Source organism: Miniopterus natalensis, chromosome 6 (assembly GCF_054644295.1).
Source record: "Miniopterus natalensis isolate mMinNat1 chromosome 6, mMinNat1.hap1, whole genome shotgun sequence".
Lineage (NCBI taxonomy): Eukaryota > Metazoa > Chordata > Mammalia > Chiroptera > Miniopteridae > Miniopterus > Miniopterus natalensis.
The window spans coordinates 2,549,970-2,691,185 of NC_142086.1; the positions used below are offsets into that span (position 1 = coordinate 2,549,970).

Below are 141,216 nucleotides of genomic sequence, written 5' to 3' on the forward strand. Positions count from 1 at the left end.
TACAGATCTTGTAACACAGAAGCCCACACCTGAAACCTATATGCTCATATTAACCATTGTTACCCCAATAAGTTTAATAAAGTGTTAAAAAAAAAAAGTGGTTGGAAGAGATTCTCTTCTGAAGGTAGATTTGCTGGTGTTGAATGTTTTATTATTGTATTTCCTAACTTATTAAAATCAGTGTCAGCCTCTCCCATTTCACAGATGGGAACACTGAGGCTCAGAGCGGGCAAGAGGCTGTTCTGGGGGGACCCGCAACAGACGACCACCAGAGTTTGTGTTTGATTTTGGAGCCTTTGTTAGCTGGCCAGTGGCTACAGTTGCGGCGTCTCACCCATGTGAGAGCCGAACTGCAGCCCCGACCCTCAGTTCTTCTCTCACTTTATGCTCAGTAACCACAAAGGCACTGCAATAAAGGGGTTTCCAATAATTTGTCAGGCTGTCAGCATTTGTTACAGGAAACAAGGGGGGACCTTTAGCAACACAAAAGGGACGATTTAAACACAATGTCTTACAATGAGTAATGGGGTTATGCTTGGCCAGTGTGTGACTGGTTTGTTCTTTCTATGGGAACTCAGGGGGGGCGGTAGTTATCGGGCTGGCTTGTCGGGCCTTGCCCTGTACAGTAGTGATCTTGTTCTACTTTTACTGTTAGTTCCATAGGTGTATTCTTCTGGCTGTGGTGGCCAGAACAAGGCTTGCCGGGACCAGGCCTCCTCTCTCTGGGCTGCCTTTGCTGTCCTGGGGCCTCTTTCAGCTCCTCAGGCCTTCACTGTGTAGCCACACGCTAATCACTTCCCTCTCTGGGCTGCTCCAGTAGGGAATGGGCTCTGAGGCCCTTCAGCTTAGTTTTCCAGCCCACTAGTGAGGTCAGCACCCCTGGCCCACTAGCTCTCTCCCCTGCCAGGAGAGCTGGACTGAACAGCAAGGCTGGGCCAAGTCTTGTCCAGGGTGACCAGAACTCCTCTGAAGTGCCAGAAATTTCATCACACCGGGTGAGGGATGGGCTGGGGGTGAGTCATGAATGTGTTGGGCCATAGGAGGTAGGAGCTAATCATTTCCAGATGGAAGGCATCAGGCCGGGCAGCTCTCCCGAAATAAGCAGACAGCTTGGGAAAGTGTAGAGAAAATCCAGTATGAAAAGAAACGGTAATGGTTTCCCTCTACCCCCTCTCTCCACACACCCCATTCCATGTACTTTAGCCTCTCCAACCATCTGCCAAGGGATCACCCTGTCCCTGTTCACAAACCCTGGGGGTGGGGAACCCGCTGCCTCCTACAGTGTGCTCCATTCCTTCCTCTGCAAGGGCAGGGAAAAGCATGCAGACTCTATAGTCACACTGCTCTGGACGGGGGCCCTCTATGCCATTAAACTTTAGTTTCTTTGTCTGTAAAATGGGGTAATAATATCTAGCACCCCTAGGACTGTTTTGAGAATTAAATGGGTTAATCAATATGGGGCGCCTATTAAAACGCTTGGCACACAGCGTATCGTTAACAAACAGGAGTTTATTCTCCACCCCAATCATTGTCCACTTATTTAAGGCAAAGCATTCTTGGGGAGAGTCTGAGTATCGTAAAATACTGGCCCCTTACAGCTGACCCCAGTGTCCAAAGAGGGCCTGGGGAGTGAGGTTCCAGACTTGGTGGAATGTTGCATCAATGAAACACATTAGCAAAGATTTTTGGGTATGAGTAGTAAAACTCCAGCTTGCATTGGCTGAAGGCCCAAAGGGACTTTATTGACCTTTGTAACTGAAAAATCCAGGAGTGGGGTTCCAGGCAAGCTATAACCAGGTGCTTAAACGTTATGTCATCCAAAAGCTCTCTCTCCATCTCTCCCCTCCTCTCCTCCTCTCCACCCTGCCTTCCTTTGAGCGGGCTTCATCCTCAGCAGGTTTCCCTAAGAAGTAGCCTACATGCCACAGGCTCATGCCCACCGTGGGCCTTCAATAAAGAGGTCCCTTCCCTGGAGCCAGGAGCCCTTCCCTGGGTGGGCTACTCTAGCAGCCCACACCTGGGCCATGTACCCGTCCAGGAGGAGGGATATGCTCCACTGAAGGGATAATGTGGATCCAGAACAGAGAAGAGGGTTCTGCAGAGGAGATTTGGGGCTGGTAGCTGCAGTGGGGGACAGGGATGGGTAGAAGCCACAGGTATAGATGGCACCAGTCTTCTCAAGGGCTCCGAACCATGAGCTCCTGTGCAGATGGGTGCACACCGTGTGCTTCGCTTCTTAGTAGAACATTTGGGATAGTTAGCTGAAGTGGGATGGTGGCTAGTAGTTAGGTATAGTTTAAGCAAGCTGCTGTAACAAAGACACCCTAAAAGGCGGTGGCTTAGCATATTTGAAAGCACATTTCTCTTTCATGTGAAGGTCTAGGCCAGGTATGATGGCTCCATGTCCATGATGCTCAGGGACTCCTTTCACCCAAGCATGGACAATGGTGGCTCCTCAAGCTCCGTGTCCACCACCAGCTCCTCGCTTTAGCCAGTGGGAAGGGGAAAGGGAAGGGAAGACTACATTACTTCTGCTCCCATTCAATGCCCTTAAACTTCCACGGTCCCACCTTGCTGCTAGGGAGACTGGGAATGTGGTCTTTAACCAGGCAGTCACAGGTCTGCGTACAGTTTCTGTGGTTGTGTTTCTGACACAAAGAGTGGGCGCGAGTACTTCCTGCTTCAAGTGGAACAGCACTCAGGGTGGGTGGAAAGGCAGGGAGGGAGGAGTTCCTGGTTTATAATCAGTTTCTCATTGGGTTGAAGAGTGGGATGCTGGGGAATAAGGACAGGAGTGCGTGTGGATAAAGAGGCTGGAGATGCAAGTGGGGTTCAGACCAGAGAGGGCCAGATCTGGGTTCCAAGGGTTGACTGTGTGCCCACATGTCTGAGCTCCATTCACATCACTTGCCGGCAGCTGCCCTTGGCCACCCCTCAGGCCTGGGGTGTGTCCTCCAGTGGTGCAGCCCACTCCTGAGGGGAGGGGCCCGGGGAAGAGGCCCCAGTGGACCCTGGGCTCAGGGCAGTTCGAGCAGTGTCAGTGTAAGAAAAGAAGGGGATCCTGGCCTGGTGTGGCTCAGCAGTTGAGCGTCACCTAGGATCCAGGCGATCGGGGTTCGATTCCTGGTCAGGGCACATGCCCGGGTTGCGGGCTCAATCAATGGCTCTCATCATTGATGTTTCTATCTCTCTCTCTCCCTTCCTCTCTCTGAAATCAATACAGATATATTTAAAAAAAAAAAAAAGAAAGAAAAGAAGGGGACGTCCAAACCTGCAGAGAATTTTTATAAGGGTTTATTTGAGCCAAACTGACAACATATTCTGGGAAGCAAGATCTCAGATGCTCCCCATGATGATAGTTTGCAGTTCCTTTTATGCATTTGGAATTTAGGAGGGAACTAAGGAAGATTACATGGAGGTGGGAGAAAGCAAGCAGGGGATTGAATTACAGAATAGTTAGCAAGATTATGAGCTTTATTTTATTTTATTATTTAATTTTTCCCATCACCATTTATCCCCTCTATGCCCTCTTCCCCCCCCCCCACGCAATCGCCACACTGCTGCTCATGCCCATGAGCTCTCTTATTTCTTCTGTTTCGCTCAATCTCTTCCTCCCACTCCCCCCACCACCAGAGCTTTCCGCCTGTCTCTATGAGTCTGTCTCTCTTTTGCTTGGTAGTTCATGTGCTTTCTTTTTTTAAAATATGTTTTTACTGACTTCAGAAATAGGAAGGGAGAGGGAGAAATAGAATCATCAATGATGAGAGCCATTGACCGGCTGCCTCCTGCACGCACCTGGCGGACGATGGGGCCTGAAACCCGGGCATTTGCCCTGAGGGGAATCGAATTGTTACCTACTGGTTCATAGGTTGACACTCAACCGCTGAGCCACACCGGCCGGGCTCATGTGCTTTCTTAAGGGTGGTTATGCTTGTGAGGAATCTGAAAAGGAGGCGTTTCAAAGGTGTGTTAAGCTAGATGCACAGAAACAATGGACCAGTTTTGCTTTAGTAAAGAAGTTATAGGCTTGGGGTATGACTACCCACCACAACCTGCCCAATTGGGAATTTATGATCATACTACCCTGTGAAGTTACTCTCAGGCACTGAACTTGCTAGATTTATTATAGAGCCTTTTTTTCTTCCACAGTAGGGAATTCTAGGGACTAGGTGAGGCATCATGAGCTCCAGGCGGGCACCTGTTCTTGTTCTTACAGAGTCCACACCCTTGGGGAGGGACACAGCTGGAAGGGCAGAGGGAGGACTTGAAGTGTTTTCGAAACTTGGGACAACTGGGACTTTAAGAAAATATTAATGCCCAGGTGTACCCTTTGGAGACTCAAATTTAATTGTTCTGGAGTAAAGTGTAGATGTTGGTGTTTCAAAAAAGAGTCCCAGATGATTCTAAAAGACTGCCATGTTCTGAAGCTTGGGCCTGGGAGATGCTGCGGGGTTTTGTTGAGTAGCAGGATGGCAGGGGCAGGGAGTGCCATGCCTCTGCCTGAATATTGCTGCCCACCATCTTGGAACAGCTTTCCCATATTTCTGGAATATTCCAGAGTCTTGCTGGGCCCAGACACTTACTTTCTTGGCATCCTTTGCAGCCTGGGACTGACAGCTGCCCCATGCTGTCCAGTTATTGTGTCTGCAACAGATGCAAGTTAGTATGATCACAACTCAATGGGAGGCAAGAGCTATGAGGAAGTGGGCCCAGCGCAAAGCCCGCTCCTGGAGGAGGAGGTGTCATATCAGCCCTCAGCGGCAGCAGCAGGAGAAGCTGTGATGGGGAGGCCTCCATCCAAGGAGAGGGCAGCCCCCATGCTGTCTGCACCCAGGTGTGCAGGGAGAGTTTGGGTGCTGTTGCTGGCTCAAGTTGGTTTAGTCCGTGTGAAATTAACAACAACAACAACAAAATTACACATTTAATCAGGGCTTAGCATGAGCTAGACTCTACTCTAAACATCTTCAAAACAATCCTATGGGGCAGAAACTATTTTATAGGGGCCACTGAGGCTCAGTGTCACGCAGGGGGATGTAGCTTTAAACCAAGGCCATCGGCTACAGAGCTCCTGCTTCTAAACCCCACGTTACTGTTATATGGGGTGATTATTATTGTTGCTCTCATTTCTCAGATGCCAGGGAAGGTGCAGTGACCTCCAGAAGGCTATCCAGGGAGGATGCAGACCTACGAAGCCCAGCCCATCCAGGTTGCCAGGTGGTACAGGTGAGCCGGCCCTGGCGCCAAGATGCCCAGGGGGTTGGTGAGATTGTCTCAGTGTGAGGAACTTCGCGCCCACTCTGCGCATCCTGGCTCAGGCTTATCAGCCTGGAACTTCCTCCAACTGTGCCTCAGCCAGATCTAGGCCCCAAATTCTTGGTGGGTGATGTGCGCTCTGCCTGCGATAAGAGCCCTGGCGCGGCTCCCAGGGCACGGCTGCCTTGGCTACGTCTCCGGCTCAGATAACAGAAGACTGGCGACGCGTCTCCTCTTTATCTCCTGGAAAGCTGGCTTGGCTTTGGGCTCAGCAGGCTGCTAGGGGAGGCCAAATCTCCACCTATCGCCATCTCCTCCGGGCTCCAGGAACTTGCTTCAGGGAAGGGAACCCCATCAGAGGGCAGTGAGTTGCCCAGGTGAGTGGGACAGGTGTCTTCTGTAGCCCCCTGGCTACCTGCCTGCTGACAGAGGGAAGGAGTCTGTCTCACTCACTCACTCACTCACTCACTGGATATTTACTGAGCACTCCCCTTGGGTCAAGCCATGTTCAAATTGCTTATATATTTGAAATCATTTAACGTCCGGAACAAGCCCATTAGATGGGCCTTGATGCCATTATGTTCATTTCACAGTTGAGAAAATCAAGGTCCAGAAGTAACTTGCCCAAGGTGACACAGCTGGTGTATGGCAGCGTCCTTAACACAGACTATCCTACCTGTAGTCATTTACAAATGAATTAAAAAGTCAGCTAGTGACAAACGCTCTGAAGAGTAGAGAGGGTAGAGCAGCTGCTACCTCTCCTGGCATTGCAGAGAGGGCTCTCTGGGGTGATGACTTTTCAGTTATATCTCAATGCAAGGATGTGGCACCCATGAGGGTTTAGGGGAAGGGCATTGCAGGCAGAGGGCACAGAGAGTGCATAGGTCCTGAAGGAAAACAAGCTCCAGTGGGGAAAAGGGCCCAGGGTTAGACAGAAAGCTGGGGCAGGTTGGACCCAGGTTCTCCACCCAGGCCTTGGCCCCTTCATCCCCTCCTGGCTCCCTTGTGGCCAACCCCAGGTGAACCCCTGGGCATTTCCTGGCTTCGTCTCCTCCCAGCTGTGTGATCCTGGGCAAGTGGCTTCCCTCCTCTCTGACTCTGCTGGGTGCCTCACCCCCGTCTGGGCTACAGTGAGGCCCGTAGGGTGGGGCACATTCTGGGCCCATGGCTGCTGCCCAGATATGAGGTGGCAACTGCTGGGCCATGTGTCTTCTGGCAGGGATGGGAGGTGGTCCTGGAGCTGGTTCTGGAGGTCCTGAGGTCCTGAAGGACCAGGTCTAGGCCTTAGGTCCTTGAGAATGTAGCCCCAGGACTAAGAGACCAAGGGACAGAGTCTGAGGGAGATGCAGAGACCAAGAAGGACAGAGTAAGATGGAGAGTCAGTTTAACATAAAAACTGAAAGAGACACAAAGGGAGAGGCAGGGAGGGGCGGACTAAGAAGCACAGCGAGAGGGGGAGAGAAGGGGGAGAGGGAGAGAGACATGGAGAGGACAAGAGAGAAGGCTATGGGTGCCCTGTGTACCACTGAACTGTGTACTTTAAGATGACTAAAATGCTGGATTTTATGCTGTGTGAACTTCACGACAATAAAGAGACAAAGTGAGAAGACTGCAAACAGAGGGTGACAGACAGGACAGAATTCCAGGATCCTGACTCTCTGGGCCTGACTGGCCTCTGGGACTTTTAAGCAGATGGTGGGGAGCGACATAGGGTTCCTGTGCCGGAGTCCAGGCCTGCAGGACCCAGCAGGTTTGGGCCAGTCCCCCTTCACCTGGGCTGCTCTGGTGACAGTATCTGCTCTGGACTGGCAGTGCTGGATTTTGCTTGTGTAGGTTCTGAGGTGGGGTTTTGAGCCCCTGGTTAGGGTAAAGGGCCTGGGAGGTAGTCCCTTGCCAACTGCCGGCTCCTCACAGGGCCTCTTACCGGCCTCAGGCTCCTAGTCTGCCAAACAGGTGATTGGGTGGGTACCAGATCACCGGATGCCAACCCTGGTTGGACTGTGGGTCAGAGTCACAGTAATTAACGCTTTGAGCTTACAACTTGCAGAGTGCTCCCCACCTGTTGGGGGGGCCTTGTGCTGAGGGCATGACATGGGGTGCTCTATGTCTCCCCATCAACAGCCAGGGGTTAACCCTTTCAAGGGATGAGGCTTGCCCTGGCAAGCTCACCTCAGCGACCAGGCGCAGTGATTAGAGCACAGGCTGCAGACTGAAGGGTCAGGGTTTGAGTCTGGTCAAGGGCACTCATCCGGGCTGGGGCGCCTGTGGGAGGCAACCCATCCACGGGTCTCTCTCATCGATGTTTCTCTCTCTGTCTCCCTCCCTCCCTTCCACTCCCTCTAAAAAAAATCAATGGAAAAATACGCTCCGGTGACGATTAACAAAAGAACAAAAACAAAAAGAAAGAGGTGAGGCTGGGCTCAGAGAGGACGAGGCCTTGGTTGAGGTCACAGGCAGCTGTGTGGGCCGAGGAAAGCGACAGACCTGGGCAGTCTCACAGCCGAGGGCTGGGAACCATGTGTCCAAGGACCTGTAGGAGCAGGTTTAGGTGCCAGCAGGCCGGGCGGGTGCGGGAGACCCCAGGGAGCCGAGGCGGGACCGGGCTGGGCGCGCCCACCCGGGGCCCTTTCACACCGGCTCGCGTCTTCGCAGCGGGGTACCCAGGCCTTCAGGCCCGCCCAGAGCGCCCCGAGTTTCTGAGCCCGTCCTCCACGTGGGGACACGGGGTCAGGCTGGCCGAGGTGGCCGGAACAAAGTCCCCCGGCCGAGGGCCGCGGGGCCGGGTGCGGCCCCCAGAGCGCAGGCCGGGCGGGGGACGGGGCGCGGGGAGGGGACGAGGGCGCGCAGCCGCCTCGGGGCCGCGGTGGGCGCACCGCGCCTCGGAGGGCGCAGCCCCGGGCCGCCCACCACCACCCGGCCGGCCGAGACCCCGCCCCGGAGGCGGAGGCAGGGGAGGGGGCCGGGAGCCGGCTCCGGCCCGCCCCTCCGCGCCGGGCACCGCCTCGCGCCGCGCACAGGCCGGGGCGCACGAGCCGCGGACGCGCCGACGGCCCGGCGGGCGGACGGATCGACGGACGGACGTGCGCAGCGCCTCGCGGTGAGTCCCACGGCCCCCCGCCCCGGCCTCGCCGGGCCCCGCCGCGCCCCCGCTGCCCGACGCTTGGGCGCCCCGACGGCTCGGCGGCCCGGCAGCCGCGCGCCCCGCGCCCCGTCCCACCGCGGGGACGGCGCCGTAGCGCGGCGCGCGGGGCCCGTTGGAGAGGTGCGGGCGCCGAGGCTCGCGCGGCGGAGCGCGCCGGGGCTCCGCGGGCAGGTTCCCCCGGGCCCGCCGCCCGCCCTGCGCCGCGCGCCCCGCGCCAGGCCTCGTCCGAGCTTCCCTGCGCCCCAGGCCGCGAGGCCGCCCCGCCGTCCCCAGGGGAAGACTGGAACCCCGGCCGGGCGCCGCCGCCTCGCGCCCCGGCCCCCCCCGCGCCGCCCGCGCCCACCCGGGATGGGCGGGGGCTCGCGGTGCGTGGGGCGCCCGCCCGGCCCCGGCGCGCTCAGCCGGCGGCGGGACCGCCCCACAGCGGCCAGCCGGTGGGGCGCTCGCGGCGGCCCGGGCTCTGCGCCCACAGGCTCCATGCGCGCGTGCCTTGCACACAGGCCTCCCTCAGACGTACGTGCCTCTATCGTCAGCTACGTTTCTGTCGAATGCATGTGCGTCTCTAATGCACTCATGTCTGCCACACATGTGACTCACACGCACATCCCACATGTCGCACACATGTCTCACGTGTTCGGAGTCACAGTCCCATACACCGCGAATCTCGCACACACAGTCACACACGCCCACAACTCCACAGTCCCAGCACCCCCAACGCCCCATCTCCGTGGGCACAGCCCTCGCGCTGTCCTGAGTGGGGTGGGAGGAGGGGTGGGAGAGGCTCCTAGCTGAAGCTCACTTTCCCTTACCGCGTGGGACCTGCAGTGGCTCTGGGGAGCACAGGACGGGGGCCTTAGCCTGCAGGGTGGCCCCAACTGCCAGCTCCCCACTTCTCGTCACCCACCTGCATCCTCTCCCCCTCCCCACTCTCCCAAGCAGGGGTGCCCCTCCTCCTTTGCTGTTACAGGGTCTTACCCACCTCATCTTGTGAGAGCCACTTGAACTGGTCCAAAGCCAGCAGGTGTCACCATGACAGGCCAGAAAAAGAAAAGATTTATGTTTGTGGCTGAATGATTGGAGCTCTGGGCCTCTCCTTCCCCACATGTAAATGGGGGTGAAGGTCCACATGAGGAGGAAGGGAGAGACCTGGATCTATTGTCCTCAGTGCTTCCTCAACTTCCCGCCCTCCCCTCCTGTGTCTAGAGTTACATGATGGGCGAGTGGGCCGGGGAGGGGTGAGGTCAAAGAACCCTATTCTTGTGGCATGGAATTGGCCAGCCCTGGTGGTTGTCCCTGCATGCTTTGTTTGACACTTACTGTGTTATTATTTTTAAAATTTAATTAGCTGCCAGCATTTACAGAATTGCAGGTTTCACATAAAAGTCTGAATTTCTGTCTCCTGAAAAATCACAGGGTCTGGCAGCTGGAGGTCCACATCTCTATGTGATGCTCATTGGCTGTTGCTGCCTGCCCACTGCCACTGGGGGTGGAGCACCATTTGGCCATAGTCCCCACCCTGCCTATTTGCACATTCTTGGCTCCTGCCTGGCCTACATAGCCTTCATGTTAGCTGAACCTGCTGTATAGACTGCATTGCCCACCCCAAAGTGGGCTTAGGCTAGTCCTCTCACCCATGGCTGGGGAAGCCTTAATAAGTGAGCCTCCTGTCTTTCAAGGCTTTAGTCAACAGAGCACTGAGGGGCATACCACAGGCCTGAACCACAGGGCATCTTGCAATGGCTGCAGGTACTTTCTGCTAGACTGCGAGACAGTAACCTGCAGGCCCCATGAGAGGAAGGCAGGAATTTCAGAGCCAGGTCTCATCAGTTGCTTTTCTTCCCAGATCTTGTCAATGATCCTGCAAGTCACATTCTTACCCCTACTTGACGGATGGGGGAACTGAGGCTCAGAATGGGTCTTCCAGCAAGCAAAGGGTAAAGCTGGGATTTCAACCCATCCCTCATGCACAGCAGGTGCTTAATAAATGCTTGTGGAACAACTGAGGGAAGTGAAGCTGTGTCCTCGGCAGAGGTCAAGGTGGAAGTAAACTCAGGGCCTAAGATGAAGATCTCACATGGCCTGAAGCACCACTAAATTTTACTTTGAATTGTCCTAAAAACCCAGTGCAGTTTCCAGTTCTGGTCTTGATGGCCATATTCACTGGGATTCCATGACCACCAGGGGGACGACCCCCAAGTCTCTTGAGTCTGTGTGGCCTCCAGGGCATTGTGTATCCTGTTGGACATCAGAGTCAGTGTTTCCCTTGCATTTGGGGGCTGTGTGTGAGAGCAGTTTTCCCTTAAACTCCTGTTAGGCCTTGGTGGATGAGATGCTTTACAAGGGCAGGCTCCCACCTCCTGGCTGCTCGAACATCAATGGGTGGCATTTGATGGGGCAGCCACTGAGTTATTCTAAGTCCTAAATCCCATGACCCTCTGTTCTCTCTTGTATGCCACCTCCATGTGGCTGAATTCAGGTAAGCTAAGGGCCCCTATGACGTGTGACCTCCTAGAAGTTTGTTGACTGACTGACCGAAGAGCAGCTCTCTCAGTGGCACATGGGACATGGGACAGTGGGCAGCGCCTGGCCTCGTCCTTGTACTTCCTGGAGGTTTTCTTTCCTGTGGGGGAGGAAGGTGCTGGGCCTGGCTGCATAAGGTGGTGTGGAGGGCCTGTCCCTCCCTTTCCTGGGCCTCAGTCTTCCCTTTCGTAAAGTAGATGCTCTCTGGTGGTTTTCCATTGCTCATGGTCCTGAAGTGGGGGTGAGGGGTAGAATCCTGGGGTCTGTTGTCCAGATGGCAGTTGGGTGTAGCTCTCTTCTCTGGCTTCCTGAACTCTCTCCCTACCCTACCCCCACCCCAGCTGAAGGCCTTGTCCTGGGGTGCAAGTTCCAGCCTGCCACAGGATCCTGTGTTGTGCTCTGCCAGCCCGTGGCCTCCTTGAAGGCTGCCGGTTCTGATTCTGTCAGGCAGGAGCTGCTGCAGGAGCCTGCTGTCCTGGGCTGAGGTGGGCGTCACATGAGGCCAGGCAGGAATGGTCCCGGTTGGGAGCTCATGGTGTGCAGCAAGACAGTTTTTGCTCCCATGCAGTTTATATTCTAGTTGGAGGAGTGAGGTGGGGAACTGATCAACAAAGAAATGAGTTAAGTTGATTTCCTACAGGTATAGATGCTGGAAAGGAGCTTTCAGCTAGTAGGGCAGCCAAATCCAGGTGGGCAGGGAGAGGAGAGGAGAGGGCAGGGAGAGGATTTCTCTTTGAGGAGAGGATTTCTGAGCTGAGATTAGAGTGGTGAGGGCCTCAGCAGGGACCCTGCTTGGCATCTGTGAGGGACACAAAGGGAGGAGGCTGGGATGGGTGAGGGATGGTGGAGAGGGGCAGGGCAGGGAGAGTGAGAGCTGCAGAAGGTTTTGAGTCCCAGAGCGATGAGAATTGATTTCTGTTTTAAGACACCCTCCCTAGCTGCAAGCTCAAGAAGAGGCTCTTCTGCTCAGCAGAGAGGATGCTGCCGAAAGTGGTGAGCGCCTGAGCGTCATCATAGGGCCAGCCCTGTGCTGGGGCAGTTCTTCACCCTTAAGTGGCTACAGGCAGGTGGGGGAGCCAGGCCTGTCCACACACATTTGACATCCAGGGTGACATGCCCTGGTTAAGTAGATGCTGGCGGCCTTACAGTGAAGCATTAGGCAGCAGTAGGAAATGGGGATGCTCTCTGTGGAAAGATATTTAGGATCTATTAAGAGAAGAAAACAAGGTACCGAATGGTGTGAAAAGCTTGCTACCTTTTGTGTAAAATAAGAGCTGTAAGCACAGGAGACACCTGGAGCAAGTTGTGGTGGTTACCTATGGTTACCTGGGGGAGGTGGGCAGGTGGGGAACAAAGGTACAAGGGCGAGGTGACATTTCCCACTGTGTATCTTTGATATTTTCTGTTTTTTGAACTATATGATTATATTGCCTGTTTAAAACATTACATTAAGTTCAAAAGCAGCTGGGCAGGTGATGGGTAACTGTTCATTTGTGAGTTTTAAAAAAATTGGTTTGAGAGAGAGAGAAACATGGATTTGTTGTTCCACTTATTCATGCGTTCATCGCCTAGTTCTTACGTGTCCTGACCGGGGATCAAACCTGCAGCCTTTGTGTGTGGGGGTGACGTTCTAACCACTGAGTTACCCGGCCAGGGTTCATTTGTGAGTTTTAAGTGGAAGTGTTTAAGGATGGTTTTTAAATTCCCAGCTTTAGGGGTTGTGGTGGAATAGACTGACTTCTTCCTGGCTTGGTATACAAAAGTTTCCACTGTGATTAAAATTAGATGGTAACAAAGTCACTTTTTGCAAGGTTTGGCAAATAGACAAAAGAAAACACCCACCCTTTCTCTCTCCCTTTTCCTGTGGGTGTGTTTCCTCTGGTGGTCTGACCGCTGGCCCTGCCTGGGGTGGGCACTACCTCGTTTACTGTTCTGTCCACGGCCTGCTGACCAGGAAACTACTGACTCATCCAGACCCCAGGGGGGCTGGAGCAGGGGGCAGTGGGTGCAAGGAAGTCCCTCCTTGGCATCCTACAAGGTTCATATCCAAGCTCTGCCGCTCACAGAGGCAGACAGGCTCTGGGCCAGTGACTCACCCTCTGAGCCCCAGTTCTCCCATCTGCACAATGGTTGCCATTATCTGTCAGGGTTTTTGGAAGGGGGAAATGAGACCGCTCATTCCTTCACTTAGAGATATTTATTGATCACCTATTGGGTGCTGGTCACTGTGTTGAGTGTTGGGGATAAAACAGTGACCAAGGCAATGTCTTCTGCCTCCACAGAGCTTGTTTTGTGGGGGACAGGTGGAGGCTTTCTGTGCTGCCCACGCCTTTGAGGGGGAGCAGACAAGCTGGTTGGGGCTGGAAGTGGGGATGGGGCTGTTTTAGGGAGAGGGTCAGAGAGGCCCGCAGAGCACACCCTGGGTGCACGGGGACGTCAGGTAGAGGGCATAGCAGGTGCACGCGACCCGGAGTGGCTGGAGGACAGGATCCCTGTGAGCAAGGAGTGTGCTTAGGGGATGGGCCTGATCTGGGGTTTTATTTTATTCAGGGTGTAATGAGGGTTCAGTTCCTGGAGAGGGGGAGTCTGAATGAGATCTTAAAGCTTCCCTCCAGCCCCTCCTGGGTAGGGGCAGCAGGGTGGGGCCTACAGCCGGGCCTTATGGGGCAGTGGGGAGTTGAGGAGTTGTGGCCTTCCTCCTAGAGGGTTGGCAACCCTGACCATGCCTTATTGGGAGCAGCCAGGGAAGGCTGTGGAGTTGGGGTTCCTGGTTACTGGCTCCCTGGACATCCATGCCAGGGACATGTGACCAAGGCCTTGGGCTTTCTCTCACACAGCCCTGGCAGTAACTCTGGGGTGGGCCAGCCCATGGTCCCTCCTATGGCCATCCTGAGGGCCCCAGGGACTCACAAATGTAGTTCTGAAATGCTTTGGTCAGGGCTGTCCTGGAGGAGAGCACAGAGGTCCTGGACCATGGATGTATGTGTGTTGGGGGGAATTCAACTGAACCTGGGGGTGGTCAGCAGGGAGGGCTTCCTGGAAGAGGTGTTACTGGCACTGCAATGTGAAAGCCGAGGTGTGAGGGAGACACAGTGACAGGAGAGAACCTGGCTTCTTTTGGAGATGTGGGTCGGAGGGGGGTGGGAGGAAGAAGGGCTGTAGTGGGAGCCAGGTCTGTCCACCTCCAGGCCCTGCCCAGTGGGCCGCCCCTTGGTGACAGGGTACCACTGGCATGTACACACCACTAACTCACCTACTCGGGGCTGGTTCCCTCCCAGGGCCCCTCTTGGGTCAAGCCATGCTTCATTTTACACCATTGTTCTCACAGTTATTGGGATTTGGAAACAATGCAGAAATGCCCGTCTTTTTGTATATGGAGTGAAAGTACTGGTTTGGGGAAAGGTTATTTCCTTCCTGGGGGGTGGGGAGCCTGGCTTTTTATGCAGGGCCTGTATTGTAGGCCAGAGTGACCTCGCCCAAGTCACAGTGTGTGAGGAAGTGGCGCTGCAGGCCTGCCCTGGGCTGCGGCCAGGGCACTCCGGCGTCTCTGCCTGGCCAGGAAGGTGGAGGCCATGTGCCTGGGGAGTGGGATGGCAGCTTTTGGGCTTAGGAGGCCTTTGCCTTCAGGTAGACCCTGCTGGCTTTAGGCCATCTCACTCCTATGTCCTCAGTTTTCTCTTCTGTGAATTGGGGACAGCCCTACTGGCTCTGCTATCATTTGGTCCCCAGGAATGGCCTGAAGTGTGGAGTGACAGTGGGGTGACGGCCCAGCCAGGTGTGTGGGAAGCAGAAGGGGCACCAGTGTGCCTGCCTGAGTCACATGACCCTGCATAGTGAGGGCTTTCTCTCCCAGCCTCACACTCTCAGTCTGTTAAGGGACCTGGGGTAGGCACACCTAGTGGGGCTGGCGTGAAGTCTGAAGGGTGTGTGAAAAGCCCCAGGTGCGGCTGTGGCAAGTGTTCGGTTTTTAATTCACACATGCCAGCTAGGTTCTTCTGAGTGTCGTAGCCGTCCTGTGGTCCACTCTGCATTGGCCACTGAGGCACATTGTGTGCTTTGGGCCACCCCTGAGCCCTGGGCACTGTGGTGGGGACACACCAGTTCTTTTATTTTTTTACATAATGTTTCTATTTTTACTTTATTTTATTATTATTTTTAATCCTCACCAGAGGATATTTTTCCCATTACTTTTCAGAGAGAGTGGAAGGGAGGGAGGAGGGAGGGAGAGAGAGAGAAACATCGATGTGAGGGACACATCGATTGGCTGCCTCCCACACAACCCTGACTAGGGTTGGGGATCGAGTCTGCAGCCCAGATACCTGCTCTTGACCGGAATTGAACCTGGGACCCTTCAGTCCTCAGACCAGTGCTCTAACTACTGAGCCAAACCAGCTAGGACTAATTTTTTCATTTTCAAGTTACAGTTGATGTACAAGGTATTAGTTTCAGGTCTACAACACAGTGATTAGGCATTTATATAACTTATGAAGTGATCACTCCGATAACCCTACTACCCACCTGACACCATATCTAGCTATTACAATATTATGGACTATGTTCCCTACATTCTGCTTTACATCCGCATGACTATTCCATAACTACTAGTTTGTACCTCTTTTTAAAAAAAGTTATTTACTGATTTTAGATAGAAAGGAAAGGAGAGAGAGGGGGGAGCATCTGTTTGTTGTTCCACTTATTTATGCATTCATTGGTTGATTTTTGTATGTGCCCTTGAGGCAGGATACTAAGAAGCTAGGAAAATTCCTTGGCAAGTGGAATAGGAAAACTGAGGCAGGTAGCTGAACAAACTGGCCGAGCAATTTACAGCAGGTACAGGTCACCTCCCTAAATATAACACCTAGGCCTCAGTTCTATTTCAGCTCCAGACCAGAAAAGCAACAAAGCCAGGTGGGTGATGCCAGGACCAGCTGCAATGAACAATGACCTAATAACCCCCTGCCCTGGTGTTGACCATTCAGTAGAGATCCAGAGGAGCACTCCTGGAAAACTGATGAATATTCTGCTGAAACCCTCCCCTGAGACCTCCCCTAAGATTCCTGCCTGGAGGAGGGAGATAAAAGCTTCAAGATAAAGGACCTAGCAGACACAGTTTCCCTTTCCCCTCTTTTCTCGTTTCTTCCCCAGGAGCCTTGCAACCAGGGCAGCCATGGGCAGCGGCAGCTCATCCTGAGCTTACCCCCGAACCTGTTCCCAAGGCCCCCTTTTCTCTGGCTTCCCAGTGAGCCAGGGCAGCCCAGCCTCGGCCCTCCTGTTGCTGCTTCTATGCTGAGCCCTTTCTTGTTTCACTGTCTCAGCTTTAACGAACGTTCCCTCACAGTTACCTGGACCCGTGCTGTGAAATTTTTCCTGTGCGAAGTCAAAAATCCATACACTACTGGCTGGCCCTAGGCAGACCTACTCAGGGCCAGGTCCCCTGCATGGTAACACCCTGATCAAGGATCGAACCTGCAACCTTGGCATATTGGGATGATGCTCTAACCAACTGAGCTACCAGCTAGGGCTAATCTTTACTTCTTAGTCCCTTTACCTTTTTCACCCCCAATTATGCCCATCTGACAACGGTCAAAATATTCTCTGTATCTATTAGCTTATTTCTGTTCTGCAGTTTATTTTGTTTTTTTCAAATCTAAACAACATGTAATTGATATCATAGGGCATTTGTTTTTCTCTGTCTGAGTTATTTCACTCTGCACAGTACCCTCTAGGTCCATCCATATTGTTGCAGATGGCAAGATTTCATTATTTTTTATGATGTAGTTACATTTCTTTATCTATATGCACCAGATATTCTTTTATTCTTTATCTGTTCATCTGTTGATACACACTTAGGTTGCTTCCATGTCTTGGCTACTGAAAACAATGCTGCAATGACAGAATACCCCGACTCTTGATAAGCCTCCCAGCATACTTTCTTCCTCAGCCTGGGTCCCCATCGCAGCCCTAAATTCCCAGCCGTGTATTTGGTCACTAAGTGAGCTTTTGGTGATCCAGAAAATTCTGTTCTTAGAGTCTCCTCACAATGAAAACACAGCATTAAAAAATATTCTGGTTGAGAACTCTTGGGACCCCTGAGAACATCACCCCAGCATCCCATGAGTCTGCAGCCTATTGTCAGAGTGATAGAGAGACGGAAGCACTGGACAGGCAGAGTGGGGCCGTGTGGAGGCAGGATGGGGACTGAGTGTCAGGGCCAGCCCAGGAAACGGGTGGTCTGGAACATGCCAACCCCTCAGAGGCACACCAGACTCTGTCCCCTTCACCCCGCTTCCCCACACTCTCAAGACCACTGCTCAGCACTTTGTCAGCTTTTCTGGTCCTCATGGTAGTTGGCACAGGCCTAGCATCTCAGTGTTTCTTATCTGTTCCCCTGCCTATCTTCATAGCGGGTTAATTCTGCCTTCTTGTCTGACCATGGGCAACACAGGATTCCTGTCTGCGGCTGTCTGATTACAGGGCTAGTAGAGGTGGGCCCCATGGGGACCTGTGTCCTCTCTTGGGGAAGAATCCAGTGGGTGTTGGCTTCCTCTTCTGATGAAGTGATAATTAGCATAATCTCATGTATTGTCCCACCTTCCATGCACTTTACATTACACTGAGTATATTTTTAAAAATCCCTTCCCTGGTTTGGCGGCAATACCCATGAAAATAAAGATAGCTGCAAAGTAGCTCCAAATTCTGGTCACCTTTTGTTCCCTGCCTCAGCCTTGAGCCAGTGATTCCCGCCCTCTCTTTGTTAAAAGGGAATGTTGGGCCCAGTGGTGTGGCTCATGTACCAAGAGGCCCTGGGTTTGATTCCCGGTCAGGACACATGCCCGCGTGCGGGCTCGATCCCCAGTAGGGGGCGTGCAGGAGGCAGCCCATGGATGTTTCTGTCTCCTGCCTCTCCTCCCTTCCTCTCTCTCTAAAAATCAATGAACACATACTGAAAAAAAAAAGACAAGGAATGTTGGCAAGTGGCAGGGACATGTTTGTGCTCTCAGAGTCCTGTGATTGTGACGGGCTGAAAGAGAATATGGGCGGGGTCCTTACTTGCCGTGGCCCTCGCCCTGAGCGCTGACCTCACTGTGCATGGCTATGTCTAGTCTCACTTGGAAAGACCCCACTGGCTGGTCACACACACCTCCCGTCTTCCTGGAACCCTGCCTGGGCCCTCCTTGGCATGTTTCCTGCTGGGCGCGGCTGTGAGATGAGGCTGCAGCTCCTCCAGCCAGGATGTCTTCCCCAAAACTAAGTCCCTGATTCTTAGGTCATGGCTGGTGCTTGTTCTCCGCCCCCAGTGCTCCCCAGCTCTGCGCCCTTTGTGCTGGCTGTGCAGAGCTCTGGAGGGTGAAGGCAGCTTAGCCTGGGTTGTCCTGAAGCCTGGGGTCTGTGCCTCGGGGGGACAGGCTGGCTGGGGCTTAGGGCTAGGGCTCGGGCTCTGAGGGAGAGGGCCATGGGGGCTGCAAGGTGAGGCTGGGCCAGTGCTTGGACGAGGTGGGATCTAAGCCTGGCCAAGGGGGAGATGGCTTGTAAACTGTAATTGCTGAGCCCAGGGGAGCAGAGGTCGTCAATACCACTTTTCATGGGCAATACCAGTAACAGCCACAGCAGTGGCCGACTGGCTGCAGGTCCTTAATTAGCTACAGAACCTGGTTGAGGGAAGTTTGCTCCAGCCCTCCCTCCCCACTTGTTTTTTGAACTGAGTACCCAATCTTATGCTTTCATGAGAGCAAGAAACTCATTTAATGGACTGCTGGGAATGGAAAGGTTGTGGTGACATTAGCTGTCTGTCCCTGAAATGCCTCACAACCCCAAGGCCAGATGGGCCTGACCCAGAGACACCCTTTGGAACCGCTATGGCTTCCCAGGCATGGGGTGGGAGGAGTGGCCTTCCTCAGCATGTGGCATGTAGCGCGTCCCCGGCCTGGCCACATCCCTCACCGTGATTTCCCCTGCATTGTCAGGACAGGACAAGGGACTGCTGGCCCCAGGAGCTTCTGCAGCTGGGGACTCCTCACACCCTTCTTTCTTTGTCTGCACTTTTCTCTGGTTGATTCTCTCAAAGTGATTTAAAAGTGCCCACCCTCAGCTTGGAAGCTTCCTGGCTCAAAGTTTTTTCTACAATAAATGGTCTGTGTTCTCTTTTATTTCCAGGTCAAAGTCCTGAGGAAGAGCTCTGATTGGCCCAGCTTAACACCCACCCTGGTCTGGTCGGCTGTGGTCAGGGGCATGGTCACCAAGTCATGATGTTGGCGTGGCTTTAGGGGCATGTCTTCATCCCTTCCCTGAGAATGGGCATTCAGCGAAGCAAGCTGCAGCCCCAAGAGGTGTCTGCCATAGGGACAGAGTGTAGTAACTTCAGAAACTCATTCTTGGAGTCTAGTCAGCAACAGATAGAACACAGTTGCTGTTCTTGTTTTCATAGTTGTAAGGATTATTTTGGTTGCAGGTGATAGAAAGTACAACTTAAGCTGATAATCATGGAATTAAAACATACAGGGACTAGCGTCAGGCTTGGCTGTATCCAGGGGCTCTGAAGATGCCCTCAGGGCTGTGTCTGCATTCTCCATGTTGTATTACTGTCAGGCAGGCTCTGCCATGGGACAGTCAGGTGGCCCAGCAGCTCCAGGTTCACTCCTTTGAGCTCAGGAGCTTCAGCATGGTTGGTATGACTGGGTTGTATGACTGTTCCTGACCAGTCACTGTGGGTGGGGAGGGAGGCCTCTTTTGGCCATCCAGCATTCCACATGGCCTGAGGGTGAGAGAGGGCGGCTCCCAGAAAAAAATTGGGGTTCTTGTACCAGGAGAAGTCGGCTGAGATCCCCACAGCATCTCTGGCGTGCTCCAGATGAATGGCCCGTGAATTTCTTTGCCTGCCCCTATCTCTCACGGTGGACCCATCCCACAGAGAACGTGCGAGTGCTCTAGTATGAGTAACACAGCTCTACTGTCTGGGTGGTTCATGTTAGAATAGGGAGCTGGCGAGGGGGGTAAGGGCTATGGGGTCCTGACCATCAGCCTAACCACAGCCACCTCGAGTGGTGGGGCTGTGGACAGAATTAGTTATTCTCTGAGGGTTTGCTCTAAACTTCTGATTTTTTTCTTTTCTATGAACTCTGAAAGTTCAGGAACTCTGTGTACAGAGTGTAGAGTGGTTGAAAGAGGAAGCCGTGAGTGCTGATGGAAGGTTTCCTGGAAGAGGGGATATTGAGCTGGGTCTTTAGGGATGAATAGGAGTTTGCTAAGGGGCAGAAGGGTGTGCCTGGCAGAGGGAACAAAGGAATGGGCAGACTTGAGCTGTGAGAGATTCAGAGTAGCTGGGGCGAGTACTTATTTTTTACAGTGAACATGTATTTTCAACTGTTGTTTGCCATTTGTGATCACCATCTCCTTGAGTGGTCCCAGTGTTGCTGAGTGGCTACTGCGATGGGCCTATGTGCAGACAAAAGTCACGTGCTCTGAGCCACCCAGCAGCCTGAGTGCAGAGCTGGGTTAAAATTTGAACCTTGGACCTCAGGGAGTCCAGACTTGCTATCCATTTCTGCTTTGGCAGTGGCTGCTGATGGCCTTGGAGAGCCTGACGATTATGCCACAGCCTGGGCCAGACCCTGCCATTTGCTACACACCGGTGGCCCTGCTGGCAGCCCTGAGAAATTACTTAATTTCAGGACTGTGCAAATAAATTGGGGTGCTGGCACGGGAAAGGCTCAGGGGAGGCACAGGGTTTCCCTGCCTGGCACCTCCTTCCAGATGCCTCAGGGCTGAGGGCTGGGTCTGCTGGGGCCGCCTGCCTGCCTGCCTCCTTCCTTTCTGTCCCTGTCTGTCTGCTTGGCTTTTGGTCTGCTTCTCTCAGTCTTTCTGTGTGTCTTTAGTGTCTTTCTGCCTGTCCCTGTTCCACCCCACCCCCTCCACCTAGAATCCCAAGCCTTGTGAGGCCGAGGAGGACAGAGAGACCAGGCCTCGGGGTGTATGCGGTGCCAGGTGTGACCATATGAGGCTTCCAGCTTAGCCACTGACTCGCCAGCTGACCTCAGGCAGTTTCCCTCCCATCTGTGAAGGCCCTTTTGGGGTGAGTGTTGGTGACGCTCAGCTTTATGGTCTTTTTTGTTTTTATTTTTTTTGTTAATCTTCACCCTAGGATGTTTTTTCCATTTTTTTTTTTTTTTTTTTTTGAGAGAGTGGAGGGAAGGAGGGGGCAGTGAGAGAGAGAGGGAGAGATTGAGACATCGTCGTGAGAGACATTGATCGGCTGCCTCCTGCACCCGCCTGACCAGGGCTAGGAGTGGAGCCTGCAGCGGAGGTACATGCCCTTGGCTGGAGTCAAACCTGGGACCCTTAGGTGTGCAGCCGGATCCTCTAACCACTGAGCCACCAGCCAGAGCGGGTATTTTTTCAAAATTGATTTTTAGAGGGAGAGGAAGGAGGATGAGGAGGAGAGGGGGAGAGAGAGAGAAAGAAACATTGATATGAGAGAGATCGATTGGTTGCCTCCCATACTATGTGCCCCCACTGGGGTTCAAACCTGCAACCTAGGTATGTGCCCTGACCAGGAATTGAACCCACAACCTTCTGGTGCACAGAACGGTGCTCAACCACCTGGGCCACACTGGCCAGGGGCACTCACGTTTATAACTCATTCCATGTTTTGTGTCAACCCTGTGCTGGGGCCACACAAATTAAATAATTAATCCACCCATCTCTACCCACCCACCAAAAGCATTCTGGAGAGTCCACATGGGCCCACCCCTCAGTCAGGGCTGAGCAGGAGGGAGGGTCCCTGCTTTAGAGTTACAGGGAGACCAGCAGGCACACATGGCAGTGCAAGCTGTCAGCTCCTAGGACGCAGCCTGCCAGCCCCAGCCCCTGATGACCATCCTGCGACTAGAGGGGAGGAGACGGGCACTCAGGAATGCAGCTGACAGACGTGTGCGTCCAGGACACTGCAGGAGTCCCGTGGAGTTGGCAGGGCTCTCTGCAGTGAGGTTGGACAGTGGATGGGCTCTGAAGGGCTGTGAATGAGGCAGGGACAGGGATGTGTCTGGAGAGCAGGAAGCAAGTCGTGGAACGACCGAGGAGGTGGAGTGGCCCAGGCAGGGAGTGGGGAATGACCAGGGGCACTGGGGAGCAGCGACCCACTGGCTGAGGATGGGAGGGCAAGCACCTGCCAGGCCCAGCGTGTGTGTGCACATGCACACGCATGCTCACAGTTTTGCACACTCATGCTCACACCCACTCACATACACACACTTTCAGTTCACATATATAATGCTCACAGTTGCACGCAGTTACAGCCACACTCACACCTCATGCACACTCCATGCCCGCTCACATACAGTACTACACACACATGCGCGCACACTCACAAGTATCTCATCTCTTACAGAAAGGACTGTCTTTTGCCTTCCCTTGAAAAAATCTCTTGTAAAGAGGAGAAAAGAGAGCAAGAGAATGTCAGCTGAGCCCAGAGGCAGGATACCGACCTAGCTCAGGCCCTTCATGGGGCTCTGCTCACCTCCCCGGAGCAGGTCAGTCTCTGCTGGGTTTCTCAGTAGAGGTGGGCTCTGCGCTGGACCCCTGGACTCAACTTCAGGGGCTGGGAAGCGGTGAATGGGGCTGAGCCAAGGCTTGGGAGGCTATGGAGGAAGTGTGGACCCTAAAGTTTATCTCCCACGGTAGCACCTAAAGTCCCATGTTCGTGTTCCCGCAGACAGACCTTTAAACTCCAAGGCCAGTTTATTCTCTGGAGGCGAGACAGGTGACCCATTCTTAGAGACTGCTGGGCGGGTCAGGAGAAGCTCACTTTTCTCAGAGTTTTCAATCATGAAATGTTGAATTTTACTGAACATTTATTTTCCAGCCTCTAGTGAGATGATAGTGTAGAGTTTTTCTTTGAGTGTAGTGGATTGCACTGCTGTTTTAATATTGAACTACCCTTGCATTCTTTTTTAAAAAGATATAATTTACAATTTTAATTATTTTAGAAAGAGAAAGAGACAGACGGACAGATAGAGACAGACATCGACTTGATGCTCCCCTTATTTATAAATTCATTTGTGCCCTGATGGGGGATTCAACTTGCAACCTTGGTGCATCGGGACAACACTCTAACCAACTAAGCTACCCGGCCAGGGCACAGTCCGGTTTTTGAGTAAAGGTGGGAGATCAGATGACAGGTCCCAGCGACAGGACCACAGAGAGAGGGAGAGAGCAAGGGTGCGACGCCCTCCTGGGGCTGGGCAGAGGGCGTGGGGATGCCTGGTGGGGAGAGCAGTGAGCTCAGCGTTGGCTGCCAGCAGGGCTGTTTGCATCACTCCTCCCTGGGAGTGCGGCTTCTTTCCAGAGTCCTGACTTGTGGGGAGAGAAAGTATCAGCTCCTTCTGGTGCAAGAGCAACATTTTCTTCTCAGAGGTTGATTATAAGTCATGGACATTGTCTTTGTAATTTCTCACTTGCTTATGTTTGTGATGAGACTAGTGATCACATGTGCATGGTCAGCTCTCACCCAGGCTTTAAGAAGCTTTTTATTCAGGGAAAACCTGGCGATTCCACTCGAAGGGTGCATTTTCCTTGTGATTTCATGAGCTTATCCGTGGAAGCACCACAGGGAACAATGAGCGTGCGAGGACCCAGGGCTCCTGGCACCCTCTCTGCCTTCCGCCTGGGTCCCTCTTCTCAGCACTTTCACCCAGTGTTTGTTCAGAGCCCGGTTCCCCCTGAGTCTGGACCTAGCGCCTCCCTCCTCCTTGGGATCCCAGGCCACCCCACCTGTGTCTCTCCCCCTGGCCTGACCTGCTCTGGCTGTCCCACCTGAAAGGACCCAGGCCCCTTCCCAACCCCCTGCCTCGTACCGGCCTTTCAGGGCCTGACTTGTCTTTTTACAAACAATGCCATCAATTAGTCAGACTTGCCCACAAGGAGATGAAGGAAAATATGACTTTAAAGATAGAAGCCAAACTTGGTCACTTTTCTTTGGGTAATTTGTGACTATTTTTCACCTCCCTCCCCTCTTCTCCATATCTTGTGTTAAAACCCTGTCTGGCCTTTGTTACCTTTTTCTGGGCTACTACAATTGGCTCTTTTTTTTTCTTTAAAATGTCTCTTTTATTGTGAAGAAGCACACATACAAAAAGTTCATAAAAACCGTTGAACAAACCCTGGAGTAATCCCCACCTGGGTGGATCAGGAGGATGCCGCCCACCACAGGCTCCTGGGGTCCCCCTCCGTCCCCTCCTCCCCCCCAGCACCAGACGTCTGTGGCTCTGCGTGGCCTGCTTTCTGGTCTGCCGCCTGCGCCGGTGTTCCCTGTGTGATGCGGTTTTACTTGGTGCTGTGTTGTAGGACTGGGGTCTTCCTCAGACTTCTTGAAAGGGGTGTCTTTAGTTCCCTGTTGAGCTCCCAGTGTGCTGTGGCCTAGTGTGGTGCCCACCACCCTTCTGGAACAATGTCCGCTAAGTGCATGGCTGCTGTGTGGAGTCCCCGGGGCACTGGGTGTGGGGACCGACCATTTTCCTCTTTTGAGCTTCTCTCCTTTCTTTTCTCTGTTAATCCTCATTCGAGGATATTTTTTCCATTGTACGTGCCCTTGGCCAGGAGTCAAACCCGCAGCCCTTTGATGTATGGGCCAATGCTCTACCGCTGAGCCACAGTGGCCAGGCCTCGCCTTTCTGGATTTTCATGTCCGCTCACCCCCTTTTTCTCCTTGCTGCTGACCTCATTTCCTCCTGTCACCGGCTGGTTCAGTGCCAGTGGCTGGCCCTGTCCAGTGCGTCCAGGACCTCCAGGTTTTTGACTTGTGTAGGAAAGATTTCAAGAGTGAGTCCAAGTGAGAGTCCGAATGAGAGCGAAAGCGGGTTTTACTCAGGTAGAGACAGGTGGAGGGCAGGCCACTGGCGCCGCTGTGAAAGAGGTGAGGGTGCACATCCCGGGGACGCGGGTGAGCTTGCCAGTGAGTTGTGCACTTGCCAGTTAGTTCTTGGGACTTTATATGTTTCCAGTTCTTGAATCCTGTGGCAGTAAATTCTGTCTCGGCCTTCTTGTTCTCCTGCGGTTCTTTCCCTACATGTGCTGTCAGTTTTCACTATAATGAGCTTTGGGGTCAGTCTCTGGATAACTTTTCCTCCTCCCCTGACTGATCTGGTTTTAGCTGGTTCTTGACTTCTGCCACCACCACAGGGGTTTGCTACCGTAAACTGTTTCCCTTTGATCATGTGTGCAGGTGGGGGCTCTGGTGAGAGCACCTGATGCCTATCTGCCTGCGATGTCCCCTTGTCAGGAGCTTTCCCTGACTCCTTTCTGTCCTGCCTCACTCCCACTCTCTTCTTTGTTCCCTGCATGCCAACTACAACATGTCAAGCTGGTTCTTGCCTCAGGGCCTTTGCACATGCTGCCTGGGATTCCATTCCCCAGATCTTTGCATGGCACCACATTTTTGACAGGCAAGTCTCAGACGAAGTGTTGCCTCTTAGATGAGTCCTGCTCTGACCACTCTTGCCAAAGGAGTGCCCCTGTCCCTCTCCCTCCTTCACAATGCTGACATCTTGTTACTTATTTGTTCCTTGTCTTTTCCTTCACCAGAATGTTGGACACATGAGAGTAGGACCTAATTTGGTCTTGTTTATTCCCACATCCCAATACCTGTAATAGGGACAGGCAGGTAGCAGGTGCCTGATTAATATCTACAAACTGAAGAATTCTGGTCATACATACTCCCTTGGCCAGACAGACCTGGGTTCAAATCCCTGTGCCATTTTTTATTTGGGAAGATCATTTACTCTGGGCCTGAGTTTCCTTATCTGTAGAGTATAGCTAAGTAAATTAAAAATCCCTGGAAACTCTCAGTCCAGTGTTTGGCATTATGTTAGCATGAGGAAGTGATGGTTATAAATATGAACCTATCAACAGTTAAAATTCCTCCTAACATTTTGTGCCAAAAACAAGTTTATTTTTCCCAGTGAACTAGATGACTTCCTCTCATCAGACAAGGAGCACGGGGTTATCTTCTAATTTCCCTTTGGTTCTGGCTGCTGGGAAGCTAACTACTAAGGGGTGGTCTCAGGAGCAGCCTTTATTTCCTGTTGGGTCTTCAGGGTAGTTTTTTCCTTTCCTGTCTCTGTTCTTTGATTATTTGCTTTTGGCTCCACAGTACACATGTGTTATTATTGTTTTTTATTGTGGTAAAATATATATAACACAAAATTGACCAATTTAACCATTTTTAAAAATTGTTTTTTTAATGCTCACCTGAGGACATGTTTTATTGATTTTTAGAGAGAGAGAAAGAGAGAGAAGAACATTGATATGAGACAAAAACATTGATTGGGCTGCCTCCTGTATGTGCCCTGACCATGGATCGAACCTGAAACCCAGGTATGTGTTCTCGCGGGGAATCAAATCCGCAACCTTTTGGTGTAGGGGACAGCCCTCCAACCCAGGGCTAACCATGTTTAAGCGTTCACTTCATTAGCATTAAGAACACTCACATTTTGTGGATCCATCACCAACATCCCTCTTCAGAACTTTTTCATCTTGCAAAACTGACGCTCTGTCCTCATTAAACACTAACTCCCTACTCCCCACTCCTACCCCCAGCACCCACCCTCTGCTGTCCGTCTCTGTGACTTTGACTCCTGGGGGCCTCATTTGAGTGGAATCACAGTATTTGTCCCTTTGTGACTGGCTTATTTCACTGAGCATAATGCCCTCCAGGTTCATTTATAGTGTAGCATGTGTCGGAATTTCTTCCCTTCTCAGGGCTGAATACTAGTTCGTTGTATGGGTAGTTCACATTTTGTCTATCTGTTTACCTGGGCACTGGATTCCTCTCACCCCTTGGCTATTGTGAGTAATGCTGCTGTGAGCCCGGTGTGCAAACACTATTTTAGTACATTACTTTTTTTTTAATCCTTACCTGAGGATATTTTTTCCATTGCTTTTCAGAGAGAGGGGAAGGGAAAGAGAAAGAGAGAGATAGAAAGAGACACGTCGATGTGAAAGAGACACATCAATTGGTTGCTTCCCACACTCGCCCCGACCTCGGCTGGGGATCAAGCCTGTAACCGAGGTATGCGCCCTTGGCCGGAATTGAACCCGGGACCCTTCAGTCCCTGGGCCGATGCTCTAACCACTGAGCCAAACCGGCCAGGGCAGTATATTACTTTCTTACCTTTCTAAGGCTGGGGTGAGCACAGGTGGAATTATAGATTAAAGGTAGCTTTTTTGGACAGTCTGTGCCTGTGTGGCAGACACTGTGGCCGCTGCTGGTGTCCTGTCTGGTTCCCCCTCCCCTGAAGGTGCACTCCTCTCCCAGTCGCCCCAGGTTGGGGCTGCTAATGGCCCTTGTCCAGGTGCTTGCCCTGGGTCCACAGGAGTTGCCCGCTCCCCCCCACCCCACATGCCTGGGAAATAACTTTCCCTTCTCCCTACCTCGGTCCATGGCAGTGACTGACTAATGACTCTGTGAGTGGGATGAGCCCCGGGGTGCCAGTCACACTGCAGGGCTCCCCTGGGATCAGGCTGATGCCAGGTCCCAGCTGAGGCCACATCTTTGCCCAGTATCATCCTTTCCTGTGTCCTGCTTCCCTCTTTCCCCTCCTCCTGAGCCTTCTCCCCAGTAAACTACAAGCACAAAAGTCCATCTCAGGCTTTGCTTCTGGGGGTCCTGGGCTAGGCCTGTGTAACTCTTGAATTCCCTCCTGCAGTCTTGTGTTGCTGGGGGAATGCCACTGGATTCCTCTGTGACTGACACACTGAGGTCTGCTTGGCCACCTATGGAGGAGTGGGCTCCTTGGAAAGAGGCAAGGTTCCCACTGTCTATCACTTAGAGAAGAGACAGTCCTAACCAGGAAACCTGGACATTCAGGTGATTTTGGGCAGGAAGGAGCTGGAACTCCCACATCCTCTAGGCCTTTCCTTTGGGTGTGGACAAGGGCCCAGGGCCCAGGAGGGTCCTGGAGGACAGAGAGGCAGCAGTGAGCCCAGTGATGGCAGTGGAGAGTGGGCGCGGACCACGTGGACCAGTGATGTTCTGCTGTCAGATCCTGCCGTCCAGTTTCCTAGAGAAGTTAGAAATCCAGCTTCAGTATAAAATGTTCTGATTTTATTTATTTACTAAAGATTTTAAAAATGATTTTTAGAGAGGAAGGAAGGGGGGGAGAGAGAGACAGACAGACAGACAGACACATCTGTGTGAGAGTGGAACTCCTATCACTGCCTCCTGCACCAGGGATGGAGCCCAAAAACCAGGCATGTGCCTGACCAGGAATTCGACTGGCTACCTTTGGGTGCACGGGATGACACCCAATCAACTGAGCCACACCGTCGAGGGCTTATTTATTTAAAAATATTTTTTTATTTTTTTATTGACTTTTCAGAGAGAGAGAGAAAGATCGATTTGTTGTTCTACTTATTTATGCATTCATTGGTTAATTCTTAAATGTGCCCTGTCCAGAGATTGAACCTGTAACCTTGGCATGTTGGGATGATGCTTTAACAACTGAGCGACCTAGCCTGGGCAAAATGTTCAAACATTAAATTAATAACATTGCAATATTGTAATGTCAGCAACTAACTTCAAAAGTACCATGTGGGCCCTGAACATGGCCTGTGGATGCATGGTCTGGCAGCTGGTTGGTGAGTGCTGCATAGTTGCACTTGGGCAGGGCAGCCGAGTAGGAGCTGGAGTGCTCTTCAGAGAGCCTGTGGGAGGCCAGGCGGTCCTGATTACTGCTGTTTGTAACTGGTATGTCAACAAGTGTCTCGCCTGTTGATTTCCCTCTGTCACTCCTAGCTGTTTGAAAGTCCCAGTGTCTTATTTATTTTTAAAAAATATATATTTTCATCGATTTCAGAGAGAGGAAGGGAGAGGGAGAGATAGAAACATCAATGATGAGAGTCATTGATCAGCTGCCTCCTGCACGCCCTCTGCTGGGGATCGAGCCCACAACCCGGGCATGTGCCCTGACTGGGAATCAAAATGCTCAACCGCTGAGCCACGCCGGCTGGGCCCAGTGTCTTGTTTAAAAGAAAGGCCCCCTGCAAGTATTTAAAACGTTTCAGGCCTTGCCAACTCCACCCTGATGCTGCTCTTACCCAGGGTTCCTGGTAAAAATGTAGGGCGCCCAGCTGAATAGAAATTTCAGGTAAACAATGAATAAGTATGTCCCAAGTATTACATAGGACATACTTATACTACACAGTTACACAGTATTTATCTGAAATTCCAGTGTAACTGCAAGTCTTATATTTTTAGTTGCTAGCTCTGACAAGCCTATTCTTGTCAGTATCTGAAGGATCTGAGAACTGGAAAAAGGAAGAATTTCCTTACCTTGTGATTTGAAGTTATGTGAGGCCAGACCCCACTTTTGGTAATGGTGTTTCTGGTGATGAATTTGTGTCCCCTGGGTCCTCTGGGATGCACCAGGGTGGCCTTGCCAGCCCAGAGAGTTTTATCTGGGGCCTGCTATGGATGGGCGTGAGCTTCATTTATCAAAGGAGATGGTGTGACCTTACTGTAGGGATGTGTGTTTGTGTTTTGTTTTTTGGAGGGGGACAGCAGGGAGAGGAGCTTGTGGTCAGGGTGAGTGAAGGTAGCTGTTGTTTAAGCAGCACCTTGAGGCACCTCTGACCTCCCGCCCTGCCCCGCCGTCCGCCAGATGCCCTGTGCTGGGGACTGTTGGAGAGTGGGCATGTCTCCACACGCAGCCACCTGTCTCTGCAGATGCTCCCTGGAGAGACCCTTAGTGAGTGTGTCATTTCCCTCCACTGTCTGCCTTGCCCATGTTCAAGTTATGGCCTAAGAACCTAACCCCACATTACATTAGAATCCCCACCACCCCCACCCACAGCAGGGATCTGGCCAATGAAGGTCAAAGCTGTGAAAGCCCAGACTGTGTCCCCAGCCTGCCCTCTGCTCCTGCCTTGAGCCCACTCTGGATCTTTAGCTTGGGAGTCGGACTCTCCACAGAGCTGGACATACTCCAAGATCTGCCAGTGGATGGTTCCCTGTCTTTCATTCTCACCTAAACCTGTCTTTGTGGCTCTTTGTTATGGAGAGTGGCAAACCAAAATAGAGAAGACCAGAAAGGACACCTAGACACCCGTCACTGGATTTCACAGTTTTTAAACTTTTTAAAAATGTTTGACACTATTACAGATCCCCCCCCAGCCCAACAGCTGTTAATATTTTGGCATAATATTTCCTTTGGCTATTTTTCATGCTGAGATATGTTAGAGCATATCATAGAGATGATGATATTTAAAAATATTAATCTTTAAAAATGCCAGCGTTTGCCAGCCGTCACACCTCACAGAATGATCTCTGCTCCCTGCTATCATTTGGTCCTCAGTGCATCCTTGGGGTTCCCACCTAGCCCCAGTGTCTCTCAGCTGGCTTCTCCATGCTGAGTCTCATTAGGAATCCCACATGCTCTGGTGGTTATGTCCCAGGCCTGTTTTAATCCAGAGCAGCTTCTCTCTCTGATTTTCCTGTGTGCTGAGAAGGGGGCGTTTATCCTGTAGAAATGCCCCACCACTGGGTTACCTGCTTTTACTTGCTGATTTAGATCCCAGTGGTTCAGGTTACATATTGCTGCATAACCAGCTACCCTGACACTTGGGGGCTGAAAGGAGCAATAGTTACGCAGTTTGCTCAGGGCTAGGCCAGGGTCTTTTTTTAGCTCTACATGGCATCAGCTGGGGACATTGGTGGTGCACCTGCCTCCTTGCAGAGAGGGGCTCCCAAATGGGCTCATGCATAAGGCGGTGTAGGCGTCAGGTCTCTCTGGCTGGGTGGTCCCACATCCTCCCAGGTGGTTCAGTGCTTTTATTATTTTATTTATTTTTTAATCCTCACCCGAGGATATATTTTTTCCATTGCTTTTTCAGAGAGACTGGAAGGGCGAGAGAGAGAGAAACATTGATGTGAGAGAGACACATCAATTGGTTGCCTCCCGCACTCACCCCAACCAGGACTAGGGATCGAGCTTGCAACTGAGGTCTGTGCCCTTGGCCAGAATCAAACCCGGGACTCTTCAGCCTGCAGGCTGATGCTCTAACTACTGAGCCAGACAAGCCAGGGCTGGGTCAGTGCTTTTAGAGATGCAGGTGGCGGCTGCCAGGCCTCCTGGAGGGGCTTGGCATGCCTTCTGCAGGTCCTCAGTAGGAGCAGTTACAGCCGTCTCGTTGGTTAGGCGTGGATCCAGGCCCATCCCTCAGCCAATCGCAATAAGGCGACAGATGAGGTTTGTGGATTGGCTGGGTGTGGTCACATCCCCTTGGCCGCCTCAGCTGGATGCAGCCCCCCCAAGCTGTTGGGGTTCCTGCTTGGACAGGGGCCCAGCATGGGATTCTTGGTTTTTAGCTAGACCTCAGGAACTAAGCTGATTTAATGCACTCCTTAGCTAATAACACACTATTATCTTGCTCTCAGTGGGGTCGGCTTGCATTTTATTGGTTGGCTTATTCCACACTCTCCGCTCCCAAGCCATTCCCTTCCCCATTGCAGGCATGTGTCCAGTTCTGTCCTGTGTGGGTCTCTTTGTTTGCCTGTGTTTTACAAGTGGTACATCTATTTTTACTTTGGGTGTGCACATTTTAAATTGACATGAGTAGTGCTGGGCTCTCCATCTTGTTCTGTTTCTTACCTTTTCCACTTAGCATTCTGTTTTTAAGGTCCATTCTTGTTGCCCTGTGTATACTGAATCATCGGCTTTGGTTCTGTGGGGTCCTCACAGGGGTGTGCCTTTCAGGGTCCCAGCAGGAAACTGGCTCCCCTACACCCCGGTGTCAACCGATGGTTGATGGTGTCAATTCAATACCAACAGGAATCCGCAGTTTGGGGTGCAGCGAGGCAGGAAACTTGATTCAGTGCAAACAGCTCATTTGTGATACAGCAAGGCTGAGAGGCAGCTCAGTAGTTACTGCTTGTTAGGCGACAGCAGGGCTGTGGATGGGTAGGCCCTAAAGAAGCCCCGGGGCTAGCGGCCCTCGGCGAGGCAGCTGCTCTGCGCTGGTCTGCTCCACTCTGCTCTGCTCTGCTCCAGCGAGACATTTGACACTTTATTTGACATTTCAGCCATTTGACATTTCAGCCCGGAAGGCAGTCTTGGTGGAAAGGGAAAGTGCTCTCTCATAGCCAGAGGGCTACTGGCTTATATGGACAGAAGTCCCTGCCCTGGTCCCTGGTTGGTCCATCTTCATGCAATGAGGACTCCAGGTCCTTGTAGTTTGAATGGTATTGGTTGGTGAAAATGCTGATGGGGATATAGGCGGGGTGCTCGGAATGGACCCGGAAAGCCTAAGTCCAATTGGTTGAAATACAATTCTCCTTTATAAGGGCTGGACCAGACGGCAGGAACACAGTGCAGGCAGGCAGTTCAGTGCAGTTTGTGTGAGAGTCCCCTGTGTAGAAATGGCTGCTGGGTTGTTTTTTAAAATTCGAGCCCAGTTGAACTCCCAGGAACCCTTCTTGGTAAGTATCTTCTTTCTCAGGGTCCTTGCTGGGTTGACAGGAGGAGTGGTTAATGAGGAGACCTGGAACAGGTGTGAGCAGGGTTGGGGGAACCTCCAGGGGTTGGACCAACTCTTGAAGTAGCAATGGTGGGTGGGGAGCCCTTAGCACTATGGGCCTGCATGGGTGGAGGAGTGGCAGGTTTTAGAACCCAACAGGGTCATCCTACAAGAGCTATGGCCTTGGGGGAGTGAGGACAGTCATCACCAACCTCCCTCCTGGAAGGAGGGAGAGGGTGGGAAATAAATACCCAACCTCTCTCTCCTGTCCTCTGATCTCCTGTGATCCAGCTGCCATTGGAGGATGTGGAACCTGGGGACACATCTGAGGCGGTCAGCCTCCTGAATGGAGAGCAGGGTGGAGAAGGGCAGGGAGTGGATCTGGGACAGGGACTGGCATGGTGGCCTACCCCTGCCTTGTTTCCTCTTACCACCAGACAAGTGCCCAGGGACCACTGTGGGTGTGTGGACCTGGTGCAGATGTCTTTAGGTACCTCACCAGGTACGAGAACTCGGCGTCATACTCTGCTCAGATGGGCTTAATTGCATAAGTGTTGCTGCCCTGGCCAGTTTGGCTCCGTGGTTAGTGCATTGGCCCTCGGACTGAAGGGCCTCGGGTTTGATTCTGGCCAAGGGCATGTACCTCTGTTGCAGGCTTGATTCCTCGCCCCAGTTGGGGCATGTGCAGGAGGCAACCAATTGATGGTGCCTCTCTCACATCAGTGTTTCTCTCTCTCTCTCCCTTCCACTCTCTCTGAAAAGCAATGGAAAAAATATCCTCAGGTGAGGATTAAAAAAAACCTAAAAAACTAAAAGCATATGTGTTGCTGTCCAGAGTGTCCACCCCAGTGGTCACTTAGGACAGCTGGCATTATAATAATCATCCACCTTAAATAGTAACCACATTATTATTACTATTGTTATTATTATATATTTTTTTGTTAATCCTACTGGAGGATATTTTTTCCATTGATTTTTAGAGAGAGTGGAAGGGAGGGAGAGAGGAGAGAGAGAGAGAGAAACATCAGTGTGAAAGAGACACATCGGTTGGTTGCCTCCCATGTGCTCCCTGATCGGGGCTGGGGATCCGACCTGCAACCCAGGTATGTGCCCTTGGTAGGGAATCGAGTAGTCATATTGTTATTAACGTGCATACATTATCCAGCTTTTTAGTTGACAGGTATAGGGGAGAGCCTTTGGGCGTTTTGCTTTGTCTCTTTAGGCCTGGTGAGCTCCCATCTTGGGAGTGTGCCTCTCCCTTACCCCCAATCCCCAACCACCACATATACACCCATGAACCATCCAGAGCAGCTGTAGAGATGTACCAGGGCCTCTTGAGGTTAACTCCCCAAGGGGTCTGGCCCCTTCTCTACTGGGCCACCTCCTCCACATACATCCCAGCTGGTCCCATCCTTGTGGATAGGCACACAACCTTCAGGTAGCACCAGGGGACTCTGAGCAGCATGCAGGGGGCCCAGACCTCTACTCTCCCAGCTGGAGACCACAGTGGGAATGACCATGGGTTCCCAGTTCTGAGGTGAGTGTGGGGAGATCCTGAGCTCAAAACAGACCTTGCCACCGTTAGTGAGTGGAGAGGTCATGTGGACATGGGAGCCCCAAGCCCTGTGTGACATCTTAGAGTGACCAAGGCTCAGTGGTTTTTAAGAGGATTTGGAAACCTGAATTTTCATGTGAACATTTCCAATTTGTAAATAATGGTAACTAATTTAAAACTAAAACCCCACCATGTGGGATAAACAAATGCAGTCATGGGCTAGATAGTGCCTGTGGACCCCTGGCCTTGATTGAAGGTGTGCTAGAACCTCTTCACTGTATACAGGTGCAGAGCCTAGACTCAGAGAGAGCCAGGGCCTTACTTAGATTTGCACAGCAAATGAGGAAAACACAAAATCAGGGTCTAATGTTCATCATTACACTGGGCCTGGGGCAGGGGTGAGTCCAAGATCTGGAATCACCTGAATGTGGGCGGAACATGATGCTGGGGAGTGATGTCCAAGGGCCACGCCACTGTAGGGACCGAGAGGGTGAGCAGAACTAGGGGTTTGACTTGTAGGAGAGCGTGCAGTGGGGTGGCTGGGGTGCAGCGGGCCTGGCTAGCAGTAAAGGTCCTCCGGGAGGAGCCTCCCCGCCTCTGGTGGGAATATTTCCCTCTCAGGAAGTATTGTTCATCTGAGTGTGTGAGGAATGGAAAGGCGGAGGGAGGGTGGGAAGAGGGTTTACGTCTTGGTCTGCAAATGTTTCTTTTGTTTCTTATTTTCCCCAATTTTTAAAAAATGTTTTCATTGATTTTAAGAGAGAGGGGAAGGGAGAGAGAGAGAGAAAGAAACAATGATGAGAGAGTCATTGATCAGCTGCCTCCTGCATGCCCCCTACTGGGAATTGAACCTAAAACCCGGGCCTGTGCCCTGACTGGGAATCGAACCCCGATCTCCTGGATCCTAGGTCGATGCTCAAACACAGGCATGCTGGTCAGGCAGATGCTTCTTTTCTTAAACAACACTGCTGAGCACTGACTCGGCCTTTGTGCTGTCCACTGCGTCGCCTGCAGACAGTCACTGGCTTTGTTATTGGGGATCGCAGGCCCGGGCTCTCCCAGTGACCAGTTCCTAATCAGACTGGCTTTATGGAGCCCCCACCCTCCGGAAGCGGCTTCTCAGCTTGGGGAATGTGTGTGTCACCTCTTGGAGTCCCGTGACTCCTTGGAGTCCACACACTCCTGTCCCTGGTAGCATTCTTACCATCTTCACTTGAATGATCCCTGGGCTCCTCATACTCAATGCGGCCCAAACTGGGCTGCACACCTCCCCTGGGGCCCATGGCCCTCCTTCCTCAGGAAGTGGCAGCTCCATCCTTCTAGGCACTTCAGCCAAAGCCTGGGCTCATCCTGGACTCCTCTCCTGTCACACCCATGCAGTCTAGCAGCAAATCCTGCCAACTCTACCTTCAAAATCATTCCCCTGTCCACTGTCCTCTCCCACCTCCTGTCACTTGTCTCCCTGGCTTCTCTGCTCTTGCCTGGCCCCCCTGCTTTTAACAAAGCAGCTCTTAATAGAGTCGCATCAGTCATTCCAGGCCCAGGGCTTCCAGCAGCCCTCACTATAGCCAGAATCCCTGCGTGATCTGGCTGTCACCACACTCACCCTTGCTCATTTCGCTCAGCAGCGGTGGCCTCCTGCTGTTCCTCACCTCCCTCCAGCTGGTCCTGCCTAGGTCCTTTGCACCTGCTGGTCCTGTCTGCCACCTGACATACTTTGCCTGCAGACATTCACGTGGCTGTCTCCATTGATCCACTCAGGTCTCAGCTCAAATGCCACTTCTCAGAGAAGCCTTGTGTGAGCATCCTGGCTAAAACGGGCTCTTTCACACCCCAGTCACTTCCTGTTCCACTTCCCTGCTTTCATTCATTTATTTCCTCATTGTACTTACCACATGCAGAAACCCACTGAATTGCTGTGGGTTTATGACGGGCCTCCCTGCATCAGAAGGTCAGTGCCAGCAGAATGGCCATGAAGCCTGTCTTATTTGCTAATAAACCTCAGCTCTAGAAGGAGCCCCGCACATAAGATGTGCTCAGTCGGTGCTGGCTGCCTGGCTGGCAGAGGCAGGCCTCCTTTCCTGGCTGTGCTGGCCACTGAGTGGCTATTGTCCTGGCCTTGCCCCTCCAGGCACAGGTCCTGTACTCTCAGGTCATGCTTGCCTCCCCTGCCCTAGCTCAGCCGGGAGGTGGGCAGCTGCTGGTGGCTTCCTCTAGAAACAGGGTGGCTCTCCCCTCTGCCTGCTTGCTCTTTGTCTGAAACTTTTAAGAAGTTTTTATTACTATTTTTAGGTCTGAAATTACAAACACTTAAAATACTAGAGATGTCACTCCATTGTCTTTTTATCCCTTTTAAAAAAAATTGGAAAATTTTAGCTAAGTGGCTGCAAATGGTAGCCTGGGGTTGGGGGCTGGAAGTGGGTGGAGAAGGAGCCCTTGTCCGTGACCCAGGCCATCAACCTCAGGGGGGCAGCCTGGCCTCCGAGCTATGGTGGGATGTGGGGACCGGTGATTTTGTAAGGGTGACAGTGGGGGAGGATGGGGACTTGTGAAAAGGTGGCATTTGAGTGGCCTGTAGAGGATGGTGAGGAGGGGCTGGGGAAACAGAGAGCCCTGCGAGAGTGTCGTTTGAAGGCCTTTGAGACGGGAGGGTCAGGCAGCTTCCACAGGGTATCTGGACCTTTCCTTGCTGGCCACCTGACTCGGCATGGTCTGGGGCCTCTGGTGTGTCAGGTCAGCTGCTCTGGGATTACACTGGTTTTGCAAAGAAAGAGTAGCAGTGGAGTGAGGAACAGCACTGAGGGGGCAGAGGAAGTGGAAGGCTGTTCATGGGGGAGAGTGGATGGAACTTGAGAGGTGCCAGGATGGGGGTGGGAGTATCCAGGATAATTCTGGAAATGGTGGTAACCTTTGCTGGGGCAGCTGAGGAGGTTGGCAAAATTTGCAATCCAAGGGCATCTTGGGAGGCTGTTCCTTAGCCCTGGCGGTTGCTGAGGGCTGTGGCAGGGGCTGTCTGCCTCCGCCAAGGCCTAGAAGAGAGCCTGCTGCTGTCCAGCATCCACCTGATCATATCCGCTGGTTGTCAGCCGCGGGCTTCTGAGCAGAGGCTGGGAATTGGGCATGATTTTAGGGGACAGAAACTGTTTGGGTGGTTATGTGTATGCATCCATGTGTGTGGGACTATGGCTGGGAGACCACAGCCCATGGCTGAGGTGGTCGGTGAGACAGTGTGTGTAACAGTGTGTGTAACTGGGGATTGCGGCTTGCATGTGGGTGCCTGTCACGGAGGGTGTGGAGACCCAGAGTGCCCTAGGCTGCTGGATGCGTGTCCTAGAGAAGTAGAGCAGGCGTGTCTGAGTGTGAGTGTGACAGAGGTGAAGGAGGGCAGGCGTGTCTGAGTGTGAGTGTGACAGTGGTGAAGGAGGGCAGGCGTGTCTGAGTGTGAGTGTGACAGTGGTGAAGGAGGGCAGGCGTGTCTGTGAGTGAGTGTGACAGTGGTGAAGGAGGGCAGGTGTGTCTGTGAGTGAGTGTGACAGTGGTGAAGGAGGGCAGGTGTGTCTGAGTGTGAGTGTGACAGTGGTGAAGGAGGGCAGGCGTGTCTGAGTGTGAGTGTGACAGCGGTGAAGGAGGGCAGGCGTGTCTGTGAGTGTGAGTGTGACAGCGGTGAAGGAGGGCAGGCGTGTCTGTGAGTGAGTGTGACAGTGGTGAAGGAGGGCAGGCGTGTCTGTGAGTGAGTGTGACAGTGGTGAAGGAGGGCAGGCGTGTCTGTGAGTGTGAGTGTGACAGCGGTGAAGGAGGGCAGGCGTGTCTGTGAGTGTGAGTGTGACAGCGGTGAAGGAGGGCAGGCATGTCTGAGTGTGAGTGTGACAGCGGTGAAGGAGGGCAGGCATGTCTGAGTGTGAGTGTGACAGCGGTGAAGGAGGGCAGGCGTGTCTGAGTGTGAGTGTGACAGTGGTGAAGGAGGGCAGGCGTGTCTGAGTGTGAGTGTGACAGTGGTGAAGGAGGGCAGGCGTGTCTGTGAGTGAGTGTGACAGTGGTGAAGGAGGGCAGGCGTGTCTGAGTGTGAGTGTGACAGTGGTGAAGGAGGGCAGGCGTGTCTGAGTGTGAGTGTGACAGTGGTGAAGGAGGGCAGGCGTGTCTGTGAGTGTGAGTGTGACAGTGGTGAAGGAGGGCAGGCGTGTCTGAGTGTGAGTGTGACAGTGGTGAAGGAGGGCAGGCGTGTCTGAGTGTGAGTGTGACAGTGGTGAAGGAGGGCAGGCGTGTCTGTGAGTGAGTGTGACAGTGGTGAAGGAGGGCAGGCGTGTCTGAGTGTGAGTGTGACAGTGGTGAAGGAGGGCAGGCGTGTCTGTGAGTGAGTGTGACAGTGGTGAAGGAGGGCAGGCGTGTCTGAGTGTGAGTGTGACAGTGGTGAAGGAGGGCAGGCGTGTCTGAGTGTGAGTGTGACAGTGGTGAAGGAGGGCAGGCGTGTCTGTGAGTGTGAGTGTGACAGTGGTGAAGGAGGGCAGGCGTGTCTGAGTGTGAGTGTGACAGTGGTGAAGGAGGGCAGGCGTGTCTGAGTGTGAGTGTGACAGTGGTGAAGGAGGGCAGGCGTGTCTGAGTGTGAGTGTGACAGCGGTGAAGGAGGGCAGGCGTGTCTGAGTGTGAGTGTGACAGTGGTGAAGGAGGGCAGGCGTGTCTGTGAGTGAGTGTGACAGTGGTGAAGGAGGGCAGGCGTGTCTGAGTGTGAGTGTGACAGTGGTGAAGGAGGGCAGGCGTGTCTGTGAGTGAGTGTGACAGTGGTGAAGGAGGGCAGGCGTGTCTGTGAGTGTGAGTGTGACAGTGGTGAAGGAGGGCAGGCGTGTCTGTGAGTGTGAGTGTGACAGTGGTGAAGGAGGGCAGGCGTGTCTGAGTGTGAGTGTGACAGTGGTGAAGGAGGGCAGGCGTGTCTGAGTGTGAGTGTGACAGTGGTGAAGGAGGGCAGGCGTGTCTGTGAGTGAGTGTGACAGTGGTGAAGGAGGGCAGGCGTGTCTGAGTGTGAGTGTGACAGTGGTGAAGGAGGGCAGGCGTGTCTGTGAGTGAGTGTGACAGTGGTGAAGGAGGGCAGGCGTGTCTGAGTGTGAGTGTGACAGTGGTGAAGGAGGGCAGGCGTGTCTGAGTGTGAGTGTGACAGTGGTGAAGGAGGGCAGGCGTGTCTGTGAGTGTGAGTGTGACAGTGGTGAAGGAGGGCAGGCGTGTCTGAGTGTGAGTGTGACAGTGGTGAAGGAGGGCAGGCGTGTCTGAGTGTGAGTGTGACAGCGGTGAAGGAGGGCAGGCGTGTCTGAGTGTGAGTGTGACAGTGGTGAAGGAGGGCAGGCGTGTCTGTGAGTGAGTGTGACAGTGGTGAAGGAGGGCAGGCGTGTCTGAGTGTGAGTGTGACTGGTGAAGGAGGGCAGGCGTGTCTGTGAGTGAGTGTGACAGTGGTGAAGGAGGGCAGGCGTGTCTGAGTGTGAGTGTGACAGTGGTGAAGGAGGGCAGGCGTGTCTGAGTGTGAGTGTGACAGTGGTGAAGGAGGGCAGGCGTGTCTGAGTGTGAGTGTGACAGTGGTGAAGGAGGGCAGGCGTGTCTGAGTGTGACTGCGCAGGAGGGCTGGTATCTGAAAGCAGCTGATGCGGGGTCCGCGGCCTTGACCCGGCCGTGCTGTGTCTGCATAGCAGCACCTGTGGCGCCTGCGCGGCCGTGGAAACCCCCTTCTGTGACCCTTTTACACGTGTGGCAATGCCTTTGTGCCTTCAGACACAGGTGACCGCTATTGTGTGTGTAGAGACAAGTGCACAGGTGTGAGTGAAGGTGGCTGAGGCTCTGTCCAGGCATCTGGACTAGTTTTTATGTGCATCTGGGGGGCGCATGTGCATCATGTGTGGGCTGGTATGGTGCTGACAGGTGTCCTTTCTGATTCCCCCAGGACCTTGGAGAGGGGACCTTTGACTGGAAGTGGCAGCTGGGCTGACTGTGGGACCATGGTGATGTTCCGGGAGCCTGCAGGAGCCTGGTTGGCCCTGGCCCTGGCCCTGGGTGCAAGCACAGGTGCGGCAGCCCCACGGCAGGACTGCACGGGTGTCGAATGCCCGCCGCTGGAGAACTGCATTGAGGAGGCGCTGGAGCCGGGTGCCTGCTGTGCCACGTGTATGCAGCAGGGCTGTGCCTGCGAGGGCTACCAGTACTACGACTGTCTGCAGGGTGGCTTTGTGCGTGGCCGTGTGCCCGCAGGCCAGTCCTACTTCGTGGACTTTGGCAGCACTGAGTGTTCCTGCCCACCAGGTGGCGGCAAGATCAGCTGCCAGTTCATGCTGTGCCCTGAGCTCCCACCCAACTGCATTGAGGCCGTGGTGACAGCTGACAGCTGCCCGCAGTGTGGCCAGCTGGGCTGTGTCCACACCGGCCGCAAGTATGCTGCGGGCCACACGGTCCACCTGCCGCCGTGCCAGGCCTGCCACTGTCCTGACACTGGTGGTGAGCTCATCTGCTACCAGGTCCCCAGTTGCCATGGAGATTCCGAGGCCATGCCCACTGCCGCCACCGGGAACTTCTCAGATCCTGAAGAGAGTGACTCTGCGCGACACTATGAAGACCCCTACAGTTATGACCAAGAGGTGGCTGAAGCAGAAGTGGCAGCGGCTTTGGCAGGCGAGCTTCAGGCAGGTACAGGGGGCCCAGCCACCCTGGGAGGCAGAATTCAGCCGCTGTCTGCCACCCCTACCACCCCCTGGGTGGCTGACCTCCTCATGCCAACAGCAGCTTCTGCCTTGGGCCCGCCAGCTCCTGTGCAGGCCAAAGCCAGGAGAGTGATGGAGGACAGACAAGGGCCAGGGGACACGGAGAGGGAGGAAATTGCTGCCAGAGGGCAGCTGGCAGCAGGTGGCCTCAGGGGACTCAATGGGCCTCCCAGTTCAGGCCCAGCCAGGCCCAGTCTCCCCGTCCAAGAGAAGAGGGCAGATACCAGAGCAGGGCCGGAAGAGAACCTTATCCCGGATGCCCAGGCCACCCCCCAAAACACTGGACAAGGGGGAACTGGCCCTGTGCTGGGATCAGACATGGCTAGTGTCCTCCAGTCTCAGGCCACATTCAGTTCTCCCAGAGATGCACCAAAGCCCAGCAGCCACACCATCCTGACCATACCTCCCCATGAGACCACCCAGGTCCTACCCATCCAGGAAGTGCCCAAGCCACCACTGGCTCTGCCCCATCTTCAGCCAGAGGAAGACACTGACCCCAACTCTGTCCATTCTGTCCCCAGAAGTGACTCTGAAGGTAAGTCTCTTTCCTAGTTCCTTCTTAGACGTAGTCCAGGGGAGGCAGCCTCAGGTCGTATCATTGCTGCAGGTCTCTGCACAGCTGCCTGGGACATTGAAGTTGGGTCTGTGGACCCCACACTTGAGGGCATGAACTTCGTAGATGCAGCTTTCTCTCTGGCTTAGCTCCTGGGGATGGAGTGGGTGGGTGGGGGTGAGGTCCCTGTTGCAATCAGTTCTGGGCTACATGCGTGGTATGGCTGTGGTCCAGGGCCCAGTAGGCATCCCTCATCAGGGTTGGGGGTGCATGAGGGGCTCTGCTTAGGTGCAGGTAGGGTCTGTAGGGTCCATAGTGCCCCAGCAGGAAGTGGGGAGTCTCAGAGACCCAGGGCAGCTGCCTTCTCACATCCTTCCAGGCATGGCTGCGACCTCGGTCTCTGAGGTGATAGCCGAGGAACTGCAGTCTCTCATGGGGGCTCTTTTTGAGAGTCTGCCTAGGTCTGCCACCTCTTCCCGTTGGTCCTGTTCACACAAGTTGTTCTAATCGCTCTGCTCTGCACGCTGCCCTGGCTTCCGCCTGCTCCGTGTAGAAGCCAGGGTCCTCTCGGGCCACAGGTCCTGCACAGCCTACCTTTGTGACTTCTTCGACCTTGTCTCCATCACCCCTGTCCTAGTCCATTTGGGCTGCTATTACAAAAACACCACAGTCTGGGCGACTAAATGACAGACACTTATTTCTCACAGTTCTGGAGCTGGGAATCCAAGATGAGTGTGGGCATCTGAGGGCCCACCTCCTGGCTTGTCCATGGTCAGCTTCTCGTGTGTCCTCATGCGGCAGAGCAGGCGAGGACACATCTCGGCTGAGGTACCAGTACAGGAGGAGCAGACTCTTTGGTGTTTTTTTTTAGAAAGCTGCTAATTCCATCATGAGGGCTCCACCCTCATCACCTAATCACCTCCCAAAAGCTTCATCTCCAAATACCATCCCGTTGGGGATTAGGGTTTTAACACAGGTTTGGGGTGGGAGATGAATTTCCAATTCATAGTAACCCTCCCCCTCACCCACTCTGCTCAGCCCCACTGGCCTCCTGTCTAGGCGCCGTGGCAGCCCCAGGGCACTTGCACCTGCCACTTGCTCTTTCTGATGTGTTCTCCAGGTGTCCACGCGGCTCACTCCTTTCTCCATTCAGCTGTCTGTTCAAGGTCACCTCCCCAGAGAGGCTTTCCCTGGGCTCCCAGCTAAAAGAACGGCACTCCTTCCTCTTACCTTGATGCAATTTTTCCTAGTAGAATGTTAGTGCCGTGAGCAGAGGGACATAACTGCCATCTTTTCTGCTGTGTACAGAGCCTCCAGCAAGGCCTGGCACACAGTCAGTGCTCTGTAGATATTGAATGAATGAGTGACTTGTAGGGGCTCTGTGTCCACCCCCTCTGTCAGTTGTCCCTTCTCACCCTTGTCCCCTGCCCCCTTCCCATGCACCCTGCAGCAGTATCCCCCTCTGTGCCACATGTGTGTACACTGTTTCCACTAGCACAGGTGCACCTCCTTCAGGAATCCTTCCTTGAATCTTTATGTCTTGTCTGACCCTTCCTCCAGCTCCATTTTCTTTTTTTCCCTCGGAGGGTGTTCTGGGGACTTGTGTCATTGTCTAGAGATCTCTCCCCACAGCTGGGAGTCTGTGTCTTGTTCAGTCCCATGTCATTCACTCTACAATCCTTCATTAGGTATAAATAATGAGCAGGTTTTGGTGGGCCCTGGGGAGGCAGGAATGGACCACTATGGCCAGGCGCTGTGAGGGAGGGATGCCTGGGAGGTATCTTGGAAGACTTCTTGGAGGAGGGGACATGAGGGGATTCTAGGATTTCTGCAGCATTCCCATTGACCCACCCTGCTGCCCACAGCTGTGTGGCCTGGGCCCCAATTTCCCATCTGTTCTGTGCAAAGCCTGTGCACGTGCAGTGAGGGGTGAAACTGCAGGCTCCCCCAACCTGTAGGCCAGATGGTCCACAAGCCCACAGTGCTGTGCATCCAGCCTGCTTGCAGTGGGTGGGGCACACAGTTCACCCTCATGGAGGACCTATTGGGTGCCAGGCCCCGTTTCTGTGACTTGATCTTTTCCCCAACCATGGAGGTAAATTTCTTCTCATTTTAAAGTCAGGTGTTTCTAGTGGCTCCAGGTCACAGAATGAGAGGTGGTGGGCTGGGACCAAGGCATTGTGTTTTAGGGGCCTCCTTGCTACTGAGCCCAGAGCCTGTGGGAAGTGAGGCGTGTGTGTGGGGTATGGGGCACTGTAATGAGGTGCATGTGTGCTCAGAGGGCTTTTCTCCAGAGCCTGGCACATGCGGTGCGCTTGGGCTGCAGCCTCTGGGGTTTCCAAAACAGACACACCCCTGCCCCCTACCCCACCTCTTGCCACCAGAGGCCTTTCTGTGGTTCTGGGCTTTTGGAATCCTGAGAATTTCTTTGTTCTCAGGAACCCTGGTTTTTGTTTTTGTTTTCTGCCCTGGGCTTTCTCAGTGGATTTTGGAGTGTGGCCTTTGACGAGGGCGGCTTGTGGGTAAGGCTCTCTGACTGACTGCCCCTGAAGACTGTCCTAGCAGAGGCCCCACACAGGCAAGGCCCAGAAATGAGAATGCTCAGGGCATGAGGGCCTGGACAGGCTGTTTCAGCTTCTGGTGTGCAGGGAAAGGAAGGTGTGGGAGGTTGGCATGTGTGTTGGGGAGTAGGTGGCTTTAAATGGGACCCAGGAGCTTGGCCCTGGCCTGATACCCAAGGGCGGGCCTGCCATCCACCACGCCCACATATCTTTTGTGCTCCTACTCACCCAGTGTCCACTGTCACCTGTGTAACTTAGGCAAATGGCTTATCTTTTTGTGCCTCAGTTTCTTCATCTTTAAGCAGCAGAGAAGTTCCTGCTTCATGGAGCTGGTTGTTTTTTTAATTCTTATCAAAGGATACTTTTTTCCATTGATTTTCTAGAGAGAGTAGGAGGGAGGGAGGGTGAGAGAGAGAGAGACAGACAGACAGACATCGATGTGAGAGAGGCACATCTATTGGTTGCTGCCCGCATGCGCTCCGACCGGGGCCGGGAATCGAACCTGCAACCCAGGTGTGTGTCCTTTTTATGTCCAGTGCTTGGCAGGGAACTTAGTACTTGCTGATTAGTTAAAATACTAGCTATTATTACTCAGTGTCCATTCTTCAGTCCACTCATTTCTTGAACAGATACTTAGGGAGCCGTCTGTCTGTGCAGGGCTGTGCAGGAGAGAGGCAGGCGCAGCTCGCCTCTTCTGAGGTCTCCTGGGGGCGGAGGCTCTGAATAGATGGGCACACAGATTTACCCATGGCCAGAACCAAGTGCATGGGGGGTGCGGTGGGAGGCCTGATGGGGGCTGGGTCAGGTGCCCAATTGAGCATCTTGGGGGGAGTGGGGGGCCTTAGAAGCCCCTGGCTGCTGTTGTGGGGGAGAGCTGGGGGGAAGGGTCCCCAGTGATGGAAGGACCCTTTGTGAAGAGGAGTTGGGAGGTGGCTTTGCCCTGCTTGCCTGGGGGCCTGCTGAGAGGCGGGCCATGGGCCGGAAATGACCCCCAGCCCTGTTGCCATGGCAGCTCTGGGGCCTGGAGAAGGAGGTTTCCAGCCATTGCCCTGGACCTGGCTAGGGCAGGGGTGGGGGGAAGGGGGGGTTCCTGTCTTTGAGCCGAAACCCTGCCAGGGATCCAGACTGCCTCTGAGCATGTCCAGATGTGGCCTAATGGAAGCCACATGCCTGGCTCTGTGGGCCAGGCAGAGGGGTATGTCTGTTGCCGTTTAGGGGGCTTTGTGAGGGGGCTTCTATTGCTGGGCTGCCATGATGGAGGCTTGGCAAACACCCCAACCCCAACCTCTGCTGCCTCCCGGGCCACAGGGAAGGGATCCTGGAACAGGTGACCCTCAGGAAGGCAGTGGTTCTCAGAGCAGCTGGAGGCAGTCCCCCTTCTGGAAAAGGCTCCAGCGTAACCTCTACAGGCTCCCAGAGCCAGGCAGGAAAGAGGCCCCTTCCTCAGGGCCTCACTTAATCAGATTCTGCAGGGCAGGGGTCTCTGAGTGCTGTGATGCTCTGGTTAACAGAGAAGCTATTTAAATTCAAATAACTGTATGTTAATTGCAGATACCAAATAGTGCTCCTGCTCCTGCTCCTGCTGGGTACCTTTGTTAGCCCTGTGTGATTATTAACCCCTTTCATCCTCATAGCCACTCCCTTAGTTTGCAGAGGGGATTTAGGCCACTTGCCCACGGACACATGTCTAGGACATGGTGGGCCCAGGTTTCCCTCATATGCCTTCCTGTCTTTATCCCTGGCAGTTGATCCGGAGACCAGTGTAGACACAGACTGTGACAGATGACCAGAGTCCACATCATCTTGGCCTTCTGGAAGCTTATGGTTTATAGGGGAATAAAGAACCCAGTAGTCACTGGGTATGGAGTTTTTGTTCCCTGTGAGCTTGTGTGTGTGTGTGTGTGTGTGTGGCGGGGGCCGGGGGAGGTGCGTCTGATTCCTCCTGAAGATCAGGTAAGGCTTTCTAGGGAAAGTGATGTTTGAGCTGGAGGGGTTGTTGACTGGGTGATGGGTGGAAGCAGAGAGAAGAGAGTGCTCCAGACATAGGACGCAGGGTGTGCAAAGGCCCTGCACCTGAGGGAATTCATTGGATTAAAAGGAGGCTGTGTGGCTGGAAGCATCTGGGAGGAGCAGGGACCAGGCCATTGGGATGAAGATTTAGGGGTGTGGGGAGCCACTAGGTGTCGGGCCATAGGTATTACCTTCTGGGTGCAGGGAGGAGACTGCAGGAGCAGGTCTCTCCCTGCCTTACCCTACAGTCCCAGGAGCCAGCCCTGGGCCTTCCCAAGGTCTATGGGTCCCCAGGGCCCCCAGGAGTAGGGGAGAGGGACTCACCTAGACTCTGTTTCCTGGTAGACCCTGCCCTCTCCCCTCTAGTGTTGGTCTGTGGAAGACTAAGCTTGTGTAGGATCTGAAGAGCCCATGAGCACAGCCTGGAGACCTGAGGGAGCCAGGCTGGGATTCCAGACATCTGAGCCTGTCTTATACGACAGAACTGCCTCCTGCGAGAACTCAAGGCTCCTGGGGCAGGCTGGGGAGGAGTCACCCTGTGGGGACCACCGCCCTGCTCAGCAGCAGAGTGCTGTGAGGAGAGCTGACAGGCGGGCCCAGCCAGCCCTGCCTCTCATCACCCCCAGCCCAGAGGGTCTTGAAATGGGATGTCTGACTGTCAGGGCCTGCTGGGAGCAGCCAGAGCCAGGGCGGGCAGACAAGAGGCCTGGGCTTATGCAGTGTTCCATCCCGTGCTTGCTTTTCAGTTGTCAGCATGTGAGGAGCTCCCTCACTAGTGCTCCACTGTGTGCTCATTCCTCTTTTGTTTACAGTCCCTAGCAATGGGCCCTCAGATTGTTTTCAGTCTTTGTCATTAAATAGCCGTGTTTGGATGAACATCTTTATGCCACACCCCACCGCGGAACCACAGGGTCAGTGTGCGTATGCACTTCTTTATTTTTATTTTATAAAAGTCAGTCATACATTTTTACAAATGAACACACCTATATAACCATCACTGAGATCATGAAACATCATGAGAGAGCTCAGATCACCTCGAAGTGCTCATCCGTGGAACCACTGCCCCGGTTCTAACTGCAGCTGCCAGCCTGTTAGGGACGGAGCCGTGCAGGGGGTTCTCGGGTCCGGCTTCTTCCACTCAGCGTTTCTAGGTTCCCTGGGTTGCACGTCCTCATGGGTCCTTTTGTTGCTGAGCAGGGCTCCCTGTTACGGATGGGCCCCATTTGGCTGCACACTCTCCTGCCGAGGGCCTTGGGGTTGCTTCCAGCCTGGGGTCATTAGGAAGAGCGTTGCCATGTATCTGCTCAGATGATCAACCACATGCATTTATTTTTTTAATCCTCACATGAGGACATGCTAGAGAGAGGAAGGGAGGGAGGGAGAAAGAAAAGGAGGAGAGAGAGAAACAGCGATCTGTTGCCTTCTGTACATGTCCTGACAGGATAGGGCCTGCAGCCGGGTATGTGCCCTGACCAGGAATTGAACCAGTGGCCTTTCTTCGGAGCACAGGACAACACTCAACCAACTGAGGAACTTGGGCTGGGCAGCCACACGCGTTTCTTTTGGGAGATGTTGGCAGGTGTGTGCTCAGTTTAGAAGACACAGAATGCGTGTTTATAACCCCGGTAGATGTTGTTGACATGTCCTCCTCTGATGGTTTATCATTTTTATTTACACCTGCAATGTAGGAGAATGCCTGCTTCCCCAGTTTACTTATTCAGCAAATACGTATTGAGTGCCTGCCACACTGTTGCAGGTGCTGGGGTACAGCAGTGATGAACACAGATGAGCTTCCATCCCTCATGGGGCTTCCACTCCATGTGTGGGGGATGCAGTCAGTCCCATGAATGTGTAAACCCTGTGGTTAGATGGTGAAAGCGTTGAGAAGAGAGTGAGCAGGGTGCTGTAAAATGTTTCCAGCATCGTCAATCTGGGAGGTGGAAGTCAGTGTCTTGCAGTGATTTTAGTTTGCACGTGTACTTTCTCTCCCCGTGCCTTTATCAAGGGCTCCCCAGCAAGTCTGGCCTCACTCCCAATAATACTGTGTGAGGCTGTGGGGGATCTTTCTGCCGCTCTCCCCAAACTTGTGCCAGTTGTTCCCCCGGGACACACCTTGGTCACAGTATAACCGATCTATTTATTGCCACGCATGTCCTCACGTGAGAACCTCTGCAGCACACACCATGAACATCTAGTGTTGGTCCCAGGTCCAGACGCCAGGCATGGCTGAGGTCAGCTGGGCTCACACTGCTGCGTGTCAGCTCCCCAGGGGGTGCTGATCTGGATGGCCTCACTGGGAGGCCTCATCTCTGCTACAGCCCCCTCTTGCTTCCCTGCCGGAAACAGGGCCTCGGTGAAACATTAGGGGCACACAAGGATTCATGGGCCTAGGCTTGGAACTAGCAGAACTGTTGATTTTACCACATCCTATTGCCATCCACTGAAGGGGCCAGCCCAGGTTTCAGGGCTCCTGCTAATGGCAACTGCTATGAAGTTGCATTGCCAAGTGTGTGGATAAAGGAAGGGAGGAGATTTGGTGCAGTCAGTGCAGTAACGGACCCCAGTCCCTGGGCTGGGTGCTCCATGTATCTCATCTCACTTAGTCCCCAAATGACCTTAGCCGTCCTTTCCTACCTGGGGGAAACACACAGCTGGCCCCCCTCTGAATCTGGGGCTGCCGATGCTGAGGCTGTCTCTGGCTGTCCTGCTGAGGTGGGCCTTGGTACAGGGCTCCCCGGGTCTGAGGCTGTCTCTGGCTGTCTTGCTGAGGTGGGCCTTGGTACGGGGCTCCCCGGGTCTGAGGCTGGCTCTGTCCCTCACAGATTGCTTCACTGCCCTGGGCCTCAGTTTTTTCATTGTCAGATGGGCTTCCTGAGAGCTCCCTTCTAGAGCTTTGTTCTCAGTTGGAAGAAAGCTGGCATCTGGCACCAGGTGCTGGGCAGTCAAGCTTCATTCACCACTGGTGTCCTGGGTGCGGTGATTCTAGCCCTGGGTTCTCTGCCAGGAGGGAGGGCGGTGGCTTCTGAGCCTGGGCTGCTTCCTGTTCATGCCATGCCCGAGGCAGCTGATGTAGCTCTTCTGGGCTGAACCAGCCCCTTTGGCCTCCTGCACGCTGAGCCTTCCAGAATCCTGGGTGCTTCAGTGAACTGGAGCCCAGAGGTCTGTGCTGTGGGCGTCTCTGGGGGCAGTGGAAGCAGTGGCAGCCTCGTTTGCCTGCTGGCACCCCCTTTAAGCTGCGCCACAGTTACGTGGCCGTGGAGTCCTTTGTCCTGCAGTGCCTGAGGCTTCGAGGGGAAGCTTCATCTGACTGAGGTCAGCATTTTGTGTTTTGGGGATTTGCTGGGACCCCTTTGTCTACTCCAGGGTCTCTACACTGGGAAAGTGGGCTAGGGGCTGAGTCGCCTGGGGAGTGATCCAAGTTGGCCCTCAGAGAGTGTATCCTTGGGTGTGAATCCTGTCTCTGCTGGCTGTGTGACCTCAGACAATCGACTTACCTTCTCTGAGCCTGAGTTTCTGCATCTGTAAGATGAGAGAGTAACCTCTTACACCCCCACCCCCAGGATTACTGAGAGGAGTGGGAGAGAGAATGGTAATCCGCAGAGTGGCCACTGGGTACTGTGGGCTGCCTTTCTGCCCTGCCATTGGGTCACTGCACTCTGGAAGGTGGGGATGGATTTGTTTTTATTTAAGTGAACAGATGTGTGTCTTTTCTGGTGGCCAGGAGTTGTCCCCTCTGGAGAGGAAGCAAAGGAGCCAGGCCTTGCGGAGTTGGGTGGGGATGTTCATCTGCTCACTTCCTGCTCCCCACCCGCGTCACTGCAGCTGCCTGGAGTTGTGAGTTGTGTAGCACAGTGTTCCTCGCTCGTCGGCCCCTTCCTGCTCTGGGCTATTGTTTCAGCCAACTGAGTCAGCAGACGCCAAAGTCCTGAGATCTTTCCTCAGCGGCACAGCCTGGCTGTGAGGCTGACGTCCCAGAGACCGGAGGGGGGGTGCTCTTCATGGGCCACCTTCAGTGTTGCCCTACATGGGGGAGCCTTTATTACATGGCAGGCTCTGTGCTTATCACTGGACATGTATTGGTGCATTAAGCCTCGTGACACCCCTGTGAGAGGGGGACTGTCAGTATGCCCATTTTAGAGACAGGGTAACACAGGGAGGTTAAGTGAACCGCTCAAGGTCACTGAGGGCAATGAAACAAGTGCTAGGCACAGAGAGCTCCCAGAGCCTGGGGTTGTGGGGAGCGAACTACAGATTCCAGGTATGTGAATGAAGAATCTTGTGTCACTTTCAGTCCTCTCCCTCTCACCTGCTCCATTTACTCATTCGTGGCACATGCATAGGCCATGTGTGTCAGGTGCCAGGAATCCAGGGGTTCTGTTCAGCTCTTCAGAGTGTGCCTGAAAGCTGGCAGCCTTCCATGTGTGGTGGATCTCTAGGGTGGCATCCTCCAACAGTGATGCCAGTTCCACACGCCCTTTGAGCAGAGCTAAGCTTGTTGAGGGTTTCTGCACAGTTCCTGGTCAGTGCTGCCATTTCTGTGCAAGCTGCTTTTCTCTTTTTGCATAGAGTCAGCTTCTCATAGATTGTAAAAGTCTGAACAGAAGTAGCCATTAAAACACTAATGACAGTCGCCCTTTCACCCCCGCTACCTTGGAGGCCGTGTAGGGTAGGGCCTGTCCATGGGCCATTGGCCACTCAGCTACCACCTCCCAAGGCTTCCTAAGGACTAGCCTGAAGCCAAGCATGGTAGGACCTCGGAGCCTTACCACGTGGTCAAAGCCCAGCATAACACACCCTCATAACTGGGGCTCCACCAGCCTCAACACACCCACATCCTGGGGCTCCAATTGGAACCCCACCCCACACCAGGCCATTGGGATAGATCCTAGTGAAGCTGCTCTAGGGCTCAGGGACTCAGGGAAGACATCTCAGTCCCATAATTGTCCAGTGCTCGCTCACTGTTTCTCTTTTATTTGAGATACAGTTTGTCTTGACAGTATGTTGCGACTCTAAAAAATCAAGACTCTCTCCTACATTACCACATACCATGATCCTACACTTAGCACACTCACCAGTTCCCTGCTGCCATCTAATATTCAGATCATATTTGTTTTCCTCTACTTGTCCCCAAAGTGTATTGTATATAGTTCATTTTGTAAAGTAATATCTAATCAATATTTGCCTGTTTTATCTCCTGAGTTTTTCTTTCTAAAAGTTTGTGTGGAAGCATACTATGAGTATACTTGAGTATTGTTTAATCTAGATTAATATAACAGTACTCCCTATAAACTTTTATTTTTATATTTTTCTTTCCTATAAAGTATAACATATAGACAGTAAAGCATGCCAGTCTTCATAGACCAGCCCAGTGGGTTTTCACATGTGTATAACTGGGCAGGTCGTCCCTATTCAGATGTAAAACATTGCAAGTGCTCAGCATTTTCCTAGTGCCCTTTCTCAGTCAGTTCTGTCCTCACAAACCCTTGGAAACCACAATGCTGACTTTTATCACATCAGTTATTCTTACCTGTTTATGAATTTATTTTGTATAGTGGGAACCGCACAGTATGATTTTGCTTGTATTTTGCCTCTTTAGTTCAGGATAATGTATTTGAGATTCATTCTTATTGCATGTAGCAGTAGTTCATTTTTTAAATTGCTCTTTATTGTTCCATTGTAGGAGTAAATCATAGTTTATCTATCCTAGTGTGATGGATGTTTGGGCTGCTTTTGGTTTCTGGCTGTGATGGATATAGTTGCTGTGAACATTCAGAAGGATGCCTCTTTGGAAGGGTTAGACATGCATTTCTGTTGGATAGACACCTACGAGTGGAATTGCTGCATCAAAGGAGTTGGTTAGCTTTAGCGGATATTTCCAGTTTTCCAAAGTATGTTACTGGTTTATGTCCCCACTAGCTGTTAGTGAGAGTTCCAGTTGCTCCACATCTTTGCCAACACAGGATGTTGTCGTTCTTTTTCCATTTTAGCAGTAGGGTGGATATGTAACGTTGTTTCATTATGGTTTGAATTTGCACCCCCTCATAATTTACGATACTGAGCACATTTTCATATTACTGTTGGTCATTTTGTTGTTAGTTGCCCATTTTAAAATTGGGTTTCTTTGTCTTGCTGATTTGTAGTTCTTTCTTTTTCTTTTTTTTTTTAAAAGAGCTTTTATTGATTTCAGAGAGAAGAAAGGAGAGGGAGTGAGATATAGAAACATCAGTGATGAGAGAAAACCATCGATTGGCTGCCTCCTTCTGGGGATGGAGTCTGCAACCCGGGAATGGTCCCTGACCGGGAATTGAACCGTGATCTTCTGGATCATGGGTTGATGCTCAACCACTGAGCCATATCGGCGGGCCATAGGAGTTCTTTATGTATTCTGATTATGTATCTTTTTTTTTAATCACAAGTATTTTATCTCATTCTGTGACTTTTTTCCCATTCTCTTAGTGATACTTTCTGATAGTATATTGCAAACACTGTCTTCTGAGAAACACAAATTTCTAATTTTAATGAAATACAATTTATTGATCTTTTATGTTAGTACGTTTTATGTTTTTTTAGAGAAATATTTGTCTGCCCAAGATGTTATGTTCTAGACATTTAAATTCGTTTCACCTTTCACATCAGATCACACTTAGACTTATTTCTTCAGGTGGCGTGAGTAGGAGTCAAAATTCTTTTTTTTTTTCTTCATATATCTTTATTGATTTCAGAGAGAGGAAAGGAGAGGGAGAGAGAGAGATAGAAACATCAATGATGAGAGAGTCATTGATCAAGCCCGCAGCCGGGCATGTGCCCTGACCGGGAATCGAACCCCGATCGCCTGGATCCTAGATTGACGCTCAACCGCTGAGCCACGCCCAGCCAGGTGGAGTCAAAATTCATTCTTTTTTCAAATACATACTCAGTTGACTCAGTACTAGCAATCGAAAGGGACGTCTTTTTCCCCGCATGGCCACCTTTTCAGGAATGTAGGAAGAGGTCTATTTCTGGGTCTTCTTTTCTGTTTCATTCTGTCAAGCTGACTATCTTTGCATAGTGTCTTGATTTACTGTAGCTCTGTAGTAATTTTTGATACCTGGTAGTGGGAACTTTCCAGTTTTGTTGTTTTAAAAGATCATTTTGTCTATTCTAGGCATTTGCATTTCCAATTTCTACATTTAAGAAGCCTGCTAGGATCTTTGATTGATATTATATTGACCCTCTATATCACTTTGGGAGAATTGCCATCTTAATATTAAGTTTCTAATATATGAACATGGTATACCCCTCCATTTATTCAGATTTTGATTTCTTTCAGCAGTGTTTTTATAATTTTGAGGAGAGAAGTCATCCATGTCTTTAATTAGATCTGTTCCTAGCTAATTACTTGTAGTTAGTGTTAGTTTTGTAATCACTGTGGGTCAGCAGTTGGGCTGGGCTCTGCTGACCTGAGCCAGGCTTGTCTTGTCTTGTCTCAGCCCCATGTGGTCTCATCCTCTAGTGGGTTAGCCTTGGTGTGTTCATGGCATGGCAGAGTCCCTGGAAAGAGAGGAGAAGCTGCAAGGTCTCTTCAGGTTTCACATTTGCTATATCCTGTCATCCAAAGCAGTGTAGTGATGAGGTGGCCCATGTTCAGGGAGTGGGAAATACCACCTCTGCAAAGAATTGCGGCTGTTTCTGCCATCCTAAGGGGTGAGGCAGCACAGCACAATTCACACATAATCCACCACTACCTCTGGGGTGTTGAATCCTCATTAAAGTCCTTCACATGTTGAACTCGCCAGGTATGGGCTACAGTGGACCTGCCATGAGGACGCCCACATGGCAGAGCACATGGAAAGATAACAGCCTGTCCTTTGGCTGAGCTTCTATCTTGGTTCTATCCCTTCCCTCCCCTCTAAGAGGAAGATAATTACCCTAACTTTTGGGGTTGTTTGGAAAGTCCCCATGTGAGCCTCATTAACGGGCTCTGCAGGCTCCAGGGAGGGGGAGGCCCAGCCTTCTAACTGGTTTCCTGCAGGAAACCACTCTTGCCTGGGGACCCAGCACCTCTGGTTCCAGAGCTCCGGGTCAGTCTTGGTTCCAGGTGGCACTGGGTAGCGGAAGCAGTGACACCAGAGCCTGTCGTTCCCCCAACTCCCAGCCCTGTGCAGGGTGGAGGGGAATGTTGAGCCTGCTATAGAAGTGGACTTGGGAAGGATCCTGAGGAGTGAGGACCCGGCTTCCCTTGGGATAACTGGTGCAGAGTGAGGGACCTGAGCTTCCCTTTTCTCCCCCCTTCTCCTCCACCTACCACTTTCCTTGCTTCTTTGGAAGCTCTGCTCAGGAGCAGGCACTGTGGAGCACACACCTGCAATAGATCCTGCACTGTTCCTGGCTGGGGTGTGTGGTCTGGGGCAAGTTGTGCCTCCTCTCTGGGCTGCTGCCTACTCATCTGTATAATGTGAGTGGGGATGGGACACTCTAGAGCTGGAGGGAAGATGCAGTGGGTGCAAGCTGGGGCCTGGCAGGCGGCTGTCAGGGCAGAGATCTAGCCGATCAGCAAGAGTGGCTCAGTGCCTCCTTGGTCAGGCTGGGGTGGTGAGCAGGTGGGCCAGGTACTGACTTGGGCAGGGGTGGGCAGTCACTAAACACCCCACACAGAGAAGAAAAGTGAGAAGGAAGTTCTGCAAAGGGCAGTGGAGGCTGGGGCTGCCCTATGGGGGAGGGGAACCAGTTGAGGAAAGCATCTCTCAGTGGCCGAATTGCATGGGTTCTGGTGGGTTGGCTTGGCCAGCAGCTCCTGCTGTTTCTCAGCCAGCCATCTGTGTCTGTGACCCTGGGGCAGGACAGAGCTCAGGAGTCTTCCCTGTTTCTTTGCTCTGCCGTCTCTGTGAAGGACTCCAGGCGCTCATCACCTCCCTCCCCCAGGATGCCAGGCTGCTGGGTGCATCTGAGCTGCTGCATCTCTGGGCTGTTTGCTCAGGCCCACAGACTCCCTGTCCCAAGGGTGCCTGGCAGAGATGGTCTTCTCATCACCCTTCTGCCAGGGCAGACAATTTTCTGCAGCATTTCCAAATCCACGGTTCTTACTATAATTGATATACAATATTAAATTAATTTCAGCTATATAACAGTGATAAGACATTTATATACCCTACAAAGTGATCACCCGATAATTCTAGTACCCACCTGGCACCATACATAGTTATTACAATATTATTGATTATATTTCCTATCGTCAATAATATTGACTTTACATCCCTGTGACCATTTTTATACCTGGCAATTTGTACATCTTAGTCCCACAGTTTTTAAGGGCTTTAGTGTCTGGGAGAGGGGTTCATCTAGAAGGGTTGCAACCTCTGGGTTGGATTGTTTAGGACACCTGTCCTGTGACCAAAGGAAGTTAGCATCTCCTGAGTCTCGGGATCTTTTTATAACACAGCACTTCTTGAATGGACAACATCTGCATATGATAAGCAACACACACTAATACAAAAGGGGGAAACAGTGAAATGCCAGTTTGCTTCCTCCCTCCCCAGAGACAACCATTTTGACCAGTTCCTTTGGTCTCCTTCCAGAAACACTCCATGTATGTCCACGTATCCCTTTAAAAAGATAAATAGTGGCCTGGCTGGCGTGGCTCAGCGGTTGGGCATCGACCTAGGATCCAGGCGATCGGGGTTCGATTCCCGGTCAGGGCACATGCCCGGGTTGTGGGCTCGATCAATGACTCTCTCATCATTGATGTTTCTGTCTCTCTCTCTCTCCCTCTCCTTTCCTCTCTCTGAAATCAATAAAGATATATTTAAAAAAAAAGATAAATAGTGGCATATAAACATGTTATTTAGCATTGAGCCTTTCTTTATTAATTCTTCATAGTATATTCAGAAATTGTCCTATATAAGTACATGAAGATCTAACTTTTTTTTAACACCTGCATAAAATTGGATGGATATAACATCAGTTATTTAATCATTGCCCTATTGATGGGATTTTGGTTGTTTCTGGACCTTTGGTCTCACAAATTTGGCTACAGCAAGCACCTGTAACATGCCTGGTTGTGCCCATGGGTGTCTGTCAGCAGCCAAGGTGTCTAGAAGGAGAAACGCTGCTCACATTTTTTTTAAACACTGCAATGCATTATTTTCTTTTTATTGTGTTAAAATATAACCACTTAAAATTGACTTTTACTGATTTTTAGAGAGAGAGGAAGGGAGAGGGAGGGAGAAAGAGAAGCATCGATGTGAGAGCAGAACATCGATTAGCTGCCTCCTGCACTCCCCCTACAACCTGGACATGTGCCCTGACCGGGAATCGAACCAGCAAGCTTTTGGTGCCCAGAATGATGCCCGGCCAGCTGAGCTACAGTAGCCAGGGCCAAAATGTAACCGTTTTTAAGTGTCCAGTTCAGTGGCATTCAGTTTGTTCACACTTGTGCAGCCATCACTACCATCCATCCACAGAAGTTTTTCATTTTCCCAAACTGACACTCTGTCCCCACTAAACCAACACCCCCTTCCCTTCCCCTCACCCAGCCCCTGGGAGCCTCTGTTCTGCTCTCTGTGTCTATGAATTTGCCTTTTTAAGTTACCCCATGTAAGGAGAATCATACAATATTTATCTTTTTGTATCTGACCTACGTCACTTTTGGGGCACATTTTTAAAGACTCAGTCTTTAGCCTTAGAATTTTCTAATCATACTACCTTTTAAAGTAATTTTTTTACTGTGAAGTATTTGTGAGTAGAAGAGTGTGTGGACTTGTGTGAACAGTGAATGAAGTGTTTGCAGTGAGCACCCAGGAAGGCACCAGCCATGGGGACAGAAGCCGTGACTGGCCGGCCCTGAGCCTGCCGTCCCGACTCTGTGGGCAGGAGTTCCTTCCTTTTCTTTAGAGTTTTACCACCTGAGTAGTTGTTTGCTTTTTCCTGTCTTTGAGCTTCATATACAGGGCAGGAGGCATTACTCTGCTGTGATCTGCTTCTTTCCCCCACGTCACGTCTGTGTGATTCATCTGTGTCGTTGGGGTGCCTTTCTTCACACCATGTGTTCATGCCACACTGAGTTACCCTTTCTCCTGTCCATAGGCACTGAGTTTTTTTCTGGTTTGGGCTACTGTCTGGTCTCCGGGTGGAGATCCTGGGCACCTGCTTCTCCTGGATATGTACCTCAGAAGGCAGTTGCTGCGCTATTGGCTGTGTGTATCTTCTGCTTTACCTGATGGTGGTAAATTGTTTTCTAAAGGGGGCTCCTCCCTCTGCTCCTCAGGGATGTCGTGGGCAGGGTTCCTGCCAGGCCCAGGTTGTGCACTCTGCATGCCGGCGGGGCCTGAGCCCTGGTTCTGTGCGGCCGACATGGCTGTGGTTCTGAAGCCAGAGGGTGCCGGCCGTGCCACCCTTAATCCCAGGAGGCCAGAGAGGACTTCAGCTGGAGATGGCCCTGCCTCTGAGTGCACAAAGCTCTGAATAACTGACTAGCAAGGGAGGACACGGTCCCCTTTGGCCTGAGCTCAGGCAAAGTGGAAGAGTAGACAGAAATGGAGTCTCCCAGAACCCAGAGGAAAGCAGGAAAGGTAGGGAGGGATTGCTGAAAGCTCCACCCACTTCTACTTTTAATGATTGTCCTAGCTATGCATTTTATTGGTCTCTTCCTTTGTTTTCACTAACTGGAGAGTAGTCACCAAGCCCCTCCAGTGTGCTAGTGGGCAGAGAGGTGCTGTTTACTGAGCACCTGTTGTTTGCCAGACACTGAATCTTCTCACCTCCCAACTTTGCAAACTGCAGGCAGAGGTCATCTACCCATTGTATAGGCGAGGAAATGGAAACTCAGAGAGGTTTGGCAAAAGTCAGTTGTGGAACAGATTCTGGCCCTGGGAACACCAGGAGATGTGATAGTTCCTTGGCTGGTGGTGATGTGCACAAGGGGCGAGGTGAAGGCGTTTGGAGCTCAGGGACTGGATGAATCAGCCAGGGCCAGGGTGTAGGTGACAGAGGTTGGTGCCCAGGAACTTAAAAAGAACTAGACAGAGAGTGGGAGGGCTGGGGGACCTCAGAAGGGTGGTCAGAGAAGGAGCCTGGAGGAGAGGACCTTGGAGCTGAGCCTTGGGGCACTGGGCTGGGAAGGGGCGGGTCTTTTGAACAGGACATAGGGGTGCACGTCTTGTCGGGCTTTGCCTCGCCCTGCGTCCTATAGACCACATGGTACCAGGCAGTCCCATGCTTGGCCCTGTAACTAATTCCCTTCTGCTCCAAATGGGTGGTCCTCCCAGCATAGAGCTCTTGGACCCTGAGTTCCTTTGAAAAGGAGGGAAGCCAGGATGGGAAAGGCCAGGAGAGAATGGTGGGCAGTCTGCCCAGAACAGGATGAAACCTGCCATCTGTCAAGGGGTGGGCAGGAGCACACACCATTTATTCCATAGGAAGCAGAACCACCTTTCAGGCTGGTGATGGTCAGTTGGGCAGAGAGGATGACCAGCCGCATCAACTTACCTGCACAGCAGCGGTGGGGCAGCCCAGGCTTGGGGCTTTGAACTCCCTACCTGACCTGTCACGTAGGCATAACAACAGTACTCACTCATGTTAACTGAGAATCAGAGTGCTTGGGCCCGTGCCTGGCTCTTTGCTGGCACCCATGGCACCCACTTCATTTCAGCTATGACTGTGGTCCTGATAGGACACCCATCCATGTTGCCTGGCTAAGACCCAGGGGTCTGTTGCGATATCCTAACCTCTCTGTGAGACAGTGTGGGAGAAGGCTAGGGAAAAAGAGCTCAGGCCAGTAACAGAAAGGGTGCTGTGAGCCTGAGCTCTGCAGAAAAGGGACAAGCTGCCTGGGTGCAGTGAGCCCTCCATCACCAGAAGTATCCAAACAAAGGTGAGACTCCCTGTGTCCAGAGGGTAATTGGACAGGATTAAGCACGGAGTGGTGGTGTCACTCTCAGTGTGCACTGAGACTCGCCCGCTCGGGCAGCAGCCCTGTGCTGTTGCGCTCCCGTGGTGAGCCCCATCCTGCCATCTGAAGCAGAATTCTCAGCTGCCCAGGGTGTTACTGACTCATTCAGCAAACACTCGGTGAGCCCGTGGTCTGTGCCAGGGCCCTGCCCAGATGAATGATACCCCAGGTTTAAGCAGATTGCAGAGGCGGAAACTGGCAACTGAAAGAGCTCATTTATCATGTAGTGACAAATGCCAGGGGCTTACAGTCAGTGAGTGATAGAGAGCAATGGGGTCGCTGGATGTGCTTTCTCGCCACGTGGGTGTTTTACACTTGAATGTAGTCAGTTGCATTAAGGTTTTCACTTTTCCTGCGTTGATTTTGTTGCTGTGGTTAACCCTCACCCAAGGATATATTTTCCATTGATTTTTAGAGAGAGAGAGGAAGGGACAGAGGGGGAGAGAAACATCGATGTGAGAGACACATCCATTGGTTGTCTCCCACACGCACTCGCCCCGACTTGGGCTGGGGAGCGAACCTGCAACCCAGGTACGTGCTCTTGACCAGGAAACAAACCGACAACCCATCACTGCGCCTGCTGACGCTCTGACCACTGAGCCGCACCAGTCAGGGCTCATGTGTAGATTTTATTTCTTTTTTTCTCCAGCTATAATTGACACAGAACATTATGTATGTCTAAGGTGTATGATGTAATGATTTTATAGATACGATTAATAAGGCTAGTTAGCACCTTCATCACCTCCAGTAGTTACCATTTTTTCCCCCTGTGGTGAGAACACTTAAGAGTAGATCTACTCTCTTAGCAACTTTCAAGTATATAAAACAGTATTGTTAAATGTAGTCACCATGCTGTACATTAGATCCCCAGAACTTGTTTATCTTACAACTAGAAGTTTGTTCTCTTTGGCCAACGCGCCCCCCCGTCTCCGCTCTGTTTCCACCAGCCTGACTACTTTAGGTTCCACAGTAGTATTTGTCTTTCTCTGACTGGCTTATTTCACTTAGCACAATGCCCGCTTGGCCCATCCATGCTGTCTCGAGAGACAGGTTTCCCCCGCTGTGTGGGGGACGCGATTTCATTGTACATTTGCCACACTTTCCTCGTTCGCTCGTTCATCTGTTGGTGGACTCAAGGGATTTCCACGCCTCCTTGGCTGTTGTAAATAATGATGCAGCGAGCATGGGAGGTGCAGGTGTATTTTCATGATAGTGTTCTCATTTCCTTTGGATGTATACCTAGAATTGGAATTGCTGGTAGTTCTATTTTTAAGTTTTTGAGGAACCTCGGTACTGTTTTTTATAATGGCTGCCCCAGTCTGCATTCCCACCAGCAGTGCACAGGGTTCCCTTTTCTCCACACCCTCCCAGCGCTTGCCCTTTGTTGATTTATTGATGGAGCCATTCTGACAGGTGTGAGCTGATACCTCATTGTGGTGTTGATTTGCATCTCCCCGATGATCTGTGATGTTGAGCACCTTTTCATGTATCTGTTGGCTATTTGTATGTCTTCTTTATAAAAATGTCTATTAGGTCTTTTGCCCATTTTTCAATAAATGTTTTTGGGTTTTTTTTGCTATTGAGTCCCTTACATATTTTGGATATTAACCCCTTATCAGATATATGACTTCTAAATATGTTCTCCCATTTTCCAGGTTGCCTTTTCATTTTGTCGATGGTTCCCTTTGCTGTGCAAAGCTTTGTAATTTTTTAAAAAATATATCTTTACTGGTTTCAGAGAGAAGAAGGGAGAGGGAGAGAGAGATAGAAACATCAGTGATGAGAGAGTTGTCATTGATCGGCTGCCTCCTGCACCCCCCCACTGAGTATCGAGCCCACAACCCGGGCATGTGCCCTAACTGGGAACTGGACAGTGATCCTAGGTTGATGTTCAACCACTGAGCCACGCCGGCCAGGCAGGAAGCTTTGTAATTTGATGTAGTCCCACTTGTTGATTTTTTTCTTTAGTTGCTTGTGCTTTTGGTGCCATTACCAAAAAATTGTTACTAAGACCACTTAAAGTTGAGATTTCTCCTATGTTTTTTTCTAGGAGTTGTATAGTTTTAGGTCTTACACTTACATATTTAATCCATTTTGAGTTAATTTTTGTATATGGTGTGAGATAATGGTCCAATTTTATTCTTCTGTGGATTTTATTTTGGAAGAAGGCTCTCTTTATCCTAAAATTATTTCCTTTTTATTTATTTTTCTCCTCACCTGAGGAGTGAGGATATTTTTCCATTGATTTTTTTAGAGAGTGGAAGGGAGGGGGGAGGGAGGAAGAGAGAGAGAGAGGGAGAGGGGGAAACATCAATGTGAGAGACACCTGGATTGGCTGCCTCCCGCAGGCACCCCAGTGAGGGGGCAGGAATCAAACCTGCGACCCAGGCACGTGCCCGATTGGAACTGAACCCACGACCCTCTGGTGCATGGCCGACGCTCCAGCCATGAAGCCCTGCCAGCCAAGGCCTGGTTCTTTTCCTGGGTTTCCTTCTGACACTGCCTTCGTAGAACTGGAGTTGATTTTCCTGGCCAGCGTGAGGGAGGCCCCAGCATCACCTGGAGAGACCTCTCCCCCTGAGTTTGAACTCCCTGGGTTCCCACGCGCACAGTTGTGTTTCTGAGCTCTGCTTGTCCCTCTTTCCTCTTTGTTTTAATTACTGGAACTTTAAAGTTTATTCTTCTCAGAGACTTTCTTGGGTTTCCTTCTCCTTCTTCCTCCTCCTCCTCCTCCTCCCTCTTCTTCCTCTTCTCTTTCCTCTTCTCCTTCCTTCCTCCTCTTCTCCTTCCTCTCCTCCTCCTTCTTCTTCCTCCTTCCTCCTCCTCCTCCTCCTTCTTCCTTCCTCTTCCCCTTCTTCCTCCTTCTTCCTCCTTCTTCTTCCTCCTCCTTCCTCCTCCTTCGTCCTCCTCCTTCTTCCTTCTTCCCCTTCTTCCCCTTCTTCCTCCCCCTTCTTCCTCCTCCTTCTTCCCCTTCTTCCTCCTTCTTCCTCCCCTTCTTCCTCCTCCTTCTTCCTCCTTCCTCTTCCTTCTTCCCCTTCTTCCTCCTCCTCCTTCCTCCTTTTCCCCCTTCTTCCCCTTCTTCTTCCTCCTTCTTCCTCCTCCTCCTTCTTCCTCCTTCCTCTTCCTTCTTCCCCTTCCTCCTCCTTCTTCCCCTTCTTCCTCCTCCTTCTTCCCCTTCTTCCTCCTCCTTCTTCCCCTTCTTCCCCTTCTTCCTCCTCCTTCTTCCCCTTCTTCCCCTTCTTCCTCCTCCTTCTTCCCCTTCTTCCCCTTCTTCTTCCTCCTTCTTCCCCTTCTTCTTCCCCTTCTTCCTCCTCCTTCTTTCTCCTTCCCCTTCTTCCTCCTCCTTCTTCCCCTTCTTCCCCTTCTTCTTCCTCCTTCTTCCCCTTCTTCCTCCTTCTTTCTCCTTCTTCCCCTTCTTCCCCTTCTTCTTCCTCCTTCTTCCCCTTCTTCCTCTTCTTCCTCCTCCTTCTTCCTCTTCTTCCTCTTCTTCTCCTCCTTCTTCCCCTTCTTCTTCCTCCTTCTTCCCCTTCTTCCTCCTTCTTTCTCCTTCTTCCCCTTCTTCCCCTTCTTCCCCTTCTTCTTCCTCCTTCTTCCCCTTCTTCCTCTTCTTCCTCCTCCTTCTTCCTCTTCTTCCTCTTCTTCTCCTCCTTCTTCCCCTTCTTAAAAAATTAGAGATCTAGACTTTGTCAGATCCCTAAGCAAAATGTGGGAAAGCAGTCCATGTAAAGTAGCAGCTCCAGTGACTTTTTCAAGTTAACCTTCTTCGGAAGTTGGCTGGTTCAGTTTGCTGCCTTGGCCTCATCCGAATTCTCCCAAGACCTGGGACTTCCTCCTCCTCTTCGGTAGCGGGCGCCTTTCCACCCACGGCGCGCTGGGACAGAGCTTCGCCCACTCCTTAAGCTGGTCAGACCGCCCCACGCTGGTCTGAGCGGCTGACCGGCACTGGTGTCGGCCGCTTTGCCTCGGCAGGGCCTGTCGTGGTGAAAGTTCGCTGCCAGAGACGCCTGACCGTGGGGTTGGTAAAGGGGCACAGGATTCCTGTTTGTGAGCACAGTAACCTCTTCAGTGCCAGAGACAGTGTTTCCCCCTAACTCCTTTAGGGAGGACTGACATTTTTGTCACCTGCTGTAGCTGTTCTGTGAACTACCTTCTTTCCAGGAGCTGTTCCTTTCCCACCAGTGCGCACTTGTGCCTGCAGTTTGGTGAGTTCTCCTGGTTCAGGGTAGTTTCTTTCATCTTATTGGAGAGGAAACAGGGCCTCACCTGGGGACTAGGGTTGGCCCTCAGAGGGCCTTGGGCAGACCAGCTGAGAATTTTCGTGGGTATTCTTAAACATTTCCTTTTTTGGATAAATTTTAGAATCAGCTTGACAAATTTTATGACAAAGTATGTTGGGATGTCAGGATTGCATTGAAATGATAAATTGAGGAGAATTGACATCTTTAAGGTTATTGAATCCTCACATCCAGACACATAGTATATATTTTTAATAAAATATACTGTTACACCTACTTGATAATTTTTTTCTTCATGTAGATTTAGCATGTTTACTATAGATATATTTCTAGCATTGTTTTTGGTTTGAATGGGATTTTTTTCCTACTGTCTTTTTTTAATTGAATTTATTTGGGTAACTTGGTTAATAAAATTATATAGGTTTCAGGTGTACAGTTCTATAATACATCATCTGTATATTATATTTTGTGTTCATCAACCTGAGTCAAGTCTCCTCTACTATATTTTTTATTTAATTGCTGCTGGTGTGTAGGAAGGCCACTAATTTGAATATGTTGATTTTATTTTTGGCCACCAAATAATAATAGTAATAATAATAATGAAAAATTTGTATCCATTTTAATATTGTGTTAATTTCTATTCACTTGGATTTTCTGGGAAGATGAACTCATAGCATCTACAACTAATGACTGTCATCTCTATCTTTCTAATATTTTTACTGCCTCTTCATGCCTTGTTTTATTGCATTTGCTGGCATCTGTAGGAAACTGCTAAATGGTAGCAGTGTCAGTAGGCATTTTTGTTGTATTTTTGACTTCAGTGGGGCCTGTGTCTAATGTTTAAATATTGATTGTGATGTTATGACTTGTTTCTGGTAGATACCATTTGTCAAGAATTCTTTTCGTTCCTTCTAGTGCCTTAGAACAGCTCTCAAGTTGTTACTGAAGCTTATTTTCTCTGTTTTACAGAAGGTAATGGAAACTTAGAAAAGTTCAAGGGCTTGAATCGCTCATTTAGCAGATAAAGCTGATGATTCTAGTGAGCTCGCACTCTGCTTCTAGAGCCTTGTAAGATGCTGACGTCTCCTGGTGCATCTGTTCCTCTGCCGTGCCAGGTTCTGTGAGCTGTTTCTGTATATTTAGAGGTTCTTGTAGTCTTCAGCAGCTGTGCAGGCATGAGGTCCCTATAACAGAGAAGGACACTGAGTCTTTAGGGAGGAGAAAAGCTACACACAGTAGCACTCAGATGTGGATCCAGGCTTGAAGCTATTCCATTACACCCTGCAGCCCCTCCAGATAGGTATTCTAGATGAGCTTTGTTTTCAGACCTCAGAAATGGTTGGGTCAGTTTACTCACTTTCTAGCACCTTATACCTTATCATCTTTGCAAGATTCTCTCTTGTTTTATTTATGTATTTTATTCCCTTTTATTTCCTGTCCCTATTGCCATTCCTCTGTCCCATTATAGGCAGCAGTTCTCTTCTGTTTCATTTGTGGATTTTCTTTTTTTAATTTTATGTGTTCTTGCAAAGGGTGTATTGTTACTTTGTGTACAATATTTTAAATCTGTATGATGACTCTCACTTGCTTTTCCTGTTCCCCGCTGCTCTGTCCCTTGCTGCTCCGTGTTGTTGTGGGTGTATCTAGTCTGCTGTTTCTGACAGAGGTGGAGTCCTGCACGGGGAAGTCTGCACTTCCCTTCTCCCTGTCCTCCAGCGTGAGCTTCCCAGCTTCCTCCTTCTGCAGCAGCGCTCCAGTGCCTGTCCTGTGCTGCTGCGTGGTCGGCCTGGCAAGGCTCCGGGGATGTACCCCAGAGGAGAGCTGCCAGGTCCCATTGATGTGCACACTGCACTGCGAGTTGTGCCAGGTCTCCCTCCAGACTGGCTGCCAGTCCCCACTGACAGCCCAGGCACATTAACTGCTTGTTCTGATTTTTTTAGTTCAAGGTATTTTATGTTGGGGTTGTTTTTTTCTTGTTAACTTTCAGGAGGTTATTATATTTTCTCAGTAGCAATTCTTTGTCAGTTGTAGACATTCCAAAAATGTCTCCTAGCCCTAACCAGCTTGGCTCAGTGGTTAGAGCATTGGCCTGGGGGCTGAAGGGTTCCAGGTTCGATTCCTGTCAAGGGCACATGCCTCGGTTGGAGGCTCGATTCCTGGCACCAGTTAGGGCCTGTGCGGGAGGCAACTGATCAACGTGTCTCTCTCAGATGGATGTTTCTCTCTCTCCCCCTTCCACTCTCTCTGAAAAGCAGTGGAAAAAATATCCTTGGGTGAGGGTTAAAAAAAAAAAGCCTCCTAACTTGTCAGCAGTCTGCTAGACTTGTTCATGGAGGTCTCTGTTATATAGAGAATTTTAACTTTGAGGTGGTCGGAGTCATCCATTCCTTAGTGCACAACCGGTCTGTCTGTGCCTTTGAGTTTTGAGAGTTTCCCTGCCCGGGACTCCTCCCACCCTCTCCAGTCAGAGAGATTTTCTCCGTTAACCTCTTACGTGAACTCACCTGAGTTGTAACCTCCCCTTGCTGCTGCAGCTGCATCTTACATCATGTCCTGTGCTGGATCTTAGGTTGGGCTCCTTGGAACAGAGCCTGAGTTGGGTCCTTGTGCATGTGGTGGTTCGGGAGGTGCAGGGAAACAGCTGGACAATGCTCCTGACCCCACAGGGAGCTCAAGCATGAGTGGCCCCACAGGGCTGTCCCCTTTGTGCTCTGTGCTAGTCACCAACTGGCTTGGTTCCTCCCAGTCCCCACCTCAGTGGGGCCAACTTAACCTCCCAGGCATTTCTCCATTGCGGTTGTTTGCTGGCAGCCAACATGCAGAGCAGTTACCTACCCGGTAATGGGGGTGTGGGCAGGCACCAGCAGCATCTGCTCTACTTGGTGACTTTAGACATCTTGGAGCTACATGCCTCCAGTAGGTGGTGACTGCCTGTGTTGCCACCCACAGTCTCCACGAAGGACCTGATCGAGACTTGCTGCGCAGCTGGACAGCAGTGGGCCATTGACAACGACGAGTGCCTGGAAATCCCTGAGAGTGGCGCTGAGGGTGACGTCTGCAGGTAGGGCGGGCACCCTGGAGCAGACAGAGCTGCCCATTCACCTTCTCCAGGTCCCTGCTTGCCTTGGACCCCAGGCCCTGACATTGGAAAGTGAGCACATGGTTCACCTGCTTCCAGGTGCACAAGGGAGATTGGATATGGCAGCTGTGGCCCAGCGGGTGAGGCTTCCTGCAAGTGCAGAGAGCCCAAGACTGGACCCCAAAGTGAACTGGCCACATAGATTCAGAGTGGGCCTGATGCGCATAATCTAAGTAGGGTGCAGTTTGGAGCAATGTGAAAGGGCCGTTGGCACCCAGGAGTGATCGTGTGCTTCTCTGACTCTGGGCAGTGCTCCACCCACGCAGGTCACACTGCTCGGCTCCGAGCTGGCGCACTCGGTCCTCTCTCTCCTTTGCTGCCTTTCACCGTCGTCTTCTGCTTCCTCTGACTCTGGTGTCAGCAGTGGCATCATTACACTGGTGCCTCCCCTGTGCAGGCCTGGAGGATGTCTTCTTCAGCCACTCACCATTTCTCTTTTCTAGCGACATCATCTTTTCCAACCTGCCCCTTTCTCCAGACCAGGAAGACAAGGTTCAGAGAGGTGATGTGATTCATCCAAAGCCATACAGCTCGATGGGAGCATGGCCAGGATTAGACCCCATGTTTCCTGTGTCTAGCCCACCGGGCCTCCTTTAGAGAGATTCAAATGCTAACCTGCCCCTTTCCTTTCCCTCTGTTGTCCCACCGGCTTGGGGCCGTTTAGGAGTTAGGGCATGCGCCAGTCACGTCCTTGGAGTTTTGAGCGGAGTAGCCCGTGCATGCTTGCATTCTTCGAGATGGGAAACTCACTGCTTCCTGGCCAGACAGTTCTGTCCCTGGATATGCTCACTGGGACCTGCTTTTCCTTACATGGGGCCGAACCCTGCTCCCCATGACCCTGCCTCTGTGTCCTGGCTCTATCCTCATGCTGCTGGCTCATCAGCTGCCTCTGCCCAGGGCAACCCTACGAGATTGGGAGGCTTGCCCAGGGACCCTGTCAGCTCGTCTCCTCTAGGCCCACCCGGGATTGGGTCCTCCTCTCGTTCTCGGCCCTGTGGGGGGTTGGGAGTGCAGTTCCCCTTTCTCATTGGTCAGGGACACATAGCACTAAGACCAGTGGGGCCCAGGACTAACGTCTTGGTTAAGAGGAAAGCGGCCCATGTGGCTCGGGATGTGCTGGCCTTGCCGGTGCGCCCGCCAGCAGCGCTGTCCTGCCCTGTGGCTTCCCTTCTCTGAGCCTCAGTGTCTTCCCTGGGAGGATGGCGGCCAACAGGAGGGCTGAGGGCTCTTCTGTTGCAGGACAGCCCAGAAGTACTGCTGTGTGTCCTACCTAAAGGAGAAGAGCTGCATGGCCGGCGTCGCGGGGGCCAAGGAGGGCGAGGCCTGCGGGCCTGAGGACAACGACACCTGCGGCACTTCCTTGTACAAGGCAAGTCTGGCTGGAGCCTTAGTGGCTTGGGCCTGAGGGTCCTTGAGGGCTGGGGTTTGGGCGCCCTTACGGGGCTCCACAGTGAGGGCGACCCTCACACCTGGGTCAGGGGTCTCCTCGTCTGCATACAGAACATCACCAGTTACTCTGCTGCCCCTAATTCACAAAATATTTACTGAGCAGCAGTGTAGGCCAGGCCCCTAATTCACAAAGTATTTACTGAGCAGCAGTGTAGGCCAGGCCCCTAATTCACAAAGTATTTACTGAGCAGCAGTGTAGGCCAGGCCCCGTGTTAGGCATGAGGGATGCAGAAATGAGTGACACACAAAATTCCCCGCCCTCTCTGGGTCTTCATTCTAGTCAGGGAGACAGAGGGAAACCGAGGTAAGTATGTTTGTGTGTGGTGTATTAGAAGGTGATGGTGCCGGGGAGGAAACACTGAAGAGAGGACAAGAGTAAGCTCTGTCAGGGAGGGGGTGGATCTGGAGTTTCAGCAAACAGTGGCTGGAGATGGTCTCAACGAGAAGGGGATGTTTGAGTAAAACCCTGGAGGAGGAGAGGGGTGAGCTGTGTGGACTTCTGTGGGAGGTATCTTCTAGGCAGAAGGAACAGAAAGTGCAAAGGTCCTGAGGCTGGCATATGCTTGGCATGTGTGACCAGCTGCAAGGAGCCTGTGTGGCTGGAGTGCAGTGAATGAGGAGGGAGCAGGAGGCCACAGAGTGATGGGGCAGACCCTGTCCATTATTACAAGGATGGTGGTTTGCTCTGAGTGAGGTAGGAGACATGGAGAGTTTTGAAGGATATTATCTGGGTTCCTTCTGCAATTGTGGAGACCATTCATTGAGGGGGCTCTTCTCCACGGACAGTGTAATCAGAACGGAGTAAAACCTCACCAGGCGGTCCTGGGCAGAGAGAAGAGGAGGGCACTTCTAGCGGAGGGAACTGTGTGAGCAAGAGCATGTGGGAAGGGGGTTCGGAAGGCCTGAGGTGCAGTGGGGGCAGACTGCCAGGACCCTCTTGCTCTTGCATTAAGGACAGTAACTCCTGCCATGAGACATTTCGGGCTTCAGGCCGCGGTGTGCAGGGCCTGGGAGGGATTTACAGAAGAGGGTCACTGTGCTAGGACTCACGCTGGCCCCAGGTGGCAGGGCCAGTGACAAGGCGTCAGTTTGGCTACAAGTAATGGGAAACTCCCGAAACATTGCTTATTCTGTCGTATGCTGGAGGGTGCAGGCAGCCAGGCCAGAATTGAAGGAGCGAGTGGCTCTGTGGTCTTCAGGGCACAGGCTCGTGCTGTCTTGTTGCCCACAAACTGTCATATGCTGCCTCCTGGCCCAGGATGGCTTCTTGAGCTCCAGGCAGCAGGCAGGAGGAAGTGGGAAGGGGGAAGGAGCCCCCCTCCTGCTTTAAATTATTTTTAATTGTGCCAAATACACATAATGTAAAATTGACTGTTATAATTACTTTTTAGTGTGTAGTTCAGTGGCATTAAATGCACTCACATTATTGTGGGGCCACCCCCACCATCCCTCCCCAGAACTCGCCATCTTCCCAACTGAAACTGTCCCCATTAAGCAATAACTCCCCATTCTCCCCTGTCCCTGGCTACCACCATTCTACTTTTGTCTCTATGAATTTGACTACTCTGGGTATCTCATAAAAGTGGAATCACAGCCCTAACTGGTTTGGCTCAGTGGTTAGAGCGTCGGCCTGAGGATTGAAGGGTCCCAGGTTCAATTCCTGGTCAAGAGTACGTACCTCAGTTGCAGGCTTGATCCCGGCCCCAGTCAGAGCGCATGCGGGAGGCAACCAATAGTTGTGTCTCTCCCACATTGATTTTTTTCTCTCTCTCTCCTTTCCACTCTCTCTGAAAAGCAATGGAAAAAATATCCTTAGGTGAGGGTTAAACAAAAAGGAATCACAGTACTTGTCTTGCTGTGACTGGCTTATTTCACTGAACGTAATATCCTCCAGGTTCATCCATATTGTTACATGTGCCAAGATTTCCTTCCTTTTCAAGTTGAATATCCTTCTCGTACATGTATAGAGCGCATTTTGTTCATCCATTCTGTTGATGGACGTTGGGTGGCTTTGACATCTTGGCTGTTGTGACTAATGCTGCTGTGTCCACTAATGCTGCTGGTGTGAGAAGAGCCCCTCTTTTGAAGACAGACATACTTCCACTAACAGCACATGAGCTAGAACTTAGTCCAGTGGCCACACCTAGCTTGAGGGCTGCTGAGAAATGTAGTCTTTATTCTGGAGAGCTCACGTGCTCACTGAAAATGGGGGAGAAGGGAAAACAGACATTGGAGATCCACACCTGGCTGCTGTGCAGCAGAGGACGGCAGACTAGGGCAGCGGACAGTTTCAGGGGCATCACCAAAAGAGATATTTAGGGGAGAGGCGTGTGAGGAGTCAAAGAAGTGTCACAGGCCTGGATGACTGTAACAGGCACCTTTGGAGGAAGGTGGCACTTGGAAAATGATTTTGACTTTAGTTTTTATCATGTTGGGTTGATTTTTCCTAAAAGCAATTGAGATTAGGGAAAGGACTTTGGTGACAGAAAAGTTTCCAATTTCATTTTGTCTGTATGTTTGACCCTGGTCCAGCCTCTTTTGAGCCCCAGCTTGTCTGTCTACAAAATGGGGATAGTGATATATGTCTCATGGCGTGGTTGTGAGGATCAGAAGTAAGGCAAACTAAGTATTTATGAAGTACATGGTGGGTCTTGACTTATGACTGGCTTATCTCATGAGTCAGGGTAGTTTTGCTGACCTAGGCCATGCTCAGCGGATCTTGGCAGAGCTCACTTATGAGTCTGATGCCTGCTGATGGCTCTGCTGGCACTTTATGATTTAGGATAGCTGCAGCTGGGATGACTTTTCTCTGTGTGGTCTCGTGGCTTCTAGCAGGCTAGCCTCGGCTTGTTTAGTTAGTGGTGGGCAGGGCTTCTGCACAGGGAGTACAAGTGTGCAAGACTTTTTGAGGCCTAGACTCAAAACTGGCACATTGCCACTTCTGTCTCATCCTGTTGGCCAAAGCAAGCCATGAGGTGCGACCAGGAGGTTGGAGAATAGTCTTTCTTGACGGGAGGAATGGCACCACCGCTGCAGAGGCAGGGCCACCGGGAAGAAGACACAGTTGGGAGTGTCAGTTAACCACGGTAGTTTAAACAGCCAAAGGGTTTAGGGGGGACAGTCTAGGACAGGGTGTATCCACACAGTACCTTCAGCCTCGCTGGCTTCTGCTTTTCTGCTCAGTCGTCTTCAGTTCGTAGCTTCCATCTTGAAGGTCAGCCCATGTCCCAAGATGGTTGCTAGAACTCCAGCCACCATGTCTTGTCTAGAAAGGAGGTGCACTGTGTGAAAAGGAGGTGCTTCCAAGCTGGGTCAGCCCCAGTTAAAAGCTCTCCTGAAAGCTTGACCTGGTGACCTCTATCTCAACTGCAGGACCTTGGAACATGCTGTCTTTTAGCTGGCCTAACCAAAATTAGTGTGCTAGCAAAAACAGGGTCTGGTAGCAGATGTGGCTGGGGCAAATTTGTAGTCTTTTCATAGAGGCCATTGATTAATTATTTCAAAAGACCTGCATTAGTCCTACTCTGAGCCAGACCTGGGAAATGGAGACAAGCGACTCCTCTACCCTTGGAGAGCACATACTGTACAGAAGAAACAAGACAAGATTAATTTATTTATCAGCCCCTCTGCTGAGCCTGACCCAGGCTGCTTCCTGGGGACCCTCAGTGAGTCCTGTGGGCTCACAGACCCAGGGGAAGGCAGTTGGGCTCTGAGGGCCAAGGTGTAGCAGTGACTGCGTGTCTCCCTCCAGCAATGCTGTGACTGCTGCGGCCTGGGGCTCCGTGTGCGGGCCGAGGGCCAGTCATGCGAGTCCAACCCCAACCTGGGCTATCCCTGCAACCATGTCATGCTCTCCTGCTGTGAGGGTGAAGACCCCCTCATCGTGCCCGAGGTCCGCCAGCCTCCAGAGCCTGAGGCTGCACCACAGAGAGGTGGGTGTTTCCTCACCCTGGGCCAGGGTGTATGGGATGGTTGGGTGAGGGGTAGAGAGCTATTGGTGCCTCTAGCCAAAGCTGGATGACCCTGGGCTTCTGTGGGGACCCTGGTCCACGGCCATCTGTAGCGTGAGGTACAAGTTCTGCTCTAGACAGAGTTCCTCTGTGGTTTCTGACAGTGGGCTCAGGCCTGACATTTCCAAGATGGTATTCAGTTTTCCAAGTACTCCCACTTCACCCACTGAACCACCAACTGTCTACTACCTATCACCCTTCCACTCTCACCCACCCTCCCATCCACTCTTCTATCCCTCCATCATCTCACACCCCCCCCCCGCCCATTCTCTGGTCTACTTCGCCATCTATTTCTCCATTCACTACGCCATTCATCCACCATCCCCTCATCCCTCCATTCTCACACCCATTCATCCATCCATTCATCTACCTCACCCATCTGCTTACCCATTCACCTACCCACTCACCCACACATTCATTTACCCACCCACCCATTCACCTACCCATCAGTTCATCCATCTGTCCATCTGCCTGTTCGTCCATGTACTCATATATTCACCATCCACCTGGTTGCAAACCTTTAACTTATCTGTCCATTCACTTACCTTTGCTTGTGTTCATCCTTCCTCCATCCCACTCACCTGCGCCACTCTCGCGTCCTCAGGGAACAGCGTATGACTAGCAAGGAGAACCCATTCATAAATGTTTCCCAGCTGCCTAATCCACCCCTTCAGGCTAGCGCTGTCTTTTCTGTCTGTATTCTCAGTGCCTGGCCCTGGACTTGTCCTGGAAGAGTCACTAGCAAATGACTGAATGAATGACCACGAGTTCTTTGGGGGCTGACCAGGCCTGTGCCCTTACCCTCTCTATCCTTCCCTGGCACTGGTCCCCAGAAGCCATAGGCAGTGTGTATGGGGGAGCTCCAGGTACCAGTGTGGAGCCTTGAGCCTGCATTCGCTCCTGCCTGAGCGTCAGCAGCCAGGTCCTGGATCTGTCATTGTTCAGCGTCCATGGGGTCTCCTCCCTCCTGTGTCCTCCCTGTGCTGTGGTGGTTGTGTCAGCTGCCATATTCAGCCTCTGTCACCCTATCTAGGACTATCTCCTGGACTCATGGCCATTAGCCTTCTTTGTGCCTGTGGGCCAGCAGGAGCCTAATCAAGGTGTCCAGTGAGTCAGCAGATGTTCTTTGGAGATCTGGGCCTAGCAGCCCTGGGGCTGATGCCATGAAAGCCCTGGCAGCCACTTCTGCAGGTGTTCACACATCTTTCCTTCACCGCTGGGGACCAGGTGCCCAGGAGGGTTCCAGAGACACTAGCCTGGCTTTTCTGCGGCTGTGTGGACCCTCTGGGGCCCCTGAGGCCCTGTACTGGGCACTTCAAGGATTGGGAATGAAAGCCCCAGATGTGGCCCTGGCATCAAGGTTAACTCTTGGCCTTTGGAGTCCAGTAGGCCTGGTTGGAATCCCAGCTCCACCATTCTCCTCAGCAAGTCATGGTCCTTCTTGGAGACTTTGTCAAACACAGAATTCTGCTCTCCACCTCACTCCCTGTGAGGATGGATGACAGGATGCTTGTCAAGAGTTTATGATGGTGCGTGACCCTGTTACTGTTGCCATGTTTAGTAGTCCCGACAAGGGTGCTGAGGCCCAGAGATGTGCTGGGCCGTGCCCCATGTGCAGAATGGGTCTGGCATAGTTGGGCCTGGACTCTTGACTCTGATGACTCCCATTTTTGACCTGGGCTTTCTGGTGTCCTGGATTTGACCAGACCCAGTCATCCCTGGGTCTCTGTCATGATAATGCAAGACAGTGTGCATGGGACTTAGGATGCCCATTGTCCATGGGCTACAAGGCCAGGGCTCCTGGGAGAAGACCATGTATCCTGTGGGTACAAAGTTTGCTGGGTGTGATGGTGGGCTCAATGGAAACCTGGGTCTCCCAGCAGGGAGGGCAGACCAGGCCAGGGGCAGCTGACAGGACAAGGGCTCGCCAGCCTCACTAGGCTAGCATGGGCACAGGCTCTCCAGTCCAAGGAATGCCACTTGATGAGGTTGGCGCTAGGGGGCTGGTCGAGCATTGGTGTGAAGGCCAGTTTAGTACCCATAAGTCTGATTCAAGGTCAGATTTGGGAGGAAGTCCAGCTTCAGGGATCAAGGGGTAGGCACAGGGCTGAGAAGGGTACAGAGCCAATGGTACGTTTTCAATGACTAACTGGTGGGTAACCTGGACCTCAGGGGACACGGTGGCAGGGTCAGACCAACCTGAGTTCCATTCCTGCTCAGGTGACCTTGGGCAAGTCACTGTGCCCCTCCGAGCCTCAGCGTCCCCTCCGCTGGGAGGATTATTGTGAGAACTGTGCCGATGAAGGTCCTAGCAGAGGCCAGGCACAGGTCAATAGAACTGAACCATCAGCTATCACAACCCCACTGGAGGGTACAAGGCCTGGGCTGATTGGGCTGGAGCTTAATGTAAATGCCCTCAGTATGAAGCATGTTGCTCAATGTGACCTTACACAGCTGCTCCCTTGAGGGGCTTGGCTGCCTGGCACCGGTGGACAGAGTTGGGCCCAGGCTGACAAAGAGCATGGAGGGGTTTCTGTCCCCTCCCTTTTTCACCACTGTCTATCAAGAGCCTTCCATGGCAGCTGGGCCCAGGGAGCCTTCTCTCCCACCCCCACCTAGTCCCCAGGGCGGCCTGGAGGGCAGTAGAGACCTAGTGCTATTCAGAGCGACATAGCTAGGGAAGGCCCGAGTGAGGGTTTGGATCTTAATCTGATGGAACCTGGGCTTGGGGCCCCTTCTGATGCTAGGGGTGGTTCTCCCTGATGTCCCTGAGGTCACAGGTCTGAATCCTATTCATCGTTTTAGCCAAAGCTCCCTGAGGGCTGTTGTGGACCTGGCTCTGATGGATTCACTCTTATTGCTGGGGGGGTGTCCACCTACCCATCCTTCATCATCCATCCATCCACCTGTCTTTCATCCACCCATGCTGTCTCAGCACTGATTTTCTGGGGGCCTGAGGTCTCAGCCACCTGATGGGGCCAACCCAGCTCCCATCGTGAGCACTGACTCCTGCCCCAGTTTCAGAGGCGCAGTTGGGGAGTCGAGAGGCCCTCTCACTGGGCATGGAGACTGAGCTTCCCAATAGCCTTCCCGGCGATGACCAGGACGAGTGCCTGCTCCTCCCAGGGGAGCTTTGCCAGCACCTCTGCATCAACACGGTGGGCTCTTACCACTGTGCCTGCTTTCCTGGCTTTTCACTGCAGGATGATGGCCGTACCTGCCGCCCAGGTAAGCACCCAGATAGTCAGGGCCGGGGCCGGGGCTGATCTTGCCAGGGCAGCGTGGCATTCCAGCTGTGGGGACTCTGGGGTACTTCTGCCCCCCCCCCCACATTGGAACCCGCCACATCTGGGGACCTGCAGCAGTGGACTTTGTGAGGCCAGGCAGATAGACTCCTTCCTAGAACTCTATCTGCAGGGTAAGCCCCAGTGCCCTGCTCTGGGTTCAAGTGCAGGGCCTGGACCCAAGCCACAGAGCCTCCCATCAACCCAATCAATGTCCCCAGTGCCAGGCCCATGGTGGTTAAGCCCCAAGAGGCAGCCCAGGAGGCTGCCGCAGCCCATGGCCTGGGAGGGCACTTTCTCTGCCAGCTCCCAGGGATAGATTTGTTGTCAGTCTAGAAATTCACTCCTCTTCCTTGCCTTCTGTGTGCTGAATAGCTGTGAGATCGATCTTACCTAAAGTACATTGCTCCCTGAGCCTGTTTCCTCTCCTGGGAAATGGGTTGGGAGGACTAGGTGAGGTGATTTCTGCCAAGTGCTGGCATGGTGCCTATTAGGGCCTAAGGCCTGGCTGAAGATGTGAGACAGACCTCCCCCTCCTTTCTGCTCTGCCCGGGACAGACAGCGGCCCCCCACAGCCAGAGGCTGCAGAGGAGTCTGCACTGAGGCCAGAAACTCCCCAAGGGGCCCCCAACACCATCCTGCTACCACGGCCGCAACCCAACACCTGCAAAGGTAACCTGGGTCTCAGGGTGGGTCTGGGCTGCTTGCAGGTGGTGAGCTCTCTAGTGTTGGCCATGTGCAAGTTGGGGTGCTTCTGCTTTGGGGGTTGGTTGGTCTTACCTGTCTGAGCTGAGTGAAGCTGAGGAGGTGAGATTTGGAGAGAGGGTCAGCCTGGGGTGAGAGGATATGAGAATAGAGGACAGTCTGGGGTGATTGTATGTGACCTCGAGCAAGCCAATTAGTGACTTTTTTGGTCTCAGCTCCTGTGAAATTGAGAGGGTACATCCTTGCTTGTGGAGCTGTCGTGGAGATGGCAATGCGTGAGAAGTTCTCTGTTCTGCTCCTCTCTTCCTTGCCCTGCTCTCTGCACCTGTTCTCTGCCTTCTCTCTGTCCCATCACTGTTTCTTGAGGGAGGGGTTTGGTATCTGAGTGGTGGTGGGAGATCTAGTACATTATCTCAGACACCAGCTGATGTGTGAGCCTGTTTAGCAGTGAACTTGTAAAAAAGGACAGGAGTGGAGTTCCTTGCTCCCAGTCCCAACGCCCGCAGGTTAGAGCTGGAAGTGGTGAGTCTGGTGGTCTCTGACTCTGCGTTTCCTCCCAGACAATGGGCCTTGCAAGCAGGTGTGCAGCATTATTGGGGACACAGCCATGTGCTCCTGCTTTCCCGGCTATGCCATCATGGCGGACGGTGTGTCCTGTGAAGGTGAGTACACGGGGTCACCCTCACACCTGTGTGAGAGCCTGTGGGGAGGGCCCCAGAGTGGGGATTGGACATCCAGAATGAGGGAGGTGGTCCGGATCTAAAACTGGGGATGTTAATCAGAGAACAGGTTTGGCTGCTTTGATAAAGAGTCCCAAATAGCTTAAGCAGCGATTCCTCGCCTGCCACCGTGCATAGGTGTGTGTGCGGTCCAGGGCAAGCATACAGGCTGGCCAGGAGCCCAGGCCTCCTCTGTCATGTCTGCTGTCTCTAGAGAGTGCTTTCCAAACTTGAGTGTGCGCCAGAGTCATCTGGTGGCCTTGCCCCAGCACGGGTCCTGAGAATTCCACGGAACCCCAGAGCCTGCCCCAGTCGGTCTGGGGTGGGCCTGAGAATTTGTATTTCTTACCAGCTACCCTGTCCTTGAGGGTGGCCTCTGTCTGCGTTGCCAAAGTTGATTCTGGCCTCACTGTCCCTGTCACTGGTGGAGAAGGGAAAGAGGGAGGTGTATGCCAGTTACTGTAAGGCGGGACCCAGAAGTGGCATTCATTCCTCTCAGTGGCCTCTGATGGGGAGCAAGATGGGAGTAAGAGTCCCAACTGGATGGCGTGTGCTCAGTTCTGTTACTGAAACCAAGGAGGGGACAGTGGATGTTGGTGACAGCTACCTCTGCCATGCACAAAGGGGATGGAGAGGTTCCAAAAGCATGTCCCTTTAACTCCAGTGACCCGCTAGGTCTGGGTGGGGCCTCTGTTGGCCGGGACCTCCTGTGAGATAGGGGCATTGGATCCAGCACCTGCTGGGGTGGTTTCCATAGTGAATGACGCCTTGAGAACAACCCGAGATGTCTCAAGGCTGCGCCGCCTCCTGTCTGGAGGCAGGATGGACATGAAGCGTGCAGACAGTCCAACACACTTCTGTTCAGGTTCAGGTTCAGGAGAGGTGTCCCTGGTGGGTTTCTGGGGATACCAGGATTAAGTCTGTCCAGGAAAAAAATGCCCACATCCCTGCCAGAAAGCTGAAACCCTTATCTAGCCCCTTGACTGAGATGGTTTTCTGTTGTTTATGAAAACCATCCAGTGCCCAGAGGTCAGGAGGCATGCCCAGGGCATACAGCATGGTGGTGACTGGCAGGCTTTTGTCTTAGGTGGTAGAGGCAGATCTCAGGTGCCCTCTGGGCTTCGCTCCCCATCTCTTGGAGCCTTGAAGACAGGATGTACCTCTCCTAGGCTGGGATTTCCTTGGACCCAGCAGACTACAGGCCAGTGTTTGTGTCTCTCTGGCCTCCTTCTGCAGAGTCCCAGCGGTAAAGGCTGTGGTTCTAGGCCAGAGGTTGCACACAGGTTCTGAGGGGCAGCTTTGCCTGCAAGGGAGTCCTGTGGGGCTCCATCTTGTCCAAAATAATCATACGAGTTACCAAACATGAAAATGTCAAGAATTTTTAAAAATGTCCAGATTTCAGTTTTCTCTTGAAACTGTAAAATCTGCCCACAAGGGGCCCACAGCTCTGGTCCCCCTCTGGATAGAGCACAGGCCCTGCAGTGCCCACAGAACCTCCTTTGGCTCCTTCTTCCACTTATGTTGCCAGCCTGACGCCCCCCCCAGCACTTGAGTTTGCAGCCCCTGCCTGTGTAGCTCCCTAGGCTGCCTGTAGAGGTGAAGCGCTTCCAGAATGCGGGCGGGAGACAGACAGCCTCTGGGTCTGCCCCACTTTGCAGGGGGCAGGCTGCTGACCCTATCTGAGCCTGACCCTGCCACTTGTCCTTACTGGGATTCCAGCTTTGACCGTACAAACTCAGATTTGGGCCCAAACCCAGAGGTGCCGCCACTGATGGGCTGGGAGGCTCTGAGCAGGTGCCTGCTCCTCTCTAGATCTCAGTTTCCCCATCTGTCACTGGATGCTCCCTGACAGGCTATGCCCCTCTAATGGCCCTTCTGTTTTTCTTTCTGCGGCTGTCACTAGACCGAGACGAGTGCCTGCTGGGTGCTCACAATTGTAGCCGGCGACAGTTCTGTGTGAACACTCTGGGATCCTTCTACTGTGTCAACCACACAGTGCTCTGTGCCCAGGGCTTTATCCTCAACGTGCACAGGAAGTGCGTGGGTAAGCGAGAGCCCCTGCTGCCGCCAGTGCCAAGGCGCCCTGCTCTGCTCCACACCAAGCCCGTCCCACGCTACAGGGCCTGCCCTCTGCACATGAGCTCAGCACAGCTGGCACCCCTGTCATGTCCTGCGTGTCCTGGTGTCCTGTCCTGCTTTTCCACCGACGCCTCTGGGAGGCTGCTTTCCCCAGGGACATGCCTGAGAGTCAGGAAACTAATTGATGGGTGACTTGGCTGGGTCACTGAAGCGAGGTCAGACCTGTGGGCAGCAGGAGAGAATGTGAGGTCGGAGGCAGGGCCATGGTGAAGCAGGACCTTCTAGTAGCTTTGTGGCCTCGGATACATGACTCCCTTCTCCAAGCCTCAGTTTTTCATTTGTAAAAAAGGCGCTGAGGGCACTGCTCCTCCTTGGAGTTTCTGTTCCCTGTGTGTGTGGTGCATTGGAGGCTGGGGCATAGTGAGCCATGAGTCAGCTGCCAAGATTGTCCTTAGATGCATCCGGACTCCCCTCCAGAGGTGAATGGATGGAGCTGGGGTCTGACAGACCCAGTTTTGCATCCCAGCTTGGAGTTCGTTTGCTGTGTTACCATGGGCAGTGAGCTCTCCTCTCTGAGCCTGTTTCCTTACCTCTAACCTTAGGGCTTGGAGGATGACAAGGGCTAGTACCCAGCTCCTGGCCTGCACAGGTATGGGGCTGGTGCTTGGTAACAGCTTGTCCCACCTGCCTCTCAGTGCCTGTGTAGGCTCGGCCCTGGGGCTCCAGGTGTGCTCTGTGGGCAGTGAAGAGGGTGGACTTGATGGTGACCCATGTCCAGAGGAAACATAGACCCAAGTCACAGGAATTGAGGGCAGACTCGGAAGTGCTACAGCAGAGGCCAAGGGAGAGGCCATGCGAGCTGTGGCGTCTCATGTACTTCCTGGAGAAAGCAGTGTTTGTGCCCGTCTGTAAGGATGCTGGGGCTTGCAGTGGAAGGAACAGCTTGAACAAAGGTGCGGAGGTAGGGACAGTGCAGATGCGTTCAGGGTGTGTGCCCAGAGCCCAGTCTGTCGTCTGTGTGTTTGGGGACCATGCTCAGCCTGAACATGTCCTCTCCCTCGCCCCCACTGCTGGACGGGCAGGCGCGGTGCTGGGCTGCGCAGCCGCTGCAGACATGTTTGCCCCTGGCCTCCAGCCGTCGGCACAACATGTGCCTCCTGACCCCGCTTGTCAGCGGCTGGGCAGCTCTTCCTGCCTGGCTGTGTGTGTGTGTGTCTGGGGAGGCGGGTCCCAAGCCCGCCAGCACCCCTCCTGGGATGCCCTGCCCTGCTTGCCATGGCTGGGCGCACAGGCTCCGCTGTGGCCTAGAAAGAAGACCTTGTGCTAACGGGGTTGCTGGGCAGCTGGAAAACAGGTTCTGGGATTAAAAGAGCAAAGGTACATTTCATTTACCAAATCTATGAGCGCACATTCTCACTCATGTCTCTGCCCCTCGTTCACCCGCACAGGCCTCTTGTCCTCCTGTCCGCTTCCACATTCACGATGCCATCTGTTAGTGCGCACTGTCCCCTCACTTCCCCACAGGCGTGTGCGTGCATCTCCTGCAGGCCACCGTTAGCTCCGGGCAGGTCTATTAATAACCCCAGCTGGTGAGACAGGAGATGTTCCCAGATGAACAGTGTGGCTTCTGCAGCCAGACTGCCTGGGTTCAAATCCTGGTTCTGCCACTTTTTAGCTGTAAGACCTTAGACAAGTCATTTAACCTCTGTGAAACGAGATAGTAATAGCACCCACTTCAAAGGGTCACTGTGGAGATCTAATGTATAGAATTTACAAGTGTTTTATGTCATTTTTGTGATTCATTACATGTGTTATACTGAGGCAGCCTGCATAGGTAGTAAGTCATACATCACCAGAGGTTGCGAGCTGAAGTGGGACAGTGTTGGGTGGTGCCAAGTCCAGAGGACCTCTAGTGGACATGTGGCCTCTGTGAGGCCTCCTCTGTGCTTTGCTGTTTGCCTTTTGTGCCTTGCCCTTTGAGGACTGTCTTGGCTCCTGGGAAAAGTATCCTAGGTGAGCTGGGCTTTGAGAAGATGGGAGGGGAGCAGTTGCCAGCTCTGGAGCTCAGCCCACAGCAGGGGAAAGGGCACAGTTCTGGGCTGGGCACTCGGGGGTCTGTGCTTGCTGCTGCCACGTGCAGGCTCTGTGGCTTTGGTCCAGCCACATCCCATCTGGGAGACCTGTTTTCTGTCTGCGAAACTGTCGCAGGATGGCAGAATGGCAGTTCTGGAACTGCCTGGTCCCTAGCAAGCCTGTCAGAGGTATCTGCTGCTATTGAACACCGTGATTCCCCCCAGGGTGGGGCTCCTGGGCTCCTGTGTTTCTAGGACCCTGGGAATGTGTCCCCTGTTAATCCAGCCTGCAAGTCAGAAGTTCCTATTTTGCCAACCAAGCCTTCCTTGGAAACCTCTGACCCAGAACTCTCTTCCCCCCCCCTCACCTCCACCCAAGCCTCAGTTGGCCTGGCCTTAACCATTTGGTTCACCTGTGAGTTTGAGAGTCTCTGCCCACAGCCTGGCACCCCTCCTCTCCACCTGGTCCCAGTCATCCTAGTAGGATTGGCTCAGATGGTGCTGCCCCCCAAGGAGCGACTCACAGTGTGGGGCCCGGAGACTGCATGGCCGGCTTTCCTCCCCAGCGTCGACACCTTGCCTGTCCTGTCTGCCCCACCAGGCTGGCAGCTCCTTGAGGGCAGGGGCTGGCGACACTCCCACTTAGCTACCTGACCTAGCACTGTGTAAAAGTATGTGCTGGTCAATGTGCGTCCAGGAAAGACTGAGTCAGTGAGTGACGGCCCCCCCTTCCAGGTGCACATGCCAGCAGGCACTGCCCCGTCAGTGGCCCCACACCAGACCTGCGACGATGTGGAGTTATCCATTCTCCAAGGGCTCTCCAACGCCCTCCCTGCTGCCGCTTCTCTCTCCCTTCCCAACTGCTCCTCCTGGGAGCTGCTCCTTGACCTCTCCTTTCTGTGCTCCATCCCCCGATGAGCTGGGCAGCCAGCCCATTGCTCTCTCGAATTAGCGCTTTTACTCAGACCCCTTCTGGGAGCCCAGAGGTCTCCCCGGGTGCCTCTTGACTGAGGTTCACTGGGCAAGCCTGTTTCTCCCAGCATCCCTGTCCTGGGTGCTGTTGCTCTCACCTGACACCTGCTTGGCCAGAAAGCTTTGCAGACCTCTTAGCTCCTGTTTTTCGCTCGCCTTCATCTCACGCACTGGTGGATCCTGTCGTGCCATCTTCACCGTGTTTTTTGAACCCGACTGCTTCTCCTTGCCTCCGTGGATGGCAGTCGTTGTCTCCTAACAGCTTCCACTTTCACCCCTGGGGTATACATACCCAGCCAGCGGCCCTGTTAAATAAGGCCCCAGCCGGAACCTCTCTGTGGCTCCCACCTCCCTCCACATCTAACACTCCTCTCCCCTGCAGCCGCAGCCCTCCTGGCTGGCCCTCGGACCTGCCTAGCAGGCCTGGTCAGGGCCCTGGCGTTGGCTGTGCCCTCTGCCTGGAATATCTGCTGGGTTCTTTCGTCACTTCTTCAAATTCTTGCTCCAGTGTCCTCTTTGAGGACCCTCCCCCCTGCCTCCTCCTTAATATGGGGTGTGCCCCCCCTCAGCGCACCTTTCCTTCCTCACAGCACTCATCCTGAGGAGACCCATCCTGCCCTATGTTTACATATTCATCTCTTGGCACCCCCCTCTCTTGAGTGCCCCCATGATGGCCGGGATCTGTCTGTCTTGTTCACCATGCACCCCTGGTGCCAAGAGCAGTGCTTGCTGGCACATGGCAGGCACTCGCTAAGTCTTTGTTGAAAGAATGATGGATGCATACAGGCGGCCGTCAGCGCTGTGCTACTCTGGGTCGTGAGCACCTTGAGGGCGGTGCTGGCTGCGCTCTGCTGCCCTGGGAAGCACCTGTAGCTCTGATGGCATTGCTCTCCCTGCAGACATCAACGAGTGTGTGACAGGCTTGCACACCTGCTCCCGGGGCGAGCACTGCGTGAACACAGTGGGCTCCTTCCGCTGCTACACAGCTCTCACCTGCCAGCCGGGCTACGCCCTTGAGGACGGGGAGTGCACAGGTGAGGACCGTGGTTTGCAGGCCCCACCCCTGATCTGCCCCATCTGCCCCCTGACCTGCCGTCCCACCCCCCCTTCAGACCCATCCCTGACCTGCCCAGAGTCAAGAGCTCCCAGCACTTAGGTCCTGTGCCTCTGGGAAGACCCCACAGATGACGGTGTTTGAGGCAGAGGCATGTTTGAGGCTGGTGGGTAGGCTAGGCTGTGTTCCTGGCTTTGCTACTTTTGCTGGTGCCTGGGTGCCACTTGTTCCCCTTGCCATGCCTCAGTTCCCCTGTTTGTATGTTGGGGTGGAGCCCACAGATCACTTCTGTCCCTTTCACTGGAAAATTCTAGCCTAGGAAGAGGGAGAAGTTTCATTGAAGCATTTTAGTAGACTCTTCCAAGCCCCTTCACCTCCCTGCTGGGCTCTGGGTGGCAGGGATACGTGGTAGGGTGTGGTGTCCTTGATTCTGATCTCCTGATGAGGGACATGGGGTCACACAGGAAAACAAGATGGAGCGGAGACCTACATAGTAAGAAGCTCCTGGGAAGGGTGTTTCAGGCACAGGGAACAGCAAGTGCGAGGCCTTTAGAGAGGAGAGAAATCTTGACACATTCAAAGAACAGAAAGAAGAGTTTCAGGGGTTGGAGCAAGCATGCTGACAGCTTGAAAGGAGGGTACAGAGCTCAGAGACTGATTAGGAAAGGAGTTCGGAGTCTTTCACCTGTGATATGAAGCATTTTATTGTTAACTAGAAATGCCCAGAAGAATGTCACCAAGGAGGGAAGACTGCTGAAGTGCTCACTTGTTACTGCCCTGGAGAAGCTGACAAGCAGCCCCGAGGGGAGTGTAGGCTCAGGGAGGTGGGTTAATACAATCATGTCTGGCTCCGAGGTGTCAAGGAAGTGGAGGTCAGAGGAGCTAGGAGGAGAAATGAGCCTAGCCCCTCTGCACACCTGTGCACACACCTGTGCATACCAAGGGCAGATGCACATCCAGGGCCAGCCGCCCTCAAAGAAGCCACCTGGGAGGATGCCACCTCCCTGGACATGCCCCAGCCTCCCCTGTCTCTCCCATTTCAGGGTGCTGGGCTCCTTAGAGTGTGAGGCTGCCTCTCAAGCACCAGCAGTTATCAGACAGGGCCATGCCTGTTCATGTCAGGCTGCTTGGAACCCAGCCCAGGGCCTCCGGAGACTGGGCTGCTGTGGGAAAGTGGTAGGAGCTTTGGAAACCAGAGAGGGGATGGGTGAGGAAGGACAGATGGACAGAACCTACACAGCCAGACACACATGCGTGGTCTGCTCGTCAGCAAAGTTCAGTGAATTTCGGCCTGCCCTTCATTCATTGTCAGCTTTCTGCTCTGCCTGCATCAGGGTCTGTAAGAAGTGGCCCCGTGTGCCTGCTGTGCAGGGAGCATGGAGGTGGGAGGCGGAGGAAGTGCCGGGCCAGTGCTGTGCAGGACGTGAGGCTCGGGGGTGGGAGGCACAGGGCCAGTGCTGTGCAGGACGTGAGGCTCGGGGGTGGGAGGCACAGGGCCAGTGCTGTGCAGGACGTGAGGCTCGGGGGTGGGAGGCACAGGGCCAGTGCTATGCAGGAAGTAGGGGATGGGGCAGGGAGCACAGGGCAGTGTTGTGCAGGAAGCATGGTGCAAGCCCAGGGGTGAGGGCCCATTTACCTGCTCAGTGCCATGTAGGTAGGGCAGTGGCCGGCAGCTCCATGCTCTGAAGCTCTAAGCCTTGCTGCTGCCAGAGCCATTACCAGAGAAGCCTGGACACATGACCTTAGGGATCTGAGTGCATGTCCCAACCCTGCCTGCTTGGGGCAGTGATTAGGAGAGCAGGCCATCAGGGTTCTGGTCCCAGCCCAGTGCCTCCTAGCTATGGAACTGTGTCTGTGCTCGGTTCCCCTGTGTAAGATAGGGCTTGTCGAGGGCCCTGCTTCCTAGGGCCATTGTGAGCATCAGGTAGGTAAATACATCTGAGAGTGCTGGGACAGTGCCTGGCACCACCAGGGGCTCAGTAGGTGTGGTGATATCATTTCAATATCGGGTGTGGGCAGGCAGTGATGGTGCTCTGCCCGAGTCCCATGATGCAGAAGACCTTAGTAACCCCACATTCCTAGTGGGACATGCGGACAAGAGCCCCCCAGCCTGCCAGCCCCTGACTGCCTGCCTCTTTGCCAGATGTGGATGAGTGTGAGCTGGGCACGCACAACTGCCAGGCGGGCTCCACCTGCCAGAACACCAAGGGCTCCTTCTACTGCCAGGCGCTCCAGGCGCGCCAGCGCTGCATGGAGGGCTTTCTACAGGACCCCGAGGGCAACTGTGTAGGTGAGTAGGTGGCGCCCTGTCCCTGTCTTTGGGAGGGGTCATGGGTCGGGAACTCTGAGGGTTGAGATCAAGGAGGTCTGGCTTGCTGCTCTTACCCTGCTGGCCTTTGTGTCCCAGCCTGGGAAGGACAAGCCGGTGCCTGGCCCCAGGAGGCCGGCAGAACAGAAGCTCGTGCCATGAGCTGTGTGACCTTGGCTGAGTTACTTCTCTTGTGGCCTCATTTCACCCATCTGTGGGGTTGGACTGGAAGAAAGTGTACCAAATTTCTTTTAACCTGGTTAATAGGAAGGGTATATGTTATATCTTGACGTGGCGCGCGCATATGTGTGCACACAGACACACACACGCACACACACACACACGACTGGATCACAAGCTCACAAAGCATTACTGCCTGTGGTACTGAAGTTCCTATTTGCAGAGAACGCTAGCCAAGCCTCTGAGGCTGATTGCACACCACACTCGGGTTGAGACCTGCAGCTGGACAGGTACTGGCCCTGTCGTCCCCACATGGGTCTGCTGAGATCTCGTGTTCTTCTCATCACTCTTCAGCGGCTTCCAAAGAGCCTAAGGTCTGCAGCCAGGGGGCCCCCCTGCCCAGGCTGCTACCATGTGGCTGGGAGACCCCCCTTGCCCAAGGCTGTTATATGCAGCTGGGAGGCGGAGCACCAGCCCCCAGATTATTGATGGCACCCAGAGTGTAGGCATGATCAGGGCTACACTCAACTTGGGGAGGGCTGAAAGACAGAGGGAGACATGGGAAGACAGGCCCCATGCAAGGCCAGCCACTGGATGCAGATGGAAATGGGGTTTGTAGAATCCAGCTTGTCACATGTAGTAAGAACAGCTCGTGGGATGGGTGTCCCCGTCTTACAGGGTGGACACTGAGGGACAGAGAAGGGCCTTAACTTCACCTGGAAGCTTTCTTAAGACTCTTTGGGGGTCCCTTTAGCCAGTCTGGGATCTGGAGCTCTCCCTGAAGCACCCCTTTAACAGCTGTGCCCCAACATTTTCACAGGACATGGGCAACCCCTCAGGACACTACAGGGCTATGGGCATGAGGAGGTCCCTGTGGTCTGCCCTGGGACACCCATCCAGAGTCCAGGCGAGGTGGGAAGGGATCTGCCGACTACAAGAGTCCTTCAGTGGTTAGTGACATTCACTGGCATGTCCTTAGCGCCTGCTATGTGTCGGGGGTGCAGCAGTTTAACAACATCCCGGAGAGGAGAGATTAAATAAGCAAACACATTTATATAGGTGGCAGTTACTCTAGGATGCTTTCCTCAATAATAAAACAGGTAGGGATAAAAGTTTAAAGGGGACTTTTCTACCTACAATGGTCAGGCCCTGAGGAGGTGACATCGGGGCAGGGAGCCAACCATGAAAATATTAGGAGGCAATGTGTGCCAGAGAAGGGGAGACAGCATGTGCAAAGGCCCTGTGTGGGGAGTGCCCGGGCCTGGTGGGGTGAAGAGGCCAGCGGGGCAAGGCTCAGTGTGTGGACAGCAGTGGAGGGTGAGCTGGACAGACTGGTGGGCTTGGAGAAGCCAGAGGGGCGTGACTTGCCACTGTGATCCTGGAAGTCAGCTTTGATTTCCCCTCTGGCTGTAGCTGCTCCATTAGAAAGCAGCTGGCAGGTGCTTGGGTTCTGGGAACTGAAACGTTTAGTGCCATGGACACCGGTGGGACAACCCGATCACATAGCCCTGACCTGGGCTGGTCTGGAGCCCAGGACTGACCTCCTCCCAGGGCAGGCCTGGACCCAGATGCTGGGGCCTAGGGAGGGGCTGTGCCAGACTGTGACCCACACCCACCTCTGCAGACATCAATGAGTGTACGTCACTGTCTGAGCCGTGTCACCCTGGCTTCAGCTGCATTAACACGGTGGGCTCCTACACATGCCAGAGGAACCCGCTGCTCTGCAGGCGTGGTTACCACGCCAGCCAGGATGGGACCAAGTGTGTGGGTAAGGCCAGACCGCTCTCTGCTGCCCCCTCCCCCTGCCCCTGCCAGCCTCAGCTTCCTTGGGTTCCTGGCCTATGGGAGACCCCTTTAGGGGAGGCTAAGGCCTCAGGGTGCCTTTCTTACCTTCCCCTGGCAGATGTGAACGAGTGTGAGGCGGGCACGCACCACTGCAGGGAGGGCCAGGTGTGCCACAACCTCCCTGGCTCCTACCGCTGCAACTGCAAAGCCGGCTTTCAGCAGGACGCCTTCGGGCGGGCCTGTGTGGGTAGGTGGGGGCTGGTTGCCAAGACCCCCATTCAGCTCCCCCGAGCGGTGCCCACTGCCCCAGGCCAGCCTTCTAGCTACCACCTCCTTTCTGCTGCCCCTCCCTCTGCCTTGCCGCCCCCCTCGCCCTGCCCTCTGTCTTGACTGCCCTCCTGTCTTCCTGCCCAGTGGTGGCTCTGGCCCTTTTCTCTTCTTAGCCTCCGTCCCTGCTGCCCTCTTCTCTTGCCCCTTGCTGTGATGGCCTGTCCCTCTGCCTGCCTCCAGCCTCCCTCCAACACTCTCACTGCCTTTCTCCCCTGTCCCCGGTCTGGGTCTCACCCTGTCTCTCCTGGTTCCCTGGACCTGTCTTCCAACCCTGCCCTCTTTCATACCTGGGGTGGAGGGAGGTGGAGGGAGCTGGCTCCCAGGAGCTCCCCTCCCCACCCCTGCGGCCTCCCACAGATGTGAATGAGTGCTGGACCTCCCCTGGCCGCCTGTGCCAGCACACGTGCGAGAACACACTTGGCTCCTACCGCTGCTCCTGTGCCTCTGGCTTCCAGCTGGCTGCGGACGGCAAGCACTGTGAAGGTACAGCTGACCCTCCTCAGCCGAGGCGCTTCCTCACTTTCCTCCTGGGGAGGGGAGTCTGCGGAGACCCCTGGGAGGCTGTGAACCTCTCCCTGAGCACTTCACCTGGCAGAGGAGCTGGCCCTGCCATGGATCAGGACCAGCCTAGGGGCAGGGGAATGGGACCAGATCCAGCTACATCAGACAGCATTTGGATGGGCTCCCAGACCAGACCAGACCAGACCTTCTCACTCTTTCATTCATTCGTTCGTATTATAATCACCTGTGAGCACCTCCTCTGAGCCTGGCTGGGTACACATTGTTGTAGGGATGAGGCCTCTGCTCCCCAGGCATTTCCGTGGCCAATCATTAACTTTTTGGCCCTTAAGCCTTCACACACCCCATCCCTACCTAATGCCACTTCTCTACTCCTCCATCTGTGGCTGAATGTTAGAGACTCAGATGAAACCAGTGTGGCCACTGGCCCCCAGAAGCTCAGAGCCTAGTAGAGGAGGGCACTCACTTGTTTATTCTGTGTGAATGCTATGCAGCTTGTGAGGTCCTGAGGATCTAGACGTGAATCAGACAGAGGTCTGTGAGGCCCTGCATGACCTGATCCCCTCCTCCCACTCCCATCACTCACTCTACTCTGACCACACCCACCTCCTTGCTGCCTTGAGTGCACCAAGTCTGTGCCATCTCAGGGTCATTGCCCTTGTACCTTCTGCCTGGAATGCTTCTCTAGATGCCCACTTGGCTCAGAAGTTGCAGCCCTCCCAGACACAATCCCTGTCCCCTTTCTCTGCTTTCTCCATTGCACTTGCCACCTTCTGACATACTAGTTATTTGACTCATTTAATTAGGTCCCTCCCTCCTTCTTTTTCCCCCCAACACACATGAGTGTCAGTTCCACAGGTGGAGATTTTTGCCCCTCTTGTTCATGGTGACATGCCCAGTTCCTGGGACAGGCCTGGCATGTCATAAGCGGTCAACAGTTCTTGGCTGGGTGAATGAAAGAGACCCCTCCTGCCCTGGCCAGGCGTGACTCAGTGGTTGAGCATCAACCTAGGATCCAGGTGATCGGGGTTCAATTCCCAGTCAGGGCACATGCCCAGGTTGCGGGCTCAGTCAATGACTCTCTCATCATTGATGTTTCTGTCTCTCTCCCTCTTCTTTCCTCTCTCTGAAGTCAATAAAGATATATTTTTTAAAAAAAGAAAGAGACCCCTCCTGGCCCACAGAAGCTCAGAGTCTAGGCGATGTTCCATCCCAGCTGTGAGACGACCCTTCACTCAGTCACTCACACCCTGCTCAGCCACACTCCTGTGCACATCAGCACTCCCATCCCATGCCTGCCTGAGGAGGTCCTTGTAGCACTACGTGGCACTGCCGAGAGCCATCTGCCAGGTGCTGAGGACCCTCAGTAGGGAAGCATCTAGCTCCCAGCCAGGGCATCTGAATCTGACCTGTGACTGCCTCTTCCAGGCAGCAGGCCAGGCCAGGACTCCACAGCAAACCCATCCCTGCCCCTGCCTCAGCTGTCTGCCCCCGCTGGTTCACTTGTCCTTATCTGGGCCTCTGATTCCTCATCAGCTCAGGGGGAGGCTGGAACTAATGTTCTCTCAAGAGACAGCTCGAGGGGAGCCTGGACGCTGGGTCTCGTCTCAGGGTTGGGTGGGTTCCATCATGACCACCTTGGTCTCCCTGCAGATGTGAACGAGTGTGAGACGCGGCGCTGCAGCCAGGAGTGCGCCAACATCTACGGCTCCTACCAGTGCTACTGCCGCCAAGGCTACCAGTTGGCCGAGGATGGGCATACCTGCACAGGTACCTCTCCTCTGCCCAGTGCCCCTTCCTGAGTGGCACCCCTTTCCCGTGTACCCAGCTCCCAGAGAGTCTCTGTGGGCCTGGGATACATAGGAGACAGGCTTTAGGTCAAATCAGAGTTGGGCATCCCACCCCTGTGTCCTGGCTGTCACCTTGGGCAAATGCTTCCTGAGTCTGACCTTAGGCCCCTCCCCTGCAAAGGGAGACCCAGTCCTGACCCTCAGGGGATGAAGGCTTCAGTTGAATCCTGAGTCCAGGCCTGCGGTTGGTACCTGATTGCCCCTTAGCAGACAGTAGTATTTGTGGAGCAGCCCCAGGGGGCAAGCACTAGGATGGGAGTCCTGTTTTACGTGTGGCCTGGGCAACTCTCTTCCTCTCTCTGAGCTCTATTGTCCTCATCTGTAAAATGGGCCCTGAGCTCACATGGCTATGGCAGGGATGGTGTGGCTGTTAGTAGCTGGGCCCTGTGGCTGGGCAGGGTCACAGGGTGAACCTCTCTCTGGCAGACATCGACGAATGTGCTCAGGGTGCCAGCATCCTCTGCGCTTTCCGCTGTGTCAACGTGCCAGGGAGCTACCAGTGCACATGCCCAGAGAGGGGCTACACCATGATGGCCAACGGCAGGTCCTGCAAGGGTAAGCAAGGGGTCCCTGCCCACCAGGCCTTGGCCAGGACCTTGACAGAAAGAGAAGGCCTCATGCAGCGTGTATGCCCTTGGAGTCTGATACCAAGTGCACAGCACAGAATGGCCCAGGCCTCTGGTGGTCTGTGTCTGGGATAGGAAAGTGACAGTCTTTCTGCTGCTTGACCCAGATTAGAATTTTTCAGATTTGGACTCAGCTCTGGGCCTTGCCCTGGGAGCAAGGCAGAGATCCCATGGGGTGATTCTAAAAGGCATGAGCGACCTATCCAGTGAGAAGTCTGCAGAAGAGCAGCTTCAGGGGTCCCCGTCTCTGTCCCCGGGTGTCTGTGATGCTCTCCAGGGACCAGGCCAGCCAGGTCTTTGGACCCAGAGGGTAAGGTGGGTTCCCCAAGTGTAGGCAAAGGGGTCACAGAGACGCTATCCCAGAGCCACATGCAGAAAAGACTCTCCCCGTCGGGTGTGCAGGGCTGGGATACAGAGGAGGACGGGGATTTCCTGTCACAGGACATGCAAAGGGGCTGGGCAGTCCCTTGTTAAATTTGCAATCGAGGGGGCTACTCCCCTGGGTGGGGAACCATGCTCTGACTTCTAATCTTCTGAGTTAGAAAGCCTTGATCTTTAGTTCATTCCATTGGAATATACCGAGGCCACCAAGTTCTGGACCTGGCAAGTCACCAGGGCAAGGTGGAGGGGCCTGGAATCCACCTGGTCAGTCAGGTTCTAGGAGCTGCACCAGCAACCCCCTGGGAAAACCAACTCAGCTCCTCAGAGCACAGCCACTGCCCCTCCTGCTTGTATGACCGAGCCGTTCCAGGTGGTGGGGCTGAGAGCCTGGGGGCCCTGGGTTGCTGTTTTGGTCCACTAAGGCTGGCCCTGGTGCTTCTGGGGGACAAGGGGTCAGAGTTGGCACCCGGAAGGGTACAGAGTTAGACCAGTGGTTGCTGCCTGTAAGTGGATCCTGAGATCAAATTCGTAGGTCTCAGCTGGCTGTTTTTTTGTGTGTTTCTTTTTGTGTTTTTTTTAATATAGAGTAGAATACAGGGTCGGGTAGGGTGGAATGGACATGATGTAGGTCAGAGTGCACTGTGCCCATAAGGATTGTTTCAGTTCACCTGTGTGTCCTTAGTCCCAATGCAAAAGGATTCCTTACTGTAGATTAATGTAAAAAACAATAATAAATTAAAAGGCTCTGAGCGAGAATGGGTAAATTAGGGACTTGGAGGCCTGCAGGGCTTGCTCACAGAAGCTGAGCTGGGTCTCCCTGGCTGCAAAGCACTCTGCTTTTTAATTAAAAAAATAATTGGTATGGGCTTCATAGAAGGTAAGGATTTTACCCACCATAAACTCAGCTGGTGGAAACACTTTATGTTCCTAGATATGCTTTCATTTTTGAGCCTGGGGCCTGTTCACTGATGGAAGGACAGACAGTATGGTCCCTTCTAGAAAGGACTGCAGGGACATTTGCTCTTAATGGCACTTCAGGTTGAAAGCCTGGTCACATTCAGGATCGTCTCCCTGGGCACCGCTGTGGATGGGAGGTGACACCACACCTGCCTCCTGGAGTTGTGAGGATCAGTGAATGAGCGTGGAGTGTCCTGAGCATTGAATGAGCCCTCCTGCCTGGCCCATGCTAGCTAGGGTCCAAGGTGCCTGTGCTGTACCAGAGACCTCCCTGGGCCCAGGCACGCGCCCAACCACAGGCGCGTCTGATGGCCAGTGCTGATCTTGGGGGTGGCTGCCCTTCGCCCCCTCACAGCCTACACAGTGGTCCACTTCCCTGAGATGTAAAAGAACTGGTGAGACACAGTCTCCTCTCTGTAGTCCATGCTGCATCACCAGCTACCACCGGGAGCTCCCCCACACGTGACACTTTTATTTTCTGTCCAGACTGTTTTGCTGGAAGAGTCTCTGCTTCGTAGGTGGATGAGGGCAGAGCTTGAGATGCTGGCTCTGCCTGGTCATGTCTACTTCCCGAGTCACGCGGTGGTGCCTGTGGCTGCGGCCACTGCCCTTCAGAGCTGAGCAGTTGCTCCTTTGTACTCCCTGGTCCTATTCTGACTTGGACCAAACACTGAGTCTCACAGCTCCAGTGGGGGAGGGCATGGGGGCAGAGTGCACTGGTTAGTATCTCATGTTAGCGTATGCCCCTCCGCCACAGTAAGAAATGGGAAAGAGAGGTGCAAGACAGTGAGACTCGGCAAGTCTCCTGGCACGCACACTCCATGAATGCAGGGTGGTGACCCCCGATCACGGGCATGTACAGTGGTGCCCAGCACATGATAGGTGCTCACTGAACGTTCGACCACGCAACTGATCTACGAGGCAACTATTGCCAATATGTGGGTGTTTTTCCTCCCAGCCTCTATGCCAGTGTGTACACACACATATACAGGGTGGGGCAAAAGGAGGCTTACAGTTGCTCGTGTGGGAATAATTAATAAACAGTAATACAAGAGTAAACTCTATTTCATGTACTCACAACTGTAAACTCACTTTTTGCCCCACCCAGTACATACACAATATAATCTTAGCTAAAATCATGCTGGAAATAACCTTGAATACTGCTTTCTTTCTTGGAGTATGTAAATCCCTCCTTAGCGTTCCCTCAACATGGGCTAGCTTTTTGCAGTGCTGTTAGTCTTCCCACTGACATCCCTGTTTGTGCAGGTCTGTGCTGTGGCAGTGCCGCCCCGGGTGAGGCTGCACTGACACCCCCTGGTATGCAGCCCTATTGAGCTCTCCCTTTGGCTTGAGCTCTGCAGGAGGGGCTTCAGGGTCAAAGCCCCACAGATGCCAGGGGCCTGGCAGCACCAAGGGGCAGGGACCCTGGGGTCCTGGGGAAGTCCTGCAACAGTAAGAAGCTGCTCCAACCTCATTCCTCCTCCACCCCCACCCAGGCTTCAGGGTCAGGACTTCCTGCCCACACTGTGGGGGCCAGCACAGGGTGAGGAACAGAAGGAGCCCTCCCTGTGTGTGGATTCAGTTATTGAATTATGAAGACAGCAGCCACCTGTCCTGGCCCTACCAGCTCTGGCCTCCTGCCATGTTTTCTCCCACTTTCTCCCAAATTGGGATCATGACACATTTGCAGAGGAGGAAAGTGAGGCTTGGAGAGGTGAATGAATGTGGGCTGACCTGCACTGTAGAGCATGGTAGACAGCAGCCCAGTCTGAAGCAGGCCGGGGTTTGAGCCACGGCCCCCCCCGCTGCAGCTGCATGATGGCACCGCTGTGGATGGGAGGTGACACCACACCTGCCTCCTGGGGTTGTGAGGACCCGTGAATGAGCGTGGAGTGTCCTGAGCATTGAATGAACGGCAGATGGTAAACTCGGGTGCAGGGTGACTGTTGTTGTCAGTACTGTTATGTGGCTGCTATTGTTAGGAGCCAGCTTGGGGTAAAGATTGGATCCCAGATTTTGGCATCAGGTGGGCCTGGCTTCTGGCCCCAGCTGCCTTGCTGACTGCTGCATGAGCTTGAGCAAGGTTATACCCCTCTTGGATCCCCAGTTCCCTCTGGGGACGCCGGTGACTCCTACCCCAGCGGGCTGGTATGAGGACTGGGTGAGGAGAAGTCCCTAAATTGGGTCAGCGTAGAGGACTGGGGAACATCTGCAGCCCTCAGGAAAGTCCCTTACAGACCCCGGCTGCCCCCACCCGGGCACAGCCCTTGGGGCCTGCTGAAGCTGCCCTCTTTGAGCCAAGTGGCTGGTCTTCATCCGAAGGTCTCTGGAATCCATTTATTTGATCCATGGGTTGCCTGTGGACACCCCTCACCACACACACACATGCTTTTCTCAGGGATATTTACCCATATGTGAGTGTGCGTGTGTGTGTGTGTGTCCTTGAGCATATGTGTGTGCCTAGCTAGCCATGTGCACAGGAAGTGTGAGTGTGTCTGTGCAGTTTATGGGGCATCCGTAGCTGTGAGTTTCAGTCTGTATTTACAGGTGATGATTCTTGAACCTACATCCAACTACACGAAGAGCACATGTTCTGTGCCTGGCATTCTGCTGGGTGCTGGGTCACCGCAGGACTGAGGAAGCCTCCCTTGCCTTGGAGCTCACACTGAGGACGGGTGGAAACCGAACAGACATACAGAATAGTTTGAGAGCAGGACAAGCAGCAGAAGAGAATACCGTGGCTTGGAATGGAGGGCAGTGGGGAGGAGGACCACTGTAGGAGAGTCGGGGAGGGCATCCTGCAGGGCGTGGCCCTGAGCTGAGACCTGAGGGAAGAGGAGTCACCCATGGGAAGATGTGGGGAAAGTGTTCCAGCAGCAAATTCCCTGAGGTGGGGTGAGGGTCAGGGCATTGGGGAAGCTCATAGGGGCCTGGCAAGACTGCAGCCCAAGTGGAAGTAGAGAGGCTCAGCAAAGGGCCAGAGAGGCCCTGTATTGTAGGGCTTGGTGCCCACAGGAGGGACTAGAGTTTTTATATTGGGAACATGGGAAGCCCTCAGAATATGAAAAGCTAATTTGCATTTTAAAGCCAGGCCCTCTGGCTATGTGCTGGGTGTGGAGGGGACTAGGTGGGGTGTGTGCCGCACGGGCGGGAATTGTGAACTGTGTCCTTGCAGTGACAATGAGCTGCTCTGAGACCCAGGCCTCCAGCTTGGGTGATTCAGACTAGGGTCCCCAGCTATGGGCGACCCTCCCGTCACCCTCCCCTCCTCCCCTCAGACCTGGACGAGTGTGCACTGGGCACCCACAACTGCTCTGAGGCCGAGACCTGCTACAACACCCCGGGCAGCTTCCGCTGCCTGCTCTTCGGGTGCCCTCCAAACTACACTCGAGTCTCCGAAACGTGAGTGTCTCTACCCCAGCCATGCCCCAGGGACCCTGCACAGATCATGCTGCCCAGGGGAGAGGCAAGGTGACCGGTGGCCCCTGCTGTCACCACCCCCTGCTCTTTACCTGCCCCTACTGCATCCTGTCAGATGGCACAAATGAAAGCACCTTGCAGAAAGGTCCATGTGGAGAATGAAGGGAAGATGCCCGGGACATCTCTCCCTCTGTCTTTCTCACACGTGCACCCCCCAGAGCATCTCCCTCGGTCTTTCTCACACAGGTACACCACACCCAGAACTTCTCTGTCTTTCTCACACACGCACATAAACACATTAGTTATCTTTTGCCCTGTAACACTTAGCACCTTAACCTGAGCAAGTTATTTTTTCACACAGTTTTGGAGGGCCAGGAATCCAGGAGCAGCTTAGCTGGATGGTTCTGGCGCAGGGTCTCGGGGGGCTGCAGAACCCTACCGCCCAGTCACGTGGCTCTGGGCAGGAGGCCTTGCTCCTTAACGCGTGGGCCTCTCCGTGGGCTGCTTTTCACATCCTTCCCCCGGCACGGGTCATGGAGAGACAGTCCTTTGCAAAAGTGACACATTCTTATAGAAATATTCAAGCAATGAAAGTGTGCAGACCAAAGTTGTTGCCCCTCCCCTCAAACAAATCCCTCAGCCCCTGACTGGCTGGAGCGTATCTTCTTTCATCTGAGCATAAAGCACACGGCTGTCCTGTTGTACACGTGCACTCAGCCATTCCCAGCCTGTTCTGTCTACCCTGCTGCTCTCGTGTCTGCATGCAGCCTCCCTCAGATGTGTCCACAGTCCATTTACCACTGCCCTGCTGGCGGTTTCCCAGCTTCCGCTATTACACATGGGGAATGTCCATGTGCCTGTGTGTTGGGACCTTTAGGGAGTATGGCTAGGTGACTCTGGGCGAGTGGCCTCCCTTCTCTGCGTCCCAGCTGCCTTGTCGGCAACATGGGAATGACGGTAGCACCGCGCGTGCTGGTACGAGCACCAGATGGATGCGAATGTGAGCGGAGCACACTGCGTGGCATAAATGCCGTGTCGTGCTGCTGGCTGTTGTCCCTACCCTGGCTGTGTGGCCTTGTACTGAGGCACACCAGTTGGAGAATTCTGCTCAGAAGATCTCTAGAGTTGCTGAGCCCTGGCACCTAAACAGCATCCCATTTGGGAAGCAGTGAGCTTTTATACTGATTTAATGATGGAGATGCCAGTAGCTCAGAGTGCCAAGAAGAGGCCAGGTTCTTGTGCTTAAAAATTGAGGCCTTGGCCCCTCTGGGGTCTGGGAGGGTCTCTCACCATCCTCGTGTAGCATTGCTGAGTCTTGAGGCTTCCACCTGGGAAAGCGTCTGCTAACCCAAGTCAGAGGAGGAAATGGCCCAGGAGCAGTCAATTAATAGAAGAGGAATTTGAAAAATGATTGAAACAGTAAAAACACTGTGGCCTGGGAATCTATTCAGATGGACAGTGTGTAAGTAAAAAAATGCAGGAAGGAAGGAGCATAGAGCTGCACATGAGCTGCGCACAAGCTGTGCCAGGCACTGTGGTAATGCTGCATATTTATAAACGCCTCAGCCTCCCAGTGAAACCACAAGGCTGTCAGCCATCTTACAGATGAGGAAACAGACCCTCATGGTAAGGTGACTCCGCAGGTGCTACAGGGCTACTGAGGGGAGGGCTGGGCCAGCTGGCCCTTGAGCCTGCCTCCGCCATGTCCAGGGTGGTGGACGGCAGGGCCGGGAGGGCCTGGGATGGTGGTTCGCCAGCCCAGCCCACTGACCAAGCCCTTGCACCCGCAGGAAGTGTGAGCGCACCATGTGCCACGACTTACTGGAGTGCCAGAACACGCCAGCTCACATCACGTATTACCAGCTCAGCTTCCAGACTGGCGTCCTGGTGCCGGCTGACATCTTCCGCATCAGCCCGGTGCCCGCCTTCGTGGGGGACACCATTGCCCTTACCATCACCAGGGGCAACGAGGAGGGCTACTTCGGCACGCGTCGGCTCAGCGCCTACACGGGTGTTGTCTACCTGCAGCGGTCAGTGCGCGAGCCCCGGGACTTCACCCTGGATGTGGAGATGAAGCTGTGGCGGCAGGGCTCCGTCACCACCTTCCTGGCCAAGATGCACGTCTTCTTTACTGCCTTTGCTCTGTGAGGCACCCCCCCGAGTGACGTGCAAGGGCCGCAGCGCCTGGGTTGCCCCGCTGGTCCCTGTGCCACCCCCCACACCACCCTCCAGGGCTCCTCTTTCTTGGGCGCTCAGCACCATGTGTGTGGGCCTGGTTATTTGGGCGATTGTTACTACAACTGGAAAATAACTTAATTTTGCTGAGTGGATTCTCTTGGGTTCCTAGTAGGGATCTTGGCAGCAGGAGGTTCAGGGAAGCCCTGGGAGCAGTTCAGGGTCACCTCAGGTGCCCTGTGGGTGGAGTGAGCAGACCAAAGGCTAGATGCTGATTAAAGGCGGCAAACGGGGACCACGTGGAGCTTTGGACTCAACGGATGCCTGTCCCCAATGTTGACATTCCATTTCATGTCTCGCTGTGATTACTTCTTTACTTTAAAAAAATCATCTTAAGTGTTTTTGTTTAATTATAAAAGTAGTACACATATACTGCAAAAATTCAAATAGTACAAAAAGGTCATAAACTAAAAAAGTGAGAAAAGAAACCCCCATACTTCTCTGTACAGTGTTTGAGTCTGAGGGCGGTGCCTGCAGGTCCTGAATGTTGAGTCCGTTGGCTCACTGAGATCTCCTTTGATGTCAGACTAAAGGAATTACCCCAGCCGAGGAGTCCCCTGTGGGTGACATGGTCACGGGGTAAACATGCTGGCTTTCTGGTCCTGTCTTATTTATCACAGCTGCTCCCTCCTTTCCCCCTTGTTCTCTTTCCCCAACTGTGGGCTCAGCTGGGGTATCCCCCCCAAGTGTGGGCTCAGCCAAGGTATCCCCTCCCCAAGTATGGGTTCAGCTGGGGTGTCACCTTCCCAAGTGTGGGCCTCAAGTGGCATGTCACCTCCCCAAGTGTGGACTGCAGCTGGCATGTCACCTGCCCAAGTGGACCTCAGCTGATGGTCACCTCCCCAAGTGTGGCCCTATCTGGAGTGTCACCTCCCCAAGTGTGAACCTCAGGTAATATGTCACTTTGGATATTGCCCAGAAACTCCAGTACTGGCCCCTTTCACTGAGGCCTGGACGCGTTAGGTTGGACCATGGACTTGGGCGAGGGGTCCTGGAAGACGAGAGAACGCTTCTGCACTGTGCACCTCGGGGGTGAGGCTGCGTTAAAGAAGAGCACTCAGGTGCGAGGCCCCAGGCACACACTTTTGCCACTGCCCTTGGCTCTTTCTCTAAAGCAGTGGGTTTCCGATGTAAGCAGTGTGTGACTCGTGGTTTGTGTAGTAGGCACAGTGGATAGAGCCAGCATTTCCAAAATGAGCAGGATAGACCTGTCAGAGTGCTTTATACCTGGTGAGGGGAAGGCAGTGTTGGAACCGCAGTGCATGTGTCTGTGTGTCACGTCCACGCTCCCACCAGCCATCGCTTGTGATATAAAATCTCTTTCTTCCTGTGTGATGTGGCCTGTTGGGGATTGTGGCACACTGGGGATGCGTGCCCTGTGTGGAGGGGGTGGCATTTCGTAGCTCCAGAAGCTGCAGCCTTCTGGGGACCTGTGCCCAGATGGCCAGATGTTCTCATTCTTCAGGACAAGTTCCCAAAATACATTTTGATATAAAATCTCCCAATTTTAAGATGTGATTAATTAAAACTTTGTAACCGTAGGGCAGAGCCTGCTGTGGAAGTCACGCTGTCTCGTGCCTTTTACCTGCCCTGCTGCTCACTGGCTGTGACCCGAGGGCTTGCGGCAGGAGCCAGGGTTTCTCTCTCACTGGCCTGGCTGCCTCCGGTCTTGTTTCTGAAAACCAGAGCTAGCAAATCTTTCAGACATGGTCACTTACTGGGCAAGGGCCAGTAGAGAACAGACTTCCATTCAAGAGGCAGATTGGGGACACCAGCATGGGATGGGCAGTGCCTGGCTAGCCAACAGAGGCCCTAAGAGGCCTACCACAGACTCGTACACAATCTGGGGTCCTTCCCCCAGCTCACAAGTGCTCCCTGTGGGCCCTTGGTTGGCTGATGTTACCTCCTAGTGTTTCATCTGCCTCAGCAGAGGGTCCCCATGCTCCTCTCAGGGCTGTGCCCACAGAATCAGCACACACAGTCCAGCTTGGTGCCGGCTCATCTGAGGCTCTCAGAAAACAATTTCCTTCTGATTTTAGGGTTTCCAAAGTTCAGTGGTTCTAGGGTCCAGGCCTGCAAGGAATCTGGCAGGCTACCATTTGGGAGAGCAGGTCTCTACAAGTGTATCCTCAATAGATGCCATGCAGAAGCTGGAGAGTCCCCACAGCCCCCCCTTACTTTCAAATGCCAGGCTTAGTGTCCTCAGGATGTGTCACTATCCTGGCACCTGGGTGACAGTTCACACAGTGTTGCCAACCCGGGAGCCTTTGGCACCAGCGTTTTCACTGGAGCTTGGTCACATACTGTCAGGTTTCCTGACCTTTAGCGTCCAGTCCCTCCTGGAGGTGAGACTAATGTGGCATGTCCTAAAGCCCCTATCATAAGTCACAGTATTAGACTCTCCAGTGCCCAGTGCTCCCAGGGAAACAGACCTCACCTCCCAGGAGCCAAGAGCAAAGGCCAGGCTTGTGCAGGTAAGAGAAGGCCAGCTCCTTTCGCCTAGGCTTTCTTACAGGATGATCGTATTTAGGCATCTATATTTAGTATTACTTGTTACCTCTCTTTTAAAAAAAATTTTCACCTGGGGATGTTTTTCTCCATTGAATTTTTAGAGAGAGTGGAAAGGAGGGAGAGGGAGAGAGAAACATCGATGTGAGAGACCAGGGCGGGGGACTGAGTCTGCAACGGAGGTATGTGCCCTTGACTGGGAACTGAACCCAGGACCCTTCAGTCTGCAGGCCAACGTTCTAACCACTGAGCAGAACTGGCCAGAGCTACTTGTTACCTCTCTTGATCTGCTATTTGTGCCTCATGATAAACTTGTGCAGAACCACTGAACACAGAAGTCAGTGGTTCCTCAGGCCGGCCGTCTCTTGTTGGCATTACATCCCGAGGAGTCCGTAACTCAGGGTCCCAGCCTGTTTGGCTGTTGGTGTAGCGTAACCTTACCAGCAATGCCAGCGCTACTCCACATCACAGTAGGTAAGTGTGGCCTGGAAAGGGAGACTGGGGCATGTTCAGTTATTAGCAATTCATCCGGTCCATCAAAATGTCTCCCAGCCTGAGGCCCCTCAGGTTTGCAGATTCCATTCAACCTTGTCAGGTTTCACAAGCAGGAGTGGACTTGGCTTTGCCTTTCAGACCTCTGGTCTAATCAGATGAGACCGTATCGTCTGTTTCTCCAAGCCTCTTGAGATAATCTAATACTGGCCCAGTGTCTGCTGGGTTTCCCTCATTCATAACCCATTTGCTCCTTTCCCTCGGTGCCCTCCACCCACACTCCAGTTCTTCCACCCTGGATGGGGCGTCAGGTCTGGCCCCTGTGCTGGTCTAGTAAGTGCCTCCCCTCAGCCCATTCCCGTCCTGCGAGGGTGGGGCCACCTCAACCAGCAGGCATCCTGCTGGGACCCCCTCAACCAGCAGGCATCCTGCTGGGACCCCCTCAACCAGCAGGCATCCTGCTGCACTCACTGTCAGCCCAGGTCTGCCACATAGGGTTGAAGGCAGTATCCATCTGTCAGGCCCTTAGGAATTGTGACATCAAGGTTTAAAACTTTAGTCACAGTCTCTTGCTTAGGAATCCCTGCTTCTGGCACCCACAGTTGCAGCCTTGGTCCTGGGACAGTAGCATCGGATAGGAAAAAAGGAAATTGAGATGATGTTGGGGTAAGGCATAGCCAGGCCAGCCTTCTTCCCCTATGGGAGGAATTGTGTCATAGCAGCCCCCCATCACCTAGAAAGCAGAGGAGTCAATCCGGGGGGACCCTCCCTTGGCCCCCCTCACGGTGAGTGTGAGCTCACATTGCTGACGGCACACGAGCCAGCCCTCATGCCTGCACCTCCCCCACCCTGTTTTAGAAACCCAGTGTGTCAGCCACCAGTTCTAACTCTAGCCATTACTCCAAGGAAGGTCTCTGCCCATTGTGGACACTGGGCTGTCTGAGTGTTTCTTCGTCTGAAGAAATGTGAATTGGTGGTCCAAACTGGCCCATGTCTCCTGAGCCAGCAACGCACAGTATCTTGAGCATTTTCATCTACCACTGGGCTGGGCATGTGAAGCCCAATCCAGAGACCTCTTTCTGTTGGAACCATCTGCAGTGTCTGGGGCTTCCAGAATTAGGCCACTTGCCAGCAGTGGCCAGGGACTTTCCCCTGGGGGGCCTTCCCCACAGCTATCTAGTTTCTGTCTCTCCAGTTGACAGAACAGTTCTTGTTGAGATTTGTGCCTCAGAGGGACAAGAGGAGTATGTCTAGATTTAACCAGTTCCTGTGTTGTTGTGGCCACCTCAGAGGAGTGCCCCAGTGCACCTGCTTGCCCATTCCAATCTCTGATCCTGGAAGGGGCTTCTGATGGGCATCAGCGTGTCCTACTTAATGTACTCTCAACTCCCGTAGTGACCTCCATGGAGCCTGGCCCACACGGGCCCCTCTTCAATAGGCCCATTTTCATTGCTTGTCTTCCTGACCAAATGGCACGCAGTCCCCTATCCTGCTGATGTGCTTAACTTTCTTCCATCAGAGGGGCAGCCTTCCCAGGATGCTGCCCATATGCCTTGGAGCTGCCATCTGTAAACCTAGCAGCTCTCTTTGGGTCAATCGAGAGCTTTCACAGGGCACCACACAAGTGACAATAGGACATGGTAGCTTCCCAGGTGGAACCTCAGGTGATTCCCAAGTCAGCCGAAGGGGGCAAATCTTGCTTGCGATTATGTTGCATGCCTTCCAACACGGCCCTGGTAGCATCTTCCTGCACAAACCCTGTCCATTTATCACAGAGCTCTTCTTGATACTCACTGCCCTCCCCATTGGAGCATCTCCTCAAAACCATCCACAACAGAGTGGGTGTTTCGAGATTAGTCTATGATCTTCAGTCATAAGAGCAGCCTCACTCAAGGCCATGTCCAGTTGTCCCTTAATGAAAAATTTCTGGACCCAGATCTCAGTGGTCACGGTTGATGGCACTCACAAGCGTGCCATAGCCACGGTGTGCCTGAGGACTCCAGAGCTGCTTTTGATCAGTTTTATGTACAGTATGTACAGGAGCTAGCAATGTCCCCAGATGTGGAATTTGTGTCCAAAACCCACATAAACTGACCAGTTAGTTGCCGGTCTTCTAACATGTTTTGTCCACAGTGTGCAATCAGTATTGCCTGGCAGCAAGCGTGTATGTCTTCTGTTTTGCAGCTGGATGGGGAAGCATTCCCCAGTCAGACACAGTGCTATTCTCATGATGCATTCAGGTCAAGGAGATACAGCCGCAGAGCTCTGTCCAGACATTCTACCGTGTATCTAAATGTCCTCCTTAATCCCATCAGCCATTGTGTTTCTGCACCCTCCCAACCCAACTGTAGCCCCATTAGGACTTTACCAAAAAGTCTGGAATCACTGCACTGGGATCCCATAAAACAAGTCTCAGGTGGCACATGGGCCCAAGAGCATAGATACCAACTTACTGAGGCAGATCTGGCTACTGCTGCCTACGTGCAGCCAAGGAGACTGAGCCCAAGTATACACTGGCCACCTGGCAGCAAGGGGACTACGTTGGCACCTTCCATCTTGGGATAGATGCCTATTCAGCAGGAAGCACTCTGTGGGGACTCACAGAGTGTCTGACCCTCCAGCATCCCGTAGGATCCACAGAAGCAGCTGAGAGACTAGCCCGTGACCATGGGACCCAATGGTCGTGCACAAACTACATGACCCAGAGGCAGGCAGCCTCACAAAGGTGTGAATGGCTTTCTAAAGGTGCGCAGAGCACTGGCTTGAGGGAAATGTTACGAAACAATGGGGTGCCACCCTGTAGGATGCTCCCCGTTAAACCTGAGACCCCATTGGGAAATGTGTTCCAGAGGAAGAGTAGCCAACTAGGGTCTAAGGAATGAAAGGAGTAGTCCCCTTGTCACGACCCCAGTGGCTGCTGCGCTTCCTGTCTCTGCAGCTCTGGACTCTTTAGGGCTGGAGGTCCTGGTCCCAGTGGGCACACTTCCCTGGGGAGACAGCAAGGCCCAGCTGTTGAATATTACAGCTGCTGCTCTCTGTTTCCTGGTTCTCTGGACTGGTAGGTGAGGAGTGGGGTCCCCATGCAGGTGGGGGGACTGACCTGGGGCAGCAGAGGGGACAGGGATGCTTTGACTGGGAGCAGGAGGAATAGGAGGAGAGCAGAAATGACCTTGAGGCGCTGAGTTGTCTCGGGCCCAGCAGACCCTACATGGAGAAAGGTGCCCGAAGGTGCACCTGGCAGGCCTCCAGCTATGGGAGCGCAGCTGCCCGAGGACCCGTCTCCCGTCTCCTGTCTCCCGAGGCGAGAGCCTTGCCACATGTGACTCATGTTTCCCAGGGGATGTTCTCGTCGGGGGACTGAGAAGGACGGGGGCTGAGGCAGGCGCCTCTTGGCAGACATGGGGCTCCTCTGCGGCTGACAGAACTGCCACAGTCCTGCTGACCCATCCTCAGCCAGTGGTGGGCAACGGTGGGGGCAGCCACCCAGGGCTCCGTCCCTCGGGTTGGACTGCTCCCAGCTTCACCCAGACTCCTCTGGGCGCCTGTTTTTTGAAGAGCTGGACTCGCACACATGCCCACTGTGCAGGAGTAATGCTGGAGAGAGATTTACCCGGTGTCCTAATCTCTCTTAAAAACTCGCCTAAACAAAAGGCCCCAGGGACTAGGAGAGGGACTCGTTGTCCTTGGGGCTGGATGCTGTGAGCCTGACCCGCCTTCCCTGGACCCAGCTGAGGCAGTCTTCTGGCTGAGCAGCCCGAGCACGTCGCTGCGGGAGGGGGGTTAGGAGAGCCGACCGGCTACGGGCTGGCCGATTGTGGCGGGACATGAGAGCTCTCCTAGCCCGGGCGGGAAACGGGGACTTCTTGTCTGGTGACAAAAGCCAGGCAGTCTGCCTATGGTGTCTTGGGAGAAAAGACTAAGGAGGCTGGACTGCGTTGGCCACCTCATCCTGCTGGCCTTTCAACCCTGTGAGAAAAGGGACGAGCTAAGCTTGAAACCTGTCAATTCAAGGGTGAAAACACGGAGGGCTTATGTGGCTCTTCTCGCCTCTCTTTCTACCAGGACACGGGAGGTGTGGGTGGGTCACATCAGGAGCACCTCCACATTTCATGTCCACCAGAGACCCTGGGCTTGGACAGCACTGTGCTCTGCGTGAGTGTTGAGTTCACCGTGGGAGGAGGGGCCCTGGACGTCGGAGGTCAGAGGGCGGGCAGGGAGGGCGTCTGCGTCTCCCCGCACAGCATCAGGCGCCCGTCTTTGAGCTTAGTGCCTCACTTTTCGTTGGGAGTTTCCCCTCCTGCACAGTGGAGTCCCTGCGTGCTGGGCCTGAGCTGATGAGCAGCAGTGCATCCTGGCTGCTGTGACTGGTTGCAGGATATATCCTGAGGCCACCGAGAGAGTGCAGCTGCTGAGACCCTTGCTGGGAACACTGGGGTGCAGGTGGTCTCTTGCCCCCCCGGCCCTGAGCCTGAGGAGCTGTCAGGCCTGGAACTGCTGCCTCCCCGTTGCTGCAGGTGGAGGTCAAACAAGTCGGTGCCATCCAAAGTGAAGTCAGAGCTGGGGAAGCCGCCTGGCTGCAGCAGTGCTGGCAGAGCCTGCCAGGCTACTGACCTGGGAGTCTTCTGTCAGAACTCTCTTCTGTGTAAGTTAATTTTGTTTTCTGTCAAATGCAACAGGAAAAGTCCAATATAATGTGTCAAGGGGTGAAGGTGTGCCAGGCCAGGGGACATCAAGAGCAAAGCTTCCGAGAAGTGCAAGAGGCTGATGTGCCGGAGGCTTGAAGAAAGTGATTGGCAGGATTGGAGGTCAGAGAGGACGTGCTAGACCTCAGATGGGACTCTAAGCTCCTCAGGGTGACAGCGAGCTGCTGAAGCATCGGTGGGCGGTTACTGGGTTGGTTTCGCACTTTACAGGTGTCCCTCTGGCTGCTGTCTGGAGAATGGAACACAGGGCCGAGGGCAGGTTCCTGCAGAGCTGGATCACTCCTGGGATATCCGTGCCTTGCCATTAGGGCCCTTGGGTGCTGGTCTTATACTTCAGCCCTATCTCGTGTCCAGGCCCCTCCCTTATCTCAGGGACAAGCCAAGGACTTGCTCATTAAACAGGACAAGACTGCTGGATCCATCTGTACCAGAACTGTGACATATTCATGTTTTCTGCATGCACTCTGCTTTCCAGGCCCAGGGAGGGGTGGCAGTTCGTGGCCTTGTGTTAGGTGGAGCACAGCACCCTCCCACCACACACACACACACACACACACACACACAGTCCTTTATCTTCTGGGCAGGCCCCAGCCTGCCTGCTGGCTTCCTCTCTGAGGCCTTCCTGCTGCCTGCAAGGCCCAGCCTCTGCCAGCCTGCATGCCCTGTCTGGGCAGGGCCAGCCTGGGACCAGCTAGAGATAGGCACCCCTGCAGGGGAGAGTGTGTGCCAGCAGGGGTACAGCCAGGGTGTCCCTGCATAAAGGGCCATGTGGGGAGCACCGGGGTTGCAGGTCTGTCGGCTGCGTTGCTTTCTAGACCACATGACTGTCTCTGGGGTCTGTATCGATATCCCCACCCTGCTCCTTCAGGCTTCCACTCTAACTTTGTGTTAAGAGGAGCTTTAGAAAATGAGTATTGTGGCTTGATGTGTGTGCAGCTTTTAAATAACCTTTTTATTTTAGAATAGTTTTAGATTTATGGAAAAGGTGTAGACAGTAGAGTTCTCGCACACTGCCACCCACCCAATTTTATTGTTAGCACTTACATTGTTATACACACTTGTCACAGTGAATGAACCAATATTGATAATACCAACTGAAGCCCCCAGTTTACTCAGATGTCCTTTGTTTTTACTGGATGTCCGTTTTCAGGCCCTGCTGTGACGGTCTTGCACCCCGGGGTGGTGTGGGTTGAGTTGGTCAGGAGGAGTCTCAGGAACCCTCTCCTGGGGCTGGCTGATGTTTTCCTCAGGATTAGACCGGATGGCAGGTTTGGGGGGAAGACAACCCCACATCAAGGACACATGCTGTTGACATGACCTGTCCCTGCCAGTGTTGTCCTTGGCCCGCTGGCTGAGGTCCTGTGGTCAGGTTTCTTGGATGTGAAGTGGCTTTTTTTTTTTACTCTTTTGTTTTATTCTAATTTATTCTATTTAGATTTATTCTATTTAATTTTATTCTCTTTTTTCTTTTTTTTTTTTACTTTTAAAATTTATCTTTATTGTTGAGAGTATTACAGGTATACCATTTCCCCCCCGCAACTGACCCCCTCCATTTCGCTCCTACCCCCTCCCCTGGCCTTCCCCCCCTTATTGACTGTGTCCGTGGGTTATGCATATAACTTCTTTGGTTAATCTCTTCCCACCCTCCACCCCTCTTCCCTCTTTCCTCTGAAGTATGATCGTCTGTTGCATGTGTCAATGTCTCTGGATCTATTTAGTTCATCAGATTCTTTTGTTCATTAGCTTCTGCTTAAAGAAGACCCTTCAACATTTCCTGTAGTGCTGGTCTGGTGGTGATGAATTCCCTTAGCTTTTTCTTACCTGTGAAGCTCTTTATTTGACCTTCAATTCTAAATGATAGCTTTGCTGGGTAGAGCAATCTTGGTTGTAGTTCCATGGTTCCATGTGTTTCATCACTTTGAATATTTCTTGCCACTCCCTTCTGGCCTGCAAGGTTTCTGTTGAGAAATCAGCTGACAGTCGTAAAGGAGCTCCCTTGTAGGTAACTAATTGCTTTTCTCTTGCTGCTTTTAAGATTCTCTTTGTCTTTAACCTTTGGCATTTTAATTATGATGTGTCTTGCTGTGGGCCTCTTTGGGTTCCTCTTCTTTGGGACCCTCTGTGCTTCCTGGACTTGAAAGTCGATTTCTTTCCCCAGGTAGGGGAAGTTTTCTGTAATTATTTTTTCCAATAGGTTTTCAATTCCTTGGTCTCTTTCTGCCTCTTCTGGCACCCCAGTAATATGAATGTTGGGCCTCTTGAAGTTGTCCCAGAGGCTCCTTATACTATTTTCATATTTCTGGATTCTTTTTTCTTTTTGCTCTTCTGGTTGGGTGTTTTTTGTTTCCTCATGTTCCAAATTGCTCATTTGATTCTCAGCCTCCTCTACTCTACTGTTGATTCCCTGTAAATTATTCTTCATTTCAGTTCCTGTAGCCTTCATTTCAAATTGGTACTTTATTATGTTATTGATATTCTCAGTTACTTCCCTAATAGTCTGCTTCAACATCCTTATAACCAAAATTCTGAACTCCCTATCTGTTAGCTTGCTTGGATCTATTTCATTTAGTTCCTCTTCTAGAGATTTCTTCTGTTCTTTCCTTTGTGACATGTTTCTTTGCCTCCACATTTTGGCTGCTTCCAGGTGTTTGTTTCTATGTATTAGGTAGAGCTGCTATGTCTCCTGGAATTTGTAGAGTGGCTTTGTGTAGTAGGTGTCCTGTAGGGTCCAGTGACTCAGCCTCCCCAGTCAGCTGAGCTTGGCCTTCTAGGTGCTCCCCTGTGTGGTCTGTGTGCACTGTCCTGTTGTAATTGAGCCTTGGTTGCTGTTGGCATCCCTGGGAGGAACTGACCCCCAGGCCAATCAGCTGTGAGGACCAGCTGCAACTACAGCCAAAGAGCTGCTGTGCTGGAGACACCCTTATGGAGCAGGATTTACTTCAGTGGGGCTTTGGTGTTCACCAAAGTGCGCCCCTTGAGTGTCTCTCGTGGATGTGGTAGGGTTGTAATCCACGTGGTCGAGTCTGACCACCAGGTGCACTGTCTCTGGGGCCTCCCTGGAGGTGCAAAGTCAGCCTCTGCCAGTGCCTTGCCCAGGGCCACCCAGCATGAGCTGCACAGCAAACCATAGTTGGCTGCTCCTTGTGCTGGGCTTGGAGGTGCCCAGGAGAGGCCCAGCTATGAGCCAGTGCAGCTGCCGCTAGTGCCAGGCCTGGGCGACTTATCAAGCCGTATGGGGCCCGCTGCTGCTTGTTTGAGAGATTTTAGGAAAGTCCTAAACATGGGGCTGGAGAGGCCACTTGCACAGAAAAGCCCCTGGAACTGGCCTGGATGAGCTACAGGTGGGGAGGGGCGGGGCCTCCGGGAATCACGGGGTGGGGCCAAAGGTGCGAGTCAGGGGCTGGGGATTCAAATATGCCGCCTGCTACTGGCTGTGTGCAGGGAGGACTCACTACAGGAGCCATGGCCTCCATCAGCTCTTCCACCTGGGAGGAAGCCGCCCCTCCAGCTCTCGCCCGGATCTCAGGCAGGTTATTTCCTCCCCGAGTGTCCCGGGTCCTTTCAGGCTGCCGCCCGGCGCTGGGCTCAGCGGGAGCGTCCGAGTGAGTCCGTGCCGGGCCTTTAGAGGAGCTGCTGGGGCTCCCACAGCCTCCGTGACCCTCAGGGACAGTCCCCGCTGGTTTCACAGCCCCGAGTTGTGGGGGCGTCTCTTCCTGGCCCTGGAGCCCTGGGCTGGGGGCCTGCTGTGGGGCTGGGACCCCTCCCTCCTCCGGGAAACCCCCACCGCCGAGATTCCTTCCCGGGTTTCAACCGCGGCACCGGGTGTGGGCCCGCGTCTCCGGGATCCAGCCCCGATCCGCCCGCGTCTCCGCCCCTCCTCCTGGTCTCGGTGCTGCTTCAGCTCCCTGGCTGTGGGGCTTCTGTGCAGCCGGATCTCAGGAGGCTCAGAGTGATGGTGGTTCTGTGTTTTAGTTGTGATTCTGATGTGGTGCGGGAGGCGGCGGGGGCAGCTGTTACCAGGCTGCCATCTTGTTTTTACCTGTGGCTTTTCTTTTCATGCTTCCCATGCTACATTCTTCTGTGCACTTATTTTCAATTCTTTAATGGTCTGTGGTATAGATGTCATTTGGTGTCTTAGTTGCTTTGCGCTCAGCATTGTGTGAGTCGGGTCATGTGGCAGAGCCCTCTGGGGGGGCCCCCCTGACCCCAGTGATGACCGCAGGCTGCCCTGGCACCGACCCCTCGGGCTGTGCCACAGGGAACATCTTGTGCCCTTGGGGCCCTTTCAGGACTTCTCTGGACTCAAAACCAGGAGTAAGGTGCTGGTCACCAGGTGTGTGCCTTGCAGAGAGGCAGTGCCAGTGCGCCCCCTGCAGCCTGTGTCCCATCAATACCTCCCTTCCCGACACAGGCCAAGCTGGGGGCATGCATGATGCTGGCCCGTTACAGGTGGGGTGTCTGATCACCTCCCACAGGCACCCCTGTAAGGCTTGCTTCATCCAACACCACAAACCAGAGGCCCATCTGGTGAGCTGAGGACCCACGTGCTTTGTTGCTTGGCTGGCACAATATTTAGAAATTCTTAGAGTCAACTTGTAAACTAAGAAATTTCACATAAACTTTTTAAGTTTTGAGCTGGAAATCCCAGACTTCCTCCTCACGTTTTTCCAAAATGAAGCTGCTCTCTTAAAATATATGGGTTTGGTAGTCTCTGTGGCCTCTTAAAACCTCATGGCTTCTGCAAAATAGACTCAGATCACTGCTGAGCCCCTTTCTTACAGGAAAGCTGTCCTGCCATGGGCGAGGAGCCTGGCTGGAGGTGGAGAGCACCTCATCCCTGGAGGTGTGCGGGCTGGGCCCAGAATGTCTTGACATAGGATGGAGCCCTTGAAATTCCGTCTTGTCCAGATTCCCTGATTTTGTGAGACAGGCATTCTCCCCTCCTGGTGCTCCAAGCCAGTAGGAGGGAGGTGGCACCTTCCAACATTTTGGATGGGTTCTGGCCCATCTGCGGGGCAATGGTGCCCCCTTGTGGCTCTAGTGCCAATCTAGCAGCTCTGCTCACTACCAGTTTAGGGGGAGGGTTTTGGACACCGGCCGGCCGTGGCGGAAAGGTGTTTCTCAGGGCCAGGAGGGTCACGGCATATCATGGGGTGCACTCGAGGCCCTGCCCCTGGGTGGAGTGAAGGGTGAATCAGAAGCAGAGGCTGGGAGATCTGAGGGAGGCAGCTGGGGAGGGCATTGGATGCTGAGGGAGGTATGGCCCTTGAGGAGATGTGGCCTAGTGGTGTCCTGACTTTGGCAGAGTGGCCAACCCTCCTTGAACAACAAGTGTGTCCCTTGCCCCAAGGCTGTATTCTCCCTGGGGTCAGCTCTGTCCCACCTGTGGGACCAAGAATTCCCACCCACAGGAATCTTCTTGACAAATGGACTTACTGACTGCCCCTGCCATGGATGGGACCACTATTAACGGCCAAGTGCTTTAATGGTAGAGCTGTGGGCAAGGGCACCACCCAGAGAATGGAGGTGACTCTGCTCCACCAGCCTCACTCAGCAGCCTCTGTGAGTCGGGGCTCTGCGTCACTAAGATGTCATTGTACCCCACAGCAGCCTGGGACAGAGGTGGAAACAGGCTCAGAGAAAGCGGCTGACCTGCCTAAATTCACAAGGAGACTTCAGCACGGGTGTGCTTGACTACAAAAGTTCCCTACTCAAGAGAGTGAGAAGGTAAGCAACAAAATGGGAGAAGATATTTGTGAAAGACAGAGCTGATAAAGGACAGTTATCCAAAAAATACAAAGAACTCTTTAACGTCAACAATGAGGAAATTAATAACCTGATTTAAAACTGGCAAATGAGCCCTGGCCAGTGCGGCTCAGCTGGCTGAGCATCGACCCTGCGCTGGTTGCCAGTTCTGTTCCAGGTCAGGGCACGTACCCAGGTTGCAGGTTTGATCCCTGGTCAGGGTGCATGAGGGAGGCAGCCGATCGGCATTTCTCTCTCACATAGATGTTTCTCTCTCTCTACCTCTCCCTCTCTCTCAAATCAATAAAAATATTTTTTTTAAAAAAGAAAGAGGACCTTAAGATACATCTCACCAAAGAAGATCTATAGATGACAAGCCTATGAAAACATGCTCCTTATCATGTGTCATCAGGAAAATGCAAATTAAGGAGATACCACTACATGCCTATTAGAAGGGCCAAACTCTCAGACACTGACACCACCAAATGCTGGCGTGACGTGGAGCAACAGGAACTCTCCTACCTTGCTGGTGGGAACACAAACTGGGGCAGCCACATGGGAAGTAGTTTGCTGGTTGCACTCCTTGTTATTTACCTATATGAGTGGAAACCTTACATCCACACAAAAACCTGCACACAGATATTCATAGCAGCTTTCTTCATAATTGCCCAAACTTGGGAGCAACCGGGGTGCCCTTCAGCAGGTGACGGATGAATGAACTGGCCCATCCAGACAATGGAGTATTATTCAGCACTAAAGAGAAACGAGCTACCAAGCCATGAAAAGACATGAAGGAACCTTAAATTCGCATCACTAAGTCAAAGCAGCCCATCTGAAAAGGCTACATGCTGTCTGATCCCAACTCTAGACTTTCTGGAAAAGACAAAACTATGGAGGCAATAAAAGACCGCGGGTTGCCTGGAGTGAGGGGCAGGGAGGGGTGGACGGGCAGAGCACGGAGGGGTTGGGGCAGGGAGACTGCTCTGTGTGCTACAATGATGGACATGTCGTCATGCATTTGTCCAAACCCACAGAATGTACGGCACCGAGAGGGAGCCCGCTGCAAACTACAGGCTTCAGGCAGTGATGGCGTGTTAATGTAAATTCATGAGGGTAGGGGAGACTGTGAAGTGTGATGGTAGGGGTATAGGGGAAGTCTACACTTTCCATGCTATATTGCTGTGAACCTGAGACTACTCTGAAAAATAGTCTTTTAAAAAACAGCTAATTGCATGGCCTTACCCAGCCTTCAGAAGCTCACAGTCTGGTGGGGGTTGGATACAGAAACAGGTATGACCATTTGGACAGTCACTGCAATGATGAGGAAACTGTAGGGGGCTGTGGATACTTAGAAGGGCTATTACACTGGCATCAGGGAAGGCTTCCTGAAGGAGGTGTTGCTTCCAGTGGGTTTTAAAAGTCCAGATAAAGAAGCACGGCCGGCACTCCAGGCAGAGGAACCAAGTTGTGAGGTGTTGAAGGGGCAGTGGAAGTTCTGAGGTGCAGGGTGGGGGTGCTTGTGCAGAGTTTAGTTGCAGGTGACGGGCAAGAGGACTCTGGGTGCTGCCCTAGAGCCTCGTGGAGCTGGACAAGTCAAAGTGAGGTATTGGTTTGCGGAGGCTCCCCGGGGCCACTTGACCCTAGCTTGCAGAGCTGCAGGCAGGCCCGCAGGCACAGACCGGGGAGTGGTTTGTATGGGGCCTGGCTAGGGCCAGGTCCTGGGGCCAGTCCCAGGACCTGGAAAGAAATTGGATTTGTGAATACAGATTCACAAAAATGACATATTTTGTTTGTCGTTAACCCCTCAAGGAAATGTAGCATTTCCTTTCATTATGAACACAGGCAACAAGCCACAGTAGCATTAGCTGTGTTCACATCATATTCCAGACATCTCAAAATATCATTTGTGCTCACCATGCTTTAAAATTGCCATGGGTGTTAGACTTGTCACTAGACTATGTTATTCATCGTGTTAAGAAAGAAGCCCACACGGTGCTAGTCTTCTTTTCAGAATTTTTGGTAACTACAATTTCAATGTAATTGGCATTTAAAACCTACAGATTCCTCCACCCCTCCAAAGACACATACACATATGTCTCTGGCATATGCACACACACACAAACATACATAGGTACACACACACACACACAAATATTCATGCACATGCACCTGAAAGACAAACACATGCACACACAAATGTACATGCATATACACAAACATGCAAATGCACACATATAGGTACACAAGCATGCACATGTGCATACACAAAGGTGTGCATACAAAAAGGCACACATGCACACACAAACATACACATGAATGCAGACACAAATGTGTACACATACACACAAACATGCAAATGTACATAGGTACACACAAGCATGCACACGTGAACACAGAAGCATGTGTGCATGCACAAACATGCATGAATGCACACATGCACACATGCAAACACCTGCAGATGCCCATATTGAGCCACACACAAACATGTACATGCACACACAAGCATACATGTAGGCAAATGTACATGCAAATGCAGGTACAATTGCACACGTGCACACAAAACAAACATGCACAGACAAACAAGAACACAATATGCATGCATACACACAACACACATGCATTCACACACAATGGTTGAGAACTCCTCTCAAGAGGAAAGGCAACACCAGCAAGTGCCCATGATCATATAATTTATTGTCTAGGTCTGCATGTTGGGTGTGAAAAGGGCACTGATCAGGCTGGGACAGTGGGCAGAAACAGATTCTCCTGAGCACACTAGGAAAAGGCTACGCTATGGCTGGGGCCCACAGGGCATTGCTGGTCATGCCTGTACTTGCATTTCTGTGGACAAGTGAATCTGAGTGGGAGTGCATCTGAGGTGGAGGGGCTGCCACTGTCCTGGGTGTGGGTGTGTGTGTGTGTGTGTGTGTGTGTGTGTGTGTGCCTGGGTTCATGTTCGGCCTAGTCACTCTGGCCCTCAGAGATCTTGCCCAGATGTTCACAGGGATGGCAAGTGGCCTGAGAGTGGGGTCTGCCTTGCTTCCTCTGAGGGAGGCAGGTGGGCTACATGTTTAGTCTTCTTGCCTCACCAAGCTCATCCTCTCTTCCATGACTCTCCTCATTTTACAGAAGTAGAAACTGAGGCCCAGACAGGTTGAATACTCTGCCCAGGCCACACAGGGAGTCCAGCCATGGGCGATGAGGGGCAGAACACCTGGCTTTCCTGAGTGTCCTTGCTTGCCATGTCAGGAGGCGAGAGGAGGCTGTCTGGGGCTGAGCTAGCAGAGGCACTCGGCCTTAGCCCCTCTCCTGTGTGAACCCCAGTGTGACTCCATAGCATCAAGTCCAAGTTCCACAGACCCAAATCACTTCCTACCCACTCCCTGCACTCCAGCCACTCCAGCCACTAGCCCTTCCCAGCTCCCTCCAAGTGTCTTCACACCTCCATGCCTGTGCCCGTTGTGTTCCCTGTGCTTGGAATGCCTGGAAGACTCCTACACATCCTGTCATGCCCCACTCTGATCACCCCACACAGTTGGCATGTCCCTGTTCTATGCCTCCTTTGCCTTCACTCAGCCCTGTGGGGAAGCCCATATAAAAATTTATGCAGCTAAACATTATGTCTGTTTTCCTGCACATATCACCGGGTACAGTATAAAGTAGGCACTAATAATGTTTGTTGAATGAATAAACAAACATGTTTGTACACTCCAAGCTGCCTGAGAGAAAGGCTGGGTCCTTTCCGCTATTCAGGTGATAGTCAGACTTTGTCCAACTATTCAGGCTGGGGCCAGAGTTGAAGGAAGGAGCTGGATGGTTATAATAGCAGCAGTTGGGTGGGGGTGGTCCTAGGCGGGGGCCTGTGTGTGACTGCACTGCCTTCCCCCAGTACCTAAAGCGCCTGCTCCAGGTTCCTCTGCATGCTCCTTGGGCAGGGAGGGCTTTGCTCTTGCTTCTACACAGGCACCCGAGGGTCCCCTTGGGGCTCACTCTCTGTGGCTCTCTCTCTCTCAGCCCTCGAAGGTCAGTGCTGGGCCAGGCCTCCTTCTCTTCTCAGTCCATTTATCAGGTCGGAAGTTCAAAGCTGGTCCAGCCTGAGGGGCCAAGGTTATGTGCTTGTCCTCTCCACCCTAGCCACTCTGACCCTGTGAAACACTCCAGGAAGGGTGGGGGCAGGAAGGGGATAGGGGCCTCTGTGTCTGCCCCAGGGTGCTGTCAGCCGCGTCAGGATTTATGCCTTGATGCTTCCACCCTGAGAACTGGTTAGCAGGCTGATGTCCTTGGGCGGGTGCTGAGCCCTCCCCGCAGAGGGCCTTGCAGGGCTGGAGGGCCAGGCGGAGCTAGCCAGGAGGAGGGCAGAGGAGCAGAGGCATTCTGGATCACCATGGCCCTCAAATTGGGCAGAGTGAGCACAAGCCACCCTGTCACTGCTGTAGGGACAGGGACTCCCCTGACAGGCCCACCCGCCGCTGTGGTGAAGGGAAAGCATCTGCTGATAAGACCCGAGGCAAGCCCAACCTGGTCCAGCTGAGACACTGGCTAAGACATCTGTTCCTTGGGCCTCAGTTTCCTAACATGAATGGGCATACCCTTCGTAACCACTCCTCAGGGCCTGGTCAGTGTGTGCACCTGCAGGAAGCGACGGTGCATGTGGCTGCCTGGCGTCCCCTCCCTCCTGGTTGTACCAGCCAGCCCACCCTCTTTTCTTTTAGGGAGTGCCCTCCCCCTCCACATAACCTTAGCTGGACTGTCCCCTGCACACCTTCCTGCCCATCCCTCCAGGCACAGGGCAAGACATAAGGGGAGAGGTGGTGCTAGGGGTCTTGCTGGCTACAAACTGAGTCCCAGAAGTCACCTGGAGGGTGGGGCTGAGCCTAGATTAGATCCAGTGGCGCAAGGATGGTGCCATGGTAGTTAGACTCCTCTCTCTCACCCATCCCCACATTCAAACCGTCAGTGAGCCCTGCCAGCCGGGCCTCAGGTCATTCCAGGACCGCACCTCTTCCTTGGCTTCTGCTTCTCCCTAGCCCCCGCATCCGACTAGAGCACTGCCTGCATAATCAACCCTCAGACGTTCCAGAACCCACCTCCCCTCCTCTACTGCCCGCAGCGGGCCCAGCGCCATCGCCTCTGCCTGTCCCATCTGTGTCCCTCCGGAGAGTCTGCATAGCCCTTTTCCTCACAGCCACCTGAGCAATTATTTAAATGACTTGCCTGTTCTCGATCCCCTCGCCCCAGCTTCCCACCATACCCAGGATAGGTTTAAATTCCTTACTGTTGTCTGTAAGATCTCCAGTTCTGGACCGGTCCCCACTTCCTGACCTCACCATCTTCACACCCTTTCCACATCCACTGTCCTTCTGCTCACCTAGTACGTTCCCACCTCAGGGCCTTTGCTCTGGCTGTTTCCTCTGCCTGAAACACTTGGTTCCCAGGTATTCATGGGATTCCTTCCCTTCCTTCCATCAGGGCGTTTCTCAAATGCTACGTCCTCATACAGGTCTTCCTGACCCATGTCTTCAATCAGCCCTGCTCCCCCACCGCCTGCCAGCCCCTCCTTCTACCCTGTGTTTTTCTTCAAAGCACATTCACTGATATTATTTTATATATTTAGTTGTGTGATTACTGTCTGGGGTCCCTGTTAGACAAGCTCTGTGGTGTGACGGGGGAAATGTGGGAGTCTGCGGGGGGCTCAGAGCATCACTGCCCCTCTCTAGGCCTCATTTTCTCTCTCTGTGCTCCGAGGCCTGGGCTCCCCCTCTGCCCGGCCTGCTAACAGGATGTGGGCAGCTCTGCCCACCCCTTTCTCCCGGAGAGCGGCTGGGGAAGCAGAGGCACTGGCTTCAGCAGAGGGCTGTCCCCCTGGGGGAATCCTGCCTGACTTGGGGAAAGCATGCGCCCCAGGTCTGTGTGTTGTTAAAGGCCCAAGTCTGGGCACCCTCCTTACCGCCCAGCCTCGCCTGTCTCCCGTTTGAGAGGCGCGGGCACCAGCGCCAAGTCCACGGAGTGGCAGTGGAGGAGCAGGCACGTCGGATCCAGGGCGTCTGGTCAGGGTTCTGTCCCCAGCCCACTGTTCTCAGGCGGGTTCTGTTCGCCGCCCTCTGCAGCCCAGCCCCGGTCTCCGCCTGTTTGGCCCAGTGGGGCTCTGCTGGACGGCGGCCTGCAGGCTGGCACAGGGGGTGGTGGGCAGCCCCACCCTGCCCTCCCACCCGGGCGAAGCGGCAGCTGGAAGGTCCCTGACCTCGGGCCGCAGGGTGTGGTCCCCTCTTCCGTCCGCCAGGCTGTGCCCTGGCCTGGAGAGGGGACAGGAAGCCCAGGCTTCTCTGGAAGGGCCGGTCCCTCCTGCAGGTGGTCAGGGTCAGCTGGCCCCTGGGCCGCCCTCAGCCGCCCCGCGCAGGCCTGGGTGCACTCTCCTTCCCTGGGGGAGCACCAACGCTGTGGGCCAGCAGAGCCCAGTTGGCTTCTGGGTGGGGGGTGGCCCGGGAGTCTCCCAGCCGCTCTCCAAGGTCTGGGTCATGTGGGCTGCCACTGCACCCTCGGGCTGGCTGCACCCTGAGGCTGGCTGCTTACCTGGGGAGGCTGGTGCCACCAGGAGGAAAGGGCCTGCCAGGCAGACCCAAGCAACCAGGGCCTCAGCTCCACTGGCCTCAGCTTCCTCGTTATGAGGTGCCCCTGGGAGCGGACGGGACTGGGACTCCAAACTAACTGGTCGGGAGCCTCCCCAAAGACTCCGTCTTCCCAGTGCACTTTCCAGGAGCAGCAGCCCTTTGGACCACTTCTCTGAAGGGCAGGGCACCCAGAGATCTCTGAGCCTGAAAGTTTTCCCTGCGGGGTGGGGGGGGGGGCTGGGGGGGTGTCATGAGAACACTGCATTAAGGAGAGGACACTCAGGTGGGTTAATAACAGAGCCAGCTCCAGGGTTGTGGTGAGAACTGAGAGTCAGCACAGGGTGGCACTTTGGGGTTGTGATCATTACTACTCATGACTGGGTGTTGGACTCATTGGGCTCAGAAACCCAGAGACTTAACAATAGGAGGTGCAGAGAACCAGGAAGTCAAGAAATGGAGCTGTGTGAACCCTGATGTCTGGGAGCATCCAGAAGACATTTGGCCCAAACTTTTCTCTTCCTGGGAAGAAAAGAGAAATGAGAAGCCCAGCAGGTTAAGCCATAGTAAGTGAAGTCTGTGCCAGGCCAAGGCCATGGTCTTGGAGACACTGACCAGCTGGGTGGTGTGGGCAAGTTGCTGAATGCTCCAAGCCCCAGTCTCCCCACCTGAAAAATGGGATGCAGACACCTCTCCTTTAGGGCTGATGGGGCACATCCAGGGCAGGGTGTGGCACAAAGTAGGTTTTCAATAAATGTGGGTGGCTGCCTCCCCTAACTTTGTCACACAGCAAAAGAGAGGCTTGTATGGGGATGCCTGGGCCAGGCCATCCCTCTCCACCCAGAAGAGGGCAATGACAACTGCTGTCAGGCCATCTTAGAAGGGTGCCAAGCAGGTGGACAGCAGCCCTTTATGCCACTGGCTGTCTCCTCTGGGCACAGCCCTGTTTCCAATGATACATTTCTCTTTCCTGCTAAGTCTGTCATCCCTTGAGCTACAAGGGAACGATGGGCAGTAAGGAGCTAGAGGAGCAGGAAGGCACACCAGGAGGGGGTGCTTGTGACAGGCACAGGTTCAGAGCAGAGACAGGCTCAATGCAATGAGATGTGGGCTCCCAGGGCCCCAGGGAACTTTGTGATCATTCTCACTAGACCCACGCTCTATCTAAGAGAAACTGAAGCCAAGGAATCTAAAGACTTGCCCAAGGTCTCACACAGCCAGAAAGAAGTGGGTGGGATGAAGGTGACTTTCCCACAAGCAGTATTCCCAGGCCTGATTCAATTTGCAGATCTCTCTGTACTGGCGTGGGACAGCATGAAGGTATGTTTCTTGAGCTAATGACTCTGGGAGACCACATTACTGAAGGTCTATGCTTGCAACAAGGGAGGAGATGTACAACTTTTCTTTGCTCTTCTTTGAGCTCCCTTGTTCCTGTGCTCAGCTCCAGACCCTTCAATGGACTCTGAGATGGACAGCGATCCCTGGAGACTCCATCCTGTGAGGAGGTGGAGTGGCTCAGCCAACAGGGGCTCCAACTGCTGTCCTTAATCCTCTGCAGGGCTGTCTTGTGGCAGGAGGGGCACAGGGCAGGGCTGGGGCCCTTGGAAAGATAGGGCCCACACTTGTGAGCGAGTGCACCGTCTTAGTCATAATGGGTGTGAACAAGGGATGCCCATGATGGGAATGCTCATGCAGTGATTTGTTCAAAAGTCACTATTGAGCACCTGCAGTGTGCCAAGCACTGGAGCTGACATTATTCTTCTGGAGAAATAGTCAACAAATTTGAAATGTGATGTCAGGTATCAAGTATGAAGATGGACAACGGAGGAGAGCTGAGGGCAGACAACAGCAGCAGGGGCCCTGCAAGGGCAAAGGTCGGGAAGCAAGAATGTGCTGGGGTGGAGTGGCTGGAGTGGGGTGAGTGAGCCTAGAGAGAAGGGCTGTGCCCTGTGCTCGAGGGCCCCTTGTCTTTTGCCCAGTCCAGCCACCCCTTCTTCACTGGAGCAGACTCCGGGATCCCCAAAACTGCCAAGCTATGAAAGGCTGTGTTTACCCCAGTGACCACACGAGGGCAGCAGAGAAACACTGGGAAGGAGTGAGGAGGCTGAGGGCGAATCAGCGCTGTGGGGGCTCCGGGCAGCCAGGGCTGGATCTGAACCCTCCCCCTCCGCTTCTCTGTACCCATCTTTGCTACTCTCTTCTCAAGCTCCTCCGTCCTAACCACCAGGGACACCTGCTAAACTCCCAACTCCACTACTTCTATAAAGCGAGTCTCCCTTGAGCCTCAGTGTCCTGGAAATGGGAACAGAGTTCCATCTCTAGGAACACGTCATAGTGTCAGTGACATTGTCTGTTTGCAGTGATGTGTGCCTTGGCCAATTAGCTGTGTGGCTTGGGCAACTCCCGTACACTCTCTGAGCTTCAGTTCCCTGTCTATAAACAGGGCGATGGTAGGGCCGTGTCGTGGAAACGCTGTGCAGGAACACTGACCTAATGTCTAGTGCACGCTGATGCTGAGCATGGTGCCTGGCACCCTGTAAATGCTCAGTGATATAACTGATGATGACAATAGCATCAGTGACTTAGGTGTGCAGAGCTGGGAGAGACATGCTGTTCAGATGTGAACACTGGAGGCTGTGAAGGGAGGGATTTGCCCAACTTGTCCTACTCAGCAGTGAGGCCAGGGGATTCCTCCAGCACTGCCTGTCCGTTCTGCAGAAGGGATGCTGAGGCCCAGAGAGGACTGGCAGCTTGGCCAAGGCCACCTTGTGGCAGACACAGGACTGGAATCCGGGATGCCTGCTTCCTGCCATGGCTTATCTTGCCCCATCAGAGGGCCTCCCCTCACCCAGAGTTGGACACTCCTTCTCATAGTGACCATCCGGCTTCGCTTGCACACCCCAGGGAGCGCAGTCCCCTGACGACCCGGCTCTGAGAGGGAGGGAGTGCCCTGCCTCCTTATAGCTCTGTAAGGAAGGAGCTGGCCGGGGGGCCCATTTTCAGGTGGTTGCCCCAGATGTTCCTTTTTCTTCCCCAACTCCCCCTATGCCTGCCAGTGTGAGACTGCAGACCCGCAAATCTTGGGATGCAGCATTCTTGGAAACATGGTGCCTGGCACTCTGGTCCCTTTCAATCTTTGGCTTCCTCAAGCTTCCTGTTGAAGCTGAGGCCCCTCTTATCAATGGGGCCAGGGGGACCCCCTTCATTTTGGTGTTCTTCAGGGTGAACAAGGTGTTTCCAGAGGGTGGGCAGCCCGGGGCGGGGGTAGCTGGAGTTGACAGTGGGGATGGGAGGTGGGGGCAGAGAGGAGGACAGGGTTTGGGGAGCACCATGTGACCCCCATCCTTTTCTCAGCTGGTGCATTCCCCTGGGCACGAGGGGGCTCGCCCATGCCCCTTTCCCCCCTGTCCTTGTGAAGCACTCCCGGCCTTGTCCTCATGGAATAATTCCTCTGAAACCTCGAATGCCTCCAGCATCACCCAGGGTATTTTTCTTGTGGTTAAGGTGGTATTTTCAGTGAAAACAGCTATTGAAGCGAATCACAAAAATAATGTCAGTGTTTCCACTTTTGACAGAAATGGGGAGGCAGGTGGCTTCTTGTCTGCGATAAGCGCATCTGCTCCTGCAATAATTACTATTTGAGATAATTGTGAAAAAGAATTTAAATACTTAAGACATGCTCAGGGGCCAGGACAACCTTCTTTTGCTTTATTCATAACGTATCCTGCAAGTTGGAGTTTTGTCCTGCCGTGGGCCGTGGGCGGACCGAGGGAGGGGCACTGGGAGGGGGTGGGCCTGCGCCAGGGGCAGGGCAGGCTTGGGTCCCAGGAAGAGTGAGGGTCTTGGAGCAGGACACACCTCTGTTGAATCTGGACTTGTTGGGGCAGCGACAGTGGAAAGTTTTTTCTGCACCTCAGTTTCCTTGTCTGTGAAATGGGGTTAATAAGCCCTAGAGGGCTGTTATGAAAATTAAGCAGGCACTGTATGAAGAGCACTCAGCACTCTGCATGGTGCGCAGACAGGGTGCAGCAGGCGCTGGGTCCCTCGTGTGCCAGTGAGGCCTGGACCAGCTCCCGCAGCCCCACGGACATAAGTACCAAGCCCTTGAGGGGAACCCCAGCGAGTTTTCGTTCCCTTCCCTCCTCTCTCCCACCCAAACTTCTTCTCGGAGTGCAGAATTCAGAAAGGGGCAATATAGCAAACGTGCATGAAGGTGGAGAGGAGTGGCCTCAGAGGGTCCCTGGTCCCAGGGTCTGAGTGACCCAGAGGACAGGACAGGGCTCTGCAGGGGCCAATTCCAGCTCCATGTGCAGCCCAGGCGTCCCAGTTGGAGTTCAGAGGGGCCGGGCTGGACTGTCAGGGAGGAAGTGTCTTCTTTGTCACTTCAGGTGTCCAAGCAGCACCTGGTGACCATCTACCAAGGCTGCTGTGGAAGGGCCAGGGCTTGGCTGAGGGAACCCCAAGGACCTCTGCTCTCAAGATGTGGGTGAATCAGAACCCAGGAATCCTGGGTCCTGGGGGAAGCTAAGGAAGGGAGGCATGGAAGCCAGTACCTGGGGCTGACGTAGCACACACAGCCCAGAGGGGAAGGGCTGGCCCAGGCTCATGCCCTGGCCACTGGTGGAGCCCAGGCCAGGCCTCCCAATGCCTCCACTTGGGGCAGCCTCTGGGGTCCTCCATGGGTGGGAATGAATCAGGGGGCTAGCGTGGGTGATCTTGAGGGGAGAAGGTCCCGGGATCCGTTACAGCAATCAGAGGACCAGCCCAGGTGCTCACAAGAAAACAGGGCAGAGCCTCAGTTCTGTACGGGTCCTGCTGTGACGCACTGTCGAACCTTACACAGGTCCGTGCCTGACTCCAGCCTCACTTGCCCCAGGTTTGCAGTAAGAGGGCTGGGCTATAAATGAAAACCTCGAGGAGCAGTGACTTAAACAAGAGAGAAAATTTTCTCTTTCATGTTTAAGCCTAGAGGTAAGTGGTACAGGGCTGTTGTGGGGAACAGCTCCCTTCTAACTCTTGGCTTCACCAAACCAAGGAAGAGATCTTGTCTTTGTGGTCCAGAATGGCTGCCAGAGTTCCACCATCACATTGTAGTTCTAAGCAGAGGCACAGAGGAAGGAGGGAAGAAAAAGAGGGGGGGTTATTAGATGTCTTTTAAGAAAGGCTTCTAGAAGTTGATGCTTGACACTATTTCTTACATCTCACTGGCGAGAGCTTAGCCCCATGACCACTTCCAGATGCAACAGAAGCTGGGAATAAGATTTTACTCTGGGAGCCCAGCTGAAAATCAGAGGCAGAAGAGAAGGGTGGTGCTGGGGTCCCAGCTGATCTGCCGTAGGATGGCTTCGTGGGCCTTTCCGCTTTGACTCTCGAGGGCCTGGGGGCCTGCAAGTGCACAGCTGGCCGTGGCTCAGACCTTCAAGATCACAACATGGGCCAAACTGAAACAAACAAGCTTTCAAAATTCTGAGATTCTGGAGTTTCCACAGGGAGTATGCCCGTGTGCGTGCCCATGTGCCCAGGAGCAGGGCCGCTCAGGCAGCAGATTGGGAGCTCTCCCTGGTCAGGGCGGGGGCTGGTGGTGCCCATGGTGGGCAGCAGCTCTGGGCCAAGCAGGCTGCTCTCTTGACCCCCGGAATCCACTCGAGCGCCAGAGGCGGGGAGTAGGGGGCAGGCGGTGGCGGGGGGGGCACCCAGGAATGCCTGCTCTTTCTAAGACAGGCTGGTGTCACAGGCTGGCTTGGGAGGTGGGGGTGCCCAAGAGCAAGCTGCGGGTCGGTGGGGGTCAGAGCGGGGGCTTCTACCTGGCGGTGTCTTGGCCCTGACTCAGGCAGATATTCCGCAGGTGCTCTGTGTAAGACACTGCTCTAGGCCCTGGGAACACAGCAGGGAAGGCCCCTACCCTTGGGGAGCTTTGGTAGATTAACAAAAGATATAAGTGAATAGATGGTGTGTAATAAGCAGCAGGGAGCAAAACCACGTAGGTAGTGGGGTGGGAAGCGGTGGCAGGGTTTGTAGTTTTAGACGGGCGGCCAAGGAAGCACTCGCCCAAAGGCAGAGATGTGAAATAGAGGGAGGAGGGGGCCAAGTGAGCCTCTTAGAGAGGGTGTGGCGGGCACAGGGCACAGCCTGGGCAACAGCCCCAGGCAGGCATGTGCCTGCTGTGTCTGAAGTATAGACCGGGACCAAGGTGGAACAGGCTGGGCGAAGGGAAGGGGGGGTGAGGTTAGGGAGGTCTGCAGCCAGATCAGGCAGGCCCTTGCAGCTGCAGAAAGGACTTTGGCTCTTACTTGGTGAGGACGGGCCACCGGAGGCCTGAGCAGTGGACTGCCGTGATCTAGCCTCAGTTTTCATGGGGTGCCCCTGGCTGCTGTGGGGAGAATGTAGGTGAGATGCTGGTGGCTGTCTCCCCCAGGGCCGTCCTCCCTCCCCCACAACACGGAGCTCCAGACCCCCTTCTCTCTGAGTGGCCCTCACTCAGGCACTACCTTCTCCACAGCTCCGGCCTCAACCTTTCTCACTGGTGATTCTCTTGTTCCTGGTGTCTCTAGTTTTTAACCCAAGACAGCAAGGTGGCTGCAGCACTCTAGGCCTCACTTGCAGGACTTTTAGCAGAACTAGCAGAGGTTCTGGCCTTTGCACGAAACGGGCCCTTTCCACAGCACTTCCCGGAGCAGGGGAATGCTGTCCTCTGTTGGTTCTGCCCTGGGTTATCTGAACCAATGGTTGAGGCAAGAGGGGTGGGATGCCACAGACCAACTTGAGTGAGGCTGGGCCACCCCTGTGTCCCCAAGATAGTCATGTGGCTTTCCTGGCAGCGTATTGTGGGAGGTGTGCCCAGGGCCCCCGATGCTGGGGATGTAGCTTCGGGGCTCCCTCACCTAGCCCCGAGCTGCTCCTACCCCAGGCCCTCTTCAGGCCAACATGGCACCTGTATTACTTGCTATTGTTTCTGTAACAAGTTACCACAAATGCAGTGACTGAACACATTAATTCTCTTAACAGTTCTGGAGGTCAGAAGTCCAAAATGGGTCTTAGCAGGATAAAATCAGGTGCGGGCCAGGCTGCATTCCTTCTAGGGGCTCTAGGAGAACTGTTTTCCTTGCTTCTTCTCATTTCTCGAGGCTGCCTACACTCCTGGGCTAGTGGCCCCTTCCGTCTTCAAAGCCAGCAGTGTAGCGGCTTCAAGTGCTTCTGTGACTCTGACCTTCTGCCTCCCTCTTCCACTTTTAAGGACCATGAGGATTACCTTGGGCCCACCTGGATTCTCTGGACAATCCCTCCATTTCGACATTCTTAATTTAACCACGTCTGTAAAGTCTCTTTGCCATGTAAGGTAACACATCCAAAGGATCCAGGGATTAGGACGTGGACGTTTTGGGAGGAGGCATTTTTTTGCCTCCTGCAGGGGCCATGCCCTCAGCATGGCAGTTCTTGCCCACTGCTGTGCACGGACCTCCAGTGGCGTCTGGGCTGGTGTGAGTGAGGCGCATGAGGGGGGTGCCCTCAATAAAATGCATCAGACTCAAGGCAGAGGGTTTATTTTCACTGTCCCTATAGCACCACACATTGCAGGCAGCTGTGGTCACGTCCCAACCCAATGTTCCTCTCTGCTTTCTGGGTTGTCAGGGAAATGGGATGTCAGCAGAGGCACCCCCAAACCCACAGCCACTGCTGCAAGCTCAGGACTGCTCGTGGGGGCCTCATTAACTGTAGGGTCCCAGGATGAGGGTGCCTGCCTCACAGCGCTGCCTCTGGACCCAAACACCATCCTGCAGAGAGCAGGGGTGAGCTACATGGGGACCCTCCCCACCCGGAAGCCAGCTGTGGAGCTCTGGAGAGCCCGAGGCATTCAGTCGCCCTGCGAGGTGGGGGCTGAGGTTCAGGTGTGGGCCCCAGACAGCATGCCAGCACCTCCTGTCCTGTGCCCAGATTGCCTCCAGGTGCCAGCCCTCTGTCCTCAGCATGTCCAGTCCTGTGCCGCCCACCCTGTCCACCCCCTCTGGACAGGCCTCTTCAGGTTGTCTGAGACTCAGTGTTTCAGTGATTCAGTGAGATTTTATATAAAAACCTGGATTTATTGCCTTTCTTAAAAACAATGTATCAGCAATAACAGCAACAACCCAGAAGCCCCACAACCTACATTTCCACCTGGCAAAAAATGGCTGGAGCGGCACAGTCTGTCCTGCCGCCTCGGCCCCCACCACTCCTGCGGTCTGCCCGCAGAGCGACGCCTCTCATTTCTCGTCTGTTGCGTGCCTGCGGCCTGGGCCTTCATGTTACAGCCCCAGCCGAGTCAGGTCATCACCTCTCTGAGCCCCTCCCCTCCCCAGGTACCTGGTCTCAGGGCCCTGACCTGGAGAAGCCGCGGTAGCCTGGGGAAGCATGGCACAGGCGATGGGTCCTCAGTCCCAGGAGGGCAAGGCCAGTCCCTGAAGGTAAATGTGTCGGCAGTGGAGGGCCACCCTGTCCCGGCGTCCTCCAGCCTCAGGCCTGGAGGACTAGTCGTCCTCGTTGGCCTGGGAGTGTGGACACCAGCTCCACCCGCCTCTGCCTTGACTTGCTGTGACCCACAGCCCTGCCTTGGCCTTCCTCAGCCTTGGCCTTCCCACCTGGAGTGCGGAGTGAATGTGTGACACTGTCTAGAAGGCTTTCCGGCCTGGGCACTGAGAGGCAGCCTGCATGGCCTTTGGGTGTCGTCAAGTGCTGGTTATAAACTTGTCCCAGAGCCCCCGCTGTCCCACTAGTAGTAGGAGTCAGGGAGCCTCTTTCACGTGGTAGCTGTTAAGTGTGATAATGCACCACACGTGCTTTATTAAGCATCCAGACTAAAGGGAGGGGACTTAGCATTTATTGAGCGCCTACTGTTTTTGAGGTACTATTTGACAGGGGAACCTCACAGCCACCCTGTAGCTGGTTTCATCGCCCCACCTGAAGCATGAAGCTGGCCCAAGGAGGCCACGTGAGTTGCCGCGGTGGGGTAGAGTGTGGGGAGGCTTCCAGATCTGAACGGAGGCTGCCTGCTCCCTCCTGCAGTGAGCTCAGCCCAGTGAGCTGCTGGGGAGGAGAATCGGTGTGAGCTCCCTGAAGGTGTCAGGCTCACTTCCAGCTGTGGTGACTTCCCATCCTGGAGAGGGAGGCAGGCGGCCTGGGTGTGCCGCTGGGCGGAGGTGGGTGAGGGTGGCAAGGAAGGCGACAGAGCCTTGGGCCCTGCCAAGCTGTATTGATTCCAGGCACCACGTGCTGCTCTGGGGCCCAGCCAAGAGATGAGGTCATGAAGGACAGAGATGGTGACTCTGGGAGCCACAGTGTCCTGGCCCGATGACGTGATCGCTAGACGTGAGGAATCTCTCTCTGCCCGGAAGAGGCAGGCTCTCTCCTTCCTTCTCCTTGACAACCCCCTTACTCCAGCCTGTAGTGCCCGGGAGGAGGCCAGGGCCCCGTCTTGCTGTTGTGCTGTGCGATCTTGGGCAAATCAACTGCCCCTCTCTGGGTCCTCATGAGACTCCATGTCCCTGGGAGCACCTCCAGCGGATACTTTGATCAATCCATACCCAAGATCCTCAGTCTCTGGAGAGGGTCAGGCAGAGAGGCTGGGTGCCTGGGAAGGGAGGTCATCAGCAGCTCCCAGCAACCACCCACAACTGCCTCAGTTTCCCCACCAAGTCCTTAGAGACAGGAAGTGGCTCTCTGCGCAGGTCCCTCTGGACTTTTCCCATTGTGGAAGTTGGAGTGTGCGGTGGGAGCTGGAGTCCCAGGCTCTGACACCTACAGGCTGTGTGGCCTCACCTATGCCTAGTTTCCCATCATGAGGCTGTGATAGGAGCTGAGAGATGTTGAGTGGGCAGGTGAAATCCTTGTCCAATCACGTGTCCTCTGGAGTCCTCCTGGCCTAGGTTTGGTCCTGGCTCTGGTACTGCTTAGCTGTGAGACCTCAAGTGGGTTGGTGCCTTTCTCTGAGCCTCAGTTTTCTCATCTTTAAAGTGGGGACAACAATAGCTTCTAGATTGGGTTGCTGGAGACACGAAGGTAGGCAGCCCCACCTCCTGCCTCAGATCGGCCCCAGCCCCCGAGGGGGTCCTAGCAGAGAACTCAGCTGAGGTCAGCCTGTCACCAGAAAGCTGCTGAGGATGTACTGAACTCATGGTGGTGGCCACCATATCTGTCGCATTGCAGAGCCATGGCCCAGTATCTACCATCTTGGCTATAGAACCATGAAGTGATGCATCTCTTCTAAGTCCCCATTTTAACGTAACTTGGGGGGATTGAAGTAACTTTAAACTAAGGGAGACAGAAAAGTTTCCTGCATTTCCTCCAACTAAGAGGATCCTTAGCCTTTGCTATGTCTGTACGTACAGATCCACAGTTAGCAGGAGGAACCAGGCCATTTCTCATTCCAACTGTATACAGTGCTCATCTTTCCCTGTGAGTAAACATTTCTCTACAGCACCATCTCACATGGCCACATCCCCCCGTGATTGTGACGTGGTACACTAAGACACACAGCCAAGCCCTCTGTTGACACTTGGGTGTTTTCTAGATTTTTCTGCTGTGATTAAATGCCCCTGACCACCCTTGCAGCTAAAATTTCCTAGTAAAAGAATGTGTATTTTTAATGTTTAATTCTTTTGTTGTTGTTAACCCTCACCCAAAGATATTTTTTCCATTGATATTTTTTAGAGAAAGTGGAAGGGAGGGAGAGGGAGAGAGGAGGGGTGGGGAGGGAGAGAGGCATTCATTGGTTGCCTCTTGCATGCGCCCGGACCACGGCCAGAGATTGAACTTGCAACCCAGGTACATGCCCTTGACTGGGAATCGAACCCACAGTCCTTTGGTGTGTAGGCCTATGCTCTAACCACAGAGCCACACCATCCAGAGCTCATGTCTAATTCTTGATACAGTTCATATTCCCAGCAGCTGTGTTTGTTTTTATGCAGAATGTTCTGGAATCAAAAGCAATGCGTGCTACGTTTCCTCCTTCAAACGCAATTCCCGATGCTTTGGAGGGGTTGATAGCCCCCAGAGAGGCAGACTTCTTTCTTAGGAATCTTAAATATCAGCCTTACTTCCTCTGCCTCCTCTAGTTTGTTCCAGCCATGCTGCCCCTCCTCCCCCCGTTCTTCAACTTGCCAACACGTTCCTGCCCCAGGGCCTTTGCACCTGCTGTTTCCTCTTTCTGGATTCTTTTCCCTCCGATAGCCACGATCTATCTTTTTTCTCAACAGCTATTACCTTTTCCTCTTCTTTATAGACATCGTTTTCTAAAAAAATCCTCATCCAAGCATATTTTTCCATTGCTTTTCAAAGAGAGTAGGAGAGAAAGGGACAGAGAAAGAGAAACACTGGTGTGAGAGACACTTCGATTGGTGGCCTCCCGCATGCGCCCCGACCAGGGCTGGGGATCAAGCCCACAACCCAGGTAAGTGCCCTTAGCCAGAACCGAACCCAGGACCCTTCAGTCTGAGGGCTGATGCTCTAAGCACACCAGCCAGGGCTAGACTGTCACTTTTGGAGTTTGTCTTTTCTATGAATTTCTTTACTTGTGTAAGGCCCAGCCCTTTCAGGGGCACAGTAGGGCACCAGGAGAAGGTTAGCAATGGGTACTAGGTGAAGGTCAGCCTTCTCTGTGCCTTCCCTGCAGTTTCTGTAGAGCTTCGGCCAGTGCCTGCACCTGAGAACTAGAATAACCATGAAGTTGGAAGCTGGTGAGCCCAAGAGTGGGCTCTCTTGTCTTCTTACTCAACAGAGCACTCAGTATGACAAGCGGGGAGGGCAGCAGACCTGGCTTCTGTCTCTGAGTCTCAGTTTCCTCGACCGGAAAATGGGGATAAAGCTTCCTGATGACCATGTGTGCCCTGAGGAAGGAAGGCAATGATGCAAAGTGCCCGGTGCTGTGTCTGGCGCATGACAGAGCAAACACAGTTCTTTCCCATTGCTCTGTCTGGGTGCTGTTCTTTGCACTACACAGATGACTTCATTGAATCCTCATAACACCATTTTTCAACCAGGCAAAATGAGACCAGAGAGAGATTGGCCAAGGTCACCTGGCTCATGGGAGCTGGAGCTGGGACCCCCTGGAGACCTGGCTGTTGTCTAACTGCTGTGCAGCGCTGCCTGTGAATGGTGGGGTTGTGTTCACAGAAGGGAAATCCCATCGGGCTGCTGATGCTCAGGAGGCGTTGGCAAGGTGCACCTTCTCCACAGGCCTCAGGCTTCCCATTCGTAAAGCACAAAACACACTTGGTTCCACACATTTGTCAGTGATTCTTTGGGGAAAGGAAGGTTGAGTCTTTGGGGAACTTCTGGCAGGAGGCACCACAGCCCCTGTTTAGGATAAGGGGAAGCAAGGGTGGAAAAGACAACACTTAGAGGAGAGTTACCACAGGAGGCTGTGCTGCTTCCCTCTCCATCACAGGTGAGATGAGCACATCGCTCCACCACCATGGCCTCTCCAGGGCAAATGCCACCATGTCCTGCCCATGGCTGCTCAAAGAACTGGAGAGGGGTGACTGTGCCAAGATGGAGATGGCCCAAAGCCATAGACAGGCCACAAAATAAGGAATCTGAATGGTCTTGTCACACTGGCAAGAATCATGCAATGCGAATTTGACTAGTAGTGAATGTCAGTTCTAGTATTTGGGCCCCCAAAGCAAGTTGCCTTGTGGCCAGGATCAGAAGGTATGGCTTAGCACTATCCACAGTGGTCTCTCTGTGGCACAGACAGGTAAATGTGCCACAGGCCATATAACTTAAGGCATGGAGCCTAGAAGGAGGAAGGTGGTTGCTACCTTCACCCTTGTACTCTGAAGAATCCCCTAAATGCTACAGCTGAGATCTTTGAGAAAAGGACAGGTGTAGGCTGCAGTGTGTCCAGAGAGACAGCCAGGCAGTAGAGACTTCACTTCATAGGGAGTAACTAGAGGAGCTGGGTTACCCAGCTTAGAGAGGCAACCCCAGGAGTCCTGGTCACTACCTCCCCTAGTGTCTTCAGGGCTGTCCCAAAATGGGGTGGGTGAGGCATAGGCAAGTCTGAGGGTCAGAGGACAGGGCCAGGACTCTATGTATACTTGTGTGACAATGAAGGAGGTTGATAGCTATGTCTGAGTGTTTTTCGTAGTCTCAGTTTCTGGGAAGGAGATGGGCTATCTTGGGAGACATATTTTTAATTCACTTATTTGTCCATCCATCCATCCATCCATCCATCCATCCATCCATCCATCCATTCATCCATCATCAATTCATCCATCCATCACCATCATTAATCCATCATCCATAATCCATTTATCCATCCATTCATCATCCATACATCCATTATCCATTAATCTATCCATCTGTTCATCCATCCATCCATCATCCACTCATCTTTCATCCATCGATCATCCATCATCCATCCATCCATCATCTTTCCATCCATCCATCCATCCATCCATCCATCCATCCATCCATCATCTATCCATCCATCATCTATCCATCCATCCATCATCTATCCATCCATCCATCCATCCATCCATCCATCCATCCATCATCCATCCATCCATCCATCCATCCATCCATCCATCCATTCATCCATCATCAATTCATCCATCCATCACCATCATTAATCCATCATCCATAATCCATTTATCCATCCATTCATCATCCATACATCCATTATCCATTAATCTATCCATCTGTTCATCCATCCATCCATCATCCACTCATCTTTCATCCATCGATCATCCATCATCTATCCATCCATCATCTATCCATCCATCCATCATCTATCCATCCATCCATCCATCCATCCATCCATCCATCCATCATCCATCCATCCATCCATCATCTATCCATCATCTATCCATCCATCCATCCATCCATCCATCCATCCATCCATCCATCCATCATCTATCCATCCATCCATCATCTATCCATCATCTATCCATCCATCCATCCATCCATCCATCCATCCATCCATCCATCCATCATCTATCCATCCATCCATCATCTATCCATCCATCCATCCATCCATCATCCATCCATCCATCCATCCATCCATCATCTATCCATCCATCCATCCATCCATCCATCCATCCATCCATCCATCATCCATCCATCATCCATCCATCCATCCATCCATCCATCCATCCATCATCTATCCATCCATCCATCATCTATCCATCCATCCATCCATCCATCCATCCATCCATCCATCCATCATCTATCCATCCATCCATCATCTATCCATCCATCCATCCATCCATCCATCCATCCATCATCCATCCATCCATCCATCCATCCATCCATCCATCCATCCATCCATCATCTATCCATCCATCCATCCATCCATCCATCCATCCATCATCCATCCATCATCCATCCATCCATCATCCATCCATCATCCATCCATCCATCATCCATCCATCATCCATCCATCCATCCATCCATCCATCCATCCATCCATCCTCCATTCATTCATCATCCATCCATTCATCCATCCATCCATCCATCCATCCATCCATCCATCCATCCATCATCCATGCATCATCCATCCATTATCCATCTATCATTCATTATCCATCCATCCATCTATCCATCCATCATCCATCCATCCATCATCTATCCATCCATCCATCATCTATCCATCCATCCATCCATCATCCATCCATCCATCCATCCATCCATCCATCCATCCATCATCCATTCATTCATCATCCATCCATTCATTCATCCATCCATCCATCATCCATCCATCTATCCATCATCCATGCATCATCCATCCATTATCCATCTATCATTCATTATCCATCCATCCATCCATCCATCCATCCATCCATCCATCCATCCTCTAGTCATTCATCCATCATCCATCCATTTATTTGTCCATTCACCTGTTCACCCACCCATCCATTCAATATTTATTGAGACTTCTTGCACTGGCCTAGGAATGCAGAAATGAAAACATGCACCATTTCTGCCCTTGCCAAGCTCACAGTCACAGTCAGGCTGGAGTAGAGACTAAACAGACCATAACACCTAGAGGGGTGAGTGTCAGGAGAACAGTGCCCTCACTATGGAGGCATGAAGGAGGATAGAGAGACTGTTTGCTGAGGAGGGATTTAGCTGTCAGATGGGAGGTTATGCAAGATGAGCTTGGGGTCTATCAGCAGGAAAGGACAGGTTGGCATAGTGTCCCTGATCTTAGGCTGTTGTTGTGATACAACCCTGAATCCTAGCCCCCAGAGACCCACCAGACATCACTTCCGGGGAGCTGGATGGGTCCTTAAATATCTTAGCTGGGATCCACAGAGAAGGAAAAGGCAGTATATGGATGGGGCTCCTGGGCTGCTCCATTCCTTCGACCAAAGCGACTTGAACTTTCTTGTGCATCGGATGTTGAGTGCTTGTGTGAGCTGTAGTTTGAGGGCCAGGTTCTGTGCTTAAACTAGCTGGAGACCCTAGTCATTTTCTCAGGTAATCTTCTGTGGATTTGGCCTCCCCAGAACCAACCCAGTTTGCCTACTTTTTAAAAAAATTGATTTTAGAGCAAGAGGAAGAAAGAGAGAGAGAAACATCAACGTAAGAGAGACATTCATCGGCTGCCTCCTCAATGTGCCCTGACCAGGGCTGGAACCCCCAACCTTTCCGTGTGTGTGACATTGCTCCAACCAATTGAGCCACCCAGTCAGGGCCCACTTTACTTTCTTAGGGGAGATTTATTATCTCTTGGGGATAATAAAGGTTGAGGGAGGGTTGTCACTCCAGGCTTCAGATGTGAGCATATGACTTAGGCCGGGCCAGCCAGATAAGAGCATGCCTGACCAAGGCAATTGGGGGGCAGTCAGGGGTGGTCACACGATACAAGACAGGCCAGTCAGCCCTGAGGTTCTTTTGGGTGTCACTGAGGAGCCACTTCTTGATTTCTAGGGCTTGGAGCCCCCTGGCTGCAGGCTGGGAGCTGCCGGTGGACATGGTACCCTTCAGGGGAGACCCAGCCTGAGAATGAAGCCACGCCCATCAGGCGGTGCTCAGCGGAGCCCAGAGGCAGTCCTGGTGGCAGCTGCTGGATGCTCATTGTCGAATTGGAATCCACCACCACTTACACGGGCCAGTGTTCTCCACTTCTCCATTTTTAACTTATTCCCCCCAGCATGTTGAGATATAATTGATAAATAAAATTGTAAGGTACTTAAAGTGTACATCGCAGAGATTTGATGTATGTGTTCATTGTGAAAGGGTTCCTCCCATCTACTTAATTAACATCCATCACTTCACATATTTATCTTGTGTGTGTGTAAGAACACTTAAGTTCTACTACTCTCAGTAAATTTTAATTGTACAGCACAGTGCTGTCAATGACACTCACCTCTTTACACATTAGATCCTCAGAACTTATTCCTCTTGTAGCTGAAAGTTTGTACCCTTTTATCAACCTCTCCCTAATTTCCCAACCCCCAGCCCCTGGCAGCCAACTTTCTGTTGTCTAAGAGCTTGATTTTTTTTGTTTTAAGATTCTACATAAAAGTGATATCATTCAACGTTCGTCTTTCTCTGTCTGGCTTATCTCACTTGGCATAATGCCCTTAGGGTCCATCCATGTTGTTCCAAATGGCAGGGTTCTCTTCTTTATCATGACTGAATAATACTCCAGTGTGTGTGTCTGTCTCATATCTTATTTACCCATTCATCCATTAATGCACAGTGGGTTGTTTTCAGGTCTTGGCTGTTGTAAATAATGCTGCTTTGAACATGGGGTGCAGGTATCTTTTCAATATCCTGTATTCATTTCCTTTGGATATATCCCCAGAAGCAGGATTACTGGGTCGTATGGCAACTCTATTTTTAATTTTTTGAGGAACCTTTATACTGTTATCCATAGTGGCTGCACCAATTTATAGTCCCACACACAGTACACAATGGTTCCCATTTCTCCATTTTTTGTTCAATTTGACCTGGCTGTCCTTTGCACCTAAAATAGACCTGACCAATATATCCTCTGGCATTGTACCTGAGAAAATTGAGACCCAGAGAGGAAATGTGACTCACCCAAAGTCACCCAGAGAGCTGGCAACAGACATAAGACCTAACCCTAAGCCTCTTGTCCTCCAGCAGGCATTCTTTCCCCCTGGAAGTTTCCCATGGTTTTATTCTGGTTAGAATGGCCTCTGGGAGGTTAGGCTAGTAGGGGCCAGGAGCCCAGCATCAGGCAAGGCAGGGGACCTTTTAAGCATCAAGGGCCCATCTCTGCACTGGGGGCCCTGTGGGCAGTGGATGAAGCTGGAGTGAGGGGAGGAGTGCCCTGCTATTGCTGAGGGCCAGCAGAGCCAGAATTCAATGTGGGGGTGAAGGAAAAGCTCCTCACAATTGCGGAACCCCAAATTCCACATTGAAACTGTCTCATTGCTCAGCTCATGCCTGAAATTCAAACAATCTCTCATGGAACCCGGAGTTCCTGGGGTCCCTTGGCAGATGGGCCAACAGGAAAACAACTGCATTTTTCACCTTTTTATGTTTTGGGGAGCCCTAGAGTCCTTGCAGTACACCAGGCTCATGTGTGCAGCCATTTTACGGATAGGAAAACTGAGGCTCTAAGCAGAACTAGAAGTCTGCCAAGGACCTTTAAGAAAGTGGTATTAGCCCTGGACTTTGACTTTCTGCACTTCCCATGACCTTGGGGCACAGGCTTGCCTGTGTGACCACGGCCAGGACTGTGCCCTCTGAGCCGCTGTGGGATAAGGTGGTCTCTGGGAGCTCCCCAGCTTCATGCTCTGCACCCCTGGCCACCTTCTGGGTCCCCAGTCCTTGGGACCGCCTTCATTAAAAGGAGAAGTCATTTCTGTCTTTTCAGAAAGGTCCGATAGATCAGAGAGGCTGGTCAATGAAGGGACTGATGCAGCTTCCCAGCCAGCACCGTCATTCCTTTGTGCCCTGAACGAAATTCTTCTTCTGTATGTGCCTTTCAGGGAAAAAAAGAACCATAAGTAAAGAATCTGGAGAGATGGATTGACCCTGATAATATCAAAGAGTTAATTTCTGAGCTCATTCCTGAGCTGTCAGGGCTCTGGAAGACTTTCTGTGAGCCATAAATAACGCATTTTAATAAAAGAGACTTTAGTTCCTCTCTGGGGGCTGAGGCTGCATCGCGACTCCAGTGGCAGCTTGTCAGGGCGCCAGTGTGGGGCTTCCCTGGCCTTAGGAAGGGATTACATATTTGGGGCATGTTCAGGTCTTCATGGTCTACTGGAAAACCATCCTGCTGAAAATGCTTTTGACCCAAGGAAATGGACATTTATTGAAAAACAATTTTCCCACCTCTCAAGCTCATTGTTTACCAGTTTCACCCTGAATTTGGTCGAAAGTAATTACTAGTTATTTTCTCCACTTCCCTGACTTCCCAGAAGCTCGCATGACTCAAAGGTAGTTCATCTCTCGCGTCACCCAACCATGCCTAAGACCACGGAGGGCCTGGCTCTCAGCGCCGCGGGGATAGAAGCCCTGCCCAGGTTCACACAGCCTCAGGGCTGAACTCTGTGCAGACCAGGCTCGACCTGAAATGGATCTCCAAAGACTGGGCCCTAGGCTGGGCTGTGATTTGCTTTGTGACCTTGGGCAGATCACTGAATGTCTCTGGGCCACATCTGCTCCTCTGCGGAATGATAACCTTAAGCTCAATGACTCTGTGGTTTGATGTTCTTCGAAGTCTGGAGAAAAGCTGCCGTTTCTTCTATGAAATGAGGGTAGTGACACTCACTTTCCTGCAAAAGGCACATGGCTCCTTTCCCAGGAAGTGAGGACCAAGTCACAGACAAGGCAGAGGGCTCTGGCCCCTGAACACTGGGGGGCTTCATCCTGACGCCTGCAGCTTCTTCATAAAGAACAGAGGAAAACATAGATGGCCACGCGGATGCTGTCGTCACCCAACCAACACCCGCCCGGCCTTTTCCAGAAAGTAGGACTTGCTTTGTCCAGAGCGGCACCAACGCCCAGGCGCCCTTGCCTCCAGGAGCGATCGGGGGTGGTTCTAGCCAATGAGTTCTAAGTAGAGATCCTGGGAGGGGCTTCTGGGAAACTCATTCTGCTACTGGTGTTCTAGCAATTCTTTTTCTTTCTGTCTGGTCCGTGGCTGTGACGCTGGGGCTCTGCGGCTACCTGGCGTGCGTGAGGGCAAGGGCGCACCTGGATGAAGGGAGAGCAGGCGAGGGCCCGGGCCCTGACATGGGGCCCTGCGTGCTGCGGCGGCCTAGGCCCGGCCTGCATACGTTCTGGCTTGTAGTTATAAGAGATAAAAACAAACCACTATCATGTTTTAAGCCACTGTTATTTTAATTTCTTTGAAGTACCCCACTAACAAATGCAACAACAAACAAAACCTTCAGGGCAAAAGAAAAACCTGACTAGTGATCAGATCTGGGGAGAAAGTAAGAATGCAGCTACTTGGACCATAAAGTTCTACACTGTTTTAAAAGCTGACCTTCACGTTTGGCCCTGAGCTTCCCAGTAGCCAAATAAAGGGGGAAACACCAGCATTGACACGATTTTCATTAACCCTAAGAGGGAGGGTTGAGAAGGGGGCTCAGTTTTTCCTGTTATTTAGTTGTGGCTACATCACAGTTTCCCCCAGTGCCTGGACACAGGGCCTGGCACAGAGTAGGTACCTGATAAATGTTTGTCAGGTGTGATTACTAACTCTCCTGCTTACCTGAAATAGAACTAGCCCCTCATGCCCTCCTTGAATGAACCAAATTAATTTGGAGTCACTTTTGTCACTGTGCATGTTTTATATGCTTTACCCATTACAGGGACCCCTTTCAGAGGAATGTAAAAAAAAACGGACCTCCTACACCCAGCCTCGTTTCTCCCCCAAAGGCTCTGTGGGCACAGCTGTCCGGGACTATCCGTGGCCCTCCAGCCCTCCGGCCAGCCTCTGTTGGTTTTCTCTTCTCCTGTGTCTTGAACACCTCCCTCCCCTGGTTCCTTGCAGCGGCATCTAAACTTGCATAAACTGCATTCATCTGAAAAAGAAAGTGCCCCGGACCTTTCCCTTGTGCCCTGCTTCCATTCTCTCTTCACAGCTGGATCCCCCAGATACCTTCCCCCCCCACACACTCACTTTCCACTTTTGGGGTGCACTGCCAGGCTCAGAGACAACTATGTGTGGTCGGTATCACACTCAATCCTCACTTGTTTATTAATTCCATACATTTTTATTGACCACTTGCTATAGGCCAGGCACCTGTCCAAGCACTAGGGATGTAACAGTGAACAAAGCAGACAAAAATTCTGTCCCCGTGGAGCTGATTTGAGTATGCGCAGTGCACGCACATGGAGCGGACGGCGCTTGCAGGCGACGGAGAACAGCACCAGGAAGGTGCGCGGTGGCCAGGGAAGGCCTCGCTGAAGGCGGAGCAGCCTCGAACAGACCTCGAAGAAGCATGTTCCAGGCCGTGGGCAGAGCAAGTGCCAAGTGCAGGAAGTGGAAATATGATTGGCTTCTTCAGGGAACAGCAAGCAGGCCAGAGTGGCCGAAACGCAGTAGGGAGAGAGTAGCCAAAGATGAGGTTGAGGATGTGGGGTGGGGCGTGGGAGCCTTTAGGGCAACAAACACGGCCATGAGAGTGTTGGCTCTTTCTTTCTCAAGGGGGATGGGAGCCATGGGAGGGTGTGGAGCAGAGGAGGGGCTTGACCTGGCTTCGGTTTTATCAGGCGCCCCTGGCGGCTGTGGGGAGAGTGGACTGCAGGGGGCTAGGGAGGAAGCTGGTAGGAGGCTGTTGCAATAGGCAGCTGAGGGGCTCAGGTGAGAGGTGGTGCTGAGGCGAGGATCTGGGTGAATTGTGAAGGCAGGGTCATCTGCTGGGCTGTCTGAGAAGCATCCAATGCAGTTGCCCATCCCTCCTCCTGGAAGTCCTCTCTGCATTTACCTTCTGCCTTTTCTCTGACCCCTTTTCCCTCTGACTTCCTTTCCTTCAAATCTCTGGTGTGGGCGCCCCACGGCCCTGTTCTCAGTTCTTTTCTGCCCACTGCTTTCTCAGCTCCTCCCCGCACGGCCTCAGTCCCTCTGTCACCAACACCTCTCCTCCCTCTCTGCCCTCCTCTCAGACCTCCCCCCCCATGCTGCCACCCCTCCCCTCGGGGCCCTCAGCTCGGAGCTCCACTCTGCTCCCGCCTCTCGCCTCCAGGCTCCCCCCATAACCTGGCCCCACCCACAGTTCACCTTGTAACTTGAAACTGGTCCTGAAAAAGCTCCAGAGTTCCCCACCCCATGGACCAACCTGCAGGTGGAGGCAAACGAAAAAACGAACCCCCCCCTCCCCCGCGGCTCAGGGGCTGGCCCTCCGCCCTCCGGCTTCAGCCCCAGCCCCACAGCTGCTCCCTCTCTGGAGGCTGTGGGCTTTTGCACACACCCTGCTCCCTGTTGGAATGGACGCGTGTATCTTGCCCACCTAGAGAACTCTGACTCACCTTAGAATGAGAATCACTCAGCATGTTTTTGCTGTAAGAAACCCAATTGTCAGGGACACATTTTCCCTTTACAGAAGCTGGAGGTGAGGGGCAGTGTGTGTAGAGAGGCTCAGTTCTCCCATCTTCCCAAGTGGCCTCCGAAGAATGTTTTTTCCCCTCCAGAGCCGTGCTTCCTGGCCTCAGGCATGCAGCGCTGAAGCGGGAGTGTGAGGGGGCTCAGAGGGCCTGTCTCCTCAGGGGCTGGCCTCTTATCAGGGAGGAAATGTTCTCCCAGAGACCCCCAGCAGAATGGCGCTGATGATCGGCCATGGTCACCCCTTGACCAGCCACAGGCAAATGGCTACGAGAACGTCGTGATTAACATGCGACAATCACCCTGCAGTCTTTGGGATTATGCATTTGAGCCCCAGTGAAATGTGAGGGTTCTGTTAATAATCAGAGAGAGAAATGTCTGTGGTGTAGACACCCAACTGAATCGACATGTGGAGTGTGCCCCGTTGTCCTGCACGGGTGTCTCCTCTGTGACACCCTCCCTCCAGCCAGCAGAGCCTGGACCCTAGCCCAAGACCAGTCACTGCTGGCTCTGGTCCAGCGTCGCGCACTCACCCTTCAGGGTTAGCTCCATGGACCCCTTTCCAGGAGGAGGGGGAGGCCCAGAGCTGCAGGGGACAGGCAGAGGGGAGGGTCCGAGGGGAGAAGGGCTGCTGAGCTTTCCCGCTGCGTTTCTCCCTGAGATCGGCTGCCAGCAGGACTGTCGGAGGGGCGCAGACGCTGTATGTCTACACTGTCCCAGGTGCAACCATGAGCCACGTGGCCTCTGGACGCTTGAATGTGGCCAGTGGATCTGAGGCCTGAATTTTTAATATAAGCGACCACGTGTGGTTGACCACTGCCGTGCAGGACTGGACACTCAGGTCTGCTGCTGCAGCAGGAGGCGAGGGGGCACAGACAGACGGTCTCCAACGTGTGAACTGAACTTGGCCGCATCCTGGCCACTGCTGGCAGAGAATTTGTCACTGGAAATGCAATTATAAATGTGTCACTAGAAAGGACATGGCAAAATGAAGAAATCATTCACCCACCCAGTGCGTGTCTGGAAGTTACTCACCCTGAGAAGACGGGAGACAATGCCTAGCGACCTGCTCTGCTCAGAAGCGTTTGCCCGTGGAGTGCGTGTCTGCCTGCAAGGGACGGGGGGGCTCCAGCTCCACCTAAGACAAACTGACCCATCAAGGCCTGGGCTCTGGGAGTTGGAGTGGTGGAGATCTAGGGGCACCACCCAGGCAGTCTTTCATATTATTGCAAAGGAAACTGAGGCCCAGACAGGGACATGCTAGTGAGAGAGGAGGTGGTTCTTAAGCAATATGTCCATCATAAGGCTGGGCACCTGCCAGTGCTCACTGTGGCCCAGCATCCAGGCCTTCCTCCTCCCACTGAGCAGTGGTCATGAGGTGTTGGGGGTGATGGTCTCCACCTTGCTCCAGCCCCCGGCCCAGTCCCAGCCCTGTTTCCCAGGAATGGATCCACAGTGATTGCTGAATCCAACTGGGACGGGAGCCGAGTCACCCTGTGGGCAAAGCCAGCATCCTTTGGACAAAAGGGAGTCCCAGAGAAACAAGGCTGGGGCCTGGGTTGAACTATGCCTGAAGTCACCATGCATTTTTTTGAAATTCTTGAAAATTGTGGAATTTTCTGTACATGATCTAATCCATTTCACTTAGAGTTTAGACTAGTTAAAATTTGGTATTCTGTTATGTGCCACCAAAAACACCCTTCCCGAGGGCTAAATCTGAAGTCCATTCCATCAGCTACTCCACATGGTCTCCTGCAGTCGTGGCAATTACTCCCGGGATGCGATGAAGAGGCCCAGAAGTGACAGGGCTTCTGCCAGGCCCCTCGGTTCGTCCAGATGGGGGAGCCGATACAGCAGCTGTGCCGGATCCCATTGCTTCACGGAGACTGTGAGTTAGAGCTTGGCGACCTACTTTACAGAAAAACTGAGACACAGAGATGGGAAGATCCCCTCCCTCCTCCTCCTGATTGGGCTGTAGGAGAGCAGGGACCACGTACCACTTGTTCTGAGCCCCAGGTTCGAGGTGCTGTTTGCAGAGCTCTGGCAGCCACTTTTCTTTCCCCCGCGATTGCTCTAACTAGCCCGCGTGGGCTGTTTTGTTATTGTGTGTTCCTTCTCTCATCTTAAGGGACTTGTATCTAAAGAGCGGATGGATGCCTTTCAGTTGGTGGCTGCATGGAGATAGCCCTCTGTATCTGTGATTGTCATGTAACAAACCATCCCAAAATTTTGTGATTTAAAGCACCATCTATTGCTCACAGTCTATGGTCAGCTGGTGGCCCTGATGGAGGCCAGGTCTCAAGTCTCAGTAACCTGAGCAAACAGGGATTTGCTGAAGAGCCAGTGGGAGCTCATACACCATGGAGTTGGGAGGATCTGGTTTGGAAAGTGGGCCAGAGTATCCAGGCAGCTGAGGATGCACAGACTCTGCCCTATGGTGACATCACTTCTGAGGCAGCTTATCTGAAGTGCTCGTGTCTGTGGGCACCAAGAGATACATCAGACTGCTTTCTGCTCTACCATCTGTAGTAGTGAAACCTGAAGACACCTGCGCCTGTATCAGTTAGCTATTGCTGCTTAACAAAACAACCC

The 141,216-nt window shown here is 53.1% G+C and overlaps 1 protein-coding gene across 5 annotated transcripts; it reads left to right on the forward strand.

Moving 5' to 3' along the window:
- Positions 1-8,276: 8,276 nt before the first annotated feature.
- FBLN2 (fibulin 2) lies at positions 8,277-97,491 on the forward strand. Of its 5 annotated transcripts, none has more exons than XM_087818045.1 (18): positions 8,277-8,350; positions 39,895-41,240; positions 65,939-66,050; positions 67,368-67,497; positions 71,329-71,509; positions 74,606-74,815; positions 75,430-75,543; positions 76,137-76,238; positions 78,199-78,339; positions 82,318-82,452; positions 84,616-84,762; positions 86,585-86,728; positions 86,864-86,992; positions 87,433-87,558; positions 89,248-89,364; positions 89,871-89,999; positions 94,687-94,810; positions 96,619-97,491. In XM_087818045.1, exons 2-18 carry the CDS (start codon positions 39,950-39,952, stop codon positions 96,974-96,976), a joined length of 3,690 nt encoding a protein of 1,229 aa, XP_087674171.1. In that variant the 5' UTR covers positions 8,277-8,350; positions 39,895-39,949; the 3' UTR covers positions 96,977-97,491. The 5 variants fall into 5 exon arrangements, with proteins under 5 accessions (XP_087674171.1, XP_016071139.2, XP_087674173.1 ...); XM_016215653.2 differs by lacking the exon at positions 8,277-8,350 and adding an exon at positions 22,299-22,440; XM_087818047.1 differs by lacking the exon at positions 8,277-8,350 and adding an exon at positions 32,261-32,381.
- Positions 97,492-141,216: the final 43,725 nt, after the last annotated feature.

Coding starts and splice junctions, on each gene's coding strand:
- FBLN2 (XM_016215653.2), top strand. CDS start 22,412: ATGGGGCTCTGCTCACCTCCCCGGAGCAG. Junction 89,365..89,870: donor GGATGGGCATACCTGCACAG/GTACCTCTCCTC, acceptor TCTCTCTGGCAG/ACATCGACGAATGTGCTCAG. Junction 94,811..96,618: donor TACACTCGAGTCTCCGAAAC/GTGAGTGTCTCT, acceptor TTGCACCCGCAG/GAAGTGTGAGCGCACCATGT.